Source organism: Rhinopithecus roxellana, chromosome 3, assembly GCF_007565055.1.
Source record: "Rhinopithecus roxellana isolate Shanxi Qingling chromosome 3, ASM756505v1, whole genome shotgun sequence".
Classification (NCBI taxonomy): Eukaryota; Metazoa; Chordata; class Mammalia; order Primates; family Cercopithecidae; genus Rhinopithecus; species Rhinopithecus roxellana.
Genome location: NC_044551.1, coordinates 21,014,325 through 21,157,984, shown reverse-complemented (window position 1 = coordinate 21,157,984; position 143,660 = coordinate 21,014,325). Strand labels below are relative to the sequence as shown.

At 45.1% G+C, this 143,660-nt stretch overlaps 2 protein-coding genes across 4 annotated transcripts; one reads left to right on the top strand and one right to left on the bottom strand.

Moving 5' to 3' along the window:
* Nucleotides 1-30,796: 30,796 nt before the first annotated feature.
* SRD5A1 (steroid 5 alpha-reductase 1) lies at nucleotides 30,797-69,829 on the bottom strand. Of its 2 annotated transcripts, XR_004056312.1 has the most exons (6): nucleotides 69,290-69,829; nucleotides 49,326-49,492; nucleotides 45,115-45,216; nucleotides 38,539-38,689; nucleotides 33,049-33,273; nucleotides 30,797-31,226 (listed from the first exon to the last, which is right to left on the bottom strand). XR_004056312.1 is itself a non-coding variant. In XM_030927038.1 (5 exons), the coding sequence occupies exons 1-5, from the start codon at nucleotides 69,592-69,594 to the stop codon at nucleotides 33,207-33,209; spliced, it is 792 nt and encodes a 263-aa protein (XP_030782898.1). In that variant the 5' UTR covers nucleotides 69,595-69,829; the 3' UTR covers nucleotides 31,915-33,206. The 2 variants fall into 2 exon arrangements, 1 of the variants encoding a protein (XP_030782898.1); XM_030927038.1 differs by lacking the exon at nucleotides 30,797-31,226 and having other exon boundaries at nucleotides 31,915-33,273.
* Nucleotides 69,796-103,281, top strand: NSUN2 (NOP2/Sun RNA methyltransferase 2). 2 transcript variants are annotated; one of them, XM_010376021.1, is made up of 19 exons: nucleotides 69,796-70,271; nucleotides 70,398-70,555; nucleotides 71,173-71,277; nucleotides 76,475-76,580; nucleotides 78,872-78,943; nucleotides 80,040-80,124; nucleotides 81,531-81,723; nucleotides 83,957-84,031; nucleotides 85,114-85,244; nucleotides 91,066-91,139; nucleotides 91,808-91,938; nucleotides 92,987-93,083; nucleotides 95,506-95,690; nucleotides 95,981-96,073; nucleotides 97,185-97,320; nucleotides 97,922-98,002; nucleotides 98,306-98,444; nucleotides 100,080-100,119; nucleotides 102,284-103,281. In XM_010376021.1, exons 1-19 carry the CDS (start codon nucleotides 70,176-70,178, stop codon nucleotides 102,588-102,590), a joined length of 2,304 nt encoding a protein of 767 aa, XP_010374323.1. In that variant the 5' UTR covers nucleotides 69,796-70,175; the 3' UTR covers nucleotides 102,591-103,281. The 2 variants fall into 2 exon arrangements, 1 of the variants encoding a protein (XP_010374323.1); XR_749379.2 differs by having other exon boundaries at nucleotides 69,870-70,271; nucleotides 100,080-100,184; nucleotides 102,284-102,415.
* The last annotated feature ends 40,379 nt before the right edge of the window (nucleotides 103,282-143,660 follow it).

Below are 143,660 nucleotides of genomic sequence, written 5' to 3'. Positions count from 1 at the left end.
ATCCTCACGTGTTATGGGAGGTACTTAGCGGGAGGTAATTGAATCCTACTGTTCTCATGATAGTGAGGGAGTCTCATGAGATCTGATGGTTTTATAAGCTTCTGGCATTTCCCCTGCTGGCACTCATTTCTCTCTCCTGCTGCCCTATAAAGAGGTGCTTTCTGCCATGATTGTAAGTTTCCTGAGGCCTCCCCAGCCATACAGAACTGTGAGTCAATTAAACTTCTTTTCCTTATAAAATTACTCAGTCTCAAATATTTCTTCATAGCAGTGTGAGAATGGACTAAAACAGCCATTCTTAAAATAAAAATGCGCGACCTGAAATTCATATATTACAATAAAAAAAAAAAAAAGACCGAAAAGTCAATTTTAGTTTTCATTATAACCTCAAGAAACTGGAAAAAGAATAGCAAATTTTTAAAAATAGAAGAGGCCTGGCATGGTGGCACATGCCTGTAATCCCAGCACTTAGGGAGGCCAAGGCAGGCGAATCACAAGGTCAGGAGTTCGAGACCAGCCTGGTCATAGTGAAACCCCGTCTTTACTAAAAATACAAAAAAAAAAAAAAAAAAACTTAAGCATGGTGGCGGGCGCCTGTAATCCCAGCTACCTGGGAGGCTGAGGCACGAGAATCGCTTGAACCTGGGAGGCGGAGATTGCAGTGAGCCAAGATCCAGTAACTGCACTCCAGCCCGGACGACAGTGCAAGACTCTGTCTCAAAATAAATAAATAAATAAACAAAGAATGCAATAAAAAACAAGTGCACAAGTCAATTAAATAGAAGGCAAATATGCAATAGAGATAATCAACAAAGAAAAAATGCTCATTCTTTGAAAATATTAATAAAATTGATCAAGAAAAAGAAAAAAGGAAGACTACATATAACCAACATCAGAAATAGAGAAAGGGAAATTACTATACATCCTACAGCCACCAATCTTACACAAACTGTTTCAGAGAATGAAGAAGAAGATGCAGCTTTCAAGTCACATTTGAAGCCAGTGTAACCTTGAACCAAAATCTGTCGATTATATTACAAGAAAGGAAAATTATGGGCCAATGTCTTTAAGGACTATAGATGCAAAAATCCTAAATTAAATATAAGCTAAATCTAGCGATATATAAAAATGATGATACATCAGGTCTAATGTGAGTTTATGACAATATAAGATGGGTTTAATATTTGAAAGTCAATCTATGTAATTTCTACATTAACGTAAAAAGGAGAAAAATATATTATCATCTAGGTAGATACAGATAATTTTTTAAAATAAAATTTAACACCTATTTGTGAATAAAAAGAAAACACAAAAAACTAATGGAAATCAGAAATAGAATGGAAAATTTGTAGTTTAATTTAAAAATTAACAAAAAAACAAAGTAAACCTGTTAATGATAAAATATTAAAACTTTTTCTCATGAAATTAGAAATGAGACACAGATATCCATTATCACACTTCTATTTGCCCTTATATTGGAGGTCCTATCCAGTGTGATAAGCCAAGAAAAATGAATAAATAAAGGCAAAAGAATTATAAAGAAATAAATAAAACTCATTATTTGTTGATAACATAATTGTATACATAGATAATCCAAAGAAATCTACACAGTATTCAAATCAATAAGCAAATTTATCAAGGGTACACAATACAAAGTCAGTACACAATCAATTGTATTTCCGTATGCCAACAATAAATAAGTAGAGCATGGATTTTAAAAAATATATTATTTACATTATCATAAAAATAAAATACCTACAAATGGATATATTAAAAGATGTATAGGACTTTTACACTGAAAACTGCAAAACTCTTTAGAGAAAGTAAAGAATATTTATGTAAATGGAGGAATACGTCATCTCCATGGATTGGAAAAACCAATTTTGCAATCTATCGCCCAGGCTGGAGTACAGTGACACAGTCTCGGCTCACTGCAACCTCTGCCTCCTGGGTTCAAGAGATTCTCCTGCCTCAGCTTCCTGAGTACCTGGGATTACAGGTGCCACAATTCCCTCAAATTGATCTGCGGGTTAAATGCAGTCCTAAGTAAAATTCCCACATTATTATTGTGAAAATTAGCAAGCTGATTCTAAAATGCATATAGAAATGCAAAATGCTGAGATTAGCCAAGAGAATCTTGAATTAAAAGAACAAAATTGTAGACCTCTGTTCCCAGTATCTTCCTTCAACTTCCAGCCTGTTAGTATCAATTTTTTGTAGGCATAACTCATAAATGGCACTTGCCTCTGTGTGTGTGTGTGTGTGTGGTGCTTTTTATTTGTTTGTTTTTTGTAGAGATGGGTCTTGCCATGTTACCCAGACCAGTCTCAAACTCCTGGACTCAAGCAATCCTCCTGCCTCAACCTCCCAAAATACTGGGATTACAGGCATGAGCCACTGCTCCCAGCCAGTTGCTTGTGCTTTGTTTTAAGAAACTTTCTGAAAGTTTTCTTCCTTACATGGATACTTGTACCATCTATTTTTTTAAAATCTTATTGATAAATTTTTGCTTACTTCTATAATCTTGTTCTTTGAATTTATCTTCCATTTCCTTATTGTTTCATCCTTTGCCTTTTAATTAATTTTTTGCTGGTGTTGAGGAGGCATTTTATATTCTCTACTACTTTGAAGTTATATATCTTGGCTTTTAATTCTAGAAATGGTTATATTGGTGATTTTTAAATGTAAGTGTCTTCCTTAATTTTCAGAGTTAAAATTCAAATGCTTTTTAAAATTTACCACCTAGTGCCCCAATCCACCGGATTCACCGTTGTATAACTGCACGCACACACACATACTCCACAATGATTTTAATTGTCTTCTCCTTGCCACTTCTCCACACGTTTAACTGAATCTGGTATCTCATATGCAGTTTTTTAATTGCACTGTTATTTTATTTGACATTCCAAATCTTCTCTTTTGAGAATAATTTTGTTCTTTGTATTCTAACAGTCTTGTGCTCGCTCCCAGCCTTGTCTATAACTTTGTCTTTCTCGGTGCTGGCTTTGCTTTGTCTCAACCAGTAGGAGCACATTTTCATGTAACTCATTCTGCTGAAAACTTGCGTATTCATTACACATTGGCAGAGTCTGTTATGGGTTGTTTTGGCTACCTCCATTGACTAAAAATTAAAGTGAAATGAACTAAAAACATAAAATAATATAATAAGTGTATTAAAACATTCAAAAAGGTTTAAAAATAAAAAAAAGAAAAATAATTAAGGAAGTTTACCTTCTAGAGATCCAAAAATACTATAAGAATGTTGTATTCCCAGAATCTTATATCTAGTAAATTATTATTATCATTATTATTTTGAGGTGGAGTTTTTCTCTTATTGCCCAGGCTGAAGTGCAATGGCACAGTCTCAGCTCACTGCAATGTCCACCTCCCGGGTTCAAGTGATTTTCCACCCTAGCCTTCTGAGTAGCTGGGATTACAGGCACGTGCCACCATGCCCAGCTAATCTGTATTTTTAGTAGAGATGAAGTTTCACCATGTTGGACAGTCTGGTCTCGAACTCCTGACCTTAGGTGATCCACCCGCCTCAGCCTACCAAAGTGTTGGGATTACAGTAATGAGCCACCGTGCCTGGCTTCATATATAGTAAATTAATAAGCACACAGAGAACACTAAAACAGACCCAGATAGCTGTGGAACCTAGTAAATGAAAAGAGGTAGTGTTTCAAATACCTGAGGAAAATACAAATGATTCGCTTTTCTTTAAGGAAAAAAAAAAAAAAAAGGTTGTATCTCTGTTTCCCAATGCACACACAAATTTCAGATGTATTAGAGATTAAGATATTTTAAAGTGAAACTACAAAGTTTAGATGTAATTATAGGAGGGTATTTATTAGAAAATCTTTTTCTGATAGACTTTTGGGTTTAAAAAAGCCTTTTTCCTAATTCTAAGACATAAAAAGTGAGCACATTTTCTTGCTGAAAGGAAAAAGTTAAAAGACAAACACAAAGAGGGAAAATATTTGCAACTTATCCAACATATAAGTAGTATATTTAGTATATAAAGATCGATATCAAATCAATAAGAAAAAAATGAACATTTCCAATAGAAAAATGTGGGCAAAGGATGATGTTATCTATTGTTGCTAAGATGTGGGTAAGTGGCCACTCTTGTGCCACAGTGAGTGTGAAGTGCATTCAACAGTGTCTAACGAACCTAGACCTCTTTCTGCCGCTGGGGATCTATCCTACAGAAACACAGCCATATGTGGCAAAGCGACATGGATATGAGTATTCATTGATCATTTCTAATAGTGGAAATGCAAAGATAATAAGTATGCATATGTTGATAGTAGACTAAATGCAATATGTTCACCCATACAAAGGATTACCATAAAACTCTTAAAAAAGATAGTGTTATAGGAATTGATATCTTTTTTTTTTAGACGGAGTCTTGCTCTGTCACCCAGGCTCGAGTGCAGTGGCGTGATCTGAGCTCACTGTAAGATCTGCCTCCCGGCTTCATGCCATTCTCCTGCCTCAGCCTCCCGATCAAAATTTTAAAAATACATACTTTACATAATTTCATTTGGCCAAAAAGTGAAGTATACACACACACACACACACACACACACGAGTATAGAAAACATTTGGTGTATTAATCTTCTATTGTTGCTGTAACAAATTACCACAAACTTAGTGACTTAAAATCATGTAAACTTATTATGTTATGAGTTCTGGAAGTCAGAAGTCCAGAATGAGTTTCACTGGGCTAAAGTCAAGGTGCTGATAGGGTTGTTTTCTTCTGAAGATTCTAAGTAGAGGGTCCCTTTCCTTGTCTTTTTCAGCTTCCAGTGTGGCCTGTATTCCTTGGCTTGTGGCCTGTTCCTCCCTCTTTACAGCGCATCACTTAGTCCTCTGCATCCAGCATCACGTGGCCTTCTCCTCTCTGACCTGCCTGCCTCCCTCTTAAAGGACCCTTGAGATGACACTGGGTCCTCCTGGAAAATCCAAAGTAATCCCCAATCTCGAGATCCTTAATTTAATCATAGCTGCAAAATTTATTTTGCCATGTAAGGTCACAATCACAGGTGCCAGAGATTAGGACAATGACATATTTGGGGCCATTTTTCAGTTGACCACAGTTAAGAATAACTACATAAACAAACCAGCAGCTATCTCAGAGGTGAGAGATTTGAAGTCAGGAGAAGTATTTAAAACCCTCCCTTAAGTCTTTCTCTCTCTTTCTCTCTCTCTCCCTGTCCCCTCCTCAGCTGAGATGAGCACATGTCATTTTTCTAATAAAAATCATAAAACTAAAAAATATAGAAGAAATAGAAAATGAATAATATAATAATGTGGTCTAGAGGCAGAGGTCTCTCACATTTTCCAAACATCAATGCCAGGAGCTCTGAGCATAATACCTGAGATGTGGCAGAGCTAGAGGGACATCTCAAATTCATCTGAGCCTGCTGTGTGTGTGTGAGGGTGCGTGAGTGAATGTGTGCATGCGTGTATGCATGAATATGTGCGTGGGGAGTGTGAGAGTGTGCAGGTGGGTGTGACTGGGTGTGATAGTGAGCATAGATATGAGTGTGTGAATGCTTGTGAATGTGATCAAGTGCATGTGCAAATGTATGCAGGTGGGTGTGTTTTTGTTTGTATTGTGGGTGTGGAGAGAAGGAGGAAGTAGCTCCACGGAAGAAGCATCATATTTTTTAAAAAGCTTTAATGAAAGTGGTGAAGGGAAACCTGATTGCGTATTTAAGTGGTCCTAAAACCAAGGGCAGCTTTCTGCTAAGGCCTTTACATGTCAAGCTTCCAATCTTCGGAAACTCCCGCTGGAGCATCCACATTTCACAGGCAAGAGGAGCGAGGTTCAGGGGGTTAAATACCCGTCCCAGCGTTTCGGATACAGGCGGTGTGAGCCTAAAGCCCGCCCCTCACAGCTGTGCAGCGCTGGCTCCTTGCTGGCTCTGCCCAGGCGCTGTCCTAGAGGTTAGCTGCTCCGCTGTGCTGAGCGTACAGATGAATGCTATCAGTAGAAATGGGCATTTAAACGTTAACGGATGCACTTTCATCTTTTCTGTACATTTCAGTTGTTAGAGTGTGTGATCTATTTTTAAGTGTATTCACATATAATAATTATTCTCTTGAATCTGGTGTTTCTGAGCCTGTTTTGCCGAAATGCTTTCTAGAACCTGGAATGCGTTTTATTAGGAAGCACGTCCGGGTCAAAGAACCAGGGGCGCTGTCCATGGTGTTAAAACACCTCTCTCAATACCTCAGAAAGTTTTTCTGCTTTTCAGAGGGGCTGTGTGTGAGCAGTAGGGAACAACTTGCAGCTTATCATTTGGGACTCACAGCAAAGAGAAGAAAATGTCTACTCTCCTAAGAGAAATCTGATCATTTGCCGGCATAAATGTTGGTTGACCTCGACTCTTCTCTTTGAATGTCTGAAAACCTGAACAGGGCAGTTGGGGCCAGGACAACCCAGAAAGGCAGGTTTGAGTGGGGGCCCTGGCCTTAACAGAAACATTTTAGTGTCCATGGTGATCTTACTGGAGAGCCAGTGTCAAGAACCTCTGAGCCTCAAGACCCAGGTTTCCTTGCCTCTATCAAGATACAGGCCCCACTACAGTACTGCTGAGAGCAAGAAATAGAAACACTGCAAGATAGTGCAGCTCTCACAAGCTAGACATTTGATGTCATGGGAAGAGGTGCACCCAGGCAGCTGAGTGCACTTGTTCAGCAGACCTGCTGGGGATAATGGGAAGAGGGAGCAAGCATATCTGACTGACCTTCAGGAAAGAAAGGAACTCTCATCAAAATTACTTGACCAAGAGAACATTCCAGGTGCCCAATTCTGCCAAACATAATAGCAAATATCTACCAGGAAAGTAAGAACAACTTGTGGGTTAAAACTGTGCCTAGTAGGGATATGGATGCAGCTGGAAACTATCATTCTTAGCAAACTATCACAAGAAGAGAAAACCAAACACCGCATGTTCTCACTCATAGGTGGGAACTGAACAATGAGATCACTTGGACTCGGGAAGGGGAACATCACACACTGGGGCCTATTATGGGGAGGGGGGAGGGGGGAGGGATTGCATTGGGGAGTTATACATGATATAAATGATGAATTGATGGGTGCTGACGAGTTGATGGGTGCAGCACACCAACATGGCACAAATATACATATGTAACAAACCTGCACGTTATGCACATGTACCCTAGAACTTAAAGTATAAAAAAAAAAAGATATCAAATATGAAGACAAGAGCAAAATACATAAAAGCCTTCTCTTTGAGGCCCACTTTATTATCTTCCAGAGCCCTAATTTGAATGACTGCAATGCATTTGAATTTTTTAGATAAAAGGCGATTTTCAAAACATCATTTCAGTCAACTAGAATTTCAGTAAAATCTTAATCATAATATATTTACACATATTTTATAAATGACAACATGATACTAAACTGCTGGATAAAATTTGAAAGAAACAATAAATGAATCAGATATTTTATTAGAATGGTATTCATATCTTTGGAAAGAGAATTATTTGAGTATGATATCTTATTTTAGAGAAAACATTTGTCATTGAAATAAATATCTGATTCATAGACAAAAAATATAGAATCATGAAAAAGATTAAAAGTATGTAACACATACATTATGACACATCACATACCAGTCAAATTTGCCTTATAACATCTAAAAACGGCAAATGTGCACATTATGCACATGTACCCTAGAACTTGAAGTATAATAAAAATAAATAAATAAATAAATAAATAAAATAAAACTGTGCCGAGTCCTCCCTTCATTTCCATCAAGCTTGGCCCAGAGCCCTTGCAGTGATCCAGCAGATCTGGTGTGGCTCACTCTCCAACCCTCCACTTTGGAGCACTGTCAATGCCTCCAGAAGGCAGGCTCCTCCTGCCTGGAGCACCAGGCTATTATTTCCTGTCTGGAAGCACTGGAGGGATTGGCTCCTTCCCACCTTTCTCACCTGTCCTGCCTCACCTTTGCTATGATGTCATATTCTTGGAGAGGCCTTCTTTGGCCCCCCTGCCCCTCCCAGCACTGTGCCCCATGAGGTTCACACGTGCGTGAATTGGATTCTAATCACACATTTCTTCGCGGGTACTGGCTCATTGGCTTTCTCATCTAGGAGTTGCCCATGAATAGGGGCTTCCACTGCCTACCCAGCAAGTGGCTCCATAAGTAACTGTAGTGTGGTGGTGAGGCAATTAATTTCCTTCAGATATAAGGGCTCAGACAATAAATGTGCACTCAAAAATACTCCTGTTGGGTTAGTCCGTTTTCTGGTTCCTGAACACGTCTTGATTGGTTTTTCAAAGGCACACATGGCAGCCATCTGACCTGCTTCACCCTTGTGATGGAAATTTTCATCCCTTTTGGAAATGGGAAATGCCATTGTTCTTGTTTGAGTTTTAATCACTTTCCCCTAACATGCTCAACTTTAAGCTGCTTTATCACACTACATATTAAATGTGTGTGTTTTGGAGAGGTTTTTATGGTACCCCAGGAGATAATTTCTGAGACCCTGTCAGAAACACAAGAATGGGGAGAAGGGTGAGCAGCCAGGGTTAATTCATATTTTTATAATCTATGCTATAGAAAAAGTCTTCAGGATCAGTACCCATCTTTCCTGAGACTACTTGCGGCAGTTCAAAACTGTCACAAATAGCCCTGAGACATGTGTGGTTTGATCTTTATTTATGATGTTGTTGAAGGATTCTCAAAATTATTCAAGGGTCACCTCCTCCCAGAAGCCTTCCCTGACTTTCCTGGAGTGTAGGAAGGCCATTCCTACCTCCCCAAAAGCCAACCTCAGAGCTGCCAGTGCCCTCCCTCCAGGCTAATGTATCTCCACACTCACCCCTCCACCCTCAGTCATGGTTTCCCTGGCAGCCTCCCCCTTCAGACTGTGGGCTCTGTTGGAGTAGAACCCACAGTTTCCTCATCCTCGCATCTCCAGGGCCGACAGCAGGAGTGGCATGCAGAAGGATGGAGTGAATCCACCTTGAAAGGAGGGGCAGCACAGGCACAGGGGCTTGGGGGCAGGAGCACTAGCAAATGAACAGTTAGCTTCTCTCCTGTCCCACCCCAACACATGGCACAGGTGGAAACCCAAGAACCCGTGTGGTTCACCTGGCCCTGGAGTCATGCTCCGAACACAGTAGAGGTGGCACAGGCTGTGTGTCCCACACTGTCTGCTATGTGGGATGTGGGAAGAAGCACGTCTGCCTCCCCAGGGTCACCTGTGACAGCCTCTGCACAGTATCTGTGCCTCCATCTGCCCAGGTGGGTCTTTTTGAGATGGAGTCTTGCTCTGTTGCCCAGGCTGGAGTGCAGTGGTGCAATCTCAGCTCACTGCAACCTCTGCCTCCCTGGTTCAAGTGATTCTCCTGCCTTAGCCTCCTGAGTAGCTGGGATTACACGTGTGAGCCACCATGCCCGGCTAATTTTTGTGTTTTTAGTAGAGACGGCATTTCGCCATGTTGGCTAGGCTGTTCTCGAACCAGGAGGGTCTTAAACCCTTTCTATGAATTACTCTCCATTGAAATTGGTAATTTTTTGTATATGTCCTGATATTTCCCAGTTCCAAGTCTTCTAAAAAGAGTAGGACACTAACTTGTAAAGGTTGCTGTGATGGTAAATTTTATGTGTCAACTTGGGTAGGATATAGTGCCTCTTTGTTTGGTCAAACACTCATGTAGGTGTTGCTGTGAAGGCATTCTGTAGATGTCAGTAAAGGAGATTACCCCTGATAATGTGGTGGGCCTCGTTCAATCAGTTGAAAGCCATAAGAACAAAAACTGAAGTTTCCCGGAGGAGAAATTCTGCCTCAGGATGGCAGCACCATCTCCTGCCTGGGTTTCTAGCCTGCTGGCCTGTACATTCCAGACTTACTAGCCCCCACAGCTCAGTGAGGTAATGCTTAAAATACATACATTTATCTGTCCGTCTATCCACTCTATCGGTTCCATCTCTCTTGAAAACTCTGAGGGATACATGTACGTATTTGAAATATAATACAGGTATCAAAACACCTGCATTAGGAATAGATGAACGTACCCATATAAAGTATAAGCTTTTTGATAGAGGTATCTGGTTTTCTTTCTGTATCAATCAGTTGAATAAAGTCAATTAGGAAATTTCTGTCATTTTTGTTTTTCTTATGCCTCAAGAATCTGACTGAGATGAAATCAAGTCACTAATGTGTGATTAATGTTACTTAGCTACATGTTATGATTTTTATAGAAAACTATTGATATAAAAGTATCAATATATGACATTTAACTTCACATTGCCTATGCATATGCAACATCTGATTGCTACTTGTTTTTATAGAATAGTGTCATTTTGCAGTGAAAATTAATATCCAGCTGTTGTTATTGTAGGGGGATCTAATACCTGGGGATAAATCTCTGTGAAAGTGAAACTAGGCAGAATCAAGAGGAGAGACCCACTGTGAGTGGGTACCTCACATCCCACACATCTATACCTGAGCTGCCGGTCCTCTCCAGGAGCCAAGTCCCCACCCCTGCAGCCTTCCCCACCTCTGTTAACAATGACATCTTCATCCTTCCAGTTGCTCAGACCTAGGACGTTGGAGTCATCTTTTATTCCTCTCTTTTGGCTTTACCCCTTCAGCAAGACCTGCTGGTTCCCCTTCACCATGAACCCTGGCCCAGCCCCTCTCAGCAGCCCCACTGCCAGCATGTTCCAGCTGCCATCATCCCTTCCCAGAGTCAATGCAATAACCTCCTAGTGAATCTCCCTGCACTGAACCTCACTCCTCCCTGGCTATTCTCCATGCAGGAGCCAGAGTCATGCTGTGAAAACCTACGCAGGCTCAAGGCCCCCCTCTGCTGGAAATCCTTTCCCAACTGGCTGAAAGGAAAGCCACGGTCATTACAGTGTCACAGTCCTCCAAGGCTCTGCCCACACCGGCCCTGCCGTCTCTGTCCTTCCCCACACTCCCACCCCACACCTGGCTCCTGCAGTTCCAACCACACTGGCTGCCTTGCTGCTTCTTGAACGTGCCAGGCTCACTCACACCTTGTGGTCTTTGCCTTGCTCTTCCCTCTGCTGGGAGCCCTTCTTCCCCGAGGTGTCCCCTTGGCTAATTCCCTCATCCGCAATACTTTGCTCATGTCTTCCCCTATTGGCTGATCCTACCTTGACGAACCCAGACTCTCCTCTCCTCCCTTGCACTCCTGCCCCCAAGTCCTGCCTAGCATGACTTTCAATTGTTTGCTACCCTGCCATCAATTTTTTTTGAGACGGAGCCTCACTCTGTTGCCCAGGCTGCAGTGCAGTGGCAAGATTCGATCTTGGCTTACTTCAGCCTCTGCCTCCCAGGTTCAAATAATTCTCCTACCTCAGCCTCCTGAGTAGCTGGGACTATAGGTGCCCGCCACCACGCCCAGTTATCTTTTGTGTTTTTGGTAGAGACTTGGTTTCACCCTGCTGTCTAGGCCGGCCTTGAACTCCTGACCTCAGGTGATCAACCTGCCTCGGTCTCCCAAAGTGCTGGGATTACAGGTGTGAGCCGCCACACCTGGCCCACTTATTTACTCTTTATTGATTGGTTTTTATCTTCTCCCACTAGAATACAAGCTTTGTTTACTGATGTGTTGCAGTATCTGGACAATGCCTAGAACAGCACATAGCAGGTCCACATTAAATATTAGCTGAATGAGTAATTGGAGGCTGAGTAAAAGTACCTGGCACTTGAGAGGGGGCAGAGGGGACTTGGGAACTCCCAAGACCGATCTGGCTAATCAGGGGATATTTCTACAAGTGGGATCAAATAGATGAACAAGAAAGCCTTGGCTGGGCCAGAAACGTGTACAAAGAAAGAATGGGTCAGAAAGAGAACCTAGGAAGACAAAGTTGATGTTGTTCAAAGGAGAGAGGGAGCTACCTGGCCAGACAGGCCTTTCCAGGGCCAAGCAATATCTCCTTTGAGAAAACCTACTTTTCACTTCATGCTCAGCCGAGTGATGTTCCGACCACTAGTGAAGCCTCCCAGGTACCAGGAAGGGTGCTCAGAGGCCTCATCATTCTGATTATGAAACAGACAGGCCTCGCATTGTAAGTCCCTTGTGCATTCTAATTGACTTGTTACTTTCCGTGGGTCCTCCTGTCATCCCTCTGTGTCCTCTAAGCACATCTGTTGCAGTAAAACACCGCACCCCTACTTCCACCTACGAGGAGCCACAGGACCTGCCTGCCTGGCCCCTCTCCACAAGCCCAGAGTGTCAGGAGGCATGCACTCATCATGACAACGGTTACCAAGCCAGATGTCCTGAGATAGGGTCCACTGAGTCCCAGTTACTTAGGGGGAAGCAATTCAAAGCCCAGTTTCCAGTAGCCAAAAACTCCAGTGATTTGTGAAAGTGAAGATTTTACTTTGAAGTGCAAAAGCTGTTCCATTTGTTGATCATAAAGACATTTTTAGGCAAATAAGTAAATAATTAATGAAAAGTTTTGTTTTAATTTTTTAAGAGAATGATTCTATGCCTTACATTTGTATAAAGCAGTGAAAAACAATGCCCTATGTCCCCCTTAAGAGGACCAATTAAAAAAAAAACACACAAATGTTTATGCAGTTCACATTTTTATTCAGAATGAAAATGCTTTATTAATTCCCATGGGAATAAAATGTAGATTCTTACAAATTAGGTGATTTATTCAATGAATACAAGAGCATCATTGTCAAAATAAGCCATGCAATGTTCCTTGTCTAAGGGCGAATGAAAAGTTACTGCAGAAAAGCAGGTTTCCAATTTCTTGCCCTGTTGTGTTGCACAGCATTTCATACACTATCCAGTGTCTGCTGTGTTCAGAAGTCGACACCCAGCACTGTCTTGAATGTTATGAGTCTATATTTCAACAAATAAAACTTATTAGAAATTAAGGCAAATTTTATTCTCTAGTCAAAACTTAGTAATTTATTCTGTAAGATACATAGTAATATAGCTTTTCTGTAACTGGCACTGAATAGCTTCACATTTCATACTTGATGTTGGCAATAAATAATTATTTTATTTGAGATAAGTTAGCACACTGTGTTCCTTCCTTTCCTTCTACCTTTTTGGACACAGAGCAGATGTCACTGGAGCTTTTGGCTCGGACCGTGGCTAGCTCCAGGCTGCCCACCTTGGGTTTGTCATTAACCCTGCACAGGGGTAAGCTTGCCTTGAGGCCTCAGTCCAGCACACTTGATACATGGTCATTTGCATTGTATGCTTCCAGCGCACTTGATACATGGTCATTTGCATTGTATGCTGGGCATGTGCAGCCTAAGGGCAGAAAGGCTCTGTAAAATCTTCGGAGAGTGGGGAAGTGGCCAGACTCCATTCTGCCGTAGAGTCTCAGGTGGCTACCGGAACTGGGGTACTGGCTCACAAAATCACAGAGGCAAAGTCCCATGATAGTCCAACTACAAGCTGAAAAACCAGAGAAACCAGTGGCTCAGTCCAAGTCCAAAGACTCAGAACCAGGGAAGCTGACAGTGCAGCCCCCATTGAGACCTAAGAGCTCCCGGCAGGCTGCTGGTGCCAGGTTCAGAGCCCAAAAGCTGGAGAACCTGGAGTCTGATGTCCAAAGGCCAGAGGAGAAAAGTGTCCCTTTCCAGAAGAAAGAGAGAAAGCAAAGAGGGCCAATCTTCCTGCCTGTTTGCCGTAGCCTGGCGCCAGCAGCTGTAATACCCATATTACATTGCTCAAAGCCGATCGCATGGCTCCATCCATATGCAACAGGATTGGGGAATGTGGTGGGCTGGAGCCGGGGAGGAAAATAAACAGTTTAATGAAGGCATAGCTATCCACCATTCTGGTCACCAAATTGTTTTACTTCTCTTCCCATGTGATAAAACTTGCTCCCCCTCTGCCCCACGGAGAGAAAACAGGTGTCCACTCAGTCATGGTATGCAGCTGGAGCCCAGGATCCCTGAGCCGTTCAGGACTCTCCACCGGAAACTGAACTGCTCCTGTCGGTCTGAGCTCCTATGATCTGCGTGATGTGCTATCTGCCACCCTGCTTTCTGATAGACAGTGATGATTCGAGAACAGAACTGTGTGTAATTCTTCCTTTTGGAATGGAGGAATGGAAGTCTCCCATCCATCTCTAGCCCATAGCCATACTTGAGTCCTGCCGATGTTGCGTGGTGATGTTTCCTTTTTCTTAATGCTGGGAAAACTCTGATTAGATCCTGTTCTTGTGGCTTCAGAATTCACCCTCTGAGGGGCTCTTCCTTCCTCATTATTATCCGCAGTCACCTAAGAATAGATGTTGGCCAATGTGTTTGGCTTGGGGCAGTGTAGCTTTTGGAAGTCACTTTCTGTTCAGGAAAGATTGGGTACTCAAAGATTGTTTTTAAGTCTCCAATACTCAAAGAACTTTTTGGTCCAGGGTTATGGTATTTTTGGCAGTGCAGCTGTCTCAAAATCTTAGTGACTTCTGATCTGTTTGCTTCCAGTCAATTCCACGTATCAGTAACCACATTTAAAGACCTTTTCTGGACACTGTTCTCTAATCTCCTTTGGTTCTCACCTCTTCTCCACGGTGTCCCTCCTGCTCAGCAGAATGGCAGCTTCTTTCATGCCACTGGGCTTGAGTGGGAAGTCTATACCCTTCCTCACATATTTGCCCTGAGTTACTTTAATGAGCTTAGAGAAAGTTCACTAGACCTTTGTCAGCTCAAATAATTTTTTATTTTCATGTTTCACTGTCTGGGGACCAAAAGCAGTTACCTCTTACAACCCTATAAGGCCCTAAATTTTGGCCTGTTACCTTTGGTTTTCTGTTTCCAAAATAGCCAATTACATCCATGCTCATCTCTTTCTTGTATTTCTTGCCTTTCCAAAGAGAATAAATTCCAATTTGTACACATTTCTAACATTCCATTGTCCAGTAACTGCCATGAACCTATAGTGATGGAGTCAGCCTTCCAAGTCTCTGCACGTGACCATTTGCCAGATGTCTTGACACTATGTAACATAGATGTCCAGTCACCCAGCACGCTGTTTCCACCCCACCTCTTGCTTAACTGCTAAGAAAATGGCCACATATTTTTGTTAATGCAGCAACCCACTTCAGAATACCAATTTCTGTAGTATTAAATAAATCATGCCAGTTGTTGCAAACGACCTCCAAATTTTAGTGACTTAATAAAATAAAAGTTTATTTCCCACCCACCTGTTGTCCAGTGAGGATGTTCCAGTTGGGTCATCCTTCTCCAGGCAGTGGAGTGACTCAGAGATCCAGGCTCCTTGCATCTTGGGATACTGCAATCCCCAACATGTAACTTCACATTTGCCACAGGAGGATAAAGGGCTGGATGTTTACGAGACAGTTCATGGGATAGCCTGGAAGTGTCACACATCACATTTGCCCATATATCCACCTTGGTCAGAATTAGTTTCATGGCTCTACTCAGGTATAGGGTAAATGTGATCCTCCTGAGTGTCCAGGAAGAGAATTAAATGGTTGGCCATAATTAGAGCTATTTCTGGATTATTTCTGCCATGACTGTTACTGGTGGCAAGTCTGGATGGGCTCCCCTTAGTCCTTGATCCTTGCCTTGGGAGAAAGAATTCAGCCAAGAGACAGAGGTAGATGTAAGACAGACACGACAGTTTATTGAAGCAAAGTGAAGTACACTTGGAAGGGATCAAGTGGACAACTCAAAAGATTTGAATGCTTCCCCTGATTGTTGGCTCAGGGCTCTTATAGATTTATAATTTCTCAGTTTCTCCCAATCTCTTCCTCTCGTCTTTCCCTTTGGGTGGGCTTTGGCTAATTGCCAAGTGCATAGTGACTTGCTAGTGTATGAGGGACCACAGGTGCCATTTGGTGGTTGAAGCTATGTGCATGCTGTCTTAGGGCAATTTTCCCTTACTGGTCAGAGGAAGGTCATATACAGGTCCAGTGCTGCCATTTTGCTCCTTACTGTGCATGCTTAGACATGTCTCAAAGGAAGATCAAACTTCACCATTTTAAGTTTTTATTGGGAAGTTGTTGCCCACAAGCTCAAGATGTCTCCTGTGTGTTAGGAAATGTTCCCCTCCCTATTGCCAGCTCCCTGGCTGTCAACAGCCACCCCCGTCAGTAACCTGACAGTCACCTGATGTTCTTTGGGACGCTATGCCCTGCTCATATCTGCCTAATAACCTGCTCTACCGTGACCATCTCAACTGTCATCGGATTTCTTTGGAACCCCCATGTATAATCAGACATTTCCCCCTCTCCGCAGGGCAAGATGCGGTTTCTCTGTTAGTAAGATAAAAATTGGGATTTTGTATATGACATACTGTCTAATAAAAATGAAAGCATCATTATTTTATTTTTCACTTAATCAAGATGGAAGCCTGTTCCTCCTCCCTGCCCCCAAACTTGCTATTCACTAGGTAGTTTAGCATTTTCCAATGCATTATTCTCTACACAATGTAAGTCCTCAGTAGAGGCCATTATTTATGTATTTTTGAATAACCTCTTGTCCTGAATGAAACTGTTACTTTTAGTAGACAAAAAATCCCTAAAATATGGGTATTGGAAATTCTCAGGACCCAAGCTGCTATTCAGTACTGGAAGGGTGGCATGTGGGCTCTCTGTCCTCTGAAGATTTAGGATTGTGCCCCAAAGCTTCTCTATTCAAGAAGCCCAAGATAGAAAAATTTCCTATTCGGGCAGAACCATTTCCAATTAACCAATGGAAATACATGGAAATGAGGAACAACGGCGCATTTGTTTGCTATTACCCTAAGGAACAAAGGGCTCGTGATGAGCCTGCACGAAGGGATTCTGCACGTCATCTGAGATGTCTCCCAGCTCCCAAGGACAGGGCCTGTGGGTGTGGAGAAGGATGCTTCCCAGTGGCCTGCCTGTCCTAGTGGATGGAGGGAACTTGGCCACCAGGAGGTCAGATGGGCCACCTTCTGACAATAGGTGGAGGAGGACACCATGTCTAAGGGACATCATCAGAGGTACAGACATCACAGGCTTGTATTTATCTAGACAGTTTGCTAGCAGATGAAAGTGAGTTGTCTGAAACATCAGAACAGTCTGACAATTTTCTGACAGGTAGATGTGAGGCATCTTGAAGAAGAGCATCTTTTTAGGATTCTCCCCAAGGTGCCACCTGAGTTTCCTGCAGCCAAGGGGGCAAGCCCTTCCCACCTGGCCTAACTCTCCCCTCTGGCAGGGCTCAGCCTGGGGAGGAGATTACATTGTGAGGAGGAGTGATGCATGTGGTCTGAAATCTGACTCCAGGGAAATTGGCCTCTGGTTGTAGTTGACACACCTGCCTTTGTGAAATCTGTCTGGCGCAAAGGCACCAGAAGCAGCTCGTGGAGTTACTGACCACCTCTCACCGGACGCAACAGAGCATAACCCCAGGAAATCAGAGCATGGGAGGGTGGAAACCTCAGGGGTGAGGCTGGCAGAGCCTTCTCCCACCTTCTGCAGGTTAATGCCCAGCCAGCTGATTCCATCACAGGGAGGACAAAAAGTCCGTCCAAAGAGCAAAATGCTCTTTTTCCACTCAGTTATTTTTTTTAATTAATAGATTTTATTTTTTAGAGCAGCTTTATGTTTACAGAAAAATTGAAAAGAAAGTATGTGAGAAAGAGTTCTCACATATCTCCCTCTCCAACACGATTTCCCCTATTAACATCCTGCATTAGTGTTGTACACTAGTTACAGTTGATGATATTAACATAATAATAAAGCAAAAATTAAGTAGCATCTAAATTTAATAATTAAATAACATTTTAGATAATAATGAAAATAAATAAAATAAATCATTTTAGTTAATAATAATATATTATTATTATTGAAAATCCATAGTTTACTTTAGCATTCCTTCTTCATGTTGTATATTGTGTGCTTTGAAAAATGCATAATATTCTATGTCCATTACAGTATCATAATAATAATCACTGTCCTAAAATTTGTTTGTATTCTGCCTGTTCATCCCTCCCTTTACCCAAAACTCTGATCTTTTTATTGTCCCCATAGTTGTGCCTTTTTCAGAATGTCATACAGTTGGGATCGTATAGTATGTAGCCCTTTGCAAACTGTCTTTTTTCAGGAAGATAAGGAAGATAAGTTCTTCCTTATCTTTTCATGGCTTGATAGCTCTTTGTTAAAAAAAACTCTGACACTAATATTCTATTGTATGAATATATTTTCCTTATAGAAATAGAATTGGATACAATTTCTTTATCCACCGACCTATTGAAGGACATCTTGTTGCTTCCAATTTTTTGGCAACTTTGAGTAAAGCTACTATAAACATTCATGTGCATGGACATGTTTTCAACTCTTTTGGGTAAATACCTAGGAGCAAATCTACTAGATGGTATAGTAAGAGTATGTTTCCCTTTTTTTTTTTTTTTTTTTTTGGAGACAGAGTCTCGCTGTGTCTCCCAGACGCTGCACAGGAGTGCAGTGGTGCCATCTTGGCTCACTGCAAGCTCCGCCTCCCGGGTTCACGCCATTCTCCTGCCTCACCTCCCAAGTAGCTGGGACTACAGGCGCCCACCACCATGCCCGGCTAATTTTTTGTATTTTTACTAGAGAAGGGGTTTCACCGTGTTAGCCAGGATGGTCTCGATCTCCTGACCTCGTGATCCACCCACCTCGGCCTCCCAAAGTGCTGGGATTACAGGCATGAGCCACTGCGCCCGGCCTGTTTACCTTTTTAAGAACCTGCCAGACTGTCTTCCCAAGTGGCTCCCCCACTTTACATCCCCACCAGCAGTGAATGAGAGTTCCTGTTGCTCCACATTCTCACTAGCATTGGTGATGTCAGTCTTCTGGATTTTGGCCATTCTGATAAGTGTGTAGCAGTATTGTTATTTCAGTTTGCAAGCCCCTAATGTGCTATGATGCTGAGCATGTTATCATATGCTTGGCACTCAGCTTTGTTTCCCTTTCCTTCATGGGTCTACTGGAGTTGTTTCTGATTCAAAGCAAAAAGAACTGGCTTATTCTTATAGGAGAAATATGTTTCTAGACTGATTGCGCCAACATTCCCTTCATATATCTTTCAAAAGTGATGGAGAATGATACTAATGCTAAGTGTCATTTCCTTTTTTGGATCCTTCCAAATTAGACAGAACAATCAGTGCTAAAAACAAGAGGAAATAATTGATGCCCTCCCCAGAGGATCTGAATTGGGAACAGAGTTTTCCCAGCCACGTGAAGCCTTTGAGAGCAGATTTTGCTGCTTTGCAGTGGGAGAAGCAACCAACTCAGACTGTCAAATGCCTTACAAAGAGCTAGATGCCGATTAATTTGAGATATTTCTACAATCCCACCTCCCACATGTGTATTTGAGATCAGATCAGCTAGATTTTAAGAAAGAAAAGAAAGTATTATTTCATTGAGAGAACCAGCTAGTTTTTTAATTCTGTTGAATAAAAGAAGTTAAACACACTGTCTGTACTTGCTCCAGCAAATTCTCCCTAAGCCAATATTTATTAAAACATAGGAATTAACACATATCTTAAGGTATACCATGTCAATCACAGCAAGAGGTGCAAAGAGTGATGGCTCACTCCTCACCTTGAGAAGTTTACAGCTGTGTTGGGTAGACAGAATTGATATATAGACAACAGCAGGGATAGCCAACATCTGCAAATAATAATGCAACAGTTGGGCTGGGAGCTGTGGCTCATGCCTGTAATCCCAGCACCTTGGGAGGCCAAGGTGGATGGATCACCTGAGGTCAAGAGTTCAAGACCAGCCTGGACAACATGGTGAAACCCCATCTCTACTAAAAATACAAAATTAGCCGGGTTTGGTGGCATGCACCTGTAATCCCAGATACTCGGGAGGCTGAGGCAGAAGAATCATTTGAATCCGGGAGGCAGAGCTTGCAGTGAGCCAAGATCGCACTATTGCACTCCAGTCTGGGTGACAGAGTGAGACTCTGTCTCAAAACAAAACAAAACAAAAAAACAAAATAATGCGACAGTCAGGAGTATCAACAGCTAGCTTGACCAGGATACCTGGGCTGTTTCAATATCTAGTTTGACATTGATTATTGGAATTATCTGCTCAGAGGTGTGCCACTCCAAAGAAGTAACTGCCCTCAGTGAGACTGCATGAACAGAGGCTGGTGGCTGTTGGCCCAAAATCCTAAATGGGAGCCTGCAGTGGTCAGTGTATTGTTCAGCATGGTCCCTAAAGTCCCGCCCAGCTTAAAACATCAATTATTTTCTTCCTTAAGCACCAGGAAATAATGAACTTTCATATCTCAAAAATGTCTCTATAAGTCAACATTTTCAGGAATCCAGGTTACACTTCTCCTAAGCTTTCTCCCAGGCTTTTGGATCTCAACTATGGGTTTTGTTTCTCTTCATCCTAATTCTGGCCAATCATGACTACCATCACTTAAGAAGCAAGATTGGGAAAGGAGATTGTTAACATTGTCTAAAGTTTGTCTTTAGCCCCAAAGCCCGTCACCTACTACCATTTTCACTCACCTCTGAGTGTTACATAAAACTTTCCCAGTATTTCCTTTAAAACATAGAGTTTTAACAATCTCAGTTATTCTTTTTTAACCAGCTCATCTGTAGACATTGAAGAATCAATTCTCCCAGTATAATCCATAAAGTAATCTGGTTTCCAGCATCTTCCCAGAGGGAATGCAAAGCTAAGGAGGCACAGTGGAAAAGGGGGGCCCATAGGTAGGTTCTTTCTTCTACTGCATACACATGGTCCTTGAGAGATGTAGGCTACCAACTCCTTTCTCCATTTGAAGCAAAAATGATGCCTCATAACAGGACTAGTTGCGCAGATGGTGCAAACCCCAAATCCTCAGCTCAATGCTCATGGCCCTCTTCCGCCTACAATGCTCCTCTCCAGCTGGGCCAATCTTGTCTCCTAACCATCCTGGGATGCCCTTCTCTTTTATTTCCTGTGGGATGAAGAGGCACACCAACCTTCTAACATTCAGGGGAATGATGTTTAACACTTCATATTCTGCTCTATAGGCAGGCATTTGTTCATTTGCCAACAGATGGTCTAGATAGACCACTAAATGCTGAATAATATTTATGTTGCTACATTAGATATATATTCATTTTATGTTAAAAACTGACTGCTTTAGGAGAACCAGGAATTGAAGTAGTAATAATACAATATTTCATTGGTATTATATTTGACAGAGATGAAGTTTTCATAAATGAGAGGTGAACATTATAAAATATTACTCAGATTCTGTTAGTCACTAGTGATATAAACATGTCTTCCCAGCTCTATTTTATTCAGGGAAAAGTGGAGAATGTAATTTAAGAAAAAATGAAACCTGCACAATTTTTAAAATGGTCCACAGTTCATAGTGTTAATTAGATTCTTTCAATGTGGAAAAGGTTCTAGAAGTTCAGAAAAACTATTTTGCTGACTTAGCATTTCCATTTAGTTTCCTCTGTCAAGTCAGGTTTTTAAAAGACCTAAAGCAGCTAGGGTAATGTGACAGTGCTCTACTGCACTCACCACCACAAACAAGTAGACAAAAGGCAGTCTTACAATAAAAGTGGTCTGGTTCTTTGTGAGGGACAACTGATGTCCTGACATGTGGATATTTGTCTTGGCTATCTTGAAAATTTTTTTTTTTGTCTCTAGTCAATTGTAGTTTTCAGACAATGCAAGCTATGATACTCTTCATTATTGCATTATTTACTTATGGCTGCATAACCATAGTACCATAAACTTAGAGGTATAAGACAATACACATCTGTCATCTCACAGTTTCTGTAGGTCAGGAGTCTGGGGACATACAGCCTAGTTGAGTTCTCTGCTCAGAGTTTTACCAAGCTTCAGTCAAGGTATCAGCTGGGCTGTGGTCTCATCAGGAGCTCAACTGGGGAAATTGCTGTTTCCTCACTCATGTGGCTACTGGCAGTATTCAGCCCTTGTGGTTGTCAGAGTTAGGGCCTCAGTTTCTTGCTTGGTGTCCACTGGAGGCAACATTCAGCTCCTGACTGCATGGTCCTCTCCACAGGTAAGTTCATAGCACAGCAGCTGGGTTCTTCAAAGCTGTCTAAGAAGTGTGTCCTCCAGAGACAGGTGTTACAATCATATGTATCACAATCACATACGTTCTGCCACTTTTGCCATTGTATTAGTCCATTTTCATGCTGTTGATAAAGACATACCTGAGACTGGGAAGAAAAAGAGGTTTAATTGGACTTATAGTTTCACCTGGCTGGTGGCCTCTAAATCATGTTGCGGGGGCAAAAGGAACTTCTTACATTGTGGTGGCAAGAGAAAATGAGGAAGATGCAAAAGCATAAACACCTGATAAAACCATCAGATCTCATGAGACTCATTCACTACCACAAGAACAGTATGGGGGAAACCACCCCCATGATTCAAATTATCTCCCACCAGGTCCCTCCCACAACATGTGGGTATCGTGGGAGTACAATTCAAGATGAGATTTGGGTGGGGACACAGAGCCAAATCATATCAGCCATAAAAAGAGAATCACACAAGACTATTAATGCCAGGAGGTGGGCATTACAGGGGCCACCATAGATTCATTCTGCTGCAATAATACATCTTATAAAGTTATTAGAGCTTTTGGTTATATGTAGAAACATGTCACTCTAAGAGCATGAGATAAGGAGCTAACTGTACTCATGGACTAAAAAAGAAATTGATACGCTAAGACCATGGGACAGCAGAGTGTCTCTCATAAATGTGATTTTAGAAGTATATGGGTACAGAGTTGAATGCAGTGTACTGAGGCATTCAGTATGAGGGTTGAATGCACCAATAATGAAAAAATATATATACAAACATTTATTAAGTACATTCATGTGCCAGACAGTATCTGATAACTTTCCAAATGTTACTCATTTAATGTTCACAACTGCCCCATGTGGTCAATGCTATTGTTATTTTTGTTTTGCAAATGAGGAAACTAAGGTGCAGGACGTTTAGCTAGGTGACTTATTCAAGGTTGCATGGATATGAAACAGTGGAGCCAGGACTTGGGGCAGTCCTTTTAACTGCTCTGCATGTTCTATCACTCTACACTAAGTTGGAAGCTAGGGCTGGAAGTCAGGGTGGTGGAAGAGGTCTTCTCTAATTAATCATTCATTCATGCCACCTGAAACTCAGAATCTCAGGGAAGGTTGGGACATAAGGAAAAATCAAGGGAGTGATCTGGTGGCAGGAGAAGTGTTATGTCAGGGCTGAGAGAGGGACTGTTGAAACACAGCAAGGAACAGCATGAAGATGTGCAACTGGTGCTGGGAGTTTGGACAGGTGCACCAGGAGCCTGGGTGCCTGGAGAGAGTGGCCCCATTAGAACGAGAGATTTAGGCTGCTTGTGGGACAAAAGGGCCAGTTATTAGTGCGCTTGGTCACAAAAGCTCCAGCAGAATGTCCAGGGTAGATGGCAAGGCACCTTTTCTTGTGATGAATTTGGCTAATGGTGCCGAGAGGTGTAGCCTCAGTGGGCCAGCTCATCTCGTTCCTTCAAAACAGCCCCCAAATGTCTCCAGAAAAATAAAAAAGGCAAGATGTGAGTTTATCTCTTATGAATTCATCTTTTTATTTGCATCACCTCTGATGTCTTTTTTCTTTCAGTTGTTCTAAAATATACTTGGATTTTCAAATGCATGATTGCTTTTGGAACCCGAATTTCATAAAGGCTTGGTTCACGTGACTGTTTTAGAGCCAAAAGTCCTGTTTCTGACTCCCAGTGGTGACTGCAAGTCTCAGAGCACAGGTTTCACGTGGGTATCAGGGGTGAGCTTGTTCAACAAGAGTCTCCCTCCCTACCAAGGTTGGCCAGGGGAGAGTGAGACTGCCCTCTGGTGATGACCTCCCTGTGGGAAGGGGCCCATCCAACATCCAGCCTCCTGGCATTCCTCTTCTCTAATCTGTAATGTCAGGAGGATCCTACTCAACAGGATAGGAGGTTCCAGAGATGGGAGCAGTGGGGTAGAGCGATCCAGCCTGCAGTGTCTTGGAATCCAGGACAGAATTCGACCCTGGATCCATGACAGATGGAAGTTGCTGGAGGAGTTCAGAAGGGATGCACTGTGATGAAGCCTGTACCTGCTGTAAACAGGCAAGGGGAACAGGGGAGGACAGGCAGCTCTTTATGTCCCCAAGAGGCTCACTGGTGGAAAGAGGGCCTGGAATAGGTTGATCAATATCTTTTGTTTTTCCCATAAGTTATTGGGGTACAGGTGGTATTTGGTTACATGAGTAAATTCCTTAGTGGTGATTTGGGAGATCCCGGTGCACCCATCTCCTAAGTGGTATATACTATAACATAAATGTTTTCTTTTATTCCTCACCGCCCCCAACTTTCCCCCCAAGTCTCCAAAGCCCATTGTATCATTCTTATGCCTTTGTGTTCTCATAGCTTAGCTTCCACATATCAATGAGAACATACGATATTTGGTTTTCCATTCCTGAGTTACTTAACTTAGAATAATAGTCTCCAACAATAAAAACGAAGATAAATAGACGGGACTTAATTAAACTAAAGAGCTTTTGCATGGTAAAAGGAACAGTCAGCAGAGTAAATGGACAACGCACAGAGTCAAAGAAAATCTTCACAATCTATACATCAGACAAAGGACTAATATCCAGAATCTCAACAAGCTCAAACAAATCAATGAGAAAAAAAAATACCATCAAAAAGTGGGTTAAGGACATGAATAGATAATTCTCAAAAGAAGATACACAAATGGCCAACAAACGTAGGAAAAAATGCTCCACATCACTCATGATCAGGGAAATGCAAATCAAAGCCACAATGCGATACCCCCTTACTCCTGCAAGAATGGCCATAATCAAAAAATGAAAAAACAGATGTTGGCATGCATGCGGCAATCAGGGAACACTTCTACACTGCTGGTGGGAATGTAAACCAGTACAGCCACCAGCCACCATGGAAAACAGTGTGGAGATTCCTTAAAGAACTAAAAGTAGAACTACCATTTGATCCAGCAATCCCACTACTGGGTATCTACCCAGAGGAAAAGAAGTCATTATTCAAAAAAGACACTTGCACGCACATGTTTGTAGCAGCACAATTCACAACTGCAAAATCGCGGAACCAACTCAAATGCCCATCAGTCAATAAGTGGATAAAGAAACTGTGGGATATATATATATATATATATATATACACATATACAGATACACACACACACACACACACACACACACACACACACACACACAATGGAATACTACTCAGCCATAAAAAGGAATCAGTTAACAGTACTTGCAATGACCTGGTCGATGAGTATCTTAAGAAAGGTGGGCAAGCTTTGGTTACAGCAATGGCCTATGGAGAAGATTATGGCTGTATCAGACACAAGAGAGGGTCCCTTCCCTTTTCCTTGCTTTTATTCTTGTCATTTTTTTCTACCCATTTTTTTCTATTTTAGCTACTTACTTGTTTCTTACCTGTCACTCCACCTGGGCCAGGACTGTTTTGTCTACCCATCTGTCCTCAGCACCCACTGCTGTGCTTGACGTATAGTAAGTGCTTGGCAAATATTGTTGAATGCATAAATGCATGCACCACTGGCCTTGGAGATTAAGGAGGAGACGGGTACAACTATTGTCCTCTGTCTCATTGGATTTTAGCTTTGGTCATGATAGCAGTTGGCTGTGGTCTTCCTACAGATAACAGCAGACAGGGTCTGGATGGAAGGAGAGATATGGGCTATTGGGTTCTAAGTTCTCTCAGTGTTGGGTGACTGAAGTCATGCACAGAGGCCTCTCTGAGGGAGAAGCCTAGCACGGAGGTGGTTTGAGTCAGAAACAGGTAAAAGGTAGGAAAAGAGAGAAGCAAGGCTTGGCAGCCCTGATGTCTCCGCCAGGGAGAGGGCCAAGTCAAGCTGGGAGAGGCTTTAGGATTGCTGAAGGGGATTTTCAGGCAATAAAGGCAGAGGACCATTAGGGCTGCTGGGAAAGTGCTTGGTTTAAAACAAATAAGGCAACTGGCCATCGCAGCATGGCTACCATTTCTGAAGTACTGCCTGATTTAAAGCCTCTCCAGTGAAGCCAGTTCTGCCTCCTCTACTGCACCCCACCCACCATCAAGGCTTAACCACAGGTTGAGGTCAGGGAGACCTTAGAAAGGAGTCCCAGCTAGGCAAGGGAGACCCAACAGAGACGCCTGCCTTCGGGGGCCCTGGGGTCCTGGAGGGAGGAGGAAAGTGCAGTGGGGAGATGCTGGGTTCTGCGCTCCTCCCTCCAGCCCCTGGCCCGGGGGAGAGAAGAGGCTTAGACAAGCTAAGGAGAGCACTGTGGGCTGGGGCTTTTGCCGCTATACCAGCCTGGGGTGGCCACCTCAGAGCAATCCCATCCCCAGTATGGAGTGGAGGAAGGGGACCCAGTCTGGGGAAGCAGTAGACCCACTGGTGCCCACAGACACCCGAGGGCAGTTCAGAAGGAAGCGCTGTGGCAAGGCTGGGGCTCACCATGCTAGGCCAAGGACTGGGGCAGGGTGCCTGGGTGCAGTGAGCTCCCTGAGAACCCCAAACCACAGAGGAGGGTGGCAGAGGGCAGAGCGAGCTAGGGGGCACTGGCCCTGATGGGTTGGAGAGAGGCCAGACCCTCAGGTTCCCTGAGGAACAGGCTTCACAACCCCAGCACTGCAGGGCCATTTCCATGGGATGGGCCCCTTGCCTGGGGTGGGGGTGTGATGGTGGGCAGTGGCACAGTCCCCTTGCTGAATTCCTAAGGGCTGGCCACTGCAGGCATGGTCTGGGGATGTGTTCAGATAGGAAAAGCAAAGCCAGTGGGCCTGCAGTGTCCCAGTGTTTGTGAGCCCAAAATTCAAATGTTCAAGCCTAGCCCGCAATGCAATGGTGTTAGGAGGTGAAACCTTTGGGAGATGATTAGGTGATGAGGGTGGAGGCCTCATGAATGGGATTCGTGTCCTTAGAAAGAGACCCACAGAGCTGGCTAGTCCCTTCTTCCAGGTGAGAGCACAGGGAGGTATCACCTATGAACCAGGAACAGGGGCCTCACCAGATACCGAATTTTGATTTTGGACTTTCCATGCTCAAGAACTGTGGGCAATACCTTTCTGTTGAGTATAAGTCACCTAGTTTATGGTATTTTGTCAGCGGCCGGAACAGACAGAGGGCCCTCACCAGGAGACATTAGAGGAAGGCTGGAGGGACCCAGGACACCCAACCAGGGTTAAGCTACAGATTCTGGAGTCACGATTTATTTGGCAATCTTGGGCTTCATCAGAACCCAGAGATAACCCAGTCTCATCAGTGGTGATGCTGGTCAGCTCTGAGCCAGCACTTTAAGAAGATCAGATAACAGAGTAAGTGGAGAAGCAGATGTGGGAGCCCCAAACTGGCCTGGGAGGCTTTGGCTTTGAAAGTTGCTTCTACCCAGAAGTGACCCCAGAGGGGACACCCTCCCAGGCTACCTTGGGCACTCACTAATTTGCTTTCAAGGACACAGGGTTACGAGGCCGTCCACGGATCTCAAAATGCACAGATTAGTTGTGTTTGGGCATGTGGACCTGAATGACCTTTAGCCAGGAACAGTAACTGGCAAACGCTTTTCCAGCCTTCCCACTGTACAGGACACTCATTTCAGGCATCTCTTCAGGATCCACACCCCTGGCTGCGTTTCCCTGTCGTCTTTCTAACTTGGTTTTCTGCTTTGAGTGAGAAGCAATATGTGAGTCATTTTGTTGTTGTTTAGCAAATGTGTTTTGAGCCCTGACTATGTCCCAGGCCTCCTACCAGGTCTTAGGGTGGATGGCAGCGAATGGCTTAGAGTTGGTTGCTGCACTCCAGCAGGCCACAGTCTAGCGCAGCGCTTCCAGAAGAAACGGAACGTGAGCCTCATCTAGCTAATGGGGGCACGTGTGTGCCCACTCCCCAGCCTCCGCGGCCCCAGTCAGCCTGGGGAATAGGAGGCTCCTGAGCTGCCGGTGACCTCCTGCTCATGGTGGCATGAGCATGCCGCGCAGGCAAGGTTTCTAAACATAAAGGACTCGCCTGCAGAAAATGGAAAGAAAGGGGACCCTCTGGACATTGACTAGGGTAGTCTCCTGGCTGCTGTTTATTTTTCTGTGGGTGAAGCAATTAATGTCCTAAGTAAAGATTCAGCGGGTAACCATTTATTAGCTGAATGTCTTGCTGTGGTGACCAGCAGTGACCTGCTTTTGTTAATGTGTATCAGACAATTAGCGTCACACTGTCATTACCCTAATACCATTCTACAAATGCTGTTCTGGTGTGCTGGAGAGCAATTTTGTGAGGGAATTCCATAGCAAGTAATAGAGAGTAAAGTTGAGAATTACTCGTCTTTTTCACTGCGATTTGGAAAAGATGCCTCTTTGTAGAATGAAACCATTTTTAGACTGGATTTTTTTTTAATTAATAAAAAAGGTTAAATTTTTATTAGTCAAGGTCTTTGCCGCGCAGAGCGGTTTGGTCTTTCATTGGAGGAGCGTCGGTTTTTCGCTCCGCGACTGTGGCCTCAAACTTCGGCGCTGGGGAAAAAAAAATAGCCCGAACCAAGCCGACCGCTTGTAAATCCCCCAGGGGAAAGCCCCCTGCAAGGAGCTGGCCACGAAAGCCGCCAGGACAACGCTCCTCTCCGGGGGCGGTGAAGAAGACTCATCGCTACAGGCCGGGGGCCGGGGCGCCACGAAAGCCGCCAGGACAGCGCCCCTCTCCGGGGGCGGTGAAGAAGACTCATCGCTACAGGCCGGGGGCCGGGGCGCTGCGAGAGATTCGTGGTTATCAGAAGTCCGCCCAGCTGCTCATCCGGAAGCTGCCTTTGCAGAGGCTGGTGCGGGAGATCGCGCCCGATTTCAAAACCGACCTGAGGTTTCCCAGCGCAGCTATCCGTGCGCCGCAGGAGGCTAGGAAGCTACCCGGTGGGTCTGTTTGAAGATACTATCCATCCACGCTGAGAGACACTATCTCATCCATGAGAAGATACTATCTCATCCAAGCTGAGAGAGTCACCATCATGGCCAAAGACATCCAGTTGGCTCGCCGGATACCGAGAGAGAGAGCTTCAGTGAAGGCAGTTTTTATGGCGTTTTGTAGTAAATTCTCTAAAATACTTTGGTTTGTGACTTTTGTAAGAAATTGTTTACAATATGCTGCATTTGTACTTAAGTCATTCCATCTTTCACTCAGGAGGAATGCGGAAAGTGAGCGTCCACAGACCGCAGGGATGTGAGCACTGTTGCTCAGGAGTGACAAGCTGCTAATATGCAGAAGGGATGGATGATATTTCTTGCTTCTCATGATGCATATTTCTGCATGTTAATGACTTGTCAGTTAGCTATTAAGGTACTAGAACTGATAAATGTGTACAGGGTCCTTTTGCAATAAAACCGGTTATGACTTGATCCAAGTGTTTAACAATTTGGGCTGTTAAGTCTGACCATACATCGCTGTGACAGAATGTGGGTTTTATCAAGGGTGAACGTACAAGTCTTAACCACAGTATAACTTACAGTTTCCTTAAAAAAAAAAAAGAAAAAAAGTAAACTTGGCAGCTATAGAATACACTGTGTCCATTTATAACTATTTAATACATTGTAGTGTCAACATTTTTAAATTAAATGTTTCACCTTCACAAGTGAAAAAAAAAATGGTTGATATAGTTTGGCTGTGTCCCCACCCATATCTCATCTTGAATTGTAGCTCCCACAATTCCCACGTGTTGTGGGAGGGACCCAGTGCGAGGTAATTGAATCATGGGGGCGGTTCCCCCATACTGTTCTCAGCGTAGTGAATAAGTCTCACGAGATCTCATGGTTTTATAAGTGGTTTCCGCTTTTGCTTGGCTGTCATTCTCTCTTGTCTGCTACCATGTAAGACGTGTTTTCCGCCATGATTGCGAGGCCTCCTCAGCCATGTGGAAGCATGAGTCCATTAAACCTCTTTTTCTGTATAAATTAGCTAGTCTCGGGTATATCTTTATCAGCAGCATGAAAACAGACTAACACAATCATATTCTTAGTTAATAATGTTTGCTTTTCTCTGGTCAAACAGGTTTGAACTTTAACCGAAGAACAGGCTGTTTGAGCAAATGTGTAGTTTCTAAGGGGTTTAAACCTATCTGAAGTAAATGTAACAATATTTAATGGAGGAAAATAAGTTATGGCTTACAAGTGTTATTGGGAAAATGTTCATATTTTGGGGACTATCATATGTAGAAGCGTTAAAGTAAATTAGAATGGAGACCAGACCTGAAGAATCCCTGGGCGGACAAAACCAGTTAGGCCTCATAAATGACCTAACCCTTGCTTGCTTTGCAAACATAAGCAAAACTTAACTTGAGCTATTTGTTGTAAATACCTGTACTGAAGAAAAACAGGATTTAAGCTCAACTGACCAGGACAGGCACCAAACTTACATAACCAGGGATCTTCCAAGGGAACAGACCAAATGAGGCAGCTGTGTAGCTGGAGCCACAAACTGTGCTGCTTTCCTCTGTGTCCATCCTATGGAAGCCTTCTCCTTGCTCCCCCGAGTGGAGCTCCTTAACCATGTCTGGTTTGGAGCTGCCTGGTTCATGAATTGTTGGATCAAATAAATTCTTTAAAATTTATTTGTGCCTCAGCTTACTGTTCAACAGAATGAATTTTTATAGATTTCAGCATTCAAATCAGTTTTGTGAAAGGCTCATAGATGTGTACTGATACCTTATTAATGTTTCCCCAGTGACCAAAGACATTAAGCATCTTTGCATGTACTTATTTGCCACTGTATGTATTATTTGGTGAAGTGTCAGATCATTTGCCCATTTACAAAACGTATGCTTTATTACTGAATTTTGATAGTTCTTTACATATTGTGAATATTAAAACCTTTACCAGATGTGATTTATAAATATTCATCAACAGTCCATTCCTTCACATCGCTGAGTAGTATTCCAGTATGTGATGTCCCACAGTGAGTGATGTCCATTCCTCTGTGGACATTGAATCTCCCTGAAGTTACAGTTTCTTTTTAAAAATTCCCTTTTGATGCCTAGGATCATGTTTTCTTGAAGAGGCTTTCATTGTTCTTTCGTGATGCAGATTTTTCTCTGTACCAGGTGCTTCTTGCTCACTGGTTCACATTTTCAAAAAAGAACCAGAAAGGCTGAGCAGGAGAGTTAATTGCAGGGGCACCATGCCACCCCCAGCTTCCCTGCAGCTTGAGGCAGGAGGTAACCAGCCATTATGGGGCAGGATCCCTGAAGATCAAAATGTGGAGACTTTATTTTCTTTCCTGGGATGCCAACACCTAGTTCTCTGTTTTCCCCACTTAGTTAATTTTTGTCTTAGGACAAACCACCTCCTCAGCCTACCTTTCTGTTCCCCGGCAATGGGCACATGGTTCATTTCTGGGCTCTATGTGCTCTCCGTGGGGAGTGGGAGTGCAGAGGACACTGCTTTCTGCTGCGGGCACCATGTTTAGTTGGTCTCACTTTGAGGTGCTCACATCCCTCTGCCCTCTGTCAGCCCAGGTGTGAGGACCCAGGGTCTTGGCTGGGCGCGTGCTGTCATGGCCTCTCTGCTCTGCCACATCAGGCCCATCTCCCCCCGTGCTGTGATCTGTCTGCAGTGATGACTCTCTCTCACTCTCTTTATGGGGCCACTCCCCCACTTAAACTCCTTTTAGGTGATTTCAACTGGGGTCAGGATAGAGAGGGGAGAAGGAAAGGTGTATGTTAAGCTCATCAGATTTAACTGGAAGCTCTCAAGGCTACTTTAAAAATCATAAAAGCCATTCCCAATAAGCTTGTTTGTTTTAAAGGAAATCTCCTTTCCAAATCACTGTAGAGAGTAAACAGAAGAAGTTGAAAAAACCAAATAAAAACAGGAAACACGATGAAAGAATGTTTTGATGTAACGATTAGTAAAAGAATTTGAGCTACCTTATTAAATGGCAAAGTCTATTTATTATGTTGTTAAAGACAACTAAAACAAATGGCATTTAAAAACTCCAGATGAGATGATAAAGCAAAGAAATGCCAGATGAATTCATCAAGATAAAAAGCAGTATGGCAATGTTTTTATCAAAGTAGAATTCAAGTCATGAAGCATTCAATAGGAAGATTATTTTATATTGATAACAGGTACAGGCTATAAGGGAAAAGCTTTGCAAAGCAGCAACAGCAAAACAGAAAGCAAAAAACTATTAGAAGATTAGCTATGGAAGAAAAAGAAGGCTGTAGAGAATCTTAACAACATAATTATGTTTCAATTGATAAAGAACAGGATAAATCTTAAAAAGTGGTCTTGTTATTGTTACAGAAGGTGATCATTCTTTGCACTACAAGGGAAAACTCAAAATCCACAAAGGAGAAATTTCACAGACAATAATCTCTACTATATCCATACGTGGAGAACAGAACAAAAAACTAGGTCTAGACTAGAGGACAAAGAGAAACCATGTCAGACCAGAGCATATTGATGGCTCATGGTGAGTGACCCATGGCCTAAAGGTGCCTGTTTAGGGCCCAGGAGCCACTTGCACAGGCAAAGCAACTTACTCCGTCTAAACCACCACCAGCACCCCTCCCTGCCTGGTGATGTCACCCGGGAGGCTGGGCTGGAACAAGTCCAGATGCCTTTGCCCCGCCTTGGAAGGGCCACAAGGAGTTTCCTCCTCTATCCCCAAGTTCTCCACTTACACACAGCACCTGACAACGAAGGTTGGCAAGTTTCCCCTGGGCCATGACTGCACAATGGCTACCCCCAGGCTCTGTGGCCTACGAGAGAGGGCGCCAAGACATATCCCAGCCCTACAAGGGGAGGAAAGCAACACTGCTGTTCACCTTGAAGGGATCACTGTAGGGGCTATAGAAGGGATTGTGACATTTATTGTTCTGAAAATGCCATCAATTTGACAGTTGTAAACTCTAGTCTTAGACACACTTGGCAAGACATAGCCAAAAGAGGTAAATTCGAAATTAGAAAAAATGTCAGCAGTTATTACTTGGAGTTTGAAATTCTGATCTGTTTACACAGTAGGATACTTCAACCTCCATATCAGTTTATTTAAGTACTTACTAGGTAGCTTGCAAAATTACTAGAAAAAATATTTCTAGAGGACATCTTGAAAATGATGAAGTAGCAGAAAAATTACAAAGATATAACTTATTTACAAAGTCCCTAGAGAAACACCATTGGAAAGCTTCAAATTGAAGATAATTTCGTTGAAAATGCACTTAAAACAAAAATGGAATTAGAATTTTTCTGAACTTTGGATACTCTTCAAATTTCCGGAGGTACCACCTAAAAATAAGAAAAAAAAAATTAAAAAAGGGAATAATTCTGTCACTTAGACATTTAACAGATGCTAACAAAAGTGACAATATTTTTCATGACAAAAGACTACTCAGTTTTTAAATGTAGTAACAAAAACTTTGGCATTTCATGCTTATAGTTTAATTTTGCCTATATCATGAAGAATTAAATATATCTAATCATAAAGTGTGATTCAGAAGAAGTAGCCCATAGAATTCAGTTTTCTATCTGGAAGGAAAATTACTGACATTTGATGAAAATACTGAACAGCACATGGTGGAGCTGTCTTTTCAGCCCCTGGGGAAAGCATGCAGGCTGGAGGAGGGGCAGGACCAAGTAGGTGCTTCTGAATATCTGCTGGTGACTCTTAAGAGTCTTCTCTAGCCTGCAGTCGAGAACTACTGGCCTAGCCCAGGGTGTGTAGAGTGGGCACCCAGCTGTGTACCAGGAGGCTCAGGAGCAGCTCTTAGTAAGGATTCAGTGAAATCTGGGAAAATGCAGTACGGCATTGTCCACAATGCAGCCTTGTGCTCAAAACAAACAGTATTTTCAGTTTTGATATAAATTGTATCAACGAAGGCATGCTCATTTGTTTTGGGGGTAATAGCTAGTTGGGAAAGGTGGCAACTAAGTGGATGGAGTAAAAATTAAAAATAATTTGACAAGATGGAGAAATAGTCATAAAAGGGAGTTTCTATAAACACACAAAGATTAAACAACAGACTAAAAATCATAAGAGAAAGCAATTAGCTCGTTGTTAATGTGGTAGAAACATATGAGGAGGAGAAACTGAGAGGCAGTTGGCAAAAACCTGCTGGTCTTAGCTAAGTTTAACACCAGAATCCACAAATAGAGAATTTGAACATACTGGGCAGCCAGAGTTACTTTTTTATGTTCTGTGTCCCCAGAAAGGCATGTAATAAGAACAATTCTAAGAAGTCGGTCAGGACTTCCAGGTCAAGCGTCACTTCCCCTGGCATGAGGCCTCCAGACGGCAGCCTTTCCGGCTATGTGGCTCAGTGGTGGCACATGGACCTGAGTGCCCAACACACAACGTGGCCAAGCCCAACAGCTGGTGTGAAACCTGTGAAAGTGGATTGCAAACATGTTCGCTGGTAAGAGGCTGAAGGTTTTCACAGGCCTGCTGGGATCCAGGCCATCCACCCCTTCCAAGTGCCGAAGAGCTTCCCCACGGGCCAGCAGCACTGGATGCCGCACAGGGACATAGCGGGTGAGCTCCTCTCGCCCAGAAACTGCCCGTGGAAGATGGGCACCCCGGCCCGAAAAGTCAAGGGCAGAGTACACGACAGCAGGAGAGCCTGAAATGGGCAAACACAAGAGGGGCAGGCGGGAGACAGGAGACACAGGACTGCCGCAGGACGCTGAGAAAACGCTCCTTCCAGCCAGGCTGGGCAGCAAGGCTGGACTCCGTGACATCAGAAAGAACACGTGTGAGGTCAGAACGTTCTCACATAATAAAGGGATGTTGGCTGAAGAGGTTAAATGTATTTCACAGAAACCATTACATGGAAATAAAATATTTATTGTTAAATGATTAAATTTTTCTCACTCCTTAGAATACCTTTAAATTTTGCCCTTAAACAGAATATTTGTTAGCAACCCAGCACAGTTGACTGTTTCTGACCTAGAGTTTAACTATCAATGCAATCATTTATGAATTTAAATACTAATTATTTTAGAAGGAATTTCATTGTAATACAGTTTTGTTTTTAGAACATTATAATCCGGCCAGGCGTAGTGGCTCACGCCTGTAATCCCAGAACTTTGGGAGGTCAAGGCGGGCGGATCGTGAGGTCAGGAGATCAAGACCATCCTGGCTAACCTGGTGAAACCCCGTCTCTACTAAAAATACAAAAAAATTAGCCAGGCGCCTGTAGTCCCAGCTACTCGGGAGGCTGAGGCAGGAGAATGGCGTGAACCTGGGAGGCGGAGCTTGCAGTGAGGCAAGATTGCATCACTGCCGTCCAGCCTGGGTGACAGAGCGAGACTGTCACAAAAAAAAAAAAAAAAAAAAAAGAACATCATAATCCATCAAATGGAGTGCAAGGAATAGATCCTTGGCATGTTTTCTTTTGGAATACGTTTATTTGATGGCTTAATTAGTTGGATTTATGAAAATATTTTTTAAAAAAGAGTTTTTATTTTATTCTCAGCATGTAAGTCCTACATTTCTGAACATACTTCTGCAAAACTGAAGTGATTAATTCTTCAGGACTTAAAACTGGTTTCACACTGACACCAATTTAACAGCAAATGAATGACAAAGAGCTCTTTCAACTCATGAATTCTGCAAAGAGTATCTTTGGGTTTTTATTAGCAAAGACTTTCATTTAGATAACTGAATTACTTATTTTCCATTTCTATATGTTTCATATTCATATACTGAGAGGGGTTTTCCTGTTTCCTGATTTCATTTGAGAAAACATCTTTACCACTGACTTGGTGTGCCCGTGTTCAATCTTACGCTGATCCATGTTTTTTTAAATATCAGTGTTATCTCATTTTTTTTTTTTTTTTAAGAGAAATGAGCCATTACTTGCTTCTTCGCATCAAATATTAGGAACGTAAAAGGATGGCATCTTCACCGGGAAGTGTGGCCCAGGCCGGGTGCAGTGCTGGCAGCAGTGGGGGCAGAGGGGAGGAAGTCAGACTCTAGAATGTATATTTAGAGTGATAACATAGTATCTCAACCAAACCTGTGACAACGAAGTCATCTGGCAGAGGAGAAAACAGAAGGGTTCACAAATCATACTCCTGCCCTTACTTTCCCAGTCAATTTTAAATGGCCAGAAGGCTGGTGTATCAGTTCCCTGTGGCTGCTAAAACAAAGTTACCACACACTGGGTGGCTTATAATAACGGCCATCGATTCTCTCCCAGTTCTGGAGGCCAGAAGTTGGAAATCAAGGTGGCAGCAGGGCTCTGCTCCCTCTGGAGGTTCAGGGAAGGTTCCAGTCCCATCTCCCCCAGCTCTGGTGGTGCCACGTGTTCCTGGGCTCGTGGCTGCATCGCCCCTGCCTCTCTGTCCATCTTCCCGTGGCCTTCCCACTCTGTGTGATCACCTCGTGTATGTCTGTATCCACATTTCCTCTTCTCATCTCAACTGAAGACGTTCCCCAGTAAGGTCGCTTTCACAGGTACCAGGGCCTAGGACTCCCACACGACCTTTTGGCAAACACAGTTCCCAGCACGGAAGGCCCATTCCTGGCCCATAGTGTTTTCTGCCATGCCTGGTATCGAGCCTCCTTCTCAAACCCTCTCTGCCTTCGGCACTCACTCAACTTTCTGCAGACCCCTCTGTTTTTCTCAGCAGCTGCAGGATTTAGGTACGTCGTGGCTCTGATTTTGTTCTCCTCACTGTCTATGCGTGAAAATACCAGGTCACTGGCACGATGGAGTGTCTCGAAAGAATGCAGGGCACTGCCCTGAGAGCTCTCATCAGCTCTCACATTTATGCTATCACTTCTTCAAGTGTTAGACAGAGGCCAGCCACGTTGGCTCACGCCTCTAATCCTAGCACTTTGGGAGGCTGAGGTGCGAGGATTACTTGAGTCCAGGAGTTCAAGACCAGCTTGGGCAATGTAGTGAGACCACAACTCTACAGAAAAATATAAAAAATTAGCCAGGCCTGGTGGCGTGTGCCTGTAATCCCAGCTACTCAGGAGGCTGAAGTGGGAAGATCGCTTGAGCCCAGGAGGCAGAGGTGGCAGCGAGCTGAGATTGTGCCACCGCACTACAGCCTGGGTGACAGAGCGAGACGCTGTCTAAAAAAAAAAAAAAAACTAGACAAAGAGATACTTCAGATATGACCTTTCTTCTTCTTATCTCCAATAATCATCCTTTGCATCTGCAAACACGTGGTGAGGCTGGGAAGTACACCTAGGTACTTTTCCCACTATACCATGCTATCAATCTATTCTTCTTTTAGCTTTTTCTCTCTGTCCTCAGTCCCAAAAAACATGATAAACTCCATGAAGAAGGACAGAGTTATACATTTTTGCATGCCTCGTAGCATTGGCAGCTTTGGAGATTTTGATTAGATGTTTTGAGTGGATGAAGCGAGTGGCTCAGGGCACACGGTAAATGTGCATACCAGGCTGGGCGCTTGGCAAGCCCAGTCTGCATCATTTATTGTCAGGGACACACGCCCATGTCAGGGCAGGTAAAGATTCCATGCTGTGGCTGAGATCTCTTCCTGTCAATGAGACAGGGCTCCTGGCAGGCCTCAGACTCTGCTCCTTGAACCTCAGTTTCCTCATCCATTGGGTTAGAAAGATGTTCTCTAAATTCACTTCAGCCTTGACATCCTTTGATTTCTTTTTCTTTCTTTCTTTCCTTTTGAGACTGAGTCTTACTCTCTCAACCAGGCTAGAGTGCAGTGGCACGATATCGGCTCACTGCAACCTCCACCTCCCAGGTTCAAGTGATTCTTGTGCCTCAGCCTCCTGAGTAGCTGGCATTACAGGCGACCGCCACCATGCCTGGCTAATTTTCGTATTTTTAGTAGAGATGGGGTTTCACCATGTTGGCCAGGCCAGTCTTGAACTCCTGACCTCAAGTGATCCACTGGCCTCGGCCTCCCAAAGTGCTGGGATTATAGGTGTGAGCCACTATGCCCGGTCCCTTTGATTTCTTTATGAGTGTGTTGGTCAAATGGCTCACAAGCCCTTTGGGGGATCAGATAAAAGCCAAGGACCTGGTCTCTGGAAAATGTCATTTTAGGGGGCACACAGAGCCTCTGTAGCCTATCAAGGACCCCAGGTTCAGAGCCATGGCCTGAGTCACCACATAGCTAGAGAGCTCTTGTGTGCATGAGTTCTGCCAGTGTTGCCGGGCTCTGGGATTCATCTTCCTTTTCGGGACTTCCTCAACCTGTGGCATTCACAAGCTGGCCATTGGCTATGCTCAGTCATGGTTCTGTTTTAATCAGTGTTTCCCACTCAGAGCCCCGAATCCCCTGCTTGGTGTCCAGCTGGACCATTGACTCCAGCAATGTCAATTCAGAGAGGCTAAAGGCGTGGTATAGAGAACAACTCTGCTTATGTGGATCTGACAGTTCCTTAGAGCTGGGTGATTCTACAGCTATTGGTTTGGTTTCGTACTTGTTTGGTCAAAGCACAGAATAAACTGGAATTCAGCAATTTAAATGAACACTTCAAAAATCTATCCTGAAAAAGAGTAATAATATAGTCAAAGAACAAATTACAAATGGTAAAAGTGTTTTAAAACTTACTGATGATGCTCTTTTGCTCTACCAGATAAAAAACAAAATGTGAAGAAAGCAAAAGCTGCGCCTTGGACAGACCAGCTGGCCAGGGCATAGCCACACCACTCCATGATTTCTCCAAAATAGTTGGCTGCAGTTACGTATTCAAATAAGCCTCCTACAAGAAAACACAGACCAAAGTAGTACATTTACTATAAAATGAAATATGGACTTCAGAGATGCTAGTGAATACTTACCTGGAGAACATAAATTCAAGAACGGAAAAACATTTCCCTTATAGAATGTTAATCAATAAGACATATCCAGCATTACATGGTTTACTAATTCATATCACAGCTTCTGATCATCAATTACATATATATATATATCAATACCCGTCTATGTGAATACATACATGTACAGTTACAGTGGAAGACACCACTAAACCACTGCACCTGTTGATGGATCATGCAAGCAGAGAATACAGAGTAACAACTAACAATGAACTAGCATGTAAAATGGACCTAAATAGAACCCTAGAGCAATGAATGACAAAGATATTCATTTTCCAGCAGATTCATTCACTCATTCATTCATCACATCTTCACAAATGTGCTGAGTCAGTATTATGGGCCAGGCCCTGCCCAGGCACTTGGACAGACCCCCTCCCCACATCTAGAACCATAAACCCCAATGTCATGAACAAAGAGAGCACGCAGCACATGGAGGGGGAGGAGTAGCGAGGGACAGGGCAGAGTGAGGGACCCTGGAACTGGGATGGGGTGGAGGAGGTCACCATCACAGAGTGGCTGGGAACAGGCCTCCCAGGGAAGGTGAGGGTTGATTCAAGGCTTGCAAGTGAGGGCCAGCCTGGCAGGTGCTGGGGGTGCTCTCAGGAGTGCTCTAGGCAAGAGAAGAGATGCAGCAAAGGCCCTGAGGCGGAGAGCAATGGCTGGCACACTCCAAGGACCAGACAAGGGGTGGGGAGAGGGGTCCTAGCAGAGAAGGAGGGCAGGAAGCCCCTCCTTGGGACTTGGCACTCACCCTCAGGCTGTAGCTTTGTGGCTACTCAAGTTTGTTCTAGAGAGGCCTGATGTATTCTGCCCTGGGTTCCGGTTGGGCACTATGTCTGCAGAGCTGAGAAAATTCGGAAGGCACATAAGGACAGAGCATTTTTAAAAAAATTAGGCCGGGTGTGGTCGCTCACACCTTTAATCCCAGAACTTTGGGAGGCTGAGGCAGGTGGATCATGTGAGGTCAGGAGTTCCAGATCAGCCTGGCCAACATGGTGAAACCTTGTCTCTGCTGAAAATACAAAAATTAACTAGGTGTGATGGTGCACGCCTGTAGTCCCAGCTACTCGGGAAGCTGATGAATAAGAATCGCTTGAACCCAGGAGGCAGAGGTTGCAGTGAGTCGAGATTGTGCCATTCATTGCACTCCAGCCTGGGTGACAGAGTTAGACTCTGTCTCTCAAAAAAAAAAGAAAAAAAAGACAAACCGATTACACCCTAAGTCATAAGACCAATTTCAACAAATACTGCAGCATAGGGTAGAGACTAGTTCTCTGAGCACACTGCAACCTACGTGCGTGAGGGCTTTGGCTGGAGCTGAGATTATCTTTTTATTTATTTATTTATTTTTGGAGTTTTGTATTTTTAGTAGGCACGAGGTTTCACCATGTTGGCTTGGCTGGTGTTGAATTCCTGACCTCAGGTGATCCACCTGTCTCAGCCTCCCAAAGTGCTGGCATTACAGGCGTGAGCGACGGCGCCCAGCCTGAGATGGTCTATTTTTTAAAAAGAAAGAAAATGGTTTTGCTGAGCCCAAGACAGCAAAGTGCTTTTCTTTTTCTTATTTAAGGAAGGTGGGGGTGTGTAGATGTTTGCAATATTGAGCTTTCTACTACTTTTCTGTAAGCTTGAAATAATTCATAATTGTAAAATAATACTGATACGGTTTGACTCTGTGTCCCCACCCAATCTCATCTTGAACTGTGATCCCCACAGGACAAGGGAGGAGCCCAGCGGGAGGTGACTGGATCATGGGGGTGGTTTCTTGTGCTAGTGAATTCTCATGAGATGTAATTGTTTGAAAGTGTGAGGCAGGTCCCCCTTCGCTCGCTCGCTCTCCTGCCGCCATGTGAAGGTCTTTGCTTCCCCTTCGCCTTCTGCCCTGATGGTAAGTTTCCTGAGTCCTCCCCAGCCATGCGGAACTGTGAGTCAATTAAACCTTTTTTCTTCATAAATTACCCAGACTCAGGTAGTTCTTTATAGCACAGTGAAAACAGACTGATACAAATATCAATATTCATTGACAAGTAAACTTTTTAATGACAATATAATACATAAAAATATCAAACTTAATGACCAATAAATAGAATGTCATTCACAATGTGTGGGCATATGCACCTGCAGAAGAGCCTGTAAGAATGGACCCAAAGCATTCACAGTGCTGTTCCCTCTGAACCGTGGAGCTTAGTCACTTTCACTTTCTTATTCACCCATTTCTGTAACTGCTTCAACTTTCTACAAGACTACATGAACGATCATCTGTATTTCTTCAGAGCCCTGGGCGGCTGAATCCCAGACGTGGAAGGACCTTTGCACCCCATCCTGCAGATGCCAGTCACCCAAAGGGCAGACAGCCTGTGGGGAGGGCTGGGGCTGTGATGCCTTCCCGCATGCAGCCTGCTCGGTGAACCTTCTCTCTAAGGGTCCAGTGTGGGGCACATTATTTGGTGGAACCACATGGGCGGACTAGTAAGCATGTAATTAGACTGGAAAACCTGGAGATGCCAATCTGCCAAAAAATGTCGTCTTGAGACACAGGCTGTTTACAGATGCCGCATTACAAAACCACAAACTGGTTGTCACACACAGCCCACAGCACTTGCCCTAAACCCTAGTTCAGCCTGTATGTACCGACTATGGGCATCCTATCTGTGCACCTCTCTCTATCTCTTTATTTGTTCATTTTGTCACTTGCTCCTTTGACCCTAACCAGTTACAGCACCATTATTAACAGAGTCCTGGGAAGCGTTTCTGAAAGACCTCACGTAATCACTGGATGTAGACGGCACACCTGTGTATTAGAAACCATGAGTGTGTCACGTAAAAACACCCTGCAAATGAAGAGTCTGCAGTGAGGGGGGCCGGTCACAAAGCTGACCATGGTGGAGTCCTCATGGGGCTCAGCACCCAGACCCCCTATACCTGCAGTCTTCAAAACCTGACAGATTTTACACGAGGGACTCCAAAGCTAGGATAAAATTTTGGCTTCCACATTCCTCGGGCCTCTCATGGTGCTGCCTCTAAGGCCTTGGCACTGAATGTTGCCCTGAAGAATCTAACAAACTTTCCCTTATGAGCCACTCACGGCACGTGCAGATGATCGTCACTGTTTCCTGTCGACTTTCCCTGGTACAGGGTGTGCACTTGCAAACGGCAGACGCTCTTACGTCTTGTTTTACTTCACAAAAGCTTTCTTGAATTAGTTTTTAAAATATGTTCTGTTCCAATGCTTTGGATTTCTTCTTCATGGACTTCAACGTGCCTAGGATGGATATATTTTCCCTACTTCTCCAGCTATCACCAAAAACGTAATTCACAATAAGAATGATTTTTTTTTTTTTTTGGACAGGGTCTCCCTCTGGAGTGCAGTGGCGTGATTGAGGTTCACTGTAGCCACAAACTCCTGGGTTCAAGTGATCCTCCCACCTCAGCCTCCTGAGTGGCTGGGACTACAGGTGTGCACCACCATGCCTGGCTAATTTTCTTTCATTTTGCTTGTAGAGATGGGGGTCTAGCTATGTTGCCTAGGCTGATCTCAAACTCCTGGCCTCAAGTGATCCTCCTGCCTCCGCCTCCCAAAGTGTTGGGATTACAGGTGTGAGCCACTGCACCCAGTCTAGGTATCATATTCTTTGCTTTTTCATTTCTATCTTCTGGCATGCTTCTGTGGTGTTTTCTTTTCTTTTTTTTCCTGGTCTTGTGGGCCTTGTAATTTAATGATTAGAAATAAAGAATTTTGATCTGGTGTGATCTTGGAAGCTAAGCAAGGTCGAGCCTAGTTAGTACTTGGATAGGAGAAATTAAAAATTTTAAAAGCATTTTCTTCCCTAAGTCTCATGTGTCCCATGTCATCTGCACCGACGTCTGGTGCTACTTCCTGCTGCCTGAGAGTCGCAGCCAAGCTTCTACATCTCCTTTGGCCTATCTGTTCTCAGAGATGCCGTTGATGGCCATAGGCCGTCGGGAAGCTGGGTTGATTACTAGCTGCAGGAAGGAGGCTATGCATTGTAGGGAAATGTGGCAGGGAGGGGTTTCCCTTTACTGAGACAGAAAATAAGCTAAGTTTGTAGATTGCAGGTTCGTTGCAGGTGTTCTTCAGCTGATGGGTATAGACCCTGCAACTGCTCCATTCACATTTTATTTTTATTTTTTACTTTTCTGAGACAGTCTCACTCTTGTCGCCCAGGCTGGAGTGCAGTGGCATGATCTTGGCTAACTGTACCCTCTGCCTCCCAGGTTCAAGCGATTCTCGTGTCTCAGCCTTGTCTCAGCCTCCTAAGTAGCTGGGATTACAGGCATGTGCCACCACGCCTGGCTAAATTTTGTGTTTTTAGTAGGGATGGGGTTTTACCATGTTGGCTAGGTTGGTCTTGAACTCCGGACCTCATGTGATCTGCCCAACTCGGCCTCTCAAAGTGCTGGGATTACAGGTGCAGCCACCACGCCTAGCCTCCATTCACATTTTAAAACTCATGTTGGAATTTTGAGCACAATTTTCCCCTGCTTTGTGAAACATGTTTCTGCTCAGGTAAGTTTTGCTGCTTCTTTGCTGTCCCAATGTTATGACTGCACAGATTTGGGGATCGTACCTTTTTTGTTCTTCAGGTTTCAATATGTTGGATTAGAACAAGGATCAGACATGAGAGCAGGAAATGGAGGGAAAGAGGCTGAAAAGTTTTTGTGGCATCTCAACTACTGTGGGACAGTGGACAGGACCCTCTGTATGAGGCACGTCAGGCCTTTCCGTGACCAGCCTGGCCCAGGAGGGCCCTCCCATGGGATCCTGCCGTCTCTGGGGATGCCCTCTCTTTTGGAAGTGGTGTTTCTCAAATCTGCCAGTCTGTGGCTTCTGGCATCTTCTGCACCTTTTCATTCTCCCTCCCCCAGGACTGTGCCCTGTCCCTTCTTTGTCTGGCTCATGGCAGCCCCTCCTTAGGACAGGGCCCTCTCCTTCAGGGGACAAACACTTGCCAAGGAATCTGGAATCATGCTATTCCCCATGCAAGGGTGCTGGGCATGAAGCGAGGGGGCCGCCATCCAGCTTACATTGCACTCTCCCAGCCACTGTACCTGCCAGAGGAAGTGGCTCCTTGGGATGACCCCATGAGGGTGTAGTTTGCTTATAAGCCCAACACCAAAGAGGAGATTCTTCCCCAATCTGCCCAGGGGCTGAATGGGTGATCAGCAGCCTGTCTAGGACTCTGTCATGTTTTCTCTTCTCTGCCGCTTCTATCACACTACCATCACGTTTGGAGCTGGCGTTGCTAATTCCGGGTTCTCAGGGTCACAGTTTTAGTAATTTGGGATTTGGAGCATTGTTTGTTTTTGTTGCTATTCTCATATGGTTTCTCGGAACATAAGTGGAAGAAGTTCAAACTAAGTGATGTCACGCCCTTTCTCCATTAAAGTTTTAGATTTCTGTACTTTAAAATTTTTTTTCTGAAACTCTGTTGGTTTCTAGTCCTTTTTATGGTACATTGCTTCTTTACTCCTAATTGTAATTACTAGTTACAAAAAGCATTTAAAGTACTCACTTTATAATGTTTCCATTAATTCTAACATCTGAAATCTTTCACGTTGAATTACATTCTCCCTCATGGTGCTGTACTTCCTTGTGGGTTCTGTACCTTGTGACCGTACCTCTAACTCTGTGGAGTGTGGCACATTGGGTTGAGACTCAGGCTGAATGCAGATCCCCTTGGAAATCTGGGCTTTTGCTGGCCAGGAGAGTCCACCACCACCCTAGGCCATGGAAATTAATTCAAGGCTTGAGATTTTTCATACTATACAAGTAGTGCAAATCTGGGTTATAAACCAGCATGGGGGTTGGTGCCTCGTCACAAATTCTCAAAAGACACACTCCAGATTCCATCGTTCACCTAGATCTTGTCCTCTGATGATTACTTCCTTTCTTGATAGTATACTGATGCGTTTAAGAAGATTTTCAAAATATTCCAACATTTTAAACTGTTTTCAGAGGAGGGTCAAAGTATCTATTCCATTATACTGCTAGAAACAGAAGTGTCAGACACTCCTTGTAAATCATACATTCTTCCTCATCCTCTCTTTCCAAGCACAGATATAACTGGAGTTTCTGCTTTGTTTAATAACTGTTCAGTTAGCCAGATTTGGTTCTTTTGTTATTCTAATAAGACAATAACAACAGCACTAGTTATTAATAATGATGACTTACACTGAAAACTTGTAGCTAATAAATACCACGCTACTACTTCTTAGAGCTGGCAACACTAAAATAGACAGGCACCATGGCACACAACTTTCACAGAAATTCTTCACTTTCAGTACGTACCCCTTGGTATTTTGTATCCAGTGTCTCCTGGTTTTCTGAGATTCCTTAGGATATGATCTGAATGGATGTTTATCAACATACCTGTTAACCACAAGCCAAAACCTAAAGGAAAAAATTGCAAGATGATTATGACTAATAAACCATAAAATGTCACTACGAGCCTTCACTACGAGCCTTCACTACGAGCCTTCACTACGAGCCTTCACTACGAGCCTTCACTACGAGCCTTCACTACGAGCCCCAGCCTGACTGAACAGTATTATTGCAACCCCTCATATTACCATTGTTAGTGCAACATGTTAGCCATCACTGATAGTAAAAACCATCAAGCACTGTTGTCAGGTATGCTAAGCAGGGCTTTGTTTTTCTAATAATACAAATACATCATCTAATGTATTCAAAATATTTTGACCTGATCATCACAATCTACATTTTCAGGATGACAGGTATGGATAGAAATCTGACTTGGGCACAAGGCTTCTTTCTAGGGAGCATCAGGGAGTCAGCCCACCAATCAGACTCATCCCACTTATTTCTCACAAAATCTGCATGAGGCAATGCTACCATCTCCACCACATGGATCAGGAGGGGTGATGCTCCTATGCTGCTCTGTCACCGCTGGCTGTACACTGCCCCTTGAGGGGTGGCAGTTCCTAGGAGCCGATCTCTGGTCTTCTCTTATTTACAACCTCATTTGAACAAATTAATGCACATCCATGTTTCCCCTACCGCAGAATTCCTGCAGGCTCATCAATCAGCATTCCTTGGTCAGTCCTTCTTCCTCGGTTACTGACAACAGTCTACCACGGCTGGCTGCACGGCTCTCCCCAGAATCCCATGGTATCCCAAGTTTTCTTCCTATTCTAACAAATCTGCAGGGATTTTTCATCACTTAAAGGAGAGTTCTTAGTATCACATCAATTAATTCCATCAAGAAAAGGCAAAAGCCCAAAACAGTGCTTTATAAAAGAAATATTGATAAAAAGGGGTTAACTTGATGGTTCTGATATACTTTTTAAAAATGTGAAAGACAAATGCTGCTTAATGCTGGCATTTAGTTCAATATTAAATCAATGTACACGTGGGGTATCATTATTATTTGAGTCATCACATCAGTGACATTGAACATTTTTTCACAGTTAGAACAAGGACATGGAAAACCTTCCGGTCTATAGCAAGGGTTTCAAGATTTCTTCCTTCTGATTTTGCCACTGTAATCAGCTTTTTTTTTTTTTCTAAGCAGTTCATAACATTTAATAATAGGTTTTGTAAGTCATTTATTGGATCCATACATTTATAGTTGATTTGCTACCTTTTTGGGATTTTAGTATTTCACCCCTAGGTAACTGGGCTTCCAATATGAGGTTCTAGAAAGAAATCATGTTGTCTAAATAACATGGCTACTTTATGTTTCTTCTAGGAGACAAGCTCCCTTTATTGCTTAGATTGGAAGAAAACTAGTACTTGTGTTCATCTAAGCTAAATATTTAATTCCATTTATAAGAATCTTAAAATCTAGCTGGGCACAGTGGCTCACACCTATAATCCCCGCACTTCGGGAGGCCAAGATGGGTGGATCACTTCAGGCCAGGAGTTCAAGACCAGCCTGGTCAACATGGTGAAACCCCATCTCTACTAAAAATACATAAATCAGCCAGGTGCGATGGTGCACACCTGTAATCCCAGCTACTCCGAGGCCGAGGCACAAGAATTGCTTGAGCCTGGGAGGCACAGGTTGCCATGAGCCAAGATTTGTGCCACTGCACTCCAGCCTGGATGACAGGCTGCCTCAAAAAAAAAAAAAAAAAAAAAAATCTTAAAATCTTTCTATAAAATATTTTAGATTAACCACTTTTGCTGTTTTGGAAAACCTTTTGTTAGAAATTTGCTGGGCACAATGGCTCATACTTGTAATCCCACCACTTTGGGAGGTCGAGGCAGGTGAATAACCCCAGGTCAGGAGTCCAAGACCAGTCTCACCAACATGATAAAACCCTGTCTTTACTAAAAAAATACAAAACTTAGCTGGGCATAGTGACATGCACCTATAGTTCCAGCTACTCGGAAGGCTGAGGCAGGAGAATCTCTTGAACCCAGGAGGCAGAGGTTGCAGTGAGCCGAGATTGCACCACTGCACTCCAGCCTGGGCGATAGAGTGAGACCCCGTCTCAAAAATAAAACAAAGGAAAAGAAATTTATTATTATTTGGTTATTACTTCATGGTAACTACAGTAGGCATAATTACTTATTTATGTAATTTCATGTCTGTTCCCTCACAAAAACAACTCTAGGCAATAAATATAACACACAAAATGTAACCTAGATTGTCTTCCAATTGGCATATTTTTTCCTTTTCAAATCCTTCTGTTTAATTGTAGAGAAGTCAAGAGGTCTGTATTTATTGGTGTTTGGAATCTCTGACCAGCTTCACAGTCACCTCTACGTGATGCGAACCATCCGCGGAGCTACTTTAAATAGGAAGGTTCTTTTGTTGTTGTTCATCATAGAAGTGAGTCCCACAAGACTCTCTAGTAAACATTTAAAATCTACATCTCTAGTTAAAAAGAAAAAAGAAAGAAATTCCCTTTCCTCTTATTTCTTGTTGCCACTTGTGGACACTCAGCTTGGCGAGGCGGCAGAAATCACCGCTCTGCCATTCACTGCGTCTAGATATCTTGGGCCAGCTGTGTAACTCTTCTGACCTTTCACGTCTTATGGGCATCCTTTCTGCCTCAGAGAACATGGGGAGGCATAAATTGTGTGATTGGCATAGGAACTCAAAAGCCTGTTCTTCCTCTTGACAGGTAGGGCAGAAGAAAATAAAGTAGTCAAAAAGCAGGTAAACCAAGAATATATCTGGGGGTACTGTACAACAATTGAGTACCAAACAATTTAGTCTAGCATTTCATGGAGGCACAGATTTCTGGGGCTAGAAAATTTCTGGGGCTTGAAACGCCTTCTCAGCCAACCCTCCTTTTGTAGAGGAGGGACAGGTGTCTCACCGTAACGATCCTTAGGTATGGTGAAACCTTGGAATAAAATTCTAATTCGCTGACAAAAAACATGACTGAGAAATGTGAAAGGGACCTCTCAGCAACAAAGTGCTATCCAAGTGTTAGTTTATTTCTATGATTATAAATTAATACTCATGGAGAAGCAGCAAAATGCAATGTCAGGTCACTTTATGTAGCTTAAGGGGAAGCACTGCAGGGTAGTTTCCAAATCTGACAGACTAACTTTTAGCATGCTGCCATTGTGAGTAAGCTACACCTCAGTATGGTTTAATATCTAAATGCTAGGCTAGACTAAACAAATACGTAGAAGAACCTTTCTTATATACAAGACTCCGGAGTTTTTTTGTTTTGTTTTGTTTTTTTGAGACAGAGTCTCACTCTGTCAACCAGGCTGGAACGCAGTGGCACAATCATGGCTCACTGCAGCCTTGACCTCCTGGCCTCAGGTGATCCTCCCACCTCAGTGCCTCTGATTAAGCTGGGACCATAGGTGTGTGTCACCATGCCCGGCTACATTTTTGTATTTTGTGTAGAGATGCAGTTTTGCCACGTTGCCCAGGCTGGTCTTGAACTCCTGGATTCAAATGATTCTGCCCACCTCAGCCTCCCAAAGTGCTAGGATTACAGTGGGAGCCACTGCATCCAGCCGGATTATGAATTTTTAATGCTCTTGCAAACATTGTCGATGGCTGTTTTATTTTCATTTTTGCTCAGAACTTATAAAGTTATAATTAGAGGTTGAAAATGTACATTAATTCACATGAACTGACACAAATAAAAAAATTCATCAACTTCATAAACCTAAAAGCTGATTCAAGTTCATAGAATCACAAAAGCTGCACTGTAGGAAGATAACCCAGGCTGGGTTTTTCTCATGTCACAGAAGAAACCGCAGGAGGTTTGGGTCCTGTCTTAGATTAAGTGGTCAATGAGTGGCCAAAGTGTCTCAATCTTTATTTCCTGCTCATTCTGCTACAGTGCGCTGCTATTTTTGGGTTCTTGGCCTGACCAGGCACCTGTGCTTCAGCGCCTGCCCATGCGGGGGAAGGTTCCCATCACCTGCGTCACCTCCCTGCCCCAAGCTGTGCTGAGACCCCTGGGACTCCGGGGTCCTGCTGCTTTCTCTGCTGTGAGTCTTTGTTCTCACATAAAAGTAGTGATGTGAACAAGGCGGAGTTCACTGCTGTGGACACTCACCTATTAGAAAACGGGGATCTGCTACCCAGTCATCAGCATACACTGCCCAATGGCTCAAGTATCTGCTTTGCAAATAGCCGTTAAAGGTACAGAACATAATTGCCATTGTACACGCCAACAGTGGCATAGGCTTTCCTCCTCGCATCAGAAATGGGTAAATTAAGCACCTTAGGAAATAAGAAACAGGCACAAATTTTTAAAAACTTAAAGATAATCATTTCTTTAATCCTGCCTTAAATGATTTGGGTTTTAAATCTTACTTTCTTGTACAAACGTCATCCTCAGCAACATTCATACTGATTTATTATATCTAAGCTAAAAGTGGATTTTGATTTTAATTTATTTTTTGAGACAGGTTCTTGCTGTGTTGCCCAGGCTGCAGTGGCATGATCATGGCTCACTGCACCCTTCAGCTCCAGGGTTTAAGCGACTTTCCTGTCCCAGCCTCTCGAGTAGCTGGAACTACAAGCATGTGCCACCACACTTATTATTATTATTATTATTATTATTATTATTTTGTAGAGACCAGGTCTCACTCTGTTGCTCAGGCTGGTCTCAAATGCCTGCCTCAAGTGATCTTCCTGCCTTGTTCTCCCAAAATGCTGGGATTATAGGTGTGAGCCACTGTATCCAGCCAAAAAGCAGACTTTTAAATAAAGCATTACCACGTTTCAATTATGTTCGCCACAGTGTACAAACTCCAGATTCTACTTACATACAATATAAAACAGAATACATTGAATTTAGGAAAACTAGGGGCTTCAAGAGGCTTTCAAAATTTCCACTATCCTAAAACCATTAACTAGTCCTAGTCTGAGCAATGAGATTTGGAACACATCATCACATCATCCATCACCACTGCAATGGCTTCCATTCACTAAAAACTTTCACCTGCTAGCCCCGCCCCCCACTCCCCCTGCGACTCCCCGCCCCCCCCCCCCCCCAACACTCAGCTAACCCGGCAGAGGCACTCTTACCCACATTTGATAGAGGATAAAATTAAGACTCAGAGTGGTTAAGTAAGCTGCTCAAGGCCACGGGCTAGTGAGTGGCTGAGATTAAACATAAATTGGGGCAATTCAAATATCATGTTCTGTTGTACCACACTGGCTTAGATGCACTTTACTAAAGGTTTAAGGAGTGAAAATAAAAGGACAAGAAATTAGAAAATTATAAAGCGAATGCAAAATGTTATTCTCTGTTTGAATTTTCTTTTCTTTTCTTTTTTTTTTTTTGAGACGGAGTTTCGCTCTGTCACCCGGGCTGGAGTGCAGTGGCCAGATCTCAGCTCACTGCAAGCTCCGCCTCCCAGGTTTACGCCATTCTCCTATCTCAGCCTCCCGAGTAGCTGGGACTACAGGCACCCGCCACCTCGCCCGGCTAGTTTTTTGTATTTTTTAGTCTCGATCTCCTGACCTCGTGACCCACCTGTCTCGGCCTCCCAAAGTGCTGGGATTACAGGCTTGAGCCACCATGCCCGGCCTGAATTTTCCTTTTAATATCAGTGTATAACACACTGAAAGAGGGGACATCACTACATATCCTACAGATCTTAAGAGGATAACAAGGAACTCTTTTTTTTTTTTTTTTCCAAGACAGGGTCTTGTTCTATCACCCAGGCTAGAGTGCAGTGGGGCGATCATGGCTCACTGCAGCCTCAACATCCTAGGCTCAAGTGATCCTCCTGCCTCAGCTTCCTGAGAAGCTGGGACCTCAGGCACATACCACCACACCTGGTTAATTTAAAAACTTTTTTTTGTAGAGACAGGGTCTCTCTGTGTCTGGTATCTAGTTCTGGTCTTGAACTCCTGGGCTCATGTGATCCACCCAGAGAATAAGGAACTATTATGAACAACCTTATACCAATAAATCTGACAACCTGATGAAATAGACAAAGTCCCTGAAAGACACAGATGGCCAAAACTGACCCAAGAAGGAAGAAAGACAACATGAATAGCGCTGTTACCAATGAGATACATCCAGTTTAGACTTACGAAATTCTAGAAAAGGCAAAATGAGACTCAAGGGAGAGGATTAACTACAAAGATTAACTTTCCCTTTTTGGGCAATATTACTGCTCTCTCTATATTGGTAGATTGTGAAGGGTGGGCAGGCAAGATGGCTGAATAGGAACAGCTCCAGTCTGCAGTTTCCAGCGAGATCAACACAGAAGGTGTGTGATTCCTGCATTTCCAACTGAAGTACCTGGCTTATCTCACTGGGACTGGTTGGACAGTGGTGCAGCCCAGGGAGGGCGAGCTGAAGCAGGGTGGGGCATCGCCTCACCTGGGAAGTGCAAGGGGTTGAGGGATTTCCCTTTCCTAGCCAAGGGAAGCCGTGAGAGACTGCACCAGGAGGAATGGTGCATTCTGGCCCAGATACTGAGCTTCTCCCACAGTCTTCGCAACCAGCAGACCAGATTCTCTCCAGTGCCTGGCTCAGCAGGCCCCACCCCAGTGGAGCCCAGCAAGCTAAGATCCACTGGCTTGAAATTCTTGCTGCTCCACAGCAGTATGAGGTCTACCTGGGATGCTAGAGCTTGGGGTGAGGGGCATCCACCATTGCTGAGGCTTGAGTAGATGGTTTTACCCTCACAGTGTAAACAAAGCCCCAGGAAGTTCAAACTGGGTGGAGCCAACCGCAGCTCCCTGGAACAGAGCACCTGGGGGAGGGGGCAGCTGTGGGTGCAGCTTCAGCAGACTTAAACGTCCCTGCCTGACAACTCTGAAGAGAGCAGCGGTTCTCCCAGCACAGCGTTCGAACTCTGAGAAGGGACAGCTTCCTCAAGTGGGTCCCTGACCCCCTGTGTATCCACACTGGAAGACTCCTCCCAGTAAGGGCCAGACACCTCATGCAGGAGAGCTCTGGCTGGCATCTGGCAGGTGCCCCTCTGGGATGAAGCTTCCAGAGGTAGGAACAGGTAGCAATCTTTGTTGTTCTACAGCCTCCACTGCTGATAACCCAGGCAAACAGGGTCTGGAGTGGACCTCCAGCAAACTCCAGCAGACCTGCAGCAGAGGAGCCTGACTGTTAGAAGGAAAACTAACAAACAGAAAAAAAATAGTATCAATATCACCAACATCAAAGACCAAAGGCAGATAAATCCACAAAGATGGGGAGAAACCAGTGCAAAAAGGCTGAAAATTCAAAAAACCAGAACTCCTCTTCTCTTCCAAAGGATCACAACTCCTTGCCAGCAAGAGAACAAAACTGGACAGAGAATTAGTTTGACGAATTGACAAAAGTAGGCTTCAGAAGGTGGGTAATAACAAAATCCTCTGAGCTAAAGGAGCATGTTCTAACCCAATGCAAGGAAGCTAAGAACCTGGAAAAAAGGTTAGACGAATTGCTAACTACAATTACCTGCTTAGAGAAGAACATAAATGACCTGATGCAGCTGAAAAACATAGCACAGGAACTTCGTGAAGCATACACAAGTATCAATAGCCAAATTGATCAAGTGGAAAAAAGGATATCAGTGATTGAAGAGCAACTCAATGAAATAAAGCGAGAAGACAAGATTAGAGAAAAAAGAGTGAAAAGAAACAAACAAAGCTTCCAAGAAATATGGGACGACGTGAAAAGACCAAATCTACGTTTGATCGGTGTACTTGAAAGTGATGGGGAGAATGGAACCAAGTTGGAAAACAACTCTTCAGGATATTATCCAGGAGAACTTCCCCAACCTAGCAAGGCAGGCCAACATTCAAATTCAGGAAATACAGAGAATACCACAAAGATATTCCTCCAGAAGAGCAACCCCAAGACACATAATCGTCAGATTCACCAAAGTTGAAATGAAGGCAAATATGTTAAGGGCAGCCAGAGAGAAAGGTCGGGTTACCCACAAAGGGAAGCCCATCAGACTAACAGCAGATCTCTTGGCAGAAACCCCACAAGCCAGAAGAGAGTGGGGGCCAATATTCAACATTCTGAAAGAAAAGAATTTTCTTTTCTTTCATATCTGGAATTTCATATCCAGCCAAACTAAGCTTCACAAGTGAAGGAGAAATAAAATCCTTTACAGACAAGCAAATGCTGAGAGATTTTGTTACCATCAGGCCTGCCTTACGAGAGGTCCTGAAGGAAGCACTAAATATGGAAAGGAACAACCAGTACCAGCCACTGCAAAAATATACCAAATTGTAAAGATCATTGACACTATGAAGAAACTACATAAATGAACGGGCAAAATAACCAGGTAGTATCATAATGAAAGGATCAAATTCACAGATAACAATACTAACCTTAAATATAAACAGGCTAAATGCCCCAATTAAAACACACAGACTGGCAAATTGGATAAAGAGGCAAGATCCGTTGGTGTGCTGTATTCAGGAGACCCATCTCACATGCAAAGACACACATAGGCTCAAAATAAAGGGATGGAGGAATATTTACCAAGCAAATGGAAAGCAAAAAGCAGGGGTTGCAATCCTAGTCTCTGAGAAAACAGATTTTAAATCAAAAAAGTCAAAAGAGACAAAGAAGGCCATTACATAATGTTAAAGGGATCAATGCAACAAGCAGAGCTAACTATCCTAAATATATACGCACCCAATACAGGAGCACCCAGATTCATAAAGCAAGTTCTTAAAGACCTACGAAGAGACTTAGACTCCCACACAATAATAGTGGGAGACTTTAACACCCCACTGTCAATATTAGACAGATCCATGAGACAGAAAATTAACAAGGATGTCCAGGGCTTGAACTCAGCTCTGGATCAGGTGGACCTAGTAGACACCTATAGAACTCTCCACCCCAAATCAACAGAATATACATTCTTCTCAGCACCACATCACACTTATTCTAAAATTGACCACATAGTTGGAAGTAAAACACTCCTCAGCAAATGCAAAAGAACGGAAATCATAACAAACAATCTCTCAGATCACAGTACAATCAAATTAGACCTCAAGATTAAGAAACTCACTCAAAACCACACAACTACAGGGAAACTGAACAATCTGCTCCCGAATGACTACTGGGTAAATAACAAAATGAAAGCAGAAATAAAGATATTCTTTAAAACCAAAGAGAACAAAGACACAACATACCAGAATCTCTGGGACACATTTAAAGCAGTGTGTAGAGGGAAATTTATAGCACTAAATGCCCACAAGGGAAAGGAGGAAAGATCTAAAATCGACACCCTAACATCACAATTAAAAGAACTAGAGAGGCAAGAGCAAACACATTCAAAAGCTAGCAGAAGACAAGAAATAACTAAGATCAGAGCAGAACTGAAGGAGACAGAGTCATAAAAAACCCTTCAAAAACATCAATGAGTCCAGGAGCTGGTTTTTTGAAAAGATCAACAAAATAGACAGACTGCTAGCAAGACTAATAAAGAAGAAAAGAGAGAAGAATCAAATAGATGCAACAAAAAAAACGATAAAGAGGATATCACTACTGGTCCCACAGAAATACAAACTACCATCAGAGAATACTATAAACACCTCTATGCAAATAAACTAGAAAATCTAGAAGAAATAAATAAATTCCTGGACACATACACCCTCCTAAGACTAAACCAGAAAGAAGTCGAATCCCTGAATAGACCAATAACAAATTCTGAAATTGAGGCAATAATTAATAGCCTAGCAACCAAAAAAAGTCCAGTACCAGATGGATTCACAGCTGAATTCTACCAGAGGTACAAAGAGGAACTGTAACCATTCCTTCTGAAACTATTCCAAACAATAGAAAAAGAGGGAATCCTCCCTAACTCATTTTATGAAGCAAGCATCATTCTGATAGCAAAACCTGGCAGAGAAACAACACACAAAGAAAATTTCAGGGCAATATCTCTGATGAACATCGACGGGAAAATCCTCAATAAAATACTGGCAAACCAAATCCAGCAGCACATCAAAAAGCTTATCCACCACAATAAATTGGCTTCATCCCTGGGATGCAAGTCTGGTTCAACATGCACAAATCAATAAACGTAATCCATCACATGAAGAGAACCAATGACAAAAACCACATGATTATCACAATAGATGCAGAAAAGGCCTTCAACAAAATTCAACAGCTCTTCATGCTAAAAACTCTCAATAAACTAGGTATTGGTGGAACGTATCTCAAAATAATAACACCTATTTATGACAAACCCACAGCCAATATAATACTGAATGAACAAAAACTGGAAGCATTCCCTTTGAAAACTGGCAGAAGACAAGGATGCCCTCTCTCACCACTCCTATTCAACATAGTATTGGAAGTTCTGGCCAGGGCAATCAGGCAAGGGAAAGAAATAAAGGGCACTGAATTAGGAAAAGAGGAAGTCAAACTGTCTCTGTTTGCAGATGACATGATTGTATATTTAGAAAACCCCATCGTCTCAGCCCAAAATATTCTTAAGCTGATAAGCGAATTCAGCAGTCTCAGGATACAAAACCAATGTGCAAAAATCACAAGCATTCCTATACACCAATAACAGACAAACAGCCAAATCATGAGTGAATTCCCATTCACAATTGCTACAAAGAGAATAAAAAACCAAGGAATACAACTTATAAGGGATGTGAAAGACCTCTTCAAGGAGAACAACAAACCACTGCTAAAGGAAATCAGAGAGGACCAAACAAATGGATACATTCCGTGCTCATGAGCAGGAAGAATCAATATCGTGAAAATGGCCATACCACCCAAAGTAACTTATAGATTCAATGCTATCCCCATCACGCTACCATTGACTTTCTTCACAGAATTGGAAAAAACTACTTTAAATTTCATATGGAACCAAAAAAGAGCCCACACAGACAAGACAATCCTAAGCAAGAAGAACAAAGCTACCTGACTTCAAACTATACTACAAGGCTACAGTAACCAAAACAGCATGGTACTGGTAGCAAAACAGAGATATAGACAAATGGAACAGAACAGAGCCCTCAGAAATAATACCACACATCTACAACCATCTGATCTTTGACAAACCTGACAAAAACAAGCAAGGGGCAAAGGATTCCCTATTTAATAAATGGTGTTGGGGAAATTGGCTAGCCATATGTAGAAAGCTGAAACTGGATCCCTTCCTTACACCTTCTACAAAAATTAACTCAAGATGGATTAAAGACTTAAACATAAGACCTAAAACCATAAAAATCCTAGAAGAAAACATAGGTAATACCATTCAGGACATAGGCATGGGCAAATACTTCATGACTAAAACACGAAAACCAGTGGCAACAAAAGCCAAAATTGACAAATGGGCTCTAATTAACTAAAGAGCTTCTGCACAGAAAAAGAAACTATCATCAGAGTGAACAGGCAACCTATAGAATGGGAGAAAATTTTTACAATGTATCCATCTGACAAAGGGCTAATATCCAGAATCTACGAAGAACTTAAACAAATGTATAAGAAAAAAACAAACAAGCCCATCAAAAAGTGTGCAATGGATATGAACAGACACTTCTGAAAAGAAGACATTTATGCAACCAACAAACATGAAAAAATGCTCATCATCACTGGTCACTAGAGAAATGCAAATCAAAACCACAATGAGATAGCATCTCATGCCAGTTAGAATGGTGATCATTAAAAAGTCAGGAAACAACAGGTGCTGGAGAGGATGTGGAGAAATACGAATGCTTTTACACTGTTGGTGGGAGTGTAAATTAGTTCAACCATTGTGGAAGACAGTGTGGTAATTCCTCAAGGATCTAGAACTAGAAATACCATTGCCCCAGCAATCCCATTACTGGGTATATACCCAAAGGATTATCAATCATTCTACTATAAGGACACATGCACATGTATGTTTATCGCAGCACTGTTCACAGTAGCAAAGACTTGGAACCAACCAAAATACCCATCAGTGATAGTCTGGAATGTGGCACATATACACCATGGAATACTATGCAGCCATAAAAAAGGATGAGTTCGGCCGGGCACGGTGGCTCAAGCCTGTAATCCCAGCACTTTGGGAGGCCGAGATGGGCGGATCATGAGGTCGGGAGATCGAGACCATCCTGGCTAACCTGGTGAAACCCCATCTCTACTAAAAAATACAAAAAACTAGCCGGGCGAGGTGGCGGGCGCCTGTAGTCCCAGCTACTCAGGAGGCTGAGGCAGGAGAATGGCGTAAACCCGGGAGGCGGAACTTGCAGTGAGCTGAGATCCAGCCACTGCACTACAGCCTGGGCAACAGAGCGAGACTCCATCTCAAAAAAAAAAAAGGATGAGTTCATGTCCTATGCAGGGACATGGATGACGCTGGAAACCATCATTCTCAGCAAAGTAACACAGGAACAGAAAATCAAATACCACATGTTCTCACTCATAAGTGGGAGCTGAACAATGAGAATACATGGACACAGGGAGGGGAACATCACACACCAGGGCCTGTCGGGAGGTGAGGGGTCGGGGGAAGGATAGCATTAGGAGAAATATCTAATGTAGACCATGGGTTGATGGGTGCAGCAAACCACCATGGCACGTGTATACCTATGTAACAAACCTGCATGTTCTGCACATATACCCTAGAACTTAAAGTATAATAATAAAAAAAAATTAAAAAAAAATATTGTGAAACTGAATTTAGATTTATGAAATCCAGACAAGGCGAAAATAGAGTCAGGGTGGAGACTGGCTGCAAAGACACAAAGGGAGTTTTTTAGAGGAATACAACTGTTCCATCTCTTGATTTGCGGTGATGATTATACAACTATATGCAATCACCAAAATTCATCAAACTATAGACCTTTTTTTTTTTTTTTTTGAGATGGAGTTTCACTCTTGTCATCCAGGCTGAAGTGCAGTGGTGTGATCTTGGCTCACTGCAACCTCCACCTCCCGGGTAGAAGCGATTCTCCTGCCTCAGCCTCCCGAGTAGCTGGGATTACAGGCATGCATTACCACACCCGGCTAATTTTGTATTTTTAGTAGAGACAGGGTTTCTCCATGTGTGTCAGGCTGGTCTCGAACTCCCGACCTCAGGTGATCCACCCAGCTCTACCTCCCAAAATGTTGGGATTACAGGCCTGAGCCACCACGCCCAGCTCAAATTAGACTTAAAATAGGTGAATTTTATTATTTGTGAATTATACCTTAATAGAGCAGGAAAAAGTTTAAAGCTTGTTATTTGTTTCCATTCTGACCATTTGTGCCAAGGTAAAATCATAATTAGTCATTAGTTACGGTTATGAACATCAACAGTAATCATGTGATAATAGTAGTGTAATGCTGGCTGTGCAGCCTCAAGCCACTCTCTCCCCAGCACTCCTACTCAACTCCTGGGGAAGACATTCACATAAGTCAAAAGCAGCCTCCAAGGTTCTCCTCTCATTCAGGCCAGGATCCCTAGGAAGACTTCATACGGATTTACAGCAGAGTACGTGTTGGCCAGTAAGTGTGCATTCAGACGTTGTGTCGTCAGTGAGGTGGGTATTCTCCTGGAAGCTGTAGTGTTGCCAAGCAATGAATAAGAACAAGGAATCCCAGCAATTTCTCTCTGCATCTTGGAATCATGATTTAGATCCAGGCAGACAATGGGTACCGTGGGCTGGCATTTGGGATGCAGGCACACTGCAAGTGCTTGCATACCAACATTTTCTGTAGAACAAGCAGAATTTGGTTTTGATGGAGATAAGTGTGTGCTTCTTGGACTATCATAGGCTCCCTTAAAAATAGGAGGCAATCTTGACTTGTGATCAGACATCCTTCTTGCCTCTGCCCATTTGTCAACCAGAACAGGAGGCCTTGTGTTAGACCTGGATGGACAGAATTAATGGCAGAAGACAGAGTGGCTCTCACTCTACCCCTCAGTGTACCAAGTTGAGAAGCACCAAGAGCTGGCAGCCCACTTCTGAAGCCAGCTTAGGAGATTCTCAATGTGGCAAAGAGCAGAAAGGACACTGGTATGAGAAAGTTGAGAGAAAACTTCCCTGACAATTATGGCTTCAAGATATTTCCCAGTAGGCAAACTGCAGGACAGAGCTGAGAAAGTGTTCGAATTCTAAGTCAGAAGAAATATGGAAAAAAAGAGCAAGACATAAAAATTGTGGGGAATATAAGGCCTGGATGTGGTTTAGAAAAAAGTCTGTTGAAATAGACAGGATTCAGTTCATAAGAGGTCAGGCCTCTGGACCTGAAAAAATTCCATCCTAAATTCAATAATGGATAACAGGAAGGCAAGGTGAAAAAGAGGAAGAGAAAATATTAGCAAACTTGAAATGCACAGCCTGAAAATGGTCTAAGACACTTCTGCATTGGCTGTCACCCATTTAAACAATGGACAAATGCAGTGTGAGAGAAGCAACACCCGGGAAACATTCTGCGTATGGGGTGGACGTTCCCTCCGGGAACCTTGTGGGTTGAATACTGACCTGAAAAACGTCAGCTGGCAATGACACTAGAACTGTGTCAAAAGAATATAATAGAGGATAATATTACCAGACTCTGCACTCACCAGCCTATTCCCAACTCACAGAAAAGCACTGGTCAGAGAAATTAGAACATTTAAGACAGGGAGGTCGAGGCAGCAGAATTTCTTCACAAAACAAAGGAAAATGAGGCTGCAACCAAAGTAGGCTATCGGGCGGCTCATGGGTTAGTGAAGGAAGGAAAGCTGCGCATCGATGGTGAGTTAATCAACACGGCAGCCAAAGAGGCGTGTCCAGAGAATACACACTTGTTTCTCACAATTAGCCTTGTGGGGAGAACACTTGCTATAGGAGTTAAGGACACTGGGAGCAACCTCGACAGTCAATTTAAACAAGGCAAGACCAGGTGCCGTGGCTCATGCCTGTAATCCTTTGGGAGGCCGAGGCAGGCAGATTGCTCGAGTCCGGGAATTCGTGACTAGCCTGGGCAACATGACGAAACCCCCTCTCTGCAAAAAATATGAAAATTAGCTGCGTGTGGTGGGACATGCCTGTAGTCCCTGCTACTCGGGAGGCTGAGGTGGGAGGATCATCTGAGCCTCGGAGGTGGAGGCTGCAGTGAGCTTAAGATCATGCCACTGCACTCCAGCTTGGGTGACAGAGTGAGATCCTGTCTCAAAATAATAATTAAAAAAAGAAAAAAGCAAGGCAGATGATGAGCATTCTTTGTTGGCTCTGGGTGAGTCTATGGATGTTACTGACATGGCTCAGTTGTTTATTTGAGGAGTTCACATCAAGGCTGAAGTGAATGAAGGATTAGGCTCTTTAGATAGTCTGTGTAGAACAACTACCGGTGAGAATATTTTCAAAGATGTTGAGAAAACACAAATTCAGTAGAATCCAAGGTGGAATCTGCTAAGCCGTTACAATTGATGGTGATAAGAATGTATGGGACAAAAAAACAAACAAATTACAAACTTAGAAAGCTTGTAAAAATGTTAAGGTGTTTCATGCTATTCTTTGTATCAGCAGGTCTTTTGCAGAAAATCTATTGTGTGTGATTGAGCCCATAGTGTCAACAATGAACGACAATCCCTCTCATGGACTCAACCATCATCCGTTCTCTAACTTTTTGTCACAAATAAGCTGACTATGCTGATTTGTCCCATGTAAATACACCAGTTTGATGGCTTAATAAAGTTTTACTGCGTTATTTTGAGCTCAGAGCTGAGACTGAAACTTTTCTGAACAAGAACTGCCCTCACCACCATTACTGAGTTCTGAAGGGCTTTGGAAAGTAGCTTTTACTAAAGACTTGATAATAAATTCAGCCTACAGCTGCAAGGCAAAACAGCACTCGTGCAAAACTCATACTGTGTTATAGTCATTTTGATGACAACTGACATTGTTCCAATCAAATTCATATCAAACTGCGTTCTGTACTTTCCATGCTATTAAAATTAAAAGAAGTGAGATCTCCATGCTCACATACATTTGCAGAGAATATAAATTCTAAGTTTAAATACAGTGTGTTTGTGACCCTGGATTTCCATATTTCAAAATCCATTCAGCTGTGCAGTGGAAGAGTTGCCATCTAATCTTCCACAGGAAGATATGAATCTGCAACATAATATGATAAGGAAAGGCAAAGATCAAGAGAAGAATCTAACAGGATTCCATGAGTGCCTTCCAAGAGATGACCGTGCTCAGTTAAAATCATATACATGTGGACTGATGTCGACGCTTCCATTTACAGAGATAAAATACGCACAATCTCATTACAGATCAACACTACGAGATGAACATTTACAATAGATGTTGACAATAGGAAACACTAACTTTGAATCCTAGTAAGTGAAATGTTATTCCTTACCAAAAGAATTCTACTCTTCTCATTAGACATATATTACAAAAAATGCACTAAGATAATATATTTTGAATTTACCACTGAAACTTTTTGTGAAAATTTGTTTTCTCTCATCATAAATACCTACCCAGTATCTTGGCCCACAAAGCCTAAGATATGGACTACCTGGCTCTTTCCAGAAAAGCCTGCTGACAATTAGTCTGAATTAGCACAAGTGTTATATTTTGGAGACATCAACTTGACTTCCTTAGAAAGTGCTCTTGCTCAGGGCACTGGTGCTATATGGCTGGAGCTGCTGCGATCTAGGTTTGGCTGTGCTCTGGAAGTGTATCTGCATTTTTGAATGACTTCTGCTCTAGCACATGCCCTGGATAAGACATTCACAAAGAACCTCAGGATAAGATTTGTCCCTCTTTTTTGTCTCATGTGAATGTCTCAGAACTGCAAGGACTAGAAACCAAGCCTTACAAAGATCGACACCAGTCTTTTCTGCTGTTCTCTGATTCCTGCCCTGGAAGGGGACACCAGTAACCCTGATGATGCCTAGGCCTGTCATAAAACCGCTGAAGTCAACAAAGCGGTGGACAGGGGAGGGGAGGGGAATGCTGCCTCTGCCTCCAACCACTAGGAGAAGGTGAGATCTTCCCCCTGACTTCCCTCTCTCTAGGGAGCTCTGACTTGGACCGAGGCACTCTGCTCCGAGGAAGTGCTCTGCCCCTCTCAGCACCTTCTGGAAGGCTTTTCTCGTTTCGGGCCATTCTCTTTAGTTTTATTCAGTTTCCTTCCTTGGAAATCCATTGTTGTCGGCAAAGATTTTCCTTTGACTGTGGTCAGTTTGGAACTCGCATGGGGTAGGGTCGGGAAGAAGGTGTCTAGGCATGGCTTTTACCTGAGTCTTTGTCTAGATTCTAGAGAGACAACAGCACTTCGGAGAGTGCAGTGGACTCCAAGCATAAATGACAGGGTCCTACTTAGGGCCATGGGGCCAATTTCAGATAGCAAGGAAGGTGGGCGCACCTGCCTGGATATAAATTACTCATGGAACTCACAGCACATCAGTCTGCGGCCCAGACTACCCCAGTTAGGACAGGCGTGGGCACGCACAGCCCTTTCTCCTACACCGTCCCATTCGCACACACAGTCAGCATTCCACAGAGGAACAATGGGAAACAACTATCCCCTCTCTTTGAGAAAATAAAGGATTGAACAAGGTGACAATCCCTTAGGATGGAAACCATATTTAAGAGAAACTATGAAGCACTTGGATTAAAAAGAACGTTAAGTAATGTGTTATCAATCTGTTTTCTGTTCTGATTACAAGCTAATGAATACAAAACAGTCAGGTCTGGGAAGCTACACAGAGACTCTGTTTGCTGATTCATCAGAGTAGATGTAAGATTAAATCTGACACTTTGTTCTCCGTCATGTTAGTTTTCCTATTTTATTCTATCTCTTTCCATGTAAAGAACAAGACTTTGGCCTGGTGTGGTGGTCATGCCACCACTTTGAGAAGCCAAGGCAAGAGGACTGTTTGAGCCCAGAGGTTTGAGACCGGCCCAGGCAATATTGGGAGATCTCATCTCTATTAAAAAAAAAAAAAAGAATGACACTTGCTTTTCATCAAGTTGTTTTTATAACCCATGAAAACTGCAAACCTTGGTGTCTGTGAGGCCACCAGGAATGGAAGACATGTTTGATGATGGAGCTGAACTGAGAGCATTAATGAGCCAGAATTTCTTTGGTGCTTCAATGACCAGGACGATTTGCAGTTGCCTTTTGGTTGAGTTTACAAGCTTAGATATAATATAAAAGTGCATCTTATAGTTCCTTATAGAAGTGTTTCTATAATTCCTAATCCTATACTAAATGCCCCCCTTTTTTTTTACACTGCAAACCTGTGACTGTTATCCCTATTTTACAGATCAGAACATGGAAGCTCGCAGGAATATGGTGACGTGGCCAGAGAACATCACAGTGGCAGGGCTGGCTGGCAATGTCCCCTTCCCAGGTGCTCCAGCCACCACACGATGAGGACCCGTTGAGATGTGGGAATGTCTGGCTCCAGCATATGAAATTGTCGCTGTCAGTCATTTTCACTAAGTGTTTCTATTAAGTCAAAAGAAATACCAACTGCCAAAAGTAGGTTACAAGATGTTGTATGTGTTTGTATGTTTGTATTTCCACTGCTTAGAAAAAAAAACTCATTAAAAACAATGAAAGATATGGGAAAAAGATAGTACCACAATACTGTCAGCTTTATCTCTAAAATGCAATTATAGGCACCTTTTATTTCTTTCCTTGAATTATTTTCTAAGTTTTCTACAACAAGCATGTATTTCACCTGTAAGTTTGTTCACATACAATATTGACAAGTGTCTTAAGTCCTGGCACCTAACATTCAGAACAGACGGAATGAGAGACATGGAGAAATTCAGTTTCCTGGGTTAAATTCAATTTCCTAAAAAGGCTCAGAGAGAATCAGGTGAAAGTAATAAACAAGCAAACACAGATTATCCATCTAAGGAAAAAGAAAATACCCTATAAGCACCCAAGAAGAAAAATAGATTATCGAGAAGAACAAAATGATTGGGGCTGCTTCCCTGTCCATTCTTACTCTCCGCGAGGTCTGTGGGGTGGCACCCACATAAGGGCACTGAGAACTCCGAACTTCTCAAACGTCTACTCCTAAGCAGCACTTGAGTGATTTCTCCAGCTATTCAAACCAGCAGAATTACCCATACAGTATAAACCCAAGTAATTGGTAAATAACTGTTCCTACTCATCTGCTCGACGTGATCTGCTCCAAAGGCGAAAGACTCAAAATATAATACAGTATGCATTCCAGGGATGAAAATGCACACTTGGAATGACTAGTCTTTCAAACGTTTAAAGTAAGATTCTTGGGTTTTGTCATCTTGGAAGCAAGTTCTAGGCCTATTTAATTCACACAGTGAACTAAAAAAGTATGTCTTGAAATATCTTCCCAACAAACTGGGAATGATAATCCCTTGGTTGACTTGTAACAAATAGGCATTTATTCAGCAAATGATTAGACTCTCAAAGCAACTGGACGTCATCTTTCAGGACAACCTGCAATGTTGTACCCCCAAGTTTGGGGACAATGAAATAGAGAATTTGGTTATATGGGAGTAATTTAGGCCATGGTGGATTTAATCATTTTTAAATGTTTAAAACTGAGAGTGGTTAATTTTAATAATTGACTTTATTGCTTTTTTCCCTCAACAACTTGAGACCATTGAAATCTATAGCACTTCTTAGATTTGGGTCTGTTCCTTTCGCCTAGCCTTTCCTTCTGTAAAAGACTTTTGAAATGATGGCCAAATTGCACAGCTGCCAACAAAGCATGCTTAAAATAAACACTTGGCCATCATTATTTCACTTTTCATCATTCTACACTTTCGAATAGAAGTTTTTCTTTTCTCAGATTATTCCAATCCATGAGACAAGGGCCAAGGATTCAGTATGCCCTCCTTAAAACAAATTAATTAGAAGGCCATTAGGCTGAGATGGTGTCTTATGTCTTACATAAGCACATGGAAACCTAACAGTGGAAGGAAACTTAAACCAATCAGAAACTGCCAAGTGACTTCTAATGAGAGATTGTGCCAATCAGAAACCACCCACTAATCTCCAGGACTTTCCACTCTGACCAATCAAATGCTTCCTTTGTCTTTCCTGTGCAAACACATCTTACAAAATCGCTTTCCTACACGCCTTCTAGGTGGAGCTTACACTGCTTGTGGTTTGGTGCTGAGTCATGAATTGGTCTGCTCCAAAATAATGCTACAACTTTTTTTTTTTAAGATGAGTTTCGCTCTTGTTGCCCAGGCTGGACTGCACCTCCACCTCCGGATTCAAGTGATTCTCCTGCCTCAGCCTGCCAAGTAGCTGGGATTACAGGCATGTGCCATGACACCCAGTTAAATTTTGTATTTTTAGTAGAGACAGGGTTTCGGCATGTTGGTCAGGCTGGTCTCGAACTCCTGACCTCGTGTGATCCACCTGCCTCGGCCTCCCAAAGTGCTGGGATTACAGGCATGAGCCACTGTGCCCAGCCTAAAAAACTACAATTTTAATGCACCTGAGTTTATCTTTTAACATACTTCACCCTCAAAGTTCCCTGCTGTGTTTTAACATTACCCACGACATTTAAAAGTGAAGCTGGGCTAGGCTCCCCACAAGAGCCCATTAATAGAATTACATGCGAGAAACAAGGAATAAAAGTAGGTGCAATTTTTTTGAGGCACTATCGTCAGAGATAAAGACAGAAGCAAAGTCCCACAAGGTCATGGACCTGGCTGAGTACAGACCTGGGGCAGATGTCAGAAAGAGGAGACCTCAGGGCACCTGACTGTCTGCACTCTGGGCACCACTTGGCCACCAGTCCTAACAGAGGCAGTCACTGAGGGCTCCCGTGGCAAGCAGCACCTCCTGCTCAGGCTCCTCGGAGTTATTTGTTGAATGAATGTGCAACGAAGAGACAATCCCCTAACTCACTGCTGATAGTGGCAAAGGAAAATCCATGAGCAAAGCAGCCTGGGTTCAGGGAACACTGAACAAACCTGCCTGGGTGGAGAGAAAGAGCCTGAGGTCAGGCAGCAGTCTGCAAAGCCACCCAGCAACTCCAACACAGTTCAGAGCTAATGCCCTTGACTCCAGGAGACTTTTGCTGTATCTAGCAAAGCAGGATTCACAAACGAGGGTAAAGAAAGACCAGTGGGGAAGAGTGAAGAAGCCCAGCAAGAACCTACACAGGCGATGAGGACCTGGGTTACAGCACCAGCCCAGGGAAACAAAATACAGGGCTAGGGAACAGGGTAGATGCAGCGGGGCGTCACCGTAACCACGCAGCAGAGGGCAAAGGTGACAGGAGTAAGCACAGGCTTCGGAAGGCCCTAGGGAAGCCTGCCAGGAGGCTGGGGAAGGCACCTGCCTCCAGGGGCTGCCACCGTGCCAGACGCCACTCCACGTGCCGCATGACTAAGGCCCCAGTGAGACGCTGCCGCCCCTGCCCCCAAGAACCCAAGCGCCCTGGGATCAGAAGGAGGAGGCCTCAGCACAGATAGGATGCAGGCAATCTTTGTCGCCACCGCGAGCCCTAAAGATGTTCCTGAAAATGTCCTTTGCCCTCCTGGGGGAACTGGTCAGGACCACAGCTCGTCCTGCGTCACGGCTATCCGCCTCACCCCAGCCCTGTCCCTTTCCAGGCAGCCTGTCCTTCCCTCCCTGGTGTTTGTGTCCAAAAGTCCCCATAGATTCTCCACAACCTGTCTTTTACTCCTCAACTAAAAGGGAATGTCTTGTCACTATATCCCCAGCACAACGCCAGGTCCAGAAATCCTCACTGGCATGTAGGTCCTCAGTGTTTGCTGAATAAATACATGAAAGCGCACTATTCCCTCTATCCTTTTCTGCACCTTTCCTCTCTCCTGAGCTGACTGTCCTGTACTCATTGTTCCTGGAACTGTCAGTTGCTCTGGCAAGAGCTGTAGCTCTGCTGCTGCCTTCAGGCCTCATGCACTGTGGAAAGGCCCTGGACTGGGCTCTGGTCCTCGCCACTCCCAAAAGAGGCTCTAGCTCCCCAGGGCAGGGCCCAACCTCACTCCTGCGAAATCTCACAGCTCAGCACAGGGCCTGTGAGCACACCTGTCAGGTTTTGTAAGGTGCTACTGGCTCTGCCTGGCCAGCGCCTCCTCAGGCTCACCTTTCTCCTGCCTCTAAGAGTCATCCTTGTACCCACAGCCTCCTCTCACTGGGTCTGGTGTTCTCTGCAGGGCCCTGTGCAAATAAGGGGCTCCAGGACGCTTCCAGGGGCTGCTGGGATGGTTTGTGCTCAGTGCTAAATGCTGTTTCCACTCTGGTTCTCTTCCAAGTGCTCATGACTTAGCTCAAATGACTGTTTAATAAATTAGTTGCTTGGGTAGAATGGAAAATGTTTATCTCTTCTATTTGGAAAACGTAAATGTCCCCAAACCACATAGGCTATGTACACAATAACATGTACAACCCCACCCCCCCCAAAAAAAATAGCCTAGCAGTTTACAAAAACTATACCTGACCCAGCCAATCCTCTTGGAGCAGCTTTTAAACTATTAGTATAGGAAGTGGGTTTTCGTCCTAGCAGCTCCTCATCCAACAGCCTCAGGGAAGACAGCAGCATGCTGTGTCTCCATGTTTTACTCTGTATGAATGAGCCATTCAAGTTCTATCATTCAAGGTGACCCTGGCCCTTTGGGAGGTTGCATTCATTTTTTTGCTTGAGTGAATGTAGGTACAATTAAACATGATGTCTCCAGTTAAAAAGCTTCCATTTGGGATGTCAGGCAAAACTTTGTAAAATGCTCCATTTTCCATTTCCAATGCCACAGTTTTGCTGGCACATGAGGCTGGCAGCAGTGTACATGAATGACACACAGAGTACATGTCTGGATGTGCATTCACACATGTGTAGCAATGGTTGATCCTATTCCAAAAAAAAAAATTCTTCGCTGGAATGCATGACACCAGGATAAAGAACAGAGGCTTATAAAGACACACTGAGTTCTTCCTGTCTCGGTGGGAAGTGGGTGTTTTAAGGTGGGACCCCAAATCAGAAAGGTAGGGTAAACGGCCCATAGTCACATAGCCAGTAAGTTCAACTTCCTTGGGTGCAGAGACATCCTTTTTAACGGTGAAGCTTTCCAGAGCCTGAATGAAAACATTTAAAATTTGATTTTAAACTTTTGACCTGCCGTTTGCTTTAGCTGTGTAAAAGCCAAAAGATAGGACCTGGAGAGAACCCCAACTTACTAGAAGACTTGAAGATTTCAGACACAGCCAGTTTTCAAATATTCAAAAAAAAAAAAAAAAAAACACCTTGAAAGATTTAGAAGTCATCTTTAAGACTTGATTTGTTTAAGGTTTAAGGTTGTTGCCTGGAAAGCCACCCCCACAATCCTGGTGTCCCTTGCATAAGGTGGAGATGAAAGTGTGAAAGTGATCAAGCCTATATAGAGAAACTCCTAGGCAATTTTAGCATACCAGGTTTCCAGTTGCAGCTGATCACTTGGCTGGGAGAAAACAGCTCCACCATCACCAAAGATACCAAAGGGGGAAGCGGCATAAAGGAGTAGAAACCAGTGGCCCTCAAGACTGAAGACCATCAGCATTAGACTCTAGGTCACCCACCCAACCCCCCGCCCCCGCAGTCGTGATCTAAGGGAACAAAATCTAGTCTTCATTTTAATTTTACATTTTTACTTTTTAATTATTTATTTTTATTTATTTAATTTTGAGACAGAGTCTCGCTCTGTCACTCAGGCTGGAGGGCAGTGGCGAGATCTCGGTTCACTGTAATCTCCGCCTCCCGGGGGTTCAAGCTATTCTCCCATCTCAGCCTCCCGAGTAACTGGGATTACAGACAGGCGCCACCGCGCCCGGCTAAGGAAACCAAACCTAGGACCAACGAGTGGCTCTTTCCAGATCAGTTTCATCATGATTTTTTCCATCACTCCCTTCTAGTCCTTTGCTTCCCGCCCTTTCTAGACGAATCCCTTCTGGTTTCCAAACTCCCGGGGCCGGGGGACTCGGGGAGGGGACCCCAGGGACGGCAGGGGAAGGGGACCCGTGCAGATGCGGGACGCCCCGGGGCTTTGGCAGGGAGAGGGTATCTGGGTTGGGCAGGCTTCGGAGAGACGGCACCTGGCAGTGAGGGGAGGGTCGGAGAGGACGCCGGGCCGGGGGTCGGGGGCCGGGGAGGTTACCGATGCACGTAGTGGACGAAGAACATGGCCAGGAGGATGCAGTTGGGCGCGCTGCGGAGGCGCGGGGCGGACTCGCTGGCATACTGGTAGAGCGGCAGAGCCAGCGAGGGCAGCTCCTGCACCACCCAGGCGGCCCGCGCCGGCACTCGGACCCTAAAGCTGGGCGGCGCGTGGCGGCCGTACGCCAAGTTCGTCTCACGATTCCGCGCTAAGACCGCGCAGCCCACGGCGCACTGCAGGTAAGCGAGTGCGGCCAGCAGGCGCTCCTCGGCCAGCAGGCGCTCCTCCGCCACCGCCGTCGCCATCGCCGGGGCAGGGCAGCGTGCTCCATGCCCCAGAGGCCGCGACAGGCAACATATAAGGCGGGGGCGCGGGGGCGGGACGGGCGGCTCCCCGAGTCCCGCACTGCCGGGACACTGCAGAAAGGGTTCTCAACCCAGGCTTCTCCAGGGCAGCCGGGGCTGTGGGCGCGGCCCCGGGGGCGGGGCGAGCACCTGCGCGGGGAGGGACCTGCAAGCGCCCCGCCCACGCCGGGGCCGCGGTAACCCGGCGCCGCTCTGCGAACTGGCGGCTTCAGGCTGTCCGCGGAGCTCCCTGAGACCGCGTGGGAAACCTGGACGCTTCGCGCGGAGACGCCTTCATGGCTGCTTCCTGGAGCCTTTTTGCCCCTCAGAGCTGTCCGCGGTTTTCCCTCTCTCGCTGCTTTTAGGGAAGACGGGTTGTGCGCTTTAGGCTTATTCCTGGACGGTCCTCAAAGGCCCCCGAAAGGACCAGGCCCGGACACGTGGGGCCTTGGTTTCCGGCCGGAAGTCCCGGGAGCTGTAGGGCTCCAGTTCTGGCCGTGGCGGGCAGGTTTTTGCGTGCTGCGCGTGCGGCCGCGTGGGCTATGGGGCGGCGGTCGCGGGGTCGGCGGCTCCAGCAACAGCAGCGGCCAGAGGACGCGGAGGATGGCGCCGAGGGCGGTGGAAAGCGCGGCGAGGCGGTAGGAGCCGGGACCTGGCGGGCGGGCCAGGGGCTCCTCGTGGGCCTCCCGGACCCCGAGGCCTCCGAAGCGGCGGCGAGGGGCGGCTCCTCGGGCCTCGGGGTAGACGTCCCTTTCCTTTCTCAGGGCTGGGAAGGAGGCTACCCCGAGATCGTCAAGGAGAACAAGCTGTTCGAGCACTACTACCAGGAACTCAAGATCGTGCCCGAGGGCGAGTGGGGCCAGTTCATGGACGCTCTCAGGGAGCCCCTCCCGGCCACTTTAAGAATTACTGGTTACAAAAGGTAGGGGGACAGTGCCTGATTTTTTGGGAGTTGGGGCCAGGTTGGGAGGTTAAAGGAGATGGTGTTTTCTCCGACAAGTGTTACAATGCCAGAGAACCGTGGCGTTTCAGCGGTTTGGATTCAGGAAGCATTGAGGTGGGAGCACAGGGTCCAATGAAATGGTCACGGAGGTATTGCAGGTGCACGGTTAGAAGAGGAAATGAAAATGGGATCTGAGGAAGATTCGGTTCCTGGGGAATCGTCCAGGAGGGAAACTGAGGGTCTTACCTTTTGGAACGTAAGAGAATTTATAGAGAATGCATAAAACCCCTTGGTCCTTCCCCCCTCCGCGCCTCCCCCCCGTCTTTGTAGTTACATCTTTCTAAATGAGTCGCAAGTAAAACTAAAACTGTAGGTATACTTAGGAGAGAAGGAATGCAGTGGTGCTCTTGGGGATAAACAGTGTGAATTGCTCAAATTTTGAAGGGATACAGTGTAAAAGTAGTGACTGAAGAATGTTTACTCTCCATGCAAAAGTTGGTTTTAGTTTTAAAATACTTGCAGTCTTAAATTTAAAAAGATACAATGTATTAACTTAGCTTTTTAGATCCGTTTGACACTTTCTTGTTTTTCAATAGCCATGCAAAAGAGATTCTCCATTGCTTAAAGAACAAATATTTTAAGGAATTGGAGGACCTGGAGGTGGACGGTCAGAAAGTTGAAGTTCCACAGCCACTGAGTTGGTAGGTACCACAATGCTTCATGCTGATTATTTGCTTAGGATATTAATCTCTATCAGTTGAATTATATTTCTTGGTGCTGCATTTGCTGTTAACATGAAAGAGCCTGGGTATACTTGGCAAACATCCTAATGTTTTAGTACCTGGTGCTTTTATCAACATTACATTGGTATCCAAGTTTTCATGCAATTTGCAGCTTTATGAGTCACTGAGTTCAGCCAACTCTTCCTAGTACCTCCAACCTCTTCCTTTATGTCACCACGTCTGCCAGCTCCATGTTACAGCGCTTGTTTTCTCATCAAAACTGTTGCAGAGTGGCTTCTTTGCCTTCAGAAAAAGGACGGACTTAGCTTGACAACAGTCTCCTGGTAGGTGGTCTCTTAGTGTTTTCCATTACAGACAGGTTACCACTGTCTGCTGTCAGGTTGTCTCCTGCTACTTCCCAGTACAGACTGCACCAGCCAGTGTAGCATTTCCGAGTCTTGGCACCCATGCGTACTACTACTCCGGGAGCCACCTCTTTCCTGACCTGTCCTGCAGGTGCCCTCTGGGTTACCTATTCCTCATGGCTCAGTTCTAGTCTCAGTTGTATGAAGGTGATCCCTTGTGCTGACAGCATCTTGTAAAGATGCTTGGAGAACTCCAGAGGCGCCAGTCCTTCGGTTAACTTATAAGTGGAAAAGCAGTTATTATTAACTTTGAGGTATTGAGTTCTCAGAAAAGAAAAGTAATGCACGAAAAGGTGAGTTAAGCCTTTGTTTGTTTGTTTTGAGACGGAGTCTCACTCTGTCGCCCAGGTTGGAGTACAGTGGCATGATCTTGGCTCACTGCAAGTTCCACCTCCCGGTGGAACTTTCTCCCGCCTCAGCCTCCTGAGTAGCTGGGACTACAGGCGCCCGCCACCACACCAGGCTAATTTTTTGTATTTTTAGTAGAGACGGGGTTTCACCATGTTAGCCAGGATGGTCTCGATCTCCTGACCTCATGACCCACCCACCTCGGCCTCCCAAAGTGCTGGGATTACAGGCGTGAGCCACTGCGCCCTGCCGAATTCAGTGTTTTGCATCAACTTTTGAGGTTTTGACTCTTCCAGTACATAGTGTTATCTTTCCTTTCTAGATAACCTTTAGTGTTCGCAAATCGAGGTCAGATTTTCATTAATCGTGGGGTACAGGTTTGCTTGCTTTTCTTTCATTGGCTATTTGGACTTTCATTGTCTATCACAGATAAGCTTATACGTTCACAATGAATGCCAACTGGCCAAACATTAAGTCAATATTCAACCAGTATCAAGACCAAATATCACCATCATGGAATGTGTTTCTGGGATATAGGAATAAATATGACCAACATCGTGAAACCCCATCTCTACTAAAAATACAAAAATTTGACCGTCATGGTGGCACACACCTAAAATCCCAGTCACTAGGGAGGCTGAGGCATGAGAATCGCTTGAACCCAGGAGGTGGAGGTTGCAGTGAGCCAAGATCATGCCACTGTGCTCCAGCCTGGGCCACAGAGCAAGACCCCATCTCAAAAAATAAAAAAAAATAATAGATGTGCCACATCTTAGATTTTTAAAAGCTTGAAGGGTACAGTATAGGAAAATGATTCAGGTGCTAGGTTGCTGTTAGTGGTCACTAATTGTCCACTGTAGTGAGGTCAGTGGAAAGGGTAGATATTTTTCAGCCTCTAGTTATGGCATTGCTGAGAAGAGGTAGCCTTCATGAGATCAAGCTTTTTTTCCTCCCAGTAACTAGTAACTAGGTTGTAGACTTTTCTCAAGTCGTTTGAAGATTATATTGACGACACTGATTACGTTCTGCTTGAAGTAGAGGTCTGATACTGTAGTAGTCCATTTTCATGCTGTTATAAGGACATACCCGAGTAATGTGTATATAAAGGAAAGAGGCTTAATTGACTCACATTTCCACATGGCAGGGGGCTCCTCAGGAACCTTAAAATCATGGCGGAAGGAGAGAGAATGAGTGCCGAGCAAAGGAAGAAGCCCTTTATAAACCATCCTATCTCCCCCTGAAAACAGACGCACTGTCATGAGAGTGATGGTTCACTGCAGCCTCACAACATAAGGGAAACTGCCCCCGTGATTTAATTATCTCCACCTGGTCTTGCTCTTGACATGTGGGGAATATTACAATTCAAGGTGAAATTGGGGTGGGAACACAGAGCCAAACCATATAAAATATTTTAAGAAGACAGGATTATGATTCTCCTTGGGCATGTTTGTATTTTTAGCAGTGATGGATGTATGTGCTGCTTCACACAATCACCTGGAAACATTTGTTTCTAAAACCTTATGTTTAGAAGTACAGAGATGGGATAAGAAATGCTTTTAAGATGAAGTTCCTGTCCAGGAGGAGGGTTTCAGCATGCGTCTGTAGGGAAGAGGTGTGTTCTCAGGGCACGTCAATGTGGGCCTTTTCTTCTGCAGGCTCCAGCAAACTAGGAGAAACCATGCGATGTTAATAAGGCTTGCTAGCTTTTATTACTCTCTGCAAACTACAGTTAAACTTTGATTCGATCAGCCCTTTTAACATTTAATGGCTGCTTTTCCACCTTGTTTGTTGAACAACGTGTCTGGGTGTGTGACAAGGTAATTACCGAACTCTTAGAATCTGCAGGTTGTCTGTAGTTGAAGAATGAAAGCGAATCGCTGTCTGCCAACAGCCAGTTATGTTTTTGTTTGCTTTAATTTTCTGAACACACAGCTGAAGGGTATGAACAAAACGTTGTATGATTTAGGTTTCTAATACTTGGCTTTTTCCAAGTGATGTATGTATCAATAAATTTCCAATGATAATGTATCAGTGATGGTTTCTGTATTTTATTTTGAGACAGGGTCTCAGTCTGTCACCCAGGCTGGAGTGCAGTGATGTCATGACGGTTCACTGCAGCCTTGACCTCCCAGGCTCAAGCGATCCTCCCACCTCAGCCTCCCGAGTAGCTCGGACTACAGGTGCATGCCACCATGCCTGGCTAATCTGTTTATTTTTTGTAGAGATGGAGTTTCACCGTGTTGCCCAGGCTGGTCTTGAATTCCAGGGCTCAAGCGATCCTCCTACCTTGGTTTCCTAGAGTGCTGGGATTAGAGACGTGAGCCACCATTCCTGGCCAGTGCCAGTTTCTTGGCAGCTTTGTTCTCTGAACATTTATTTATTCAAATTCACTTGTCAGTTTTAGGATACTAAATCTCTCAGCAAGCAAGTAAAGCAGAAGCTTTTCAGGACTTCTGGTAGTTTTCTGTATTGCTCAAGATGCAGAAATAGATCATGTAATATTCTTCCCAATCCTCTGGTACATAGTGAAATACAATTTAGGAAAGTGTTTTTTGGAACTACATTTTCTAGAAGGAAAGTTTTGTATCGTACCATAGCTTGGGCCAATTTCATTTTTTTTCTTATATTCGTAGACTCAGAACAATGAGAAATTATCCTAAAGCATTCTTTAAAAAGCATTGTTTTGACAACCAGTTCTTCAGAGTGCATCTTATTGTCATTCTATTTATGTGCTGTTTATGTATTTATTTTTTTTTGAGACAAGTCTCTGTCGCCCAGGTTGGAGTGCAGTGGCATGATCTCAGCTCACTGCAACCTCCACCTCCTGGGCTCAGGTGATCCTCCCACCTCAGCGTCCCATGTAGCTGGGATTACAGGCCCATGTCACCACACCCAGCTGTCTTTTGTATTTTTTGTAGAGATGGGGTTTTGCCATGTTGGACAGGCTGTTCTTGAACTCCTGACCTCAAGTGATCTGCCCACCTTGGTCTCCCAAAGTGCTGGTATTATAGGCATGAGCCACTGCACCTGGCATATTTATGTGCTTTTTAATGTCTAGGTTGAGGATGGTTTGTCATAGGTGTTGTGTATATTTACAGAGTTCTTACCACTTGAGAATTGTTGACGTGCGAAGATGACAGTGGTCCTTTTAATTTATCCTTTAAAAGGCCCAAGTAAGATTTTTTCTTAAAATATACGGACTAAATTTGAATTAAGTAACTAAAAAATATACCTCTTTAAGATCATTTTGTTTGATGTTAAAATCTATACAAAGATTCGATAAACATTTTTTTGGCTCATAAAAAGATGATGCTGTTCCTCAAGCTATATAAGAAACATAATTTAAAAAAATTTCTTGTAGAAACAGTGCCTTGCTTTGTTGCCCAGGCTGTTCTCTGTACCCAGAGGAAACGTACATTTATCTGTTATTTTCTTGTTTGTATTTAACTATTAAAGAGTTCCTAAATGATCATAAGATCAGCAGCCTTCACAATTATAAATACTGTAAAATTTTAATCTTGTTATAGTACATTTACATTTTGACTATCAGCAATTTGACGAATAAGACATGTAAGGGTATATTTGTTCAAAGTGTATCTAGACTGCTTATCTGTATTTAAAAATGAAACTTCAGCTTTTTACAATAAATCTAAATGGCATGTGGTGTTCATATTGATGTTTTGGTGATTTGGTAACTTACATGATCATACTAGCTTTGACACCCAGACTGGAGTGCAGTGATGTCATGACGGTTCACTGCAGCCTTGACCTCCCAGGTTCAAATATATTCACAGAAATGACGGCAGGAAATGCTTTATTCTTAGTTATATATAGGCAACAGCCTAGGAGCTCAAATTAATACATTAGTGGTTTCCAAGGTAGGGATTTTTTTGGTATATAAAATATTTTAGTACATTATTGAACTGATGTTAGAAATAATGAAAAATATATTTTAAAAAAACTCCTAATCAGATGTGTGTGGAACACTCTGACACTGCATTATTTTGATTCTGTGCGATCTGCACATTAAGTAAGTCATCTTGTATCTTTTTATTTCTGATGACCTTACCGTTGTTACCTTATACTGGTCAAGAGCAGAAGAGTGTTCACTTTTCCATCTGATCTTGAACGTTTCGTCATTATAATTTTGCAATAATATGCATATGTCTTATAATCGCGCATGAGTCTCCTGTTTCTGATTGGCACATGATGTAGCTAGAGCCATGTTCCTTATGCCTACAGGGACATCTCTGAGTGTTGCTGACTGTCCTTAGAGGATTGTGAATAGGAACAGGGAGAACATTTGAAGTCTCTTTTGGCATGTGACTGATAGAAGCACAAAGTTGTCAACAGAGGACTTCACTGTTTATAATCCATAAATGTTTTGCTTTCTTTTTGGTCAGGTATCCTGAAGAACTTGCCTGGCACACAAATTTAAGTCGAAAAATCTTGAGAAAATCGCCACAGTTGGAAAAGTTTCATCAGTTTCTAGTTAGTGAAACTGAATCTGTAAGTTGATTTCTTTAGATTTGCTAGTTTCCTTGAAGCTGTGAATGCATAGATGTAGCATAGTTCTGTTTTTAGGTTCTTGTCACTAGAAGCAATAGGTGGACATCACAGTAAAGATACCTACAGTGCTTGCGCCACCTGTGATTTCTGACTATTTGTGTATCCGTTGCCTTGTGTGGTTTATCTAATCGTGAAGTTTAGTAAGGATATCAGTCCCGGCTAGTTATTTCTTGTTTCCTCTTGCTCATGTATTTGGATGGCTGTAGGGTTGGGGATGGCTGTAGGGTTGGGGATGGCTATAGGGTTGGGGTGAGCACTGCACTGTCATTTCCTTCTTAGGTTCACATTTCAGATGCCTGTTGTCCATAAAAAGTAATATATTTTTAAGGCCATCTTGGTGGGGAATACGTCTTTGGTTTTGTTTTTTAAAATCAATTTATTTTACTAAAAATGAAGCTTTTGATTTTACTTTTTATACTATGTATTTTTTCTTAGCACATGTTCTTCTTGGTAACCGCAAAACATGTAAGAACCACAAAACACCTAAGCCCAGCTGTGGTCCTCACAGGGCGGCATCTGTCTTCACCTTCTCTGTTGGCACCCACATTCCTTGAGTGCAGTTCAGGTGCTGAGATTTTTACCTTTAGCGGCAGACCATCCCCGGCAAAACAGCTATTTGCTCATGTAGTAAATAATTCAATGAATGCCCGTAAAGTTTGAGTATTTATTTGTTTTTTTTGGAATTCTTACTCTCACATTTAAAATCAGAGGCTTCTTCCTTCCTATTTTCTAAACTACTACTTTCTAGTAAATCTGTGTGTCACCAGATTATGGTTCTTTGTCACTTTGGCTTTCTGTCATTTAGGTAACCGGCTAAACTGGGCTTGTGTCTGCCTGGCTTTTCCTTCCTGAATAGTAACAAGAACCAGGAACTAAGTGCTGCCACATACCCTGTTCCGTACTTGAGACCAGTGCAGGAGAGGATTCTCTTGCTCAACTTTTAATTTAGATGGAAGGCCAAGTAAAGATCAGTAAGCTGCTAGAGAACAGCTCAGGTTTGCACTTGGAAGAGAGCAGGGGGTTTGTGGGGTGCGATACACATGGATAGGTTGGAAGAGCCAGGTTTTGGCGTGTTTGGAAGATGGAGGAGATGGGAATTTAGTGTGGGTAGCAGATGTAGGGAACTAGTGAAGGTTTTTGATTAGGAGTCAGCGTGATGAGAGTTCTTGAGATGAATGGCAGTAACCTCTGGGTTATGGAAAGCTGGCCACAAAACGTCTACACGGGGTGATCATGAATCCGGTGACTGTCTGCTGGGATGTCCCCATCTTACTTAATGCTTTAATTTAAACCTTGGATGGAAACAGAAGGCCACCATATCGGGATCACACATATAACTCAAAAGCTTGGAATCAATGTGCCTAGTGAGTGAGTCATTACAGACTCATGCTGGCCAGAAACCCATGAGGTGAAAATTAGCAGCCATCAATGTGAAAGCCTGTATTGACAGTCGCAGCCTGAGTGATGGCTGCCTGGGTGGCTGTTCATTTCCAGAAGGCCCAGCTTTTGTAGGGTTGTGATGGAGCAAAGCCTTAGCTTCAAGGTGGCTAAAATAGAGGTGTGGTTGAGGCTAGTGCTGGGCCAGGGCAGGAGGATTTTGTCTGCACCTGAGTAGTTCTGCCTTGTAACAGATATCCTGGCCTGCTGGAGAAGACAGGGGGCAGGGAGTGTGGTGAGGGATTTTAGATATTGATGGTTTAAAGATGGAAAGATGGAAGCAGTGGTTGATGTCTTCATCTCTTTGAAGGGTAGTTGTGAGAAATAGAAAGTGGACATGGGCTATGTCTGAAAATAGTGGAGGACTAAGAAACAGAATTTTAGGCAAGAAGGAAAAACCATCTGACAGTCACTTTCTGTCCTAAGTTGATGCTGTCTGCTGTTGAACGTTTTTGTTTAAATATTTAATAACATTTCTGTCTTTGAGAGCTGCCCCTCTAGCTTCTGTGCTCTCCTGCGATGGGGAGTTGGGATTCTGTAAGCTTCAAGTCCCTTTTCTTTCATAAAAGTTGGTATTTTACCTGAATTTCTAATACTTGAATGGTATAGCTACCATTTGTCCGCTAGTGTACAGATCCATCCTCATTTAGTGTTCTGTGCGATAGTACGAGTTCTCTTGTTCTATGTAAGATTTTGTGCTGTTTTCCTGTTGCCTTTGAAACAATGCCAAAGATTGAAATTCTCTGCGTTTTTTGTTTATTTTTGTAATTGTTGCTGCCTTTTTTTTCCTCAAGGGAAATATCAGTCGTCAAGAAGCTGTTAGCATGATCCCACCACTACTCCTCAACGTCCGGCCTCATCATAAGGTAGCGTACAGCAACTAGAAACGTGTGGGCGGGCAGCTTGTTAACAGTGTCATGCCTGTTTGTTTTGTTGAAACCATTTTTTCTTAATATAATTAGTCCTTTTTTCCTCCTTTTCACTTTGGAGAAAGAGTAATATGTACATATCTTAGTTTCTCTTTTTTCGTTTTTGTCCTACTTAATTTTTATGGTTTAGAAAACTGTTTTCTCCCATTTAGTTTTATTGATTTGTTTACTATATGGTCTTCAGTGATGGTGATTGGCTAAATTAGGTTGAAAATGATAGTGAACATGTGTCAAGAGCTCATCGTATGGCAAGCATCGCTCGGTGCTCTTTTTTCTTTCTTTTTGAGACAAAGTTTCACTCTCGTTGTCCAGGCTGGAGTGCAATGGCGCAATCTTGGCTCACCGCAACCTCCGCCTTCTGAGTTCGAGCAATTCTGCCTCAGTCTCCCGGGTAGCCGGGATTACAGGTGCGCGCCACCATACCTGGCTAATTTTGTATTTTTAGTAGAGACGGGTTTCTCCATGTTGGTCAGGCTGAGCTCTAACTCCTGACCTCAGGTGATCCGCCTGCCTCAGCCTCCCAAAGTGCTGGGATTACAGGCATGAGCCACGGCCTCTGGCCTTGCTCTGTGCTCTTTAGGTGAATTAGTTTGCTTTATCATTCACACAACCATCCAAGGGCAGATACTGTCACCATTTCCATTTTTCCAGATGAGGAAAAGGAAGCAAGGAGAAGTAATTGACCTGATGTTACGGAGCTGATAAGTGGCTGAGCTGAGATTTGAGCCTAGGTAGCTCTGTTCCTTAGCATTATATTCTCATGATTCTTACTCGTTCATCTCTATATTTAGTCTCACTGGCTTCCAGTTTCATTCTGCTCCCATCCTCTTTGGAGACTGGACCTATATCATTCTGTGATTTTGAAGCAGTGTATATTATGGAATCCCTAAAAGTAAAATATGTCATTCTATAGACTCTGTAAGGAAGTATATTTAGATCTGGGAATAGAAATTGAAAAGCTAGAATTGCTTTAAATTAAATGCAGAATATTTGGTTTTTAAAAACATGAAACAGTTTCTTGCTTTGTTAATAGATCTTAGATATGTGTGCAGCACCTGGCTCAAAGACCACACAGTTAATTGAAATGCTACATGCCGACATGAATGTCCCCTTTCCAGGTATGCATTGGACTTGTGTTCAGAAGGGTAGGAATGCCGCTTTGGCAGATTGTAGACAAGGAAAAGACTCTAACTTTACCTGCTCATTTGGCCCTGAAGTCTCCTGTGACAAGCAGATGTGTTTTCTGTCTACCGGAAGTAGAACTGGACATCTTGCCTACCACCGTCAGTAGTACTCAAACCAACACACTCATGCCTTGGGGGAGCTTTATTTTAGAATTATGTGTGTTTTCTATAAAAGCAAATGGTGTTTCTCTATCAAGCCTCCTTACGGAAGATAGATGTCACTCTTTGAATTTTTAGTAACAACTTCCCCCTTCCCCCACTTTTTCTCATTATTATTACTATTATCATTATTATTATTATTACTTACTGCCTTACATGAAGGGTGGTAGTGTGTAGTTGTTAAAAGCTACTGTCAGACTCCCTGGGTTCAAATCCCAATCGGCAAGTTACTTACAGTGTTAGACATCCCATATAAAATGGGATGCGTCAGTATGTAGCTTGCGAGGTACTCAGGAAATGGCAGCTGTTATATTGACACCGCGCCCCTTTCTATTAAGTGGAAACAAATACCTCTCGTGATGTTTTAGAGTCAGCTTTCTTCTCGTCCTACCTTTGTTCAGGCAAACTTCTCTAGTTCTGTTTTAATAGGCATATTTGTTAGGTCTGTTTTTTGAAGTCTTCTTTTTTACGTTATTTAAAGATAATGCCTTGGCTAAAAAGCCTGCTTCACTTTTCCCTGTTTTTAGTTATTTTCTCCACATTGGCAGTAAAGAACCTTGGTGTCCCAGCAGCAGCAGGTTCTCCTCTTTGTTTTGTGGATGTTTTGCGTTTTATACTGTTTTGAAGAGTGGCTTTGATTATAAATGTTGTCGGTATATTTGCCTTTTTGCTGGGGGTGTGAGAAGAACCAGAAATGAGCAGAGGCACACCCAGTAGAATTCTCAGCCTGCAGAGCCTCCCAGGAAGAGCTTCCACATTCAGGTGCTTGGGGCCCCACCCTGGGAGCCTGACTCACAGTCAGAGCAGAGTCCCGGCTCATGTTCAGGATTTTAAAACATTTGTAAGGTGATTTTATTGTTTCTACACCTTTCTTCTCATCTTTTTTTGGTAATTGTTACTATTAATAGAAAAGATATTTTTGGCATGGTAATTGGCACAAGTGAATAATTGTTGAATAGATGACTTCTGAGGCTTTCAAAATTCAAGTGTCCATAAAATCCATCCAGAGCCACCTGGTTCGTTTTTTTGAACCAGTTAACATACTTCTAGAAAACCTTGACTGTGGGTCTTAAGTTTGGTGGATTGCAGCTTCTCACTGGCTGACCTTTACAGGTCACATATTTCAGGATGTGACTCCATTAGGCTCTGTTTCACCTGACACTGCAATTCTGTGCCCCCAGAGGGATTTGTTATTGCTAATGATGTGGACAACAAGCGCTGCTACCTGCTCGTCCATCAAGCCAAGAGGCTGAGCAGCCCCTGTATCATGGTGGTCAACCATGATGCCTCCAGCATACCCAGGCTCCAGATAGATGTGGACGGCAGGAAAGAGATCCTCTTCTATGATCGAATTTTATGTGATGTCCCTTGCAGGTATTTATCTTATTGGCCAGAAAGCCCAGATCCACTAAAGAAATCAAGTCAAACAGAGACTAAGATGAAGTTGTGCGTGAACATGACACATTTGTACGTGAGTCTTGGGGTGCGGAGAAAGATAGCGTGAGCCAAAACCAAAAGATGGACACGTAGAGTCTTAATGATAAGCAGCACAGCAGATGCTGGATAAAGAACAGAAAGGGGTGGTTGCCATAGCCTGCAGAAAGATAAAGAGAAAAAAAAAACTGAGAAAATACCTAAGAGGAAAATAGAATTTTAGACTCATTGTGGTGTGTTTTAGGATGTTATTGCTTGGAACAATTTGTGCACCCCAACTATTTTGTATTAGTTCTTCCAATGAGTACAGTATATAAAAAAACTTTGTCATAGAATAATATGCAATCACATTGGATTTTATGGTATTTAGTTCAATGAGAGAAATTTCGATCAGGGTGCAGTGGCTCACGCCTGTAATCCCAGCACTTTGGGAGGCCGAGGCGGGTGGATCACGAGGTCAGGAGATCAAGACCATCCTGGCTAAGACAGTGAAACCCGGTCTCTACTAAACAAAATACAGAAAATTAGCCGGGTGTGATGGTGGGCGCCTGTAGTCCCAGCTACTCGGGAGGCTGAGGTGTGAACCCAGGAGGTGGAGCTTGCAGTGAGCCAAGATGGTGCCACCACTCCAGCCTGGGCGACAGAGTGAGAGACCCCATCTTAAAAAAAGAAAGAAAGAAAGAAAAAAAAGACATTTTGGAGTTCAAGCCCTTAAGAAATTCATTTTACTTGTGTATTTATACCTTTCTTGAGATAATACGTCAACATATTAGATATTTATTTAGTTTATATTTATAAAATAGTTTATTTATTAAGCTAGTTTTATTAATAAACTAAAGTATTTAGTTTATTGTTATAAAATAATACTCATGGTATAACTGAGTAACAGTTTTTTTAAAAGGAAAGAAACACAAGTAAAGACGTCATCTGTTCCGTTCCCATAGGAGGTGCACAGATGATGATCCCAGGTGGTAATGCCTTCTGAATAACAGAAGTTTGTCAAGACCAGAATCCAAAAGCTGCCACAGAACTTGTTAGCACAGAACGCAAGGTTTAAATACGATACCACATTATGGAAGAATGCCATTTTGTTTCATTAAGTGGCAGAGTTACTGCTCATGGCAGAACTCAGGATGAAACTTGCTGCTGGTGGCTCTGAATATAGCCGAGTGTTAAAATATCTGGAAAAAGTCCTCTTGAAAGTAAAATTTTAAATAGGTCATGAACTGAAGTTTTATTTCCCCTAGGCTGCAATTTTTCAGTATTCCTTTGGGTCTCATGTTTTCCCACACCTGTTTTTTGATCAGAAAGATAAACTCGTTCCTTGTATCGTATTCTGAGATCTGAGAACACAGTGACCTTATGAGCAAGAGGTTGCAAACTGGGGAAATTTCTGAAATTGTGGTGGGATTTCTACCATGCAAGCCACTAGTGTACAGCCAGGAATGCCATTGTAAAGTGGGGATTACATCTCATGGGACACTTCCATCCTGCAGACCTAGTCCCTCCTGTACACAGGGCTAGACCACCCAGGAAAATCAGCATTTACAGAGGAAGCCAACAGAAACACATCACCTTCTGGGAAAACAGGATAGATAAAATGAGGTACAGAAAGTAACACATCCAGTCTTTATTATGAAATACACATGGAAGTAACTTCCATTAACAAAAACGTGAAAATAACTTCCATTAAATAAAAGTGGAAAGTCAGAAATGTTTAACTGTGGTTGTAGGAAAAATTTAATATATTAGCTGAACTGTGGAAAATTTCTTATTAGTCATTATTCATGTCATTCTGATTAAAATATCGTTGTTGATTAACTGAGGTTTTCAATAGTATTTTAGGGTCTGTGTCCTAGGTCTGCAAATTAGTCTTGCCTAGTATTTTTTCTAAATGGAAGCACATTAATATCTCTTTAGATAGCGAGTGGAGTTTGCTGTTCAAATCCATTATTTTCCGTTTGAAAATTGAAGTATAATTTAAAAGTATAATACATGAGAAAATCCCGAAAACAAAAACGGAAAGTTAATTGTAGTTGGTGAAAATGGAGATTGTTTCCTAATTGATATTTGTAATGCTTGTTTTGTCACTTAGCTTGAATGTGACATATCTTTTGAAGTGCAGTCATCCACCTGTAGGGAGCTTTACACTCTTAAATACCTTTTTTTCCAGTGGAGACGGCACTATGAGAAAAAACATTGATGTTTGGAAAAAGTGGACCACCTTAAATAGCTTGCAGCTACATGGGTAAGTAAAACTTCATCACTGCTAATGCTCTGTGACAAGTAGATTAGCACAGATTTATTGTTATGCAACTGAGCATCCAATCTTTCATTATAGAGCTGTAAGCATCAGAGGATGGGCAATGGCCACCTTTAGCAGTTTGATCAGAAGTTATTTGAAAACCTTTCAGGAGCAGTAACTGCACATTGTAGACCTTTCAGATAACATGTTGATGAAAAATGCCTTCTGTAAAAATTTGCTGCAACACTTCAAACATGTATTTTTCCATGAAATGACCATTTACCTCTTGATGTATGTGTTACTAATCTTTTCTCTCTGTTTTTGTTCTCTTGTATCATTGTTTTGCTAAGAGACATTTTGATCTCTTAGAAATATTTTTCAGTTGGCTTTTTGTGATGGGGAACTGTTCATTGAAGAACATTTGGAACATTCTTAAAGAGAAATCTCATAACACAATGATCATGTCTGTTAATGTTTGGTGTATTGTTTTTCTGTTTATAGGGATTTTTAAAGTACTTTTTTCAAATACTTTTGATCATGCTGTCCATAAAAGTTTGTATTCTTTTTTTATTTGACATGTCAAATGCCATGGTCTTGCATGCAGGACTGTACTGTGCCTGAGCCAAAGAATACTAATTAGCATCCACCACAGCCAGTTATAGCAGGAGGCCTCACCTCCATAAAATACTGTCTACTGTTTTGCAATACAAAGACAAGAGTTAGGACTGGAATGTATGATACCAATTTTTCATAGAAATACCACATATTTAGAACGTATGGAGGTTTTTTAAATAGTGAAATTTCATCTGATACGTTGAATTCTGTTGTTACTGAACTTTATGCTTTGCTGGTTGACATATTGGGAAAGGTTAACAGACCAGTAAGAATATTTATATAATACATTTTTTTATTAACATGAAATACTTCATATAAGTTTACTCTAACTTCACTTAGATCCCTAGAAGATTTTTTAAAAGTATAATTGTGTTATAAAAACTTGTAATGAATATGTGATGCAAGGTGCTTCTAATATGTGTGCTTCATGGATATGTTTGGCCTTACAGTCATCTGATATTTCCCCTTAGCTTACAGCTGCGGATTGCAACGCGCGGGGCCGAACAGCTGGCTGCAGGTGGAAGGATGGTGTATTCCACGTGTTCACTAAACCCTATTGAGGATGAAGCAGTCATAGCATCTTTACTGGAAAAAAGTGAAGGTAAGCACACTTGATGGATCTTTTATTAACAGCATATGCTTTTCAGAAACACTATTTTTCTTTGTGTTTTGTATTCATGTAGACCTTTTCCTGGGAATTTGTTTATATGATGAACCTCTAACTTACGGTTATGGATTAAGGAGATGTCCTAGTTAAAAACACGTGGATATGTGGATTTGCTGTATTTTGTGAATTGATTGGAATTTGGAGGTTTGGAAACAAAAGGAGCTTTGGCTGTTTTTTCCTAAATTTGAAAAATTGTCAGATCCTTATCACTGTTTTTGTAAAATTTTTAATTGTGGTGCAATACACGTAACATGAGGTTTACCATCTTAATCATTTTTGAGCCTGCAGTTCAGTCCCGTTAGGTATATTCCCATTGTTAATCATCATCACCATCCATCTCCAGAAATCTTCACGTTGCAAAACTGAAACTCTGAACTCCTTTAAACAGTAGCTGCCGTCTCTCTCTCTTTCTTCCCTGCCCCTCACGCCACCATTCTATTTTTTGTCTGTGTGAATTTGACTACTCTAGACCTCACAGAAGCGGAATCATACTGTATTTGTCTTTTCGTGACTGGGGGCTTATTTAACTTACTGCAGTGTCCTCAAGGCTCACCTGTGTTGTAGTGTGTGTCAAAATTGCATTTCTTATTAAGGCTGAACACTATTCTGTTGTTTATATAAACCGCATTTTGTTTACCCATCCATCTGTTGATGGACATTTGGGTTTCTTCCACTTTTTGGCTGTTGTGAGCAATGCTGCTGTGAGCATGGTATACAGATCTCTCTCCAAGACCCTGGTTACAATTCTTTGGATATATGCTCAGAAGTCGAATGGCTGGATCATAGGATCATATAGTAATTCTGTGTTTAATTTTAGGGGTCCCCACCATGCTGTTTTTCACAGTGGCTGCATCATTTTATGTTTCTACACCCAGTGCACAAGGGCTCCAATTTCTCTGCACATTCAGGGACACTTCTTATCTGGGGCTCTTTGTTGTTAGTAGCCATCCTAGTGGGTGTGAGGTCACCTCATACAGTTTTATACTGAGGGACCGACAGATAATGCAGAATATTCTGAAACAGCAACGTATTTCTCCAGTGTATTGATAGAAAATATTTCTCCTTTTATGTTTTGCCAAAATGTTAACTTTTCCCATCATATTCTCCTTAGGGTCAATAATGAGAAATTTCAAACTTAACTGTGTTTCCTATAGCCATGTGTGTGAAGTCAGTTGGTGCATCGCCAGTGAGACAGGCATTTTCTGGGCAGTGCCCACCCACTGCCATCCTTCCAGTGAGGCTCCCCTCGGCGACTGGCTGGTCTGGGTTGTGCCCTCAGCCCTGTGGTTGCTGATGCCTTCACAGTCCTTTAAGCTGGAATTTAATGTAGTGTTTATTTTCCTGTGCTTACATAGACCTCTGTAAAGATGTCATTTCTGGATGATGTTTTTTGCATGGTCATAATTGCCATGGTGTTGGTGATACTTTATTCCAAAAGGTGTGTGAGGGGGAGCATGGGGGACGTAATAGTTTAGTTGTAGTGAAATTACTCCTTCAAATGTGATTTGGGATCGGTTGTTAGGACTGTTGAATCCTGCTCAGATTTTTGTGTTCATTAGCTAGGAATTTAGAAAACCATGATTCCAGGCAGCTTGAACAGCACAAACACCTCCTATTTCCCTTGCCACAGTCTGCTTTCAGATCCCTGAGAAGGAAAATGGATTGCATTTATTAATTTGCATGCCTAGTTGCCATTTACGACTCAGACTTGAGGGCGAGCCCCAGTTCCTGGGCGTTCTCACTGCATTCTTTGCTGGTACGCTTTGTCTTTTTTAAAGACAGCTTCTCCCGGTTTCTCGGTGAGCGGCTTTCTTAACTTGGGGTGAGCGGTCACAGCCCATCTTGTGCTGCTTAACTTAAAATGTTTGTAGATTCTGTAAGCGTTTGCTACTCTAAGTCCCTGTTGCCTAGTTAAGTACTCTAGGTGGTTAATTTTTCCCCTTTTTCTGTTGTAAGCTTGTAGCTGGGACCAAAAGCCAGGTCTCCTAAGTTCTTAGGCGAGAGAGGCTCTTGTCCACACAGGCCTGTCCTTACTCGTGGCTGGAGTCATCCTTTGCAGGCAGGACTTGCTGACCTGAGTCCACCAGGCTTTACTTTCCTCACATTTGAGATACTTGCCGTTTGCCTGTCTCATTACCACGAAATTGTCACCGTTCAGAGAACACGCTATGTGCTCTTTGGGCTGGCTGTGCTGTAGGACGGGGTTACTTGCCTGGAGCTCTAGATGCTTTCTGCTACCCTCTCCTGTTTCCTGAACATGCCAGTGTTTGAAGGAGTGGCTTCGTGAGGGGTTGTCATCTGAAAGCAGGTTGAATCCAAGTTCTGGTTCTCATTCCCATGGGTCTCTCTTTGCAGCAACAGTGGGGAGGCATCATTCTCCTGAAAACCCACTGATCTCTAGTCGGGGAAGAGTGGACAGAACCTCACACACAGTGCATGGCATTGGAAAGTTAAGAGTGAGCAAGCGTGACCCAGGCACGGGGCAGTGAGGAAGAGCTGCAGGGTGAAAAAGAAAATGGGAATGCTGGTGATCAAGACTGTGAGGAGGGACGAGCAGATGGGATTGTCCTGGGGTACTGATGGGTTCGTCTTCATCGGTCTGAAACCTTTCTTGCTTGTGGATTTTCATTGGTCTTTCTGATTTTCAGACTGGCTGGCTGGTTCCTTTTCTTGTATTTAGAATGTTACTGCTGGTTTTCTGAGTGAATGCTTGCCAATCCTTTCAGACTTCACTGAATTTGTGGCTCTAGCTGACTTTATGTCTGTCTGTATAGTGTGTTTGCAAGATGGGAAGCATTTTTTTTTTTTTTTTTTTTTGAGATGGAGTCTTGCTCTGTTCCCCAGGCTGGAGTGTCTGTATTTTTCTTGTATTCAGAATGTTACTGCTGGTTTTCTGAGTGAACACTTGCGAATCTTTTCAGACTTCATCAGATTTGTGGTTCTAGCTGGCTGTATGTCTGTCTATGTGTGTTTGCGAGGTGGGAGGCTTTTTTGTTTTGTTTTGTGTTGAAACAGTCTCACTCCGTTGCCCAGGCTGGAGTGCAGTGGCACCATCTCGGCTCACTGCAGCCTCCATCTCCCTGGTTAAGTGATTCTCCTGCCTCAGTGTCCCGAGTAGCTGGGACTACAGGCATGTGCCATCACGCCCAGCCAATTTTTGTATTTTTAGTAGAGATGGGGTTTCACCATGTTGGCCAGGCTGGTCTCAAACTCTTGACCTCAGGCAGTCTGCCCACCTTGGCCTCCCAAACTGCTGGGATTACAGGTGTGAGTCACCATGCCCGGCCTGGCAGGCTTTCTTTTGAAAGCCCAGTAAATAACGCCCTCTTTCCCTGTCCAGGTTCTGAACCAGTTGACAAATAAGATAATGGAGCAAGGCACACCAAGGCCAGAATTGCACCTTTATTACCAGTAGAGCAGATGATGTGCTTTCAAATACTCACCTTTAACATGAGGCCTGTCTCCTCATCATCACAGGGCACAGAAGGTGTTAGACTGTGACATACATTTGAACTTTGTTCTAAGGGCAAGCTTCACTGCAAGACGAGAAGAAAGAGTGTGCTCAGGTTCTTTATTCAAATTTTGGAATCATTTTAGCTTTCTGAGATGCCGGGGAGACACCTTGCGGGTGGAGGGAGTTCTTGGTCAGGGACTGGCTTCTGCCTCCCCATAGGAGATTTCAAAGAACAGCCAGCACCGTTTGGCCAGTGGGTTTTATGTGTAAGGGCATTCATATTTAGAAAAAAGGTACATGGATTCTTTTCCTTCGAGTAACTACATTGCTCTTTGCAATTTCTAGTCTTCACTGTGTTGAATAGTTTTGATTGTGTTGTGTGTATCTAAATACCTTACTTTTTCACCTAACATTCCAGTATGTGATAGTAGTTTCTCCTGTTAGCAAGTGTCAAAAATGAATTAATTCATTCAGTGGGTCTCCTATTCTGTATTCATTTTCTTACTAGACACGTGGGTTTCCAGCATGGACCAGTGTACAGTATGATATCACAGCCAGCTTTCTGCATGTGGGGTACTGTGTACAGTATGATGTCACAGCTTTCTGTGTGTAGGGGCCTGTGTACAGTATGTCACAGCCAGCTTTCTGCATGTGGGGGCCCGGTGTGCAGTGTGACGTCACAGCCAGCTTTCTGTGTAGGGGGGGCCTGTGTGTAGTATGATGTCACAGCCAGCTTTCTCCGTGTGGGGGTGTGTGCAGTATGATGTCACAGCCAGCTTTCTGCGTGTGGGGTTGTGTGCAGTATGATGTCACAGCCAGCTTTCTGCGTGTGGGGGTGTGTGCAGTATGACGTCACAGCCAGCTTTCTGCGTGTGGGGTCCTGTGTGCAGTATGACGTCACAGCCAGCTTTCTGCGTGTGGGGGCCTGTGTGCAGTATGACGTCACAGCCAGCTTTCTGCGTGTGGGGGCCCGGTGTGCAGTATGACGTCACAGCCAGCTTTCTGCATGTGGGGGCCCGGTGTGCAGTATGACGTCACAGCCAGCTTTCTGCGTGTGGAGGACTTCAGACCGCATTGGAGATGCTTCCTACCATTCCTCTGTCAGAGGTGGTGTGCATGGATATGGCTCTATCCAGGAAGAAGCAGACCTTGGCTGAGCCTTAGAGTAGGTGGTTGCTGGTGATTTTGACTGGAGTAGGGTACGTTCCCCACCTGAAAGTGCTCAACAGCTTTACTGGAGAAAGGGCAACATGGGGCAGCACTGACAGCTTCCAACCCAGGTGCTGGGATGGTGAGGTAACACCTGATGCCTGCCCTGCTTGTTTATGAGGCCCCGGACAGTGTTTGGTGGAGAAGCCCGTCAGTGTTTGCCTGCACTGTCATTTAGTGTTAGCTTTTAAAAGGAAGAGAATGCAGAAATGATGGCAGCAATCAGTCCAGTGCTTGCTTCAGAGGTGTCTTACTGCTGCTCTCCGTCTTGGGGATTCTTCTGCTTTGTTTTTGTCGTTGTTCCATTTTTGTATTTTCTGGGAGATTTGTTGAATTTTCCTCTGCTGAGAGGCTGTCACATCAGTATCTGTGCTAGTAGCTGGTCTCACCAGTTTCCTGTAATGGCCTCACCTTATAGCTTCTTGTTGTGTCACTGGTATGGACACTTAAGGCCAGTGTGTGTTCACAGCTATTACTGCATTGTTTTTAAAATCGGGCTGACTGTGTCCTGATGGGCAATTTTAGGAAACTTCCTGGGACCACAAACTTGAGGTTTAAAAATTCCCACAGTTCATTTTCAGCATTGCTCTGGGGTGTTTGTTAGACATGCCTGCATGAAGACCCACAGCATCGCCCTGGTGTGCACTGGAATGGGGAGACGGAGCAGGCGTCCTGCAGCCCAGCCTCCTGGTTATCTTCTTGCGGAGTAGTCTCGCATTCGTGGCAGGACTCCTCAATGCCCTGTTGTTGGAACAACTTAGAGGTGTCATTTACATATTGTTAACGTTTGCTCATTTTAAGTGTACGGTTCAGTGATTTTTAGTAAGTTTACCTAGTTGGCAGCCCCTTACTGCAGTCCAGCTTTAGGCCATTCCTGTCAACCTAGCAGACCCTTCCTGGCCAACAGCACTTGCTCCCCGTTCCAGCCGAGCCACATCAACCACTCATCCACTTTCTGTCGATAGGTTTGCCTTCCCTGGACATTTTCTGTACATGGAATCATAATATGTGATCTGTGTCTGGTTTTTTTCACTGGGCATAGTATTTATACTTTTTTGAAAAACAAAAGACGTCCATGCTTTTGCTACACAGGTGCTTTGGAGCTTGCTGATGTGTCTGATGAACTGCCAGGGCTGAAGTGGATGCCTGGAATCACACAGTGGAAGGTAACCTTTCCTTGAGAACTTTCATTCTAAAGAGTAGGTGCAGCATCACCGAAGTAGAGTCAAGTTTCAAAGCATTCACGTGTGGGTAACTTGAGTAAATACTACATCTTAGTATTTTATGAAATACTAATCCATAAATGAAATTAGAATCCATTTCAGAGTGTTATTTCATGACACATTTCATGACAAGTGGCATGTTTATTCCTGGCAGTGGAAAAGTTTTCTCTACTCAATGTACAGAAATAAACTCCTTTACTCTCATTCCTGTAAGGGTAGCTTTGCTTTTTTAATTTTTTTATTTTATTTTTTAAATTGAGCTGGGATTCAAGTCTTGTTTCCAATATGAAATAATTCATTACAATTTTAGGCCAGAAACAGCCTGGGGCTTGTTTAAAAAGAAATAACTAGATGGAAAATGTTATTTTATCATGCTTATACTGGTTTTTAGAATAAATGTATTTCATCTTTGTTCTTAACAGAATTTATGTATTAATAATTTGGGGATTTTCTGTAAAGATTGTCTTGTTTTGTCTTGGCAAATAATCTTCCTGTCTTTGGAGCGAATGAGAATGACCATTCGTTACCTTTGAGAGAATGCACCCTCCTACCCTGTGATTTTTGTTACTGGATAGTGCTAGTAATCTGGAATGTACCCTGTGGTTCTGCAGGTAATGACGAAAGATGGGCAGTGGTTTACAGACTGGGACACTGTTCCTCACAGCAGACATACCCAGATCCGACCCACCATGTTCCCTCCGAAAGACCCGGAAAAGCTGCAGGCCATGCACCTGGAGCGATGGTGAGTTGGTGGGGCCTCCAGGTGTGGGGAGCGGGAAGGTTAAGCCCCGTCCCTGGTGAGCTGGTGGGTCTTGTTGGGGTGAGTTGGAGGCAGCAGGTGACATTGCTGTGAGGCTTGGGCTGTGCCAGGGGCAACCCCATGTGTGTGAACTTCCCTGCCAGTATGGCTCTCTTGCCTGTTAGTTGCTGGCATTGAGCATTTATTAATACTGGAGTTGGCTAGAATGTAAATGGTAATGCTTAGGGTACGTCAGGAACTTTTTTTTTTTTTTAGACAGAGTCTGACTGTCGCCGAGGCTGGAGTACAGTGGCTCAATCTCGGCTCACTGCAACCTCCCTCCTGGGTTCAAGCAATTCTCGTGCCTCAGCCTCCCAAGTAGCTGAGATTACAGGTGCCTGCCGCCATGCCTGGCTGATTTTTGTATTTTTATTAGAAATGGATTTTCACCACATTGGCCAGGCTGGTCTCGAACTCCCGACCTCTGGTGATCTGCCTGCCTCGGCCTCCCAAAGTGCTGGGATTACAGGCATGAGCCACCATGCCCAGCCTTCATGAACTTTTTAAAGATTACAAAGTGGGCCAGGTGTAGTGGCCCATGATTGTAATCCCCAGCACTTTGGGAGGCCAAGGCTGGTGGATCACTCGAGCTCAAAAGTTTGACACCAGCCTGGGCGATGTGGCAAGACCCCATCTCTACAGAAAAAAAAAAAAAAAAACTAACCAGGCAGAATGTTGCATGTCTGTATGTAGTCCCAGCTCCTTGGGAGGCTGAGGCAGGAGGATTGCCTGAGCTCGGGAGGTGGAGGCTACAGTGAGCCGAGATCATGCCACTGCACTCCCACCTAGGCAACAGAGCCAGACCTTGTCTCAAAAAAAAAAAAAAAAAAAAAAAAAAAAATTAAGTTTATATATTGGCCATTCTATGAGTGAGGGTTGAAGACATGGTTTTTCTCTTGCATCATCTTTGCAGTATTTGTCTTAATAGTAAAAGAATGCATTTTTGATTAGTTCAGAAGTGTGAATTTTATATATATATATATATGTTTAGCCTTAGGATATTACCCCATCATCAGAATACTGGAGGGTTTTTTGTGGCAGTATTGGTGAAAAAATCTTCAATGCCGTGGAATAAACGTCAGCCAAAGGTGAGTTTTTCTTTTTCCAAAATGACATAGCATTTGATCTCGTACATTTAAGACAAGAACTAGCCGGAGTGTCGTAGAAGTGCAGAGGAAAGAAGAGCTACTTCCTGTGGGCAGCAGGAGAGCTGAGCCTGAATGAGGGGGACATTCATTTAAATATCAAGTTTTCCAAAAAGCAGAAATTTCTCACAGGTGATAGTTACGTGGAGAAGTCAGTGTTTGGGGGAATGTATTCCTGCCACACTGTAAATCCAGTTATTTAATAAAGTTGAAAAGACATGAAAAATTGCTCGGTAGCTCTGAATTGGAAGCCCCAGGTGTCTGTGCTCCAGTCCTTGTGAGTGGCTTATTTCACCGATGACAGCAGAGCTCTGCTGACCCCAAGCCAGCCCGGGTTCACCTTGGCTGCGAGGAACGGTGACAGCCTCGTCCAGACCTGGCTGGAAAGATGCAGCCTGGCCTGTTTGCGATGGATCTAAACTGCCTGCTGGTTGCTTTCCGAGGCGGGCCAGGAAGCAGAGTGGTGAAGAAAGAGTGTTGCCTTCATCCTGACACACAGTCCTTTGTAAAGCATGCTGTCTCACCTGTATCACGCCAGCATTATTTATTCATAAATCTGCCTTCCCCGACAATAGAACCTGGCCTGGAATCAAAGTCTGGAAGTCTCTATTTCTTTAAGATCCATGCTTGAAAATTAGGACAGAAAAGCTCAGCCTATGGAGGAACAAAAAGGAAACAGTTCCGCAAAGAGCTCCAGCCTTTTTCTGGGGCACAGTTTGTGCCGATTAACGTTGGAACGTACAGCCTCAGACTGGCAGAGCGACTGCACTTCTGCCGTCACCAGGGTTTTTCTGTCCAGTTAGAAAGTGTTTCACTTTGAGGCTAAAAGTCTCACAAGGTATCTTAACTCTGATGGAATGTTATTTTCATGGAATCAGTGTAAGAAATTATATTGTAAAGTATTGGATACTTTGCATTCACTCATACTAGGTTTCAGTAGCTTGTGTTTTTTTAGACTTTGCACTTGTCATATTTTAAGTGGTCAGTGCCCACAGGCTGGTGATTGCCCAGCTGCACAGCACAGTGTAGTCACAGAGGAGCCTGTCCTAGAGACGCATGCTTTAGGTTGGCCTGCATTGGGGATTACATTGACGTTTCTGACGTGTTAATACTTATGTAGAAAGGTTTTTGACATTTTTTTCAGTTCGTCCCTTATGTATAATCTTACTTTTTAGAACAACTTATTGTCATTTTCTCATTTAAGTAATATGAATACTTCTCTGTTTCTGTTACTATGTCAGTTTCTTATTCATTTAGTTCAATAGATCTAGTGCTAGCATGGCCTGTGCTGCTGTTGGTCCTACTGGGAACGCAGGTAGAGTCCCCGTGGTCAGGACGCCGTGATCTTTTGCGGTGCTGAGGCCTGTAAGCACTCGGCTAGAAGTCAGGCCAGGGAAGCTGACACTGACCTTGGTATTTGAAGGTCCAGAATGAGGTGGTTGAGGTAGAACAGAGATGGGAGAACGTGCCCTTGGACTCGACAAGAACGCCCCTTTGGGAGAAGCTAAGGTTGGACAGGAGGGGTGTGTGCCCTCACTGACCTGCTCACAGGCTTGGGGTTCATCTGTTTTGTTTTTTGCTTTTTTACATTATATTAACATGGAAATAAAATGTGTTCCCTGGGATGCTCCCAGCTTCTCTGCTTAGTAGCTTTGTGGCTCCGAATAAAATGAACTTGCCTGTGCTGAAATAATCCTATTTTTGAAACTTACTTCATAGGGACTGAGGAATTACGACTTTTATCAATTTTGTGACTTGTTAAAAAGGACACGTATTTTTTCAAGATCTTTAATAAAAGTAAAACATTTTGCTCATTCCCAAAGCCAAATTTAAATTATACCATGGCCCTAATTCAGAAGTTCTTTGGCAGGTGTTTCCTTGGTGCCTGGGGCACTCTGTCTTCTAGTTCCTGTGGCAGTTTGTCCAGGTGCCCAGGAACAGTTCCTACCCTCCTTTCCCGTTATATATATACTTGTCTTTTTGCCTCGCCGGGTATTTTAGAAATCGTGCTTGGCGCACTGTGTGTCCTTCAGTGTGCCTTACCCAGAGCAGAATGCACGATAAGCATTTTCACACGAGAACAAGCTGGTGGTGTAAGCCTCTGCTAAGGAACAGGCTATATATGCTCTTTGTGGGATTAAGGTAGAATCAGCTTTAACTCCAAAGAAACTGTCCATGAATTTTTGTTTATAATAGCAAATAGATTTAACATGACACATTAAAAAAATTCTGTTGTCTTTCTCTGCATACCATGCTGTAGGAAAAATAGAACTGATGGATTTTGTGAGCTTGTTATTTTTAACTTTTCGTAGCAGCACAAAGAATGCTGCTCTTTGTGTGTCAGTGAAATTGTTCTCTATGACAGCTGCAGGGCAAATCTGCAGAGACCAGAGAAAGCACACAGCTGAGCCCTGCAGGTCCCGCAGAAGGGAAACCCGCAGATCCCTCTAAGCTGGAAAGTCCGTCATTCACAGGAACTGGTGACACAGAAATAGCTCATGCAGCTGAGGATTTAGAGAATAATGGCAATAAGAAAGATGGCGTGTGTGGGTAAGAAAGGGGGTTATGTCTTGATCTAACACTCTGGTGGTGTCTTCACAGTCCTTTTGGATTAAATGGGATCCCAGAGCCACTTCTTGGTGGGTTTGAGGGGGCAGTGCATGTGTGGTGTCAGGCACATGCAGTGTGAGGAATGGACCCTGTGGAAGCTGGGAGGTGTCAGCATCTGCTGCTGCAAACCCCATGTTGCACAGAACTGACGGAAAGGAAGAATGTGCTTTTGGTATTGAAGGTTACCACCCATTACAGATTGATTTGTCTCATCCTGATTCCCTTTTTAGTCCTCCTCCATCAAAGAAAATGAAGTTATTTGGATTTAAAGAAGACCCATTTGTATTTATTCCTGAAGATGACCCATTATTTCCACCTATTGAGTAAGGATTCAGCCTTTTTAATTATTCATTTAAAGAAATTTACTATAGAGTATCAAATGCACAGCTGATCACATGTAACCATTGTTTTGTATGTAGCTCTCTAGCTTTTTTTTTTAACCTTTTTAACTGCATATTAGAGTAGGATGAAACTTTGGAGGTTATTTACTCAACTTTTCAATTTTAGGAGAAAGTAAACGTTGTAAACATGATAGATTAAAAAAACTGATTATTTAGATTATGAATCTAAATTAGTTGTGATCCTGAACCTAAATTGCTGAGTTGACTATATAGACTAGTGGCCAAGGCTGTGTAGTTCAGTTTCTGTAGGAAAATGAAGAGCCGCGTATGTGGGGGCTAATTAGGGACAACATAGACAGAACATAGAGGAAAAGGGTTTAGGATAAGTCTGACATTCATTTCTTTCTTATTCATTGAATTTTAGAATCTATTTACCAGGGCGGTCACTTACTGTCTTTTGCATAACTGGTCTTTTGCATCCATTTGTAAAAGTCTATTAAAAAGTAAGTCTCGGCCAGGCGCGGTGGCTCACGCCTATAATCCCAGCACTTTGGGAGGCCGAGGCGGGCAGATCACGAGGTCAGGAGTTCGAGACCAGCCTGACCAACCTGGTGAAACCCGTCTTTACTAAAAATACAAAAAAAAAATTAGTCGGGTGGTGTGTGCCTGTAATCACAGCTACTCAGGAGGCTGAGGCAAGAGAACCGCTTCAACCCGGGAGGCAGAGGTTGCAGTGAGCCGAGAACACGCCACTGCACTCCAGTTTGGGCGACAGAGCAAGACTCCGTCTCAAAAAAAAAAGTCTCGGAAGTAGTGTTACCAGGTCGTTGTCATTGGAGTAGCGGCCAAGGGAGAGAAGCTGCACTTGTTAATTTAGGTTTCTGATCAAGTCGTGCCCCAAATAAATGTTGCGTGGGGGTTTCAGGTGGAAGTGGATGACGTTTAGAAGCTGGAGTCCAGAACAGAGCCCAGTGCCCTTGAACCACACTGCAGTTTTAGGGAGTGAATTCTAGAGGAGGAGAATAAGGTGTTTAGAAACAGTCTACCAGATGTTGAACTCCTGGTGTGTAAACAACACTGTTTCTGTGTGCAGGAAATTTTATGCTTTGGCCCCTTCATTCCCGAGGATGAATTTACTGACTCGGACTACAGAAGGGAAGAAAAGGCAGCTCTACATGGTTTCTAAGGAGCTGCGGAACGTGCTGCTGAACAACAGCGAGAAGATGAAGGTGCCCGCCACACAGACGCCGAGTGCTGTGTGATTGAGGATGCGTGTGGCTTTTCACAGCCGCTTAGGTTTCCTTTGGAGCAGACCCTGGCATTTGCCATCCCCACCTGTAGCGACGGCTGTGGGTCCCTGAGCCTGCCCTGTGATTTCAGAGCTGTTGACTGGCACAGGGCTGAGTGGTTCCTACCAGAGTCCCAGATGTGGTGGCCTGTGTCTTTTCTGTGCCCCGTTCCCACAGCCGGGTGAGCCTTGGTGTAGTTCTCACAGCCCGCCCTCCTGGGCAGAGAAGGCACCGAGGGCCTAGAGGCTGCGAGTCCTGCTGCCTCGACCCTTGGGATTTGTCCTTTGAGACACTTCCCTTAGCATTTGGCCATTTGGGGACCCTTCTTTCATTTGTTTTACTGTCCTCTAAACGACGTAAACACAACTTGCGAGTATCAGTTGGTTCTTACCGGGGTTTCTCAGGGGGTTTCTGCTTCTCCTCTCCTTTCCCATTTCATGACAGCTGCTCCATGTGGCCCAGCGTCCTTGCAGGAGGTGGTCCTGTGTTCATCTGTGTGTTTCATCTTATATTTACTTACTCATCTTTTTTTTACTTGAAGGTTATTAACACAGGGATAAAAGTCTGGTGTCGAAATAACAGTGGTGAAGAGTTTGACTGTGCTTTCCGGCTGGCACAGGAGGTAATTTTGGAAGTGGATTTAAACAGCAGTAGCCACAGATGACTGAAGCAGTTGGGAGTAGATGGGCTTTCTGGTCAGCCAGATGGTCTGAGTGGCTCAGGGCTTGGCTGGCACCTACCAGCCACTTGACCCTCAGAGGTTATTGAGCTCACCCAGGGTGCTGGTTTCCCCTCATAGGGGCAGGTTCCACACGTGTCCAAGAGGAGGGGCCATAGTGAGGGCTCGACACGCCACCATAGCCGGAGAGCAGGCTGCTGTTGTTGGTGAATGACATCATGATATCCCTTCTCTTTATTCACACAGGGAATATATACATTGTATCCATTTATTAATTCAAGAATTATTACTGTATCAATGGAAGATGTTAAGATACTATTGACCCAGGAAAATCCCTTTTTTAGAAAACTCAGCAGTGAGACGTACAGTCAAGCGAAGGACCTGGGTGAGTAGTTTGAAATGCATAGACAGGTAGCTTGTATTCCCTTTTAAAAGGATGGCAGAAATACACGTGGTGTACCCTGGGGCATATTTATCAGTCATATTTTTCAATTTATTTATGGTTACATCAATTTCCAGAGGGCTCTGTAGATCCCTGATTGATAATTCAGAATGCTAAGGGTCAAAGCTATCTTGGGGTTGCTGTACTTCCCCAGGCCCTGGTGGCACCCCGCTGCTGCCCAGCAGCCTGTGGTGTGTCTGTGTGGCGTGCGGGGCTGGCCTTCGCTCACCTTGCTGGGCCAGGGAGTCCAGGGAGAGGAGGGGTCGGCCTGTGAGCAGCCCTAGCAAGGCCGGCAGCTAGAGCTCTTGACCCACTTGCCTGTCAGTAGGTTGGGGTGGGTGGAAGTAGGTCTCTGTGCGTGGGTAAATTTGTTTTTGTTTTTGTTCCCCCCTGCGCCCCAGTCTCGCTCTGTCGCCCAGGCTGGAGTGCGGTGGTGCGGTGGTGCAATCTGGGCTCACTGCAAGCTCCGCCTCCCGGGTTCAGCCATTCTCCTGCCTCAGCCCTCCCGAGTAGCCGGGACTACAGGCACCTGCCACCACGCGTGGCTTAGTTTTTGTATTTTTAGTAGAGAAGGGATTTCACCGTGTTGGCCAGGATGGTCTCGATCTCCTGACCTCGTGATCGCCCGCCTCGGCCTCCCAAAGTGCTGGGATGACAGGCGTGAGCCACCGCCCGCGGCCGGTAAATTTGTTTTTTTAACGTACACAGCCTCACAAGACTTGCTAACATGCAGATTTTAATCTCCTGTGTTAGAGCAAAGTCAGAGTCTTGCCAGCGGTTCTGACTTTTCTGCTAGCCAGCCAGAGTAGATTATTGGTCATATTGCTGCTTTTATATTTCATCAACTTCCACTTCACATCACTCCAGTGACCTTTTCCCCTAAGCATAAAAATCATTTCTCCAAGCTCTTCTAATTTTGTTTTTCTGTTGTCTTCATTCTTGTTTATTTTTTTAAATAACTTGCTGTTTAATATTTTTGGCTCAATTTGATCAAAAGTACATGAATCACTTCTTGCTGTTATGTCTCTTATTTGCGTTTAAAACTTGGTGTTCCTTCAGGATATAAAACTTGCTCTGTGGAGTCTGTCTCCTGCTGCCGTCTCCAGGCAAGAACCACAATTTAAAGTAGAGATTCTTGGATAAGGGAACTGTTTATATTGGTTTTCTCTTAATCCTGCACTTAGATGATTGGAGTATTGTTTTAGACAATTTTTATGTATTTCATGCCATTCTGGGAGTTGGTGTTACATTTATTTAATCTTGAATTTTGAAGAATGAACCAGCAGTTAATCCCCAGCCTCCTTGCTTCTCAGAGTGGCTTGTCAGGTGACATCCCTTGAAGTCGCTGAATGTCTTTTGCCTCGGTCCTCGTCTGGATCGTCCCTACTGCGTCATTTGGACTTGGTTCATGTGTCCAGACGGCCTCTTTTCACCATCTAGATACTTGAGGCCAAGAATGTAGATTATTTGTTCTCTTTCTTCAGAATACCTAACACATCACTAGGTGCAGAAACGTGCTCAGCACACACATCCACTACCTGGAAAACTTGGCAAATGTGTGTCTGTTTTCTCTTCCAGCAAAGGGAAGCATCGTGCTGAAGTATGAACCAGATTCTGCGTAAGTCAGTACAAGCCCTGTCCTTAGATGCACACGCCTTGTCATTAGCTACAGTGTTCTCATTGGTGAGGAAAGTGACTTGGGAAGGTGGGGACCTTCTTCAGGCCTTTTATGATTGTTCCTCAGAAGTAACCTTGTGAAAACTTGAGAACCAAAACATTCCTATAGGTCATCATGAAGATACTGTTTCATAGAACACTCAGCTCAGGCTAAATTAAGTTTTACTTATAGAGAATAAAATGCATAGTACTTATTTTTTAAGCATTAGAAACCAGTGAAAATTTCTCTGTTGTACAGAGTAAGTGTAAAGATTGGACAGTTGAGTGAGGTTCCGTTCTTTCGTCCTCATGGCTGGTTCAACCGTGTGTATTGCTGACATGTTATTGCATCAGGAGTGCTAGGGCTGGAGCATGGGATTTGCTCACGCTCACGCTCATGGTCCCCACGGGACCACTGCTCCATGCTGCTTGCATGTATTCACCCTGCATCCTCATGGGGGACCTTGGGGGAGCAGGTGCTGGTTTTGGCAGCACTTGCCAGAGGAGGAAGCCGGGACAGAAAGTTAGGTGGCCTGCTCAGAGCTCCTCAGCTCATGAATGGCAGAATTAGGATCTCACCTGCAACAGCTCCCTCTTGGTGACATGAAACACCATTTCTGAGAGGAGGCAATAAAATGGGGTCCAGGGCTGACTGGGATTTGGGGGAGTGAATAGGTAGAACCACTGTACAGATTTCTTTGGAAAGTTAGTGTTAGACTGGGGATCCATTGCTAGCTTGAAGGAACCACCACAGTGCAGATCCTGAGTAGGAGCAAGCTGGGGGTCGGGGCAGGCCCAGCCAAGGAGGGAAAGAGGAGGGACAGGTAAGAGGTTGGCAGGGAGGCCGAGGGGCCGCATGTCCTCAGAGTTCAGGCTGTCAGGCTGCCATGTGGAGAGAGGACAGGTAGGGGCCGAGGTGGGAGGGGCAGGCACTTGGTGAAGGGACAACAGATGGATGGGCTGTGGAGTCAGTGAGGCCATGCGCATGGGCACCCTGGGGACCTGCTGGAGGCGGATGGTGTCTGGATGGTGAAGGGGCAGGAGCATCTAGTGATTGATGGCTTCTGGGTGTTTTTACAAGAGTTTGAGTAAAGACACAGAAATGGTTTTTAAAATAACAGTCCCATGTGGCCCACGTAGAAAACATTGGGATATTTTAAGGTGTGGATTCACTTTTCCATATTTAAACTTTTCTACTTGGTGAAATACACAGGTGAAAAGTCAACTTCAGGAATAATTTTTTTTTTTTTTTTTTTTTTAAAGAAGATGGGAATTGGGAATTTCTTATATTTTCCTCTCACTTCTTAAAACCAACGTAGTGCCCCTGCTTTACATTAGGAAAAATGGAAAGATGATTAAACATGGCCATTAGGAACCTAAAATCTAGCTCAGAGTCCCGTATGAAAGAAATTAGGTAACATGAGAGAGGTTGGAAATAGTGGCTTCCATCTCTGTTGGGGCATTGGTGCCAGCTGGCTGGACAGGTGGAGCCTGGAAGGTAGCGGGGGTCGGAGCAGGTTCAGAGAGGCGGGGATGTTTTTGACTGTGGGTAACACTGTATGCTGGGAACGGAAATGAGCACTGTGTGCCCAGCAGGGCTCAGATTGCCATGTGGGGTCCCTACAGAACAAATCATGCAAAATGCTGAGAATCAAAAGGATGGGTGGTCCTGGGTCCTGCTCTGGCAGCCCTGCTAGGGGCTGAGTCTCCCCAGTTCACTTAGGAAACTTAAGGAGCCTGTCGAGAAACGCTTCTCATTTAGTGGGGTGAGGTGACACAGGGTGGGGGGACAGTAAGTTAAGTTTGAGCGGGAAGTATGTAGAAATTCCAGCACTGAAAGTGTGTGTGAAATCTGTAGATTTGGGGCCTACTCCATTGTGAACTTAAAGAGGCAAGGTGAAAGTGAGGGTGAGAATCTTATTCAGGACACAAAGAAGGAAGCTAATCTCCCTTTGAGAAAACCTGCCCGTTGGATCACAGATGAAAATGTCCTCCTAGTAGTTTTGGGGAGTTTTGTGGGTACGGGTTTTCTGTGGTCTTCTTTGTTAAGCAGTTGCATGTTATATCTCGTTCGATTTAGTTATGGGAATGTTTAATGTTCTGCATGAAGCCACTTTCACTTGCAGGAATCCAGACGCTCTGCAGTGCCCCATCGTCTTATGTGGATGGCGGGGAAAGGCCTCCATTCGAACTTTTGTGCCCAAGAATGAGCGGCTTCATTATCTCAGGATGATGGGGCTGGAGGTGTTGGGAGAAAAGAAGAAGGAAGGGGTTATCCTCACCAATGAGAGTGCAGCCAGCACCGGACAGCCAGAGAATGAGGTGCCTGAGGGACAGAGAGCAGGAGAGCCCAACAGCCCGGATGCAGAAGAGGCCAACAGTCCGGACGTGACAGCAGGCTGTGACCCTGCGGGGGTCCACCCACCCCGGTGAACAGGCCCAAGGCAGTGGGGACCCACATCCCTCACACGCAAAACTGGCCTCTTCATGTCACTGGTGTCTGAAACCGAATCCAGAACAAGCCTGTGGCCTGTGAAGCATATATTTCTAATGACTGCAGACTGGTGGGACGATAGGAGCCTTCTGAATGACCAGGACTGCTTTCTTGTGGAGCGGATGAAAACGTATTCTTTTAGCGTGTTAGAAATCACTCGTTTTACTTTGTTTCTTTGGCCAAGCTGGGTCTAGTCTTTCTGTTGCTGGGAATAGACTTTCAGAAGTCGTACTTCTATCAAGAAACAAAACTCCCCTTGCAGAAATTTCAGGTCTCTTGTTAAGCCTGTATTGGTCTTAAGGTCCAGTATTTTTTTAATTATTGCTTATAGAAAGAATCTATAAATTGTTGGGGAAGTGTGTTAAAAGCTTTAATAATTCCATTGAGTTGCACATTAGTGGTGTGACATAAACATACAGTGGGGTTAGTATCTGAGGCCTCAGATGACTGTGCCTTTTGGAATAAAGGGTAAAATAAACTCCCAGAGTAAGAGCCGTATCGTGAATTGTCATACTTATTGTTGAGGGGGACTTACGTGCTTTTATTGAATGGAGTGCTTTACAATTTTTATTTTTAAATGGGGTTGGGATCCTTGAAATATTTAAATAAAGTCATTAATGATAAAATATATACATGTGTGATTCTTGTTTTCGCTGTTAGGAAGCAGAAAGAACAGACTTTCTGCTAAATGGCAGTGTTAGAATACATCCTTATTTTCTCCAGTGAAAGCAGTTTTACTGTGAAGGCTGCCGTCTCCCTGTCTACCTCATTTTGTGTGTTGGTCTGTACAAATACCGACCACACACTGCCTTTGGTGGATTTGTCTCTGGAGTCTCCACTCTGAAATACTTTGAAGCTCTGTGTCGTGAAGAGCTCCTGTTTCTTTTTCGCCCAAATTCTCCACTGAACATTTCTCTGCATTTGCATTTGCATCTTCTGGTGTGTTTGCATGTCACTCATTTTTTTTTTTGAACGCTTTGACAGTAAGTTGCAGACGTGTTCCGTTACCCTTTTGCTCCTATGGTATTTCCTGGAAACAGAGGCCCTCTTTACAGCTCGCAGCATAAGTGTCAGAAATGCAGATGCAGGTCAACCAGCAAGCTCGCTCCAGCGGCCCGGTAATGTCTTTTGCAGTCACAATGTCCAATTTTTGTCTGGGGTGACACCTGTTGCCTTTGGCTGTCTTGTCTCAAGTTCACTCCAGTCTGAAACAGTTCCCAGTCTGTCTTTTATGACTGAGACAGTTTTGCAGGATAGCGGTCAGGTAGTCTGAATGTGCTTCATTTTGGTTTGGTCTAATGTGTCCCTGTGATTTGTGCATTTTTGACAGGAATACCACAGTGGTGGTGCTGTGTTCTTTTTGCTGCATCGTGTCAGGAGGCTGATGATGGTTTTTCTCTTTACAGTGGTGGTGAAGTTTTTTTGTTGTTGTTTTTTGTTTTATTAATATGGTGTCTGCCTGCTGAGTTTCTCCACTGAAAAATTTGTAAGTATTTTGCAAGGAGACATTTCAAGACTATATTCCTCTCTCTCATCAAGCGTTTAGCTGCCAGCTTTAGTGTTTCTTGATAATTTGCCTTAGCTACTTTTTACTGCGATAGCTACAAATGACTTTTCCCTGTTTTTCATCCCTTCTACATCATTAGTTTTCATTCTACATAGAATAAGCACTCCTCTCTTCTTTACTTCTTTATTCATTTCTATCAGTATGGATTCAAGGATTCTATTTTATTCCATCATTTGTTTATTTTTACTGTCATTTATTTTGGTTCTCAGGTTGTCCCGGAATTGGCCAGTGGGAAGTGTTTCCAGTCAGTTTCAGTGTCTTTGTACCTGCCCCATTATCGATAAAGGATACTTGCTGGTCCAGGCCCTGGACTGGGGACACCGGGCACGGTGGGGACCTGGGGGCCACACAGGTGTGTGGGGATGGGGTTAGTGCTCTCGGCATCCTTGTCCTCCCTCAGCCCCCAGAACGTTTAGGGGAATGAGATCTTGGTCTATAGAAGGAGATTGTTGGAAGATACTTCTCTGGGGAAACTGTCCAGCTCCAGAAAAGCCGTAAGATAGCGGCCTTAGGGTTCCTGGGAAATGGCCCACTCTTATCACCCTGTGGCTACGCTCAAAGCGAGGAGTCACTTCCGCACTCTCCACTGCCCGTGAGCACCTTGCCTGGTTAAAGTAGACAACCCCGGGTAACCAGACACCTGAGAGCAGCCTCCAGCATTGGACACAGAGGTCAAAGACAACAGAGCAGCAGCTAGCAAGTACAGACCACACAGGGAGAAGAAAACTTAAAACTTGATAAATAAGGTGGACAGTTACGGTGCATGTATAAGCCTGAGGAAACATTCAAGAGAAGGCTGTTCCTAACATGAAGGTTTTCTTTCTCTAACTCTAATCAGCATTTTGGTAAGGGTCTTCCGATTCCCAAAGAGTGCACTGCAGAAGAAAAGACATTGGCTGAAGAAGGATTTTTCGCTTCCACCCAGGCAGGCTTGTCTATGATGAGGGCCTCTCTGAAGTAGCCAGCCCCGTGGGCTGGGAATAGCGGTTGCCTTCTGCTGGGGGTGCTTAAATGGGAGAAAAACTTTTTACGGAAAACTCTTTGTTTCCTTTGAACTTTGACATACCTGTTGAGTAGATGAATAAAGTAAATTTCCTAAAATAAAAAAGGACAACTTTGAGCCAGCAAGTCCACTTCACAGGCCCGCAGATGAGTCAAATGCATCTGCAGAGTCATTGGATGCAATGTTGTTGATAATAGCAGAAGCCCCTCAGCATCCACGAGGAGGCGCTGGGATACAAATGGTGCAGAGCCCCCAAACGGACACTGTGGCCAGCAAAGGGGCTAAAGCAGCTCACTGTGTCCTGGAGTCCAGTGACCACGAAGAGAAAAAAGCAAGGTGTGGAGAAGAATGTGCATTCTGATGCCATTGTGTAAAGGGAGAAAATATGCAGGCTTAGAGACAGACGTGCTCTTGAATTTGCGTAAAATAACTGGAAGGATACAGAAGAAATTGACAGTATTGGTTGCCCCTCATAGAGGAGGGGATCTATGTGGACTGGGGCCAACGTTGACAAGATTTTAAATACAGTTGTTCTTCAACTTACAATGGGATTATGTGTTGATAAGGCCAGCATAAGTTGAAAATGCCCTACATGAAAGTGCATTAAGTACACCTAGACTACCTTCAGCATGCTCAGAACAGTTCATGCCACAGTTGGGAAAATCATCTGGTAACACAGTCCTCTGCAGAGGTTGTTGACCCTTGTGATCACGTGGCTGATGGAGCAACTCAGGACCACTGCCCAGCATCACAAGGATATCGACTCCAGATCACCAGCCCAGGTAGAGATCAAAATCCAAAGTACAGTTTCTAATGAATATGTGTTGCTTTCCTACCACCATAAAGCCAAAAGGTCATGAGTTGAATTGTAAGGCAGGGGCCCTCTCTGTTAAAACGTGGTAATCTTAGATCTATTCATTTAGTAAGTGAGTAATGATTAAGTGCTGCAAAAGTGAGATCTGTGTCTCTGTGAGCCCAGAGGACAAAATTCTTACTGGGCATCCACAAGTCTGGGATTGTATATATACACGCTTCACCCTAGCAAATGGCGCTCCATTCCCTAGCACTTCTCAGGAAGTGGGTTTGGGACGTCTCTGTTCTTGCTCACTTTGGCGAATGCTGAGCAGCCTGGGGTGGAGGGTGAGGGGCGTGACTGCTGGCTCTGCCGCGGTTGCCTGTGGGCCTCCACAACAGCCCCTTTGACCCGCGTCTCCGGGGTTCATGTCCTGGTGCATTTTCCTGTGTGTGTGGGCTGCAGCTTGTGACTTGCTTCTAATTCATAGAATGACGATGGGGTGTCACTTCCAATGAGATTATATAGAAGACTGCGACTTCTGTCTTGGTGGTGATACTCTTGTGCTGTGTTGGGGTCCCCAAGACCCACCCCTGGGTTTAATGAGGACTCCCAGAACTCAGCACATAGTCCTACTCTGCTATGATTTATTACACAAAAGGCTCGTGAATGAATGCAGCAAAGGGAAAGGCACATGGGGTAACATCTAGAAAAAAACAGGTGCAGGCTGCTGAGAGTCCTCTCCCAGAGGAATCAAACAGGACACCCTTGATTCCCCCAGTGAGTTGTGATTACACATGAAAAGTGTTGTCTTTTAAGGAAGCTCATTAGAGACTCAGTGCTCAGGGAGCTTACAGGGGTCATGTGGGCACCTTCTGTCTCACACCTCCAACATTCCAGACTCTGGCAAGGAAAGCAGGCACTCGGCGTATTGTTTGCATACACAGTTTAGGTACAGTGAACCACGTATCAGTTGGGATGGTGGGAACACTCCCAAAATCCAAGTTCCCAGAGGCCAACTAAGGTCCAGTCTTGCATTCAGGCCTTTTTAGGGAGCGTGGCCTTGGGCCTGCTGGGTAAAGTCCTCACACCTGCCTTACTGCGATGAAGTAAGGTGTGGTATTGGAAAAGCAAGGAACTGGGGCCCTTAGTCCAGCAACTGCCTTGGACCCTAATCCAGTCAACAACCCCTTACATGAGCTTGGAAACAGATCTTGCCCTAGTTGAGGCTTGAGTCAACCCACTTCTTGAGAGATGTTAACTTTAAAAATACAAAACCATTGTATTAGTCTGTTCTCATGCTGCTAATAAAGACATACCTGAGACTGGTAATTTATAAAGGAAAGAGGTTTAATTGACCCATGGTTCCACATGACTGGAGAGGCCTCACAATCATGGCAGAAGGTGAATGAGGAGCAAAACAACGTCTTACATGGTGGCAGGCAAGAGAGCTTGTTCAGGGGAACTCCCATTTATAAAACCATCAGACCTTGTGAGACTTACTCACTACCATGAGACCAGTGTGAGAAATCACCGCCCTCATGATTCAATTACCTCCCACCAAGCCCCGCCCACAACACATGGGAATGATGGGAGCTACAATTCAAGATCAGATATGGGTGGAGACACAGCCAAACCATATCAACCACAATTAATACATTTAGAAAACAGAGGAGACTTTGTTTCTCGCAAAGGTTTCAGCCTGCAAGGTGGCCATCCTGCAGCCTGGGAAGCACAGCCTCCAGCCAAGACCAGAGAGAAACACCTTGGAGGAAGAGAAGCTGGGACAGGAGCTTTAATGTTGAACTGGTAGGCTAAACATGCATATTGAACAGGTGACAGGAGGAGCTATGAATATTCGTGATGGTCCTGGCACATGTGTACGGAACAAATATTCGTGTAACATACCATCCATGTTCACTTTGGGATGGAGACTTAACATTTAAATGGACTACAGTTAGACCCTATATGTCAAAAGGTCTTTTCAGGACATGAAGGCGTCCAAGTGTGCAGCCAGCCAGGACCAGTTCATGGTCAGGAGAAAGTTACTGAAATCAATCTCTTTGTACTACAGGCTCTTTGTAGTACTACAAAGAGATTTCAGTAAGTTCAAGTCAAAGCTGTAGTTATGGCCGGTGGAACGGGGTCAGTTAGTCAATGTCTCTGAGCTGGATGAACTGGAATTGTTTAATGTATCTCAAGGCCAGTGCTTGTTTAGTTGCTAGAGAAAAAGAAAAACCCATGGCGGTTAGAAGAACGGGTAGGGATGTGTGACTTAACCCTTGCCTAGCATGGCTTTGGGTCCTGTTTACAATCTGGTCTCTTACTGCCACAGAGTCCATTTGCCAGTTTTACGTTCTCTGTTTTAACATTAATGGCGGTCAGTTGTGTCTAAACCACAAAAGGGAAGGGGTAGAATGAGGTGTCTGGCCTCACATCTCATTATGGCTGGGAGCTGAGTTAAGGTTTTTCTGGGGTACACTTGACCACAAGGAGTCCATTCAGTCAGCAAGGGGCTTAGAAGTTTATTTTAGTTTACAGAGACTTTGAAGCAGAAGACCTAGTTAAGCCCTGCCAGCATTCCTGACTACAGAAGTTGTGAGATATTAAATATTGTTTCAAGCCACTACATCCTGGGGTAATTTGTTACAAAGCCATAGATGACTGATACAGTCCCTTACTTCTTGACTGTATGGCCCTGGGCAAGTTTCTTAACATCTCTGGGCCTTTATTACCTCATTATAAAATGGGCAGATGGTAGCACCTACCCGAAAAGGTGTGCTGAGGCCTGAGTTAGTGAATATGTGTGTTGGGAAAAAGCTGAGTGTTGGAAGAAGCTGAGGCAGGGCTTGCATGTCCGACATAACGTAAAAGAGTCTTGGAACATGTCTGGGGTCCAGGGTCTAAAACCCTTTTTGGCCTTTGGAACACCAAGCTCTATGCTAAAGGGTGGAAGGCTTCCCTGACGAACCATAATCTAAGCCCAAGGCATAAAATCCCTGGTGGCTTGGATGGAATCCAGGGCTCATGGCTCTGGAATGTGTCTAGACTTCCTGGCTCCTTGCTCCTTGCTCTCCCAGGATTGATTGTATCTTGAGTTAAAAGAACCTGCTCTCCATTATCTCAAGTAGCAGAGCAAATGCTAAACCATCCACAACTGTAAATCATGTGCTTTATGCAACGCACCCTTTTGACCCCCACATTCTCGCTGCCTGTTTCTCTGTTGGATTACCAATAAAAAGCGTGGGCTCCCAGAGCTTGGGGCCTTCGCAGCCTGCACGATCATGATGCCCCCTGGTCCCAATTTATGTCTCAAACTTTTTCTCAATCCTTTGACTCTGCCAGACTTCGTCGCCCCCACGACATGGTGTTGGATCTGATCACCCCAACATATGTGCAGTGCACTGAGAACGGCACCCGACAGGTAGTGTTTCAAGGTGGGGGCTGGTTGGGGTGCGAGGTGCTAAGACTGCACGTATACTGATAATCATTTGTTTATCTATTTGCTAGCAAATAAAACTTTTTGATTGGGGGATCCAAAGATGAGGTGGGTGAAGCATCTAGAACTTCAGTGTCATCTTTGCTCACATATTTGGCTGCTGCAAAATCTTCAGTACTAGCAGAAACTAACATAGTCATTGAATCACAGCCCTGAGAACCAAGGAGCATCAGGTAGTTCATATATTCTTGTTCTAATTTCCTTGTGTCGGTCTGGGAAGAGGTGCCTAATGCCCTTCTGTTGAGCTGTTAGTGGCAGCGCACCCTGGAGCTGTGTTGCAGCAGGAAACACAGAATTGCATCACTGCTTTTTAATGTCAAACACGAATTTCTACTGCCTACCTCTCACTTCCTCAATGCCAAGCTTCAACATCAAAGATTATTTTAAAGTACCTTATGAAAAACTAATAAAAACTAGAAAACATTGGCCCTGTGCTCCAAGTATCCAGGCACCTGGCAATTGATGCAAATTTGTGTTCTAATTAGGTAATTAGGTTATTTATAAGATCATTGTTGGTATCAAGAGAACGACTTCACTTTTTACAATTAAAATGGAAATATCTGTGGTATGCTTTTCCAGGTGGATTTTGGTTACAACAAATGACATTTTCCAGTATCAAGATCTCTAAAATTTCAACCCATTTTAAACAACTACAATATAAAGTGTCCAGAGAATGTACTAATGGGATATTACCAGAACCAATATACAGATAAGCCTCCTCGTATCGCCTTTCACGAGCGGCACTGCCCATTTGTATGTGATGGTGTGTGTTAGAACTTGTTAGAGAAATCGCTGTTTGGAAGCCAGGTCCCCTGGGAAACACTCCGCTGCTAGAGATTTGCGTGCAGGAAGTTTGGATCATTCCCTGCAGCCGAGTGAAAGAAGCAGGGTTGGGTGGATGGGGCTCAAGGAGACACGGGGCTGTGCTGCAGGCATGACAGGCCTCAGCGGGTCCCATGGGGCGCTCTGGAGCTGCATGACTTGGCAGAGTTGGGGTGAGAGTTGACACCGCACCTCCAATATCAACCAGTCATTAGATGTGGGGTGTGGGCTGCCCTGGGAAAGATCATGACCTTAGGCAGGGAGACTTTCTTCAGCTGGGGGAACTCTCTAAGAGTGTCTCGGCTCCCAGCTGACACTGTCTCAGCTCCTGGATAGCTCCAGCCCTGAATACCTCCTTATCTGCTGCACCACTTCCATACATCTGTTCACATGGTTGAGTAATGATGAGAAAGACAGAAACAGGAAGTATAACCTCCAAATCACTAGAAAAGAAAAGTCACAAAATTGCATCAGTCTAGGGAAAGAGAAGAAAGGGAGAAAAAAGGATCGAAGGCGGCGGGTGGGCGGTGGCTCACGCCTGTAATCCCAGCACTTTGGGAGGCCAAGGCGGGCGGATCACGAGGTCAAGAGATCGAGATGATACCATCCCGGCTAACACAGTGAAACCCCGTCTCTGCTAAAAATACAAAAACAATTAGCCGGGCGTGGTGGTGGTCCCTGTAGTCCCAGCTACTCGGGAGGCTGAAGCAGGAGAATGGCAAGAATGCAGGAGGCAGAGCTTGCAGTGAGCCAAGATCTCACCACTGCACTACTCCAGTCTGGGTGACAGAGCGAGACTCCTTCTAAAAAAAAAGAAAAAAAAAAAGAAAAGGTTAGAAGATTAGAAATAGCGAGAATACACATTAAACAGAAAATGCAAAACAGCTCACAAAATGGAAATGAAACTGACATACACAGGCAAATGCTAATGCAAGATGCAGGTGTGGACACTTAATTTTAATTATGTTTTGAATAGTTAAACACGGAGTTCAATATTTGAGAGATTCAGCTCTGTGAAATGCTGCCTCCTACCCCCTTGCCCAGCCGCATCCTCTGTGGGCAGCCAGCAGTAACAGTTTCCCGTCCATCCTTCGAGATACTCTGTTCAGATAGGTAGATATGATTTTCCCCTGTTAAAACTTTCTTTTGTTTTGTTTTGTTTTTGAGACAGGTTGTCACTCCGTTGCCCAGACTGGAGTGCAGTGGCATGATCTTGGCTCACTGCAACCTCCGCCTCCCAAGTTCAAGTGATTATCCTGCCTCAGCCTCCCCGGTAACTGGGATTACAGGCATGCACCTCCACACCCAGCTAATTTTTGTATTTTTCATAGACGTGGGGTTTCACCATGTTGGCCAGTCTGCTCTCAAACTCCTGACCTCAAGTGATCTGCCTGCATTGGCCTCCCAAAGTGCTGGGATTATAGGCATGAGCCACCTTGCCCAACTCTGTTAAACAAATATTGACATCTGTTCAATCCTAGGAACAGAATGTTTTGTTCCTAGGATTTGTTTTTGTTTAATCATAGGTCTGACAGATCATTTCCTATTGGTACATAAGTAGTTTCATTCTTTCCAGAGTGGCAGAGGGTCCCTTGTGTATCCAGACCCCTGTGAATACATATGTGGATTTCTTCCAATCCTTTATTACCTGCAAAGCCTGCGATGAATAATGTTGTATCTTTCATTTCAAATATTGCACATGTGTGTGCGTTTAAATAAATTCCTAGGAGGCATATTTATTGGTCAAGGAGTATGTGTGTTTTAAATTATGATAGGTATTAGGTATGTCAATATATCAAAAAACTATACTTCATTGCAAGGCACAGTAAATGGGGGAACAAGGAAACATTCTACATTTGATATTTATAAAAGGAATAACCTGTCAAGAACACGTGACAGTACTTAACCTTAAAGCACCTTTCAACAATCACCACAAATACAAAATAATTCAAAAAGAACGTAAAAAAGCACCATACAACAATCACCACAAATACAAAATAATTCAAAAGGAACTTAAGAAAGCACCTTACAACAATAACCACAAATACAAAATAATTCAAAAAGACCTTTAAAAAGCACCTTACAACAAAATACTGGAAAAAGCAAAAACTGTTACTTATAAAATAAGAAATAGACAAATCCGTGATTATATAAAGAAATTTTAATACTAGCATCCAACAGAAATTGACAAAATACAGAGATTTGAGTATCAATTAACAAGCTTGAGTAAACGCAGGTTAATGAGATAGGACACACAGTACGGGTGATCAACCTCAGAAGCTTATTCTTTTGAAAAGACCAATAAAATAGAGAAATCTTTGTTAATTGCTCAAGGAAAAAAAGAAAGTCATTACACTAATGGAGAGACTCTTACACTTGCAAGAACACACTAAGTCCACTTGCACACCAATGGATCTGAAAACATACAAGAAGTAGAAATATCCAAGTAAGCGCAAGTTAGCAGCATTGTTCCAAGAAGAGAAAAGCCTGAGTAGGAATAATAATCATAGAAAAATGGAAAAAGCATTTGGAGATCTACCCATTTTCATACCATTTATACCCCAAAAAAGAGGCACTAGGCCAGTTTCCAGGTAAGTGTTACCAAATTTTCAAGGAAGATCTAGTTGCTATGTTAAACTCATTCTATAGAAAAAGCTGGAAATGTCCCCCTGCCATTCTGTGATGCTAGCATATCCAGGAGACTCATGGTAGATGAAGGTATCCACAGAGGAAACGCTAACACTCTTACCATCGCCAGCATAAACAGGCCTCATAAAACATCAGTGGCACAAATTGAGCAGTGATTAAAAAAAGAGCCTGTCACGATGCATTCATGAAACATAAGGAAGTATACTCTCATATGATGACATGCTTATACATTTATGAATCATTTGTATGATAAATAGGGATTTACATCTTTAATATGACATAAGGAATTATAAGGAATATTATGCAGTTAAAGAACAACTAAAATATAATTATTGATACACTAAAATCCAAGATTCATTCCTTATTTTTAAAAATAACAAACAACAGCCTGTAATTCCAGCACTTTGGGAGGCCAAGGTGGGAGGATCACGAGGTCAGGAGATCAAGACCATCCTGGCTAACGAGGTGAAACCCCATCTCTACTAAAAATACAAAAATTAGCTGGATGTGGTGGTGGGCGCCTGTAGTCCCAGCTACTTGGGAGGCTGAGGCGGGAGAATGGCATGAACCCAGGAGGCGGAGCTTGCAGTGAGCCGAGATCTCACCACTGCACCCCAGTCTGGGCAACAGAGTGAGACTCTGTCTCAAAAAACCAAAAACACAAAACAAACAAAATACAAAACAATAAACAAGAGTAAAAGGAAACCTATTTAACTTGATATCTTAGAGTACGTACCGGAAATCCTTTATCAAGCATCATACTAATGGTAAAATGTTTTGTTAATATTTTAAATGTATTTAAAAATAGAGACAGGGTTTCTCCATGTTGGCCAGGCTGGTCTCGAACTTCTAGCTTCAAATGATCCACCCACTTTGGCCTCCCAAAGTGCTGGGATTAAAGGCATGAGCCACTATGCCTGGCCTTAACAGTAAAATCTTAAAAACAGGAACAAGGTAACAGATACTGCTGTCAACATTCCACGTCTGAGGTGCAGCCTTGGGAAGATGAGACTAACACTGCCCCTATTTGCACGTCACATAATTATCTATGTAAGAAAATAAACTGAAAAGGCATAAAAGCCCCCAATAGCTTAATAATTTTATAAGGATGAAAGACATCGTAAGGAATTTTTTTAAAAAGTGACACACTGGGAGAAAGTATTTGCTGTGTATGTTAGACACTCCACATCCATAATATATAAATAGCTTCTGCAAATCAATAAGAAAAAGATGAGTCATTTGAGAGAAAATTTGGCAAAGGAGTAATTTGCAAAAAAAAAAAAAAAAAAAAGGACATACAAATGGCCAATAAACAGCTCCACTTATACTAAAAACTAAAAAATGATAATATGAATGAATTTAAATTTTTACTCTTCAAAGTGGTACAAGTTTAAGGAGTAGTGACATCCAGCCAAGAGGATGCTACTGGGATATGGGTACTTTTGGATTAGCTGGGTCTTCTTGGAAAGTGGGCTTTCCATGTGCTTCTGATCCAGAGAGGTGGCGGTGTTTGTGTTTGATCAAGCTGCTGACACTGCCATGCTGACATCCGGTGAAGTGAAGGTCTGAGTACAGAGAAGGTGGCTACTCTAAGACTTCGACCGCAGTAGTGGCAAAAAGCCAGCAAATCAGATGGATGATGACCTTCACTTACAGCAGCTGGTCCTCCCATGGTGCTGCTGGATGACGGCCAAGTTCATCCCTGGTCACGGCTGTGCTGGCTGTGACGTCTCCAGAGGTGGCAATCATGGCAGAATCTTTCACTAGTGCAAGATGCACAAAGAATCAGAACAAAAACTGGAACTATGTTCTTAAGCAACACCTGAAAGTCCGAGACCAGGTTTTTTGCCTGCACTCTTTTTAATTAATTCTTGAAACAATATCTTCTGCTTGTTCTAAACTCATGCAAGAGGGTGGCATCACACCTTTTCTGCACCATGCTTTATATTGACTTGATTGTTTTGTTTACTGTCTGCCTCCTTCCCTTTTGAAAGCAAGCTCTATGAGGAGCGGGAAGTTCGTCTCCATTCCCGGTGTTAGCCTCAGTAAGTGTTTGTTGAATGAATGTTGGTGAACAAATCCCCAGCATCTAGTGTTCTGTGTGATCCCAGACCAGTCCCAGCCACAGGAGACTTCTCCGCTGTGCTGATCCGGGTTGCAGTTTGGAAGGAGGTGGGGCCAGCGCTCTGGCCATCCATGAGGGAGGTGCGTGGGGGTCTTTGATTTGCCTCCCTCTCCCAGTGGTCAGGGAAGGGCTTTTGACCAATCTGCCAGGGACACCTGCGTAACCAGAGTAGCGAACTCTGATTCAGGCAATGCTCGTTCACCGTCTTCTACCTGAACCACAGGTCCCGTCTTGGAGCCCCCTTTTTTTCTTAGCCATTTGCCAAGGGCTTAGTGTCTCAATTCAACATGGAAACATGCTCCCTGGTGGTATCATGACCTGGCTCGTCTTCCGTGAAGAAGCTGAGGTGCAGGCAGAGGGGCTTGCTGGGGGATGGAGCTGGAGTTTCTCTCTTGCCTCACAAGGACAGCATCTGGAGTGGCCATCACTCTCCGTGGATGGCACTGTGGCTTTCCCAGTGGCTTTCCGGCTCATCCTTTAATGTTCACACAAGATCTGTGAGGTGCTTCGGAAAAGGAGTTTTCATCTGCCCCAAGAAATTAGGGTCGCTTAAAAAGATTTGCATTTAGGGGCAGCCCAGTGGGAAACCCAGGTTTCCTGATTTGGAGTCCACATTTTTCTACCAAAACGTGGTGAAGCAATTTTTTAAAGATTAGGACATTCCAAGCAAGCTCAGGCTCCTTGCTGTGGCCAGAAAGCTCCCACCCCGACGCCAGCGCCAGCAATGGCCCTACCCACACAACTGATCCCACCCACTCCTCTGGTGCCATGCCCCCAGGCCGGCCACAGGAGGGGTCCTTCTGACTCTGAACCAGGGACTTTGCACATGCTGTTCCTGTGCGTGGAAGGATCTCATCCCCTCACTCCACCCCTTGCATCCCCAAAATCACTTTGCCAAGCCTCTAGTCGCTCAGGTCTCAGTTTCAGTTTCCCTTCTTCCAGGGGCCATTGCTTAACCCGTCCACACTGAGCTCCTCCGGTTCTTTCCATTTGGAAAGGAGAGGGGAAGATGACTCACTGTGAAGCTGGCCTAGGGTGGGCCTGCCATTTTCACTGCCTGCTGGCTCATTGTTTCGGTTTCCTGGTGCTGCAGTCACAAAGCAGCACAAATTAGAGGCTTACACAACCGAGATGGATTGTTTCTCTGTTCCGGAGGTGGGAAGTCCAAAGTAAAGGTGTGGGCAGGGCTGGTCCTCTCTGAGGGCTGGGTGGGGAGGAACGGTTCCAGGTCTCTCTCCTTGGCTTGTCCATGGCCGTGTTCATGGTCACACTGTGTTCTCCTTGTGTGTGTGTGTCGCCACATTTCCCTTTTTCTGTAGGGACACCAGTCACATGGGCTGATGCCTCACCCTAATGACTCGATTTAATTTGGTAAAGACCCTCCCTCCACATGAGCTCCCATTCTGAGGTACTCGGGGTTAGGACTTTAGCACGTGCACTTCAAGAGGGACACAGTTCAGCCTACTGCACACATCCTGGGGCCAGGTGCAGGGAGCACGCAGTGTCAGATGGAAGCTGGACCTGGCCATCCTGAGCAGCTGGGCGGGCCGCTGTGGAGAGCCCAAAGGCCAGGCTGATGGACACTGTGGTCCAGCACAACTGCATGGCGCTGACGGGGATTTGTGATGCTGACTGTTGTGATGCTTTGTTCACAGGAGGCTGGGTGACGGCAGTGAGGGGAAACACCAAGGTTAGCTATGAGCCCAGCACCTCAAGAAGGAACTGACCCAGGGATTTTTTTTTTCATCATCTCGAAGAAGAAATTACTTATCATGATGTAGCAGGACGAGCCACAAAGCTCCTCAGACACCGGATTAAAGAAGGAAGAGGTTTTTTATTCGGCCGGGAGTGTCAGCAGACTCACGTCTTAAGAGCCGAGCTCCCCGAAGAAGAAATTCTTGGCCTTTTTAAAGGCTTACAACTTTAAGGGGTCCATGTGAAAGGCTCGTGATAAATCGAGCAAGCGTGGGAAATGTGACTGGGGGCTATACGCATCAGCTAACAGAACAAAAAGTTTTACAATGCTTTTTTTCATACAGTGTCTGGAATTTACAGATAACACAAGTAGTTTAGGTCAGGGGTTGATGTTATTATTATTACTTTTTTTTTAACTCCTAGAGCCGGGTGGTGGTGCTGAGGTTGTCTGGCTATTTATCTTACTTTTGTTTCTTTCTCTCTTTTTGCTTTCTCTTTTTCTTCCTGTCTTGTGAACTAAGCAAGGTAGGTGGAGGAGGGCAGCAGGAGTAGTAGTGGCCTCCTTCCTTCATGAGGGCCAGGTGCTGGGCTACCTTGTCTCTTGACCTTCCAGATCCTCACTGCGACCTGGAAACAGAGACACTCACTGTTGCCATACCCTTGGCCTTCCCATCATCAAGGCTGGGCAGAGTGGTTTGGACTAAAGGTTTGATACTTAGGACAAAATTAAAGCCCCAGCTCATCTTCTCATCTTCCCTTCCAGGGAGAACACGGAGAGGATTGGACCTGGAGAGAAGAAGCCGACCGAGCATGTTCCAGGGTACTGGCCATTGCACCCCAGGGCTCACCAACCAAGGGGAACTGCAGGGTAACAGCTTCGTGGAAAAACTTCCTCCCTCTTCCCTTTTCCCCTCCTCTCCCTCGGTCCTTCCCTCCAGTCTACCACTGCTCTCTTTTGCAGCACACACAGTCTGGATACTGGCAACATCCTTAAATACAGGGCTTGCCCTGGAGTGGCTCCCTGGGTAATCAAACTAATTCTCAAATCAGTATGTCGTGTATCATGTGCATACTATACCACATATGACATATGTGATGTATATGTATATGTGTTAGGTAACATCCAAGATACCATGGAAAGACAAGTCCCTCACTTCCTGCTGAAATTTTTAGCTGCGATGTGACCTCAGCAGCGGGGACTGTGCGGCGGGGTCGAATTCCTCAGGGGAGAGACTGCCTTGTGCTTTTATTAGGGGGTAGAATTTAAAAGCATATGTATTTAGCATTATGAATATAAATTCTAGCATTATGAATATAAATTCTAGTTCTATGAATATAAATTCTACGTTTGGAAGAGGAAATTACAAACTTAGAAAAAATAACATAAACTGCAGAAAATTAAACTTAACAGCTTTTTGTCTTGCGGAGCACAGAAAACCCACCTCCTGCGGTGACGGCACCCCTTACCCTCATTTACCCCCATCCAGAGTCTATGGGGGAGGTCAGCGTGGGGAAAGAGATGCTCAACTTCGTCCAAAGCGGTTTCCAAAGGTCCTAGAACCCCTGGCTGTAGACGCAGAAGGCGGGGGCGGCGTCCACACTCGCGCACCGCAGCCCGTTGGCTCTCAGGGCCCCACCAGGCGGGACTTTTCCCTCTCTTCTGCCACCTAGAAGGGACGGAGCACCTGACGCGCGCATCGGGGGGCAAACGTCGCAAGTTTCTCTGACGTGAGGTCTTTGCAAGCTGCCAGGGCTTTCCACCCACAGGGACACGCGGCCTGCGCCCTCCTAGGCGTGCAAGTGGGGCAGGGAACTGGCGCCCTTCGAAGCCCCAGTGGCCCGGAGCCGACAGCGCGCAGGAGGAGGAGCGGCAGAAAGGGGCCCACGCCGCAAAGGCGCTGTTGTCGAGGACCCCGCGGGGTTCCAGGGCTGGAGCTGGCGAGCCCCAGCCGCGCCGCCCCATCTCTAAAGCGCACCCCGGCCGCTCCGCCCCCTCTGCCGCTCCGCCCCCTCTGCCGCTCGCTCCGTTCCCCGCTTCCCGCGCCTCCTCCGTCCAGCAGCCAGCAGCAGGGGGTGCTGCCGGGCTCCGAGGCCCGGGCCCTGGGCGGCGCCGCGGGGCGAGACGCGAGTCCCCGGCTGGGCGCTGTCGTAGGTCGGGAGGGTGTGCAGCGTGACTGCGGCGAGCCCCGACGCCTGAGAAGCCGGGACCTGCTCTCGGGGGAGCGGGAAGCGGGGGGGAATTCTTTGGAGACGGGCCTGGGCGCTAGGGAATCCGGCGCTTGAGGCGCTCGGGCCTAGGACTAGCCATAGGCCGCATGCACCTTAATATGCAGTGAATAAAAAAGACCAGACGGACCCGGGGTTCATGACTCCATCTGAACAAACCGTCCCCGCCCCACATTCCATTCGTCCCTCCTGAGTCCGTCCCGTCGGTGGGAGCAGAGGCAGGGAGGATCACTAAAGACTCTCCCCTCCAAGTCGAGCGCTAGCCTCCCAGGTGCAAGTGGCTTCGCCCTCCCCTAGCTGGAGTTGGAGTGTGTGTCCATGCTCTGAGTGCAGGACACTGGGAGGTACCCACCGTGTCAGCAGAAGGACGCGTGAATCTATTTGAGATAACGTACCAAAGAGCTGCAGAGCATTGCTCCTTGATGCAGAGGCATTAGGAAGCGAGTTGTTTCCTTGCGATGGATGATGAAGGACTCCATTTTACAGAGGAAGAAAGAAAACCCCTTGCCAGCAAATCAGTCGCCTTCCAACTCCAACCTAATTGACCAAAGTTAGGTTATTGATGAGGTTATTGATGGCCTGGACACCAGTGAGCTGAGAACAGGCAGTAGTTAATCCCCAGCGTCCACAAAGAACCTGACGGCCACTGTCCCTCCATGTCGCTTCCCAGCCCAGGAGCCAGCCAGGCACCTGGGCACCATTCACTGGGTTTTCCAGCAGGGCTGTGTGGGGGTGAGCACAAGGTGGCCCCTCTCCTTCACGAGCCCTTAATTTCTTATTGTAACATGTGTCCTTCTCACAGGGAAAACAACCCAGGCTGAGCTTATTCAAAAATGTGTTTTTCTATTCCCCTCAAAAGAAATTGGCAGTAGATGTGTTTCTCTTTTTTACTCTCTGGAATTGTATCTGTATTTTGAAATTCCTGCCAAAACCCACAGTCTTAGGCAATGCATTATTTAAAAATCAATTGACTTTCAACTAGAAATGGAATGTGAACATTATAAAGCAGAAGCTACTCTTCAACTCTTTTCCTGGTTCCCCGGAGAAACCAGGCAAAGAGATGATGTGGCGGTTGGTCAGAATCTGAGGGAGACAAAGGGTGGGCTTCCTGGGGCCTGTGCTCCCTGGCGCCAGGTGGCTGGGTGACCTCAGGAGACACCCGACGGTGTCTCAATTCTCTCACTGCTGAAACAGGAGGGTGGGACCTATGAATTGTCCATATCCCTTCCAGCTTGGATCTGTCATTCCACGGGTAGGTGCTGAGAGCCTACAGGTCCCACTTGGCAGCCTTCCGAGTTATCTGCTTGGGGAAGGTTTCGTGATACATGGTTTGCATCCTGTCCTTGAGTAAAGGGTCTTCTTGTGAATCCCTCAAATCTTCTCGTAACCTCATCCTACTGTCGACATACAGATCAGTATGAAAAAGGACACTGATTTATTTCTGTTTTATTTATTTTTATTTTTTGGAAACGGGCTTTGATCTGTGGCCCAGGTTGGAGTGTAGTGGCATGATCATAGCTCACTGTAACCTCAAACTTCTGGCCTCAAGGGATCCCCCACCTCAGCCTCAAAATACTCTGGGATTACAGGCATGAACCAGTGCACCAGGCCCTGATTTGCCTCTGGATCATGAAGTTTTGCCAGTTGTCTTGCAGATAGAATGCTTTAGCCTGTGTTTGTGTTGTAATCTGAAGCTAATGATTGTAACCTCTTTGGGACATCCTGGTACTCTCCGACGGAAAGGATAACTCCGACGTAAGGGGTGCCCTCCCCTCCCTGCCCCTAAACTTTCTCATAGAACTATTCCGACCCTGGAACAATCCTCACATTTGGCTTCCAGTAAACCTTTCTCAAATTATTTCTGCCTCAATAGCCTTAATTTTGGCTGACAGTATTTAGCAGTTTAGCTGCAGTACAGTGAAATTTTATACAGTGTGTGTGAGAAGGGAAAGTGGGGGGATTTCAAGTCAGCAGACTTGCAATCTTGGAGTGGGGAAGGCTTTTAAAATTTTGACCCCAAATCCAGATGTGTATATATATACATATATATTTATATAAAATAAAAACCACACAAAAATCTTCTGAATGATAAAAGACCCATAAAATAGTAATGACCAAAAAAAAAGGAAAGTAAGTTATCCCAAATCAAGGGACTAATTTCTTCTTTAATAAACAAAGAGTGCCTCCAAATCAAACAGAAAAAGATCAACAGAGAAAGAGGTAAAAATATATATCTCTATATATACACTAATGGCCATTAAACATGTTGAAATATGCCCCATTTAATTAGAGGGTGCAAAGTTGAACAATGAGCTTTCTCCCATAGCTGTATTGACCAGGTACCCTCATATATTGCAGATGAGGGTATGCATTGATTAAACCTACTGGCTGGCAATAATTATCGAATTAAAAACACTCATACCTTTTGACTTAGGAATTGTATTTCCAGGAATTTATCCAACACATCTTTTGGTAAGTGTTTGAGGCAGACTTGCAAAGTTAATCACACAGCATCGCAAGAGTGAAGGATGGGAAACCACCTGCTAATAGGGAACTGATTGAATAAATTACCACATATCCACAAAAGGGAATGGCATTGCGCACTTTCTGAAAGAGTTAGGCAGCTCTGTATTTGCCGATGCGTGTTTCTAATACATCTCGGTGAACGCAGAAAAGCAAGGTGCAGATGGGCAGAATCTCTGGTGTCTACTTTACACGAATGTCTGTGGAGAGACATGCAGGGAACCTGATCCAGGACTCATCTCTCGAGAGGAGACTGTGTGCCTTGTGGATGGCAATTAGAGGGGAACACATTGTATACCTTTAAATTTTGTTCTACATCTGTGTATTACTTGTTAAAAATAAATAGGGCACTTAAAAACAGTAAAGTTAACCGCCATGGGAGAACATTTGTGTGGTCAGAATGAAAGCGTGGTGGCTTTTGCACTGGAATTGGAGTGGATTTCCTTCTCTAAGTTAGCCTCTGATGAAGGAGTGGCTTGTGGTGAGGAAACCTGTCCTCAAACTCTGGCTGGGAACCGAGACTGCCCGTGCACAGCAGCAGAGGTTGCCCATGCCATGCTCACCATGGAGCCCTGCTCATGAGTCCCGTGGTAGAGGGAATTGCCTGCTCTATGGAACTGGTTCCTATGCCTTTTAGAGGGATGTTAAATGTACACAGCAAATTCATGTCCTGTGTATCTATGACGCCACCTAGGCCTTATCAAGTTCGCCTAAGGAACCAACCTCCTGGCCACTGGGGCCTGGCTTGCAGCACAGCTTCTCATACGGTTTGGCTGTGTCGCCACCCAAATCTCATCTTGAATTGTAGTTCCCATAATTCCCAAGAGTTGTGGGAGGGAGCCGGTGGGAGATAATTGAATCATAGGGTGGTTTCCCCCATACTGTTCTCATGGTAGTGAATAAATCTCATGAGACCTGATAGTTTTATAGGGGGGAAACCCCTTTTGCTTGATTCTCATTCTCTTCTGTTGTCTGCCACCATGTGAGACGTGCCTTTCACCTTCTGCCATGATTGTTGTGAGTCCTCCCCAGCCACGTGGAACTATGAGTCCATTAAATCTCTCTCTCTCTCTCTTTTTTTTTTTTTTTTGTAAATTGTCCACTTTCGGGTACATCTTTATTAGCAGCATGAAAACGCATGAATACAGCTGCCTAAATTTATCCACATGCTTCAGGGCTCCTCTGAGTTCCCTGTACAGCCCCGGCAGGAGGTGTCATCCACAAAAAGTGGAGGTGGTGCCTGCCCACTGAGACTGTAGGCTGATAACACACTGTCCTGAAGAGAAAAATGTGGATGGAGGCCACTAGAGAGACATTAGAACCTGCACATTCCAAAGGCATGGCCTCCACTTCAGCCCACTTAGGTGATTCCTGCAATCTCCTGTCAATGGTCACCACCAGCCCTTGCACAGTATCTCTGCTTGTGCCGTGTGCCCGGTACTTTCAGGAGACTTTCCTTCGTACGGTGGGAGATAACTTTGGCCGGAATTTGCATTTCTCTGAAGAATGAACACGTTCCAACATTCTAAAAGCTTCCAAGACACGCGAGAAGTACCAAGAGGATTGATTTCTTTGGAAGTGAGTGCAGTGGTTTATGAGATGTGCTTGCAAATATATGGAATGCCTCCTTTGGTCACCCCACCTCCCCACCGTGGCATCTGTGGTGACATGGAGGTCACTCGGAGGCAGTGTAATTTCGTGGCCTTTCTTTCTCCGGCCTTTCCACACCCCTGCACCTTTAGGACCATTGCTTTAGGAAGCCACGGGTGACAAAGAGCTCTCGGATGACCCCCCCAACAATCACAGAAGCTCTTTCACCAGGCGACAAGGACGGATGAGGGCACAGACACCACAGGCATTGTGCAACGCATTTCTAAAAACTGCTTTGGAAAGCAGGCAGCATTTTCCCAAAGGAACAATTGGAAGTAATGGATAGTATAAAGTGATCGGGGATCGCCTGTCACACCAAGGACGTGGCAGCAAATAAGTCATGGCTAAAACCAAAGAGATGTCATGGACAGAAAAATATAACAACTATAAACTTCTGTAGTCACAGAAGAATATCATTATCTGCCAACACTCAGAATTTTAGAGCTCAATTAGTGCCCCCTGTTCATTTTAGAGGATGGATGAGGAAGGGCATTCATCCTGAGTTGCAGAGCTGGGACTGCAGGGCAGCAGCCCATACTTGGATCGCCTTCCAAAGCTCATGGTACCTGGCTCCCCAGTGAAGGGTGGGGAGCAGCAGATCTGGGGGGCCCTTGTGCCACTCCCCTATACACCCCACCTATGCACAGAGACACTGTTCCTGAGGACTGCAAATCCCAACTTCTCTGAAATCAATACCCTGCTATAACACATGAGAAACATTCAATGGATCTTTTTTTTCTTGATAGGATATGGGCAGGTTTTGGGGTGAAGGGGGCTGGGGGGTTATTTGAATAATCCTTGGACAGGTTTTGGGGTGAAGGGGGCTGGGGGATTATTTGAATAATCCTTGGACAGGTTTTGGGGTGAAGGGGGCTGGGGGTTATTTGAATAATCCTTGGACAGGTTTTGGGGTGAAGGGGGCTGGGGGGTTATTTGAATAATCCTTGGACAGGTTTTGGGGTGAAGGGGGGCTGGGGGGTATTATCTTGACAGGTTGGGTGAGGGGCTGGGGTTATTTGAATAATCCTTGGACAGGTTTTGGGGTGAAGGGGGCTGGGGGGTTATTTGAATAATCCTTGGACAGGTTTTGGGGTGAAGGGGGCTGGGGGGTTATTTGAATAATCCTTGGACAGGTTTTGGGGTGAAGGGGGCTGGGGGGTTATTTGAATAATCCTTGGACAGGTTTTGGGGTGAAGGGGGCTGGGGGGTTATTTGAATAATCCTTGGACAGGTTTTGGGGTGAAGGGGGCTGGGGGGTTATTTGAATAATCCTTGGACAGGTTTTGGGGTGAAGGGAGCTGGGGGTTATTTGAATAATCCTTGGACAGGTTTTGGGGTGAAGGGGGCTGGGGGGTTATTTGAATAATCCTTGGGCAGGTTTTGGGGTGAAGGGAGCTGGGAGGTTATTTGAATAATCCTTGGACAGGTTTTGGGGTGAAGGGGGCTGGGGGATTATTTGAATAATCCTTGGACAGGTTTTGGGGTGAAGGGGGCTGGGGGTTATTTGAATAATCCTTGGACAGGTTTTGGGGTGAAGGGGGCTGGGGGGTTATTTGAATAATCCTTGGACAGGTTTTGGGGTGAAGGGGGCTGGGGGGTTATTTGAATAATCCTTGGACAGGTTTTGGGGTGAAGGGGGCTGGGGGGTTATTTGAATAATCCTTGGACAGGTTTTGGGGTGAAGGGGGCTGGGGGGTTATTTGAATAATCCTTGGACAGGTTTTGGGGTGAAGGGGGCTGGGGGGTTATTTGAATAATCCTTGGACAGGTTTTGGGGTGAAGGGGGCTGGGGGGTTATTTGAATAATCCTTGGACAGGTTTTGGGGTGAAGGGAGCTGGGGGTTATTTGAATAATCCTTGGACAGGTTTTGGGGTGAAGGGGGCTGGGGGTTATTTGAATAATCCTTGGACAGGTTTTGGGGTGAAGGGGGCTGGGGGTTATTTGAATAATCCTTGGACAGGTTTTGGGGTGAAGGGAGCTGGGGGTTATTTGAATAATACTTGGACAGGTTTTGGGGTGAAGGGGGCTGGGGGATTATTTGAATAATCCTTGGACAGGTTTTGGGGTGAAGGGGGCTGGGGGTTATTTGAATAATCCTTGGACAGGTTTTGGGGTGAAGGGGGCTGGGGGGTTATTTGAATAATCCTTGGACAGGTTTTGGGGTGAAGGGGGCTGGGGGGTTATTTGAATAATCCTTGGACAGGTTTTGGGGTGAAGGGGGCTGGGGGGTTATTTGAATAATCCTTGGACAGGTTTTGGGGTGAAGGGGGCTGGGGGGTTATTTGAATAATCCTTGGACAGGTTTTGGGGTGAAGGGGGCTGGGGGGTTATTTGAATAATCCTTGGACAGGTTTTGGGGTGAAGGGGGCTGGGGGGTTATTTGAATAATCCTTGGACAGGTTTTGGGGTGAAGGGGGCTGGGGGGTTATTTGAATAATCCTTGGACAGGTTTTGGGGTGAAGGGGGCTGGGGGGTTATTTGAATAATCCTTGGACAGGTTTTGGGGTGAAGGGAGCTGGGGGTTATTTGAATAATCCTTGGACAGGTTTTGGGGTGAAGGGGCTGGGGGGTTATTTGAATAATCCTTGGGCAGGTTTTGGGGTGAAGGGAGCTGGGAGGTTATTTGAATAATCCTTGGACAGGTTTTGGGGTGAAGGGGGCTGGGGGATTATTTGAATAATCCTTGGACAGGTTTTGGGGTGAAGGGGGCTGGGGGTTATTTGAATAATCCTTGGACAGGTTTTGGGGTGAAGGGGGCTGGGGGGTTATTTGAATAATCCTTGGACAGGTTTTGGGGTGAAGGGGGCTGGGGGGTTATTTGAATAATCCTTGGACAGGTTTTGGGGTGAAGGGGGCTGGGGGGTTATTTGAATAATCCTTGGACAGGTTTTGGGGTGAAGGGGGCTGGGGGGTTATTTGAATAATCCTTGGACAGGTTTTGGGGTGAAGGGGGCTGGGGGGTTATTTGAATAATCCTTGGACAGGTTTTGGGGTGAAGGGGGCTGGGGGTTATTTGAATAATCCTTGGACAGGTTTTGGGGTTGAAGGGAGCTGGGGTTATTTGAATAATCCTTGGACAGGTTTTGGGGTGAAGGGGGCTGGGGGTTATTTGAATAATCCTTGGACAGGTTTTGGGGTGAAGGGGGCTGGGGGTTATTTGAATAATCCTTGGACAGGTTTTGGGGTGAAGGGGGCTGGGGGTTATTTGAATAATCCTTGGACAGGTTTTGGGGTGAAGGGGGCTGGGGGTTATTTGAATAATCCTTGGACAGGTTTTGGGGTGAAGGGGGCTGGGGGTTATTTGAATAATCCTTGGACAGGTTTTGGGGTGAAGGGGGCTGGGGGGTTATTTGAATAATCCTTGGACAGGTTTTGGGGTGAAGGGGGCTGGGGGTTATTTGAATAATCCTTGGACAGGTTTGGGGTGAAGGGGGCTGGGGGGTTATTTGAATAATCCTTGGACAGGTTTTGGGGTGAAGGGGGCTGGGGGGTTATTTGAATAATCCTTGGACAGGTTTTGGGGTGAAGGGGGCTGGGGGTTATTTGAATAATCCTTGGACAGGTTTTGGGGTGAAGGGGGCTGGGGGGTTATTTGAATAATCCTTGGACAGGTTTTGGGGTGAAGGGGGCTGGGGGGTTATTTGAATAATCCTTGGACAGGTTTTGGGGTGAAGGGGGCTGGGGGTTATTTGAATAATCCTTGGACAGGTTTTGGGGTGAAGGGGGGCTGGGGGTTATTTGAATAATCCTTGGACAGGTTTTGGGGTGAAGGGGGCTGGGGGTTATTTGAATAATCCTTGGACAGGTTTTGGGGTGAAGGGGGCTGGGGGGTTATTTGAATAATCCTTGGACAGGTTTTGGGGTGAAGGGGGCTGGGGGGTTATTTGAATAATCCTTGGACAGGTTTTGGGGTGAAGGGGGCTGGGGGGTTATTTGAATAATCCTTGGACAGGTTTTGGGGTGAAGGGGGCTGGGGGGTTATTTGAATAATCCTTGGACAGGTTTTGGGGTGAAGGGGGCTGGGGGGTTATTTGAATAATCCTTGGACAGGTTTTGGGGGTGAAGGGGGCTGGGGGGTTATTTGAATAATCCTTGGACAGGTTTTGGGGTGAAGGGGGCTGGGGGGTTATTTGAATAATCCTTGGACAGGTTTTGGGGTGAAGGGGGCTGGGGGTTATTTGAATAATCCTTGGACAGGTTTTGGGGTGAAGGGGGCTGGGGGATTATTTGAATAATCCTTGGACAGGTTTTTGGGGTGAAGGGGGCTGGGGGGTTATTTGAATAATCCTTGGACAGGTTTTGGGGTGAAGGGGGCTGGGGGATTATTTGAATAATCCTTGGACAGGTTTTGGGGTGAAGGGGGCTGGGGGATTATTTGAATAATCCTTGGACAGGTTTTGGGGTGAAGGGGGCTGGGGGTTATTTGAATAATCCTTGGACAGGTTTTGGGGTGAAGGGGGCTGGGGGATTATTTGAATAATCCTTGGACAGGTTTTGGGGTGAAGGGGGCTGGGGGATTATTTGAATAATCTTGGACAGGGTTTTGGGGTGAAGGGGGCTTGGGGGTTAGTTGAATAAATCTTGGACAGGTTTTTGGGTGAAAGGGGGCTGGGGGGGGTTATTTGAATAATCCTTGGACAGGGTTTTGGGGTGAAGGGGGCTGGGGGTTTTTTGAATAATCCTTGGACAGGTTTTGGGGTGAAAGGGGGCGGGGGGTTATTTGATAATCCTTGGACAGGTTTGGGGTGAAGGGGGCTTGGGGGTTATTTGAATAATCCTTGGACAGGTTTTGGGGTGAAGGGGGCTTGGGTGTTATTTGAATAATCTTGGACAGGTTTGGGGGTGAAGGGGGCTGGGGGGGTTATTTGAATAATCTGTGGACAATGGTGTTTGGGGTGAAAGGGTGCTGGTGTATTTGAATAAGCCCTTGGAACAGGTTTTGGGGTGAAGGGGGCTGGGGGTTAGTTTAATAATCCTTGGGACAAGGTTTTGGGGTGAAGGGGCCTGGGGGGTTATTTGAATAATCCTTGGACAGGTTTTGGGGTGAAGGGGGCTGGGGGTTATTTGAATAATCCTTGGACAGGTTTTGGGGTGAAGGGGGCTGGGGGTTATTTGAATAATCCTTGGACAGGTTTTGGGGTGAAGGGGGCTTGGGGGGTTATTTGAATAATCCTTGGACAGGTTTTGGGGTGAAGGGGGCTGGGGGGTTATTTGAATAATCCTTGGACAGGTTTTGGGGTGAAGGGGGCTGGGGGGTTATTTGAATAATCCTTGGACAGGTTTTGGGGTGAAGGGGGCTGGGGGTTATTTGAATAATCCTTGGACAGGTTTTGGGGTGAAGGGGGCTGGGGGTTATTTGAATAATCCTTGGACAGGTTTTGGGGTGAAGGGGGCTGGGGGTTATTTGAATAATCCTTGGACAGGTTTTGGGGTGAAGGGGGCTGGGGGTTATTTGAATAATCCTTGGACAGGTTTTGGGGTGAAGGGGGCTGGGGGTTATTTGAATAATCCTTGGACAGGTTTTGGGGTGAAGGGGGCTGGGGGTTTATTTGAATAATCCTTGGACAGGTTTTGGGGTGAAGGGGGCTGGGGGGTTATTTGAATAATCCTTGGAACAGGTTTTGGGGTGAAGGGGGGCTGGGGGTTATTTGAATAATCCTTGGACAGGTTTTGGGGTGAAGGGGGCTGGGGGTTATTTGAATAATCCTTGGACAGGTTTTGGGGTGAAGGGGGCTGGGGGTTATTTGAATAATCCTTGGACAGGTTTTGGGGTGAAGGGGGCTGGGGGTTATTTGAATAATCCTTGGACAGGTTTTGGGGTGAAGGGGGCTGGGGGTTATTTGAATAATCCTTGGACAGGTTTGGGGTGAAGGGGCTGGGGGTTATTTGAATAATCCTTGGACAGGTTTTGGGGTGAAGGGGGCTGGGGGGTTATTTGAATAATCCTTGGACAGGTTTTGGGGTGAAGGGGGCTGGGGGGTTATTTGAATAATCCTTGGGCAGGTTTTGGGGTGAAGGGGGCTGGGGGTTATTTGAATAATCCTTGGACAGGTTTTGGGGTGAAGGGGGCTGGGGGGTTATTTGAATAATCCTTGGACAGGTTTTGGGGTGAAGGGGGCTGGGGGTTATTTGAATAATCCTTGGACAGGTTTTGGGGTGAAGGGGGCTGGGGGGTTATTTGAATAATCCTTGGACAGGTTTTGGGGTGAAGGGGGCTGGGGGTTATTTGAATAATCCTTGGACAGGTTTTGGGGTGAAGGGGGCTGGGGGTTATTTGAATAATCCTTGGACAGGTTTTGGGGTGAAGGGGGCTGGGGGTTATTTGAATAATCCTTGGACAGGTTTTGGGGTGAAGGGGGCTGGGGGATTATTTGAATAATCCTTGGACAGGTTTTGGGGTGAAGGGGGCTGGGGGTTATTTGAATAATCCTTGGACAGGTTTTGGGGTGAAGGGGGCTGGGGGTTATTTGAATAATCCTTGGACAGGTTTTGGGGTGAAGGGGGCTGGGGGGTTATTTGAATAATCCTTGGACAGGTTTTGGGGTGAAGGGGGCTGGGGGTTATTGAATAATCCTTGGACAGGTTTTGGGGTGAAGGGGGCTGGGGGTTATTTGAATAATCCTTGGACAGGTTTTGGGGTGAAGGGGGCTGGGGGTTATTTGAATAATCCTTGGACAGGTTTTGGGGTGAAGGGGGCTGGGGGTTATTTGAATAATCCTTGGACAGGTTTTGGGAAGGGGCTGGTTAGAGGGGGCTGGGGGTTATTTGAATAATCCTTGGGCAGGTTTTGGGGTGAAGGGGGCTGGGGGTTATTTGAATAATCCTTGGACAGGTTTTGGGGTGAAGGGGGCTGGGGGGTTATTTGAATAATCCTTGGACAGGTTTTGGGGTGAAGGGGGCTGGGGGTTATTTGAATAATCCTTGGACAGGTTTTGGGGTGAAGGGGGCTGGGGGTTATTTGAATAATCCTTGGGCAGGTTTTGGGGTGAAGGGGGCTGGGGGGTTATTTGAATAATCCTTGGACAGGTTTTGGGGTGAAGGGGGCTGGGGGTTATTTGAATAATCCTTGGACAGGTTTTGGGGTGAAGGGGGCTGGGGGGTTATTTGAATAATCCTTGGACAGGTTTTGGGGTGAAGGGGGCTGGGGGTTATTTGAATAATCCTTGGACAGGTTTTGGGGTGAAGGGGGCTGGGGGTTATTTGAATAATCCTTGGACAGGTTTTGGGGTGAAGGGGGCTGGGGGTTATTTGAATAATCCTTGGACAGGTTTTGGGGTGAAGGGGGCTGGGGGTTATTTGAATAATCCTTGGACAGGTTTTGGGGTGAAGGGGGCTGGGGGTTATTTGAATAATCCTTGGGCAGGTTTTGGGGTGAAGGGGGCTGGGGGTTATTTGAATAATCCTTGGACAGGTTTTGGGGTGAAGGGGGCTGGGGGGTTATTTGAATAATCCTTGGACAGGTTTTGGGGTGAAGGGGGCTGGGGGTTATTTGAATAATCCTTGGACAGGTTTTGGGGTGAAGGGGGCTGGGGGGTTATTTGAATAATCCTTGGGCAGGTTTTGGGGTGAAGGGGGCTGGGGGGGTTATTTGAATAATCCTTGGACAGGTTTTGGGGTGAAGGGGGCTGGGGGTTATTTGAATAATCCTTGGACAGGTTTTGGGGTGAAGGGGGCTGGGGGGTTATTTGAATAATCCTTGGACAGGTTTTGGGGTGAAGGGGGCTGGGGGTTATTTGAATAATCCTTGGACAGGTTTTGGGGTGAAGGGGGCTGGGGGTTATTTGAATAATCCTTGGACAGGTTTTGGGGTGAAGGGGGCTGGGGGGGTTATTTGAATAATCCTTGGACAGGTTTTGGGGTGAAGGGGGCTGGGGGTTATTTGAATAATCCTTGGACAGGTTTTGGGGTGAAGGGGGCTGGGGGTTATTTGAATAATCCTTGGGCAGGTTTTGGGGTGAAGGGGGCTGGGGGGTTATTTGAATAATCCTTGGACAGGTTTTGGGGTGAAGGGGGCTGGGGGTTATTTGAATAATCCTTGGACAGGTTTTGGGGTGAAGGGGGCTGGGGGGTTATTTGAATAATCCTTGGACAGGTTTTGGGGTGAAGGGGGCTGGGGGTTATTTGAATAATCCTTGGACAGGTTTTGGGGTGAAGGGGGCTGGGGGTTATTTGAATAATCCTTGGACAGGTTTTGGGGTGAAGGGGGCTGGGGGTTATTTGAATAATCCTTGGACAGGTTTTGGGGTGAAGGGGGCTGGGGGTTATTTGAATAATCCTTGGACAGGTTTTGGGGTGAAGGGGGCTGGGGGTTATTTGAATAATCCTTGGGCAGGTTTTGGGGGTGAAGGGGGCTGGGGGTTATTTGAATAATCCTTGGACAGGTTTTGGGGTGAAGGGGGCTGGGGGGTTATTTGAATAATCCTTGGACAGGTTTTGGGGTGAAGGGGGCTGGGGGTTATTTGAATAATCCTTGGACAGGTTTTGGGGTGAAGGGGGCTGGGGGTTATTTGAATAATCCTTGGGCAGGTTTTGGGGTGAAGGGGGCTGGGGGGTTATTTGAATAATCCTTGGACAGGTTTTGGGGTGAAGGGGGCTGGGGGTTATTTGAATAATCCTTGGACAGGTTTTGGGGTGAAGGGGGCTGGGGGGTTATTTGAATAATCCTTGGACAGGTTTTGGGGTGAAGGGGGCTGGGGGTTATTTGAATAATCCTTGGACAGGTTTTGGGGTGAAGGGGGCTGGGGGTTATTTGAATAATCCTTGGACAGGTTTTGGGGTGAAGGGGGCTGGGGGTTATTTGAATAATCCTTGGACAGGTTTGGGGTGAAGGGGGCTGGGGGTTATTTGAATAATCCTTGGACAGGTTTTGGGGTGAAGGGGGCTGGGGGTTATTTGAATAATCCTTGGACAGGTTTTGGGGTGAAGGGGGCTGGGGGTTATTTGAATAATCCTTGGACAGGTTTTGGGGTGAAGGGGGCTGGGGGTTATTTGAATAATCCTTGGACAGGTTTTGGGGTGAAGGGGGCTGGGGGTTATTTGAATAATCCTTGGGCAGGTTTTGGGTGAAGGGGGCTGGGGGTTATTTGAATAATCCTTGGACAGGTTTTGGGGTGAAGGGGGCTGGGGGGTTATTTGAATAATCCTTGGACAGGTTTTGGGGTGAAGGGGGCTGGGGGTTATTTGAATAATCCTTGGACAGGTTTTGGGGTGAAGGGGGCTGGGGGGTTATTTGAATAATCCTTGGGACAGGTTTTGGGGTGAAGGGGGCTGGGGGGTTATTTGAATAATCCTTGGACAGGTTTTGGGGTGAAGGGGGCTGGGGGTTATTTGAATAATCCTTGGACAGGTTTTGGGGTGAAGGGGGCTGGGGGTTATTTGAATAATCCTTGGACAGGTTTTGGGGTGAAGGGGGCTGGGGGTTATTTGAATAATCCTTGGACAGGTTTTGGGGTGAAGGGGGCTGGGGGTTATTTGAATAATCCTTGGACAGGTTTTGGGGTGAAGGGGGCTGGGGGTTATTTGAATAATCCTTGGACAGGTTTTGGGGTGAAGGGGGCTGGGGGTTATTTGAATAATCCTTGGACAGGTTTTGGGGTGAAGGGGGCTGGGGGTTATTTGAATAATCCTTGGACAGGTTTTGGGGTGAAGGGGGCTGGGGGTTATTTGAATAATCCTTGGACAGGTTTTGGGGTGAAGGGGGCTGGGGGGTTATTTGAATAATCCTTGGACAGGTTTTGGGGTGAAGGGGGCTGGGGGGTTATTTGAATAATCCTTGGACAGGTTTTGGGGTGAAGGGGGCTGGGGGTTATTTGAATAATCCTTGGACAGGTTTTGGGGTGAAGGGGGCTGGGGGTTATTTGAATAATCCTTGGACAGGTTTTGGGGTGAAGGGGGCTGGGGGGTTATTTGAATAATCCTTGGACAGGTTTTGGGGTGAAGGGGGCTGGGGGTTATTTGAATAATCCTTGGACAGGTTTTGGGGGTGAGGGGGGCTGGGGGGTTATTTGAATAATCCTTGGACAGGTTTTGGGGTGAAGGGGGCTGGGGGTTATTTGAATAATCCTTGGACAGGTTTTGGGGTGAAGGGGGCTGGGGGGTTATTTGAATAATCCTTGGACAGGTTTTGGGGTGAAGGGGGCTGGGGGTTATTTGAATAATCCTTGGACCAGTGTTTTGGGGTGAAGGGGGCTGGGGGTTTTTGAATAATCCTTGGACAGGTTTTGGGGTGAAGGGGGCTGGGGGGTTATTTGAATAATCCTTGGACAGGTTTTGGGGGTGAAGGGGGCTGGGGGGTTATTTGAATAATCCTTGGACAGGTTTTGGGGTGAAGGGGGCTGGGGGTTATTTGAATAATCCTTGGACAGGTTTTGGGGTGAAGGTGTGCTGGGGGTTATTTGAATAATCCTTGGACAGGTTTTGGGGTGAAGGGGGCTGGGGGTTATTGGAATAATCCTTGGACAGGTTTTGGGGTGAAGGGGGCTGGGGATTATTGTGAATAATCCTTGGACAGGTTTTGGGGTGAAGGGGGCTGGGGGTTATTTGAATAATCCTTGGACAGGTTTTGGGGTGAAGGGGGCTGGGGGTTATTTGAATAATCCTTGGACAGGTTTTGGGGTGAAGGGGGCTGGGGGGTTATTTGAATAATCCTTGGACAGGTTTTGGGGTGAAGGGGGCTGGGGGTTATTTGAATAATCCTTGGACAGGTTTTGGGGTGAAGGGGGCTGGGGGTTATTTGAATAATCCTTGGACAGGTTTTGGGGTGAAGGGGGCTGGGGGTTATTTGAATAATCCTTGGACAGGTTTTGGGGTGAAGGGGGCTGGGGGGTTATTTGAATAATCCTTGGACAGGTTTTGGGGTGAAGGGGGCTGGGGGTTATTTGAATAATCCTTGGACAGGTTTTGGGGTGAAGGGGGCTGGGGGTTATTTGAATAATCCTTGGACAGGTTTTGGGGTGAAGGGGGCTGGGGGTTATTTGAATAATCCTTGGACAGGTTTTGGGGTGAAGGGGGCTGGGGGGTTATTTGAATAATCCTTGGACAGGTTTTGGGGTGAAGGGGGCTGGGGGTTATTTGAATAATCCTTGGACAGGTTTTGGGGTGAAGGGGGCTGGGGGTTATTTGAATAATCCTTGGGACAGGTTTTGGGGTGAAGGGGGCTGGGGGTTATTTGAATAATCCTTGGACAGGTTTTGGGGTGAAGGGGGCTGGGGGTTATTTGAATAATCCTTGGACAGGTTTTGGGGTGAAGGGGGCTGGGGGGTTATTTGAATAATCCTTGGACAGGTTTTGGGGTGAAGGGGGCTGGGGGTTATTTGAATAATCCTTGGACAGGTTTTGGGGTGAAGGGGGCTGGGGGTTATTTGAATAATCCTTGGACAGGTTTTGGGGTGAAGGGGGCTGGGGGTTATTTGAATAATCCTTGGACAGGTTTTGGGGTGAAGGGGGCTGGGGGTTATTTGAATAATCCTTGGACAGGTTTTGGGGTGAAGGGGGCTGGGGGTTATTTGAATAATCCTTGGGCAGGTTTTGGGGTGAAGGGGGCTGGGGGTTATTTGAATAATCCTTGGACAGGTTTTGGGGTGAAGGGGGCTGGGGGTTATTTGAATAATCCTTGGACAGGTTTTGGGGTGAAGGGGGCTGGGGGTTATTTGAATAATCCTTGGACAGGTTTTGGGGTGAAGGGGGCTGGGGGTTATTTGAATAATCCTTGGGACAGGTTTTGGGGTGAAGGGGGCTGGGGGGTTATTTGAATAATCCTTGGACAGGTTTTGGGGTGAAGGGGGCTGGGGGTTATTTGAATAATCCTTGGACAGGTTTTGGGGTGAAGGGGGCTGGGGGGTTATTTGAATAATCCTTGGACAGGTTTTGGGGTGAAGGGGGCTGGGGGTTATTTGAATAATCCTTGGACAGGTTTTGGGGTGAAGGGGGCTGGGGGTTATTTGAATAATCCTTGGACAGGTTTTGGGGTGAAGGGGGCTGGGGGGTTATTTGAATAATCCTTGGACAGGTTTTGGGGTGAAGGGGGCTGGGGGTTATTTGAATAATCCTTGGACAGGTTTTGGGGTGAAGGGGGCTGGGGGTTATTTGAATAATCCTTGGGCAGGTTTTGGGGTGAAGGGGGCTGGGGGTTATTTGAATAATCCTTGGACAGGTTTTGGGGTGAAGGGGGGCTGGGGGGTTATTTGAATAATCCTTGGACAGGTTTTGGGGTGAAGGGGGCTGGGGGGTTATTTGAATAATCCTTGGACAGGTTTTGGGGTGAAGGGGGCTGGGTTAATCCTTGGACAGTTTTGGGGTAAGGGGGCTGGGGGGTTATTTGAATAATCCTTGGACAGGTTTTGGGGTGAAGGGGGCTGGGGGTTATTTGAATAATCCTTGGACAGGTTTTGGGGTGAAGGGGGCTGGGGGTTATTTGAATAATCCTTGGGACAGGTTTTGGGGTGAAGGGGGCTGGGGGTTATTTGAATAATCCTTGGACAGGTTTTGGGGTGAAGGGGGCTGGGGGTTATTTGAATAATCCTTGGACAGGTTTTGGGGTGAAGGGGGCTGGGGGTTATTTGAATAATCCTTGGACAGGTTTTGGGGTGAAGGGGGCTGGGGGTTATTTGAATAATCCTTGGACAGGTTTTGGGGTGAAGGGGGCTGGGGGTTATTTGAATAATCCTTGGACAGGTTTTGGGGTGAAGGGGGCTGGGGGTTATTTGAATAATCCTTGGGCAGGTTTTGGGGTGAAGGGGGCTGGGGGGTTATTTGAATAATCCTTGGACAGGTTTTGGGGTGAAGGGGGCTGGGGGTTATTTGAATAATCCTTGGACAGGTTTTGGGGTGAAGGGGGCTGGGGGGTTATTTGAATAATCCTTGGACAGGTTTTGGGGTGAAGGGGGCTGGGGGTTATTTGAATAATCCTTGGACAGGTTTTGGGGTGAAGGGGGCTGGGGGTTATTTGAATAATCCTTGGACAGGTTTTGGGGTGAAGGGGGCTGGGGGGTTATTTGAATAATCCTTGGACAGGTTTTGGGGTGAAGGGGGCTGGGGGGTTATTTGAATAATCCTTGGACAGGTTTTGGGGTGAAGGGGGCTGGGGGTTATTTGAATAATCCTTGGACAGGTTTTGGGGTGAAGGGGGCTGGGGGTTATTTGAATAATCCTTGGACAGGTTTTGGGGTGAAGGGGGGCTGGGGGGTTATTTGAATAATCCTTGGACAGGTTTTTGGGGTTGAAGGGGGCTGGGGGTTATTTGAATAATCCTTGGACAGGTTTTGGGGTTGAAGGGGGCTGGGGGTTATTTGAATATCCTTGGGCAGGTTTTGGGGTGAAGGGGGCTGGGGGGTTATTTGAATAATCCTTGGACAGGTTTTGGGGTGAAGGGGCTGGGGGTTATTTGAATAATCCTTGGACAGGTTTTGGGGTGAAGGGGGCTGGGGGTTATTTGAATAATTCCCTTGGACAGGTTTTGGGTGAAGGGGGCTGGGGGTTATTTGAATAATCCTTGGACAGGTTTGGGGTGAAGGGGGCTGGGGGTTATTTGAATAATCCTTGGACAGGTTTTGGGGTGAAGGGGGGCTGGGGGTTATTGAATAATCTTGGACAGGTTTTGGGGTGAAGGGGGCTGGGGGTTATTTGAATAATCCTTGGACAGGTTTTGGGGTGAAGGGGGCTGGGGGTTATTTGAATAATCCTTGGACAGGTTTTGGGGTGAAGGGGGCTGGGGGTTATTTGAATAATCCTTGGACAGGTTTTGGGGTGAAGGGGGCTGGGGGTTATTTGAATAATCCTTGGACAGGTTTTGGGGTGAAGGGGGCTGGGGGGTTATTTGAATAATCCTTGGACAGGTTTTGGGGTGAAGGGGGCTGGGGGTTATTTGAATAATCCTTGGGCAGGTTTTGGGGTGAAGGGGGCTGGGGGTTATTTGAATAATCCTTGGGCAGGTTTTGGGGTGAAGGGGGCTGGGGGTTATTTGAATAATCCTTGGACAGGTTTTGGGGTGAAGGGGGCTGGGGGTTATTTGAATAATCCTTGGACAGGTTTTGGGGTGAAGGGGGCTGGGGGTTATTTGAATAATCCTTGGACAGGTTTTGGGGTGAAGGGGGCTGGGGGTTATTTGAATAATCCTTGGACAGGTTTTGGGGTGAAGGGGGCTGGGGGTTATTTGAATAATCCTTGGACAGGTTTTGGGGTGAAGGGGGCTGGGGGTTATTTGAATAATCCTTGGACAGGTTTTGGGTGAAGGGGGGGTGAAGGTGGGGGCTGGGGGTTATTTGAATAATCCTTGGACAGGTTTTGGGGTGAAGGGGCTGGGGGTTATTTGAATAATCCTTGGACAGGTTTTGGGGTGAAGGGGGCTGGGGGTTATTTGAATAATCCTTGGACAGGTTTTGGGGTGAAGGGGGCTGGGGGTTATTTGAATAATCCTTGTCCCTTCTGACTGGACCAGGGTAAAGAGGAACTGGTGGCTCTAGTCACACGGTTGCAGTCATGTGGACAGCAGCGTTTTCAAATAGAATACATGAAGTGGGCCTGACGGCCAGTCCTGCATCCTCTGCTACTTGGGAGAGTCACATGACACCTGCTCAGGCCTCCGTTTCCCAGCCATACATGGGGTTGGACAGGGAGCGAGAAGAGCTGACACCATCTCTTGAGTTCTAAACCTGTGATCTCTTACTTTGGTTGGGAGTTTTGGAGGACGGCATTCTCATTTTTGTCCGTGTATGTTCATAGGGCCCATGGGCAGAGGGTTGAGAGCTCACTATGTGTGTCTTGCTGTCTGAGATGACTCAGACACCATTGCCCTGTGTCTCTTGAGATGCCGGTCAGTGTCACCTGTCTGGGCAGCCCAAAATGGCAGGGAGAATGATGCACACTCTAGTTGGAAGGTTAATTTTTCCTTTTCTATTTTTTGAGACAGGATCTCACTCTGTTGCCCAGGCTGGAGTGCCATGGTGTAGTCACAGCTCACTGCAGTCTTGACCTCATCGGCACAAGAAATCATCCCCACTCAGCCTCCCAAGTAGCTGGTACTACAGGTGCGCACCACCATGCTGGAAGGTTAATTCTGTATTTTGTGATCATCAGTTTCATGGGTCAACTTGGCTAAGTTCTCACATCCACTTATTTAATCCAACACTAATTCAGGTGTTGCCTTGAAGGTATTTTGTAGCTGAAGTTAACATCTGCAATCAATTAACATCTGCAATCAATTGGTTTTAAGTCAGGAAGGCTACCCTCGAAAATGTGGGTGGGTCTCATCTCATCAATGGAAGACCTTAAGAACAAAACAGGTTTCCCAGAGAAGAAATTCTGCCTCAAGGTGGCAGCAACAGCTCCTGCCCTGGAGTTTCCAGCCTGCATTCCGGATGGCCTGCCCTATGGATTTGAACTTGCCAGCCCTGATAATCTAGTAAACTAATGCCTTTAAACAAAGCTCTCTGTCTCTGTCTCTCTGTCTGTCTCTCTCTCTACATGTCTTAAGGGTTCTGTCTTGTGTTTCTCCACTGCAACCCTGGATCATAGAGTGTTCCCAAACGGATGAGCATTCAATATCCACTTGTAATTTAAGGTACATCCTGTTTATTTCTTTTCTTTTCTTTTCTTTTCTTTCTTTTTCTTTGTGTAACATTTGGCATCATTTAGGAGGAGAGAGATACAGGAAGGGCAAATGTTTTTTCTTTTCTTGTTGCCATGAGTCACAAGAAACTTTGCTCAAGGAGGAAGTGAGTGTAGAGAAAAAGAAACATTGCAGGGCATACTGGCCCTTGAAGGATGCCAGGGGTGGAAGAGATGGAGCGACTGGAGGCTTTGAGAAGAAACTTTACTCTTGAATGTTGGGTGGCTAAGACCTGTGAGAAACCAGGACTTTCTTGGAACATTATTGGGCTCTTTGACTAACGGTTTTGAGGGACAACACAGCTTTGCTTCCAGGAATTTTGCAATAGACTGTCTCCCACAGCTGGGTCTTACAGGTCCCCTATCCACCTGCTTTGCTATTGAGGGAGGGCTAAGGTGAGGCCGGAGCCCAGGTCCCCTGCATTCTCCATGAGACGACTGCCTGGCATCCCCTCACATTGGGTCCTCCCTGGAGACACTCCTGTGGGCTGCCTCCTTTCCTGTCCAAATTAGGGTTACCTGAGAGGACCTGCTGCCATGGCTACTCCCCAGAATAGCGCTGACTCCTCTGGGTTTTATAGATTTGGAAATGGCACTTTCACTGGACTTGAAATGTGAAACACACCCCTAGTCAGCCTGGTGGTGTCGCTCAGGACACCAAAGCTGGTGGCAGCTTTCCCAGAGGGTGGGGTTCCAGCGGCTACTGCCTCGATCCTGTTCCAACAAGCTGTTTCCTTGCTTTCGTTCTTTTCCTTTTTTTTTTTTTTTTTTTTGGTTTGAGACGGAGTCTTGCTCTGTCACCCAGGCTGGAGTGCAGCGGTACAATCTCGGCTCACTGCAACATTTGCCTCCCGGGTTCAAGCAATTCTCCTGCCTCAGCCTCCCGAGTAGCTGGGATTACAGGTGCACACCACCATGCCTGGCTAATATTTTGTGTTTTTAGTAAAGACAGGGTTTCACCATGCTGACCAGGCTGATCTCGAACTCCTGACCTCATGATTCGCCTGCCTCAGCCTCCCAAAGTGCTGGGATTATAGACATGAGCCACCACGCTCGGCCTACTTTCTTTTTTAAGACATAATGTTGGTATTAGAGGACAAGACACATATTAGTCTATAGATAAATCATAATGCCAGACTTTTACTGAATAATTTTTTTTTAAACATGACTTCATTTGCAGTGTACGCAGAACATGGTAAACACAAGCATGCTATCACGGGACCTGAGTATAATTTTAAAATATAGTGAAGTGTGGCCAATGATTCATTGAAGATTCATTTCACTCAGCAATGAGGGGAGTAGCAGGATGGTGGAGGTGGTTTAACAGGCATTTGATTTATGCAGCCCATCAGAAAAGAGACGCTGGGATATCTTGGCCATGGACATGCAAAATTGGGCCATCACCTACTGAGAGTAACAGCGTGGCCTCTGGGGTCATCCTTTCTCCTGGACAAATGTATTTGCAGTTTATCAAGTTAATAGCTGTCATCACAGAGTGTGGGCTCTGATCAAGTCAAAAGCATTCCTTGAGCACAAAAGACCACCCTTGGCATGTGTGCCCAACAACACTCGGCGTTTTCCAGCTTGGGGTCATTCTCAGCAGGTCCCTCCCTGACTTCTCAGCTCATAGCCCTTGATGCCTCAGGACAGGAGAGGGGAGAGAGTCACTTGCTGTCTGTAATTTACTCAGTCTGCCATACAAGGGGAACACCCAACCAAATGATGTGGCAACAGCATGGGTCCAGCTCAGCTGTGTGTCCTCAGCTTCCCATCTGAAATGCGGAGGAAAGGGGAGCACACGATGTTGCTGTGAGAATCTGATTCATGAGATGTGTGTGACCGTGGGGCCCTTCAGCGGTGGTCAGGGCACCTGTCTCCAGCTGCGGTGGCTTTTGGAGAGCACAGATGTGGTGCACATTTCCTGCCAGCTTCTTGAGCTGGGTCTGCCTTGGGGCCCCTCCTTTGGTGGCCCGTGGTGCGTGTGCACCCTGAGCACTGCAGCAGCTCCCTGACCCTCCACTCCCCCTTTGACATCTTGGGGATAGTGGCCCTGCTGCCAGGAGCTATTCTTTCATCATCCCTGGCCTGTGGGTGAACAATGGCTCTTAATACGCCTACGAGGAAACCAGGGGAGCGCCAGGAGGAGTGACTGTGAGTGATGCGCAGAGAAGGCTGGGCCGGAAATGCCGACAAGAGGAGTCTGGATGTGGCAAACGTTCAGCTGGGGAAGCCAGGGGTTGCCAAATTTAGCGAATACAAATGCAGGGTCCCCAGTTCCATGCGAATGGCAGATCAGCAATGCAAGTATAACTTTAAAGCATAATGTGTCCCATGCAATATTCTGGGCACACTTTTGCTAAAAAAGTATTCATTATCTGAAATTCAAATGTAATGCCCAGCCTGTATCTTATCTGACATCCCCACCTGGAGAACAAGTAAGGGCAGAAAGAGGAGTACAGCCACGGAGCAGGGAGGGGAACAAGGGACAGAAGCGCTTTGAGAGGAATCCCCAGGGTGGGGACGTGGGGCACAGGGTCAAAGGACAGTGTGACCTTCAGAAGAGCAGCAAGGAGGGCAGAACAGAGCAGTGCCAGCCAGGCCGCCCCCTGGCATGTGCAAGGCTGGAGGAGAGCAGTCCGAGAGGCATAGTTGTAGAAATAAATGAAGACCAGCCACAAGAGAGGAGCTCAGGCTACTGAGCTCACTATTGATAGGGCTCACTACTGATAGGGCTCAGCCACCACCACTTGTGTTTTAGCAGACATGCCAGTGTTTCTGTGGACTCATGTCTCGCTCTGTATCACACGTGCCACCCGAGGCACTGTGGGACTTGATGGGGACACCAGCAGAGAAGCCCACCAGCCGGGGTGGAGACACCTGCAGCTATCTCAAGCTTTCAGCTTTCATAGACCGACACAGTTCTCAAAGGCCATTGTGGGGACCAAAATGTGATTGCCAAGAAGGATCGTGAAACACACCTTTTCTGGATCATCAAGATCTTCAAGAGAGAAAGGGCTGTTTAACGCCAAGAGAATAAGAAGTACTTAACCTGGAAATCCAGGGCAGACCTTCCCCCAAAAAGGATAGTGTGCAGCCCTCCTCCTCACCTATCTCGGTCTTTATTTATCTGGTCCACATCAAAGGTGGTGGTTCCCCACCAGGGACGATTTTGCCTTATGTAATGTCTGGAAACATTTTGGTTGCTACAACTTGTGGGAGAGGGTACTCTTGGTATCAGGTGGGCGAAGGCCAGGGATGCCCCTGAATGTCCTCAGTGCACACAACAGACATGTGGCAGCAGTGCCCAGGGTGAGAAACCTGCTGGGAGGCCAGGAATTGGGAACTCCGGCTCCACTCATGCACGGTCTCAAAATGTGACACCCTTAACCAACCATCCAGGCTGTTTCTCCAAGGCCTTTGGAGCCCTTACGAGCAGAAGCTGTGTGTAGCAAAGTAGGATTGCAATGAGCATGGCTAAATAAAAAGAATCTGGGACAGCCACCTGCCCTGAGCCAGGGACGCTGCCCTCAGGTACTCAACTGTGTCTGGCAGAACTTGGTGGAGCGCAGGAGTGACAGGCGAGTGCAGCGACCCAGGACCTCAGCCGCTGAGGTCAGTTTAGGCCCAGGGATCCCCCGATTTAGTGGCTCTCGGTTAGATTTCCACCAGAGAAGCTGACCACAAGTAGGGGTTTGCCGCAGGGACTGAGCCTGTGCCATTGAGAGGCTGGTGATGAAGCCCACAGGGAGGCGGTCAGGAAGGGAACCCCCTAAACACAAGGGGAGACTCCACGAGGATGAGCTGGGCCCCCGCAAGCCAGGACCTCCTGAGGATGGACTGGGACCCGCATCCGTCCTCACTGCCTCTGACCTCCGTGAGAGGGTGTCCTGCAGAGGCTGGGCCTTCACCCCGGGGCTCACACAGCCTGCTGCGGGTGTGGGAGAGCCGCAGGCCGATGGGGAGGGGCGCTGAGGATAAAGCAGATGTAGATCCGGCTGCTGCTTCATGCAGCAGACCTTCAAGGCTACAGAGAGGTTGACTCCCTCCCCTAAAATTCTCAGGGGAGAGTATCCATTGCTGTCCGCCCCACCGGGACCACAGGGGACGGAGAATTTTGGGCCGTGTAGTTCAGCCCAGCCAACTTGCTCACCGCAGAGGCATCACCCCAGGCTTCTCCTGTGCGAGATCGCCCTGCACACACTGGGGGCTGTTGGAGGCCGATTCCTGTTTCCCCTGTGAGACCAGGAAGCCGGCACTGTATAGCCCAGTCGCAAAGCCTGGAACTGCCACCTCGGGGTCTTGGCATCCCCCTTCAAGGCTCGGGTCCTCCCCGGTGATCTGAGTCCTGCATTTTCAATGTTGCAATTCAATGTTCCAAATCCCAAAAGGCTTTGTGTCTCCTTTTAAAAGTCTCCTGTGAGGATGTCTTGAGCTCAGGAGTTTGAAACCAGCCTAGGCAACATAGCGAGACTCTGCCCCTGTGGTGTGTACTCAGGGTGGCTGGTGAGAACACAGGCAGGACCTGGGCCTGTGAAGATGTCACTCAGCAGGGGTCTTCAGTGCATCTCTAATGCGGCTTATCCCCTGTTTCCAGAAGAGAAACCCCCTTGTCCTCCATCGGGTGTGCTGTGGAGAAGCAAGCCGGCCCTGTACTGTTCCGCCTACCCTGGCCTGTGCCTCTGCTGGTAGCCTTGGCTAAGGCATTTCTTCTTGACTCTGTCCAATGTGTTCTTTGGAAATGTGGATCCCCAAACAGGAAACATTTTCCACAGGGGCTTGACCAGACTTGATACGGGGAGAAACTGAGTGCTTGTGTTGATTCATTTCCATTCTGTAAAAAACTGTTGATTTTT

What these genes read in the sequence shown, in the direction of transcription:
- SRD5A1 (XM_030927038.1), bottom strand. Translation starts at nt 69,594, where the DNA reads ATGGCGACGGCGGTGGCGGAGGAGCGCCTGCTGGCCGAGGAGCGCCTG. An exon ending in AGATCCCCGTTTTCTAATAG is followed by an intron (nt 45,217 to 49,325) that starts GTGAGTGTCCAC and finishes TTTTTCCTTTAG; the next exon opens with GTTTTGGCTTGTGGTTAACA. An exon ending in TGGATACAAAATACCAAGGG is followed by an intron (nt 38,690 to 45,114) that starts GTACGTACTGAA and finishes GTTTTCTTGTAG; the next exon opens with GAGGCTTATTTGAATACGTA.
- NSUN2 (XM_010376021.1), top strand. Translation starts at nt 70,176, where the DNA reads ATGGGGCGGCGGTCGCGGGGTCGGCGGCTCCAGCAACAGCAGCGGCCA. An exon ending in AGAATTACTGGTTACAAAAG is followed by an intron (nt 70,556 to 71,172) that starts GTAGGGGGACAG and finishes GTTTTTCAATAG; the next exon opens with CCATGCAAAAGAGATTCTCC. An exon ending in GCCATGCACCTGGAGCGATG is followed by an intron (nt 91,939 to 92,986) that starts GTGAGTTGGTGG and finishes ATATATGTTTAG; the next exon opens with CCTTAGGATATTACCCCATC.